General features: G+C 34.5%; 1 protein-coding gene across 1 annotated transcript; it reads right to left on the bottom strand.

Annotated features, from left to right (window-relative positions):
• Positions 1–50,665: 50,665 nt before the first annotated feature.
• Positions 50,666–116,115, bottom strand: LOC129224694 (nudC domain-containing protein 1-like). Its single transcript, XM_054859241.1, has 9 exons — positions 115,953–116,115; positions 101,638–101,792; positions 99,646–99,816; positions 81,959–82,154; positions 76,049–76,228; positions 72,572–72,782; positions 70,644–70,788; positions 69,546–69,662; positions 50,666–51,324 (listed from the first exon to the last, which is right to left on the bottom strand). The coding sequence occupies exons 1-9, from the start codon at positions 116,062–116,064 to the stop codon at positions 50,854–50,856; spliced, it is 1,758 nt and encodes a 585-aa protein (XP_054715216.1). The 5' UTR covers positions 116,065–116,115; the 3' UTR covers positions 50,666–50,853.
• Between the last annotated feature and the right edge of the window lie 28,064 nt (positions 116,116–144,179).

Below are 144,179 nucleotides of genomic sequence, written 5' to 3'. Positions count from 1 at the left end.
AACATTTGATCCATTTCATGTTTTTGGTACATCTGACACAATGCTGCACAGTTCTGGTAATATTAAAATAAGGGTCATTCTTCAAAAAGCGTAACTGTTAGTGTAAAAACTTTAAGGGACAATTCATTTAACAATGCTTTTTAATTTCATTAAAAATATATCTTTTAAACCTGCCAACAATTTTTTAATAATATTTTTTACTTTAATATATTTTTGGTTCACAACATGTGAGTTCTCAAGTACGTAGCATGTCACTGCAACTGTTTATGTTGCTTAATAACTTGTTTAATTAAAAGTATAAACTTATTTGTTTATTATTTCTTTCACAAGTGTCTCAAATGCTAATTGTTTAAGTATATTTAATTTTTTAATGTTGTGTTTTAGTTTGTTTTAGTAGGACAAGGAATCAAGTCACGCAATAATTTCTCATCTCCTTCACCTAAACACAAAACGCCATTTCTCATTAACACGTGGCAGTAATGACTTCACATTTTATTTTCCATGCTACAAGGGAGCCCCTTCTTTATTTTCAGCCATAAAATAGTTGTGAGATTTTTGTCGAAAAACAAGAAGATAGATTTTGTTTTAAAAACTTAAATGGTGTAAAGTGGTGGTTATTCTGACTTCTCACCTCCGTGAATTTGAATTTCAGGGATGTAAATTAATGTAAAAAAAGAAGTGAACATATTTTCACATGTTTAACATGTGCAGATTGTAGCAATGAAGAAAAAAAATATTTCTTCAAAAAAATGTATCCATTAGGCCTATGTTAATGGAAAATTCCTCACCTCCGTGAGACCTTATCAATGTCATTATTTCTGGGGTGAAAATAACTGATGGAGGGGAAATACATCAATTTTAGGCTTTCGACCAAAACTACAAATTGCCAGCATACGAGTATTCTTAATTTTTAGCCTACTTTCCCAGTAAAAGTCAGAAAAAGAGAAAAAAAGCATGAAAGAAGGCTTAATGCATCTTAAAAATATCGCGGAAAACAAAAAAAAAAAAGTCAAAAAGAAATAAAATAATTAAATAAATATCGAAAAATTAAAAATTGGAAGGTAGGGTATTGAGATGGGGAAAAATGTCTGTCGGTCTGTCTGTCTGCCCCCCCCCCCCCCTAATAACTTTCGAATGAATAGTCCGATTCGAACAAATTTTTTTTGTTCGAAAGATCTCGGCGAGGACACCTCATTCCCATATTTCACTTTTTGATTTGAACTATTTTTTGTTCAATTTTAAACAGTTCAAAAAAACTTGACATTATCGCCTACGGGGATATTCAAGGCATTTCCGAACTGTGAGGCGAGTTTGCTTCAAACAAACTTTGTAGGAAAAAGCTTTTGATGAAGAACTTGTATATAAAATATCTTTTTGATTTGAACAATTTTCCGTTCAATTTTGAACAGTTCAAATCCCTTAACATTAGCGCCTACGGAAAAACTGAAAGTCAATGTAGATTCCATACTTGAAGGCGGATTTACCTCAAACAAATTTTGTTGGAAATAGCTCTTGACGCCAAACTCCAGACTCCGACTCCGAGAATTTAGGGGCACCTGACTCCGACTCCTGTGCCCGACAATTAATCGGACTCCGACTCCCGACTTCGGCTCTGACTTCGTAGCTTTGGCAAAAATTTATGGAGGACAAATGACTGACTCCGATTCTTGGATATTCGACTCCGACTCCTTTATCCCAAAATGAGATTGACTCCGACTCCGACCCCGCAGCTATGGTTTTAACTGTGAAATACTTATTGTGGATATTACTTGTTTTATTTTCACGCTTAAGTTTGAATTTAGGTATTCAGTTTTCGGCGAATAAACTCGAAGTCTAAAGTAAGACAAACAACGTTAGAAAAAGCACAAATTTGTCATTGGCCAAAATTGGGAAATTTGTGCTTTTCTAACGTTGTTTGTCTTACTTTACTGTTCAGCACAAAGGTATTTATTTATCAAACTCGAAGTCATTTATGTTTCTACATTAAGATATGCGCAGACGATTTTTTTTTTTTTTTTTTTTTTTTTTTGACAATGAAAATTATTTTTTTAAGTTGACATTTTATTGTTTTTGTTTATTTTGGTAAGTTCATTAATTCATTTAAAAAATTATTTTTGGCAACAGGGGAAAAAGAAACAATTTTTTTTTATATGATGTACTTATTTTAATGAGCTTATTAATTTTAATTACTATTTTTTCGTTTTAAAAGCTGTTGAAGATTTTATCTTTAATTTTTTTAGATGAGTGAGGAATATTTTATTCCTAGAAATCAGTTTAAAATATTTAAAAAATATGTTTGAAAAAATTTGCGATTTTAACTATTTTTGAGAATATTGACCAGGTACTGGAAAGTAGTATGGGTATACGGGAAAGTAGGCTCGTTTAGTTCTAGACGAAACGTCTTGTTCTAAATACTATTTATAAAACACATTTGAACGAAAAGGATTACTAAAAACTTACTTTCATTAAGAGATCTTAATATTAGATTCCCATTAATCATTAAAATAGCTAATTGTTTGCTTAACTAACAAAACTACTACTTTGATATTAAATAGGCCACGATTTTTAAACAAAAAATTTTTTATTCTTTTTTTATATATTTCCGTGAACAAGGCATTATTTATTTATTTTTTATTTAGGAGTCAAATAATTGGAACTTAGCTGGGTCATTGTTTCTTCTAGTAGGTAACTCTTTCATGTAACAATGAAAAAAAAAGAAAGAAAACAAAATGTTTCGAAATTGTAAAATATTTGCGTTTAAAAGTTACATTTTTTGTAGTTACCCATTTTTTGGACCCATAACAGTTTTCCACATTTTATTTCAAATAAGTTGAGAACACTTTATGCACTTTAAATAGTATAATTTGATCGTTGTAAAGTTTACGTTTGGACGATACTCTTGAATGCTTAGTGTAAGTTTTTGAAATCTCTTTCCCACCTATAATGTTGCAATTAATTGTAGAAATATTGTGATGCTATAAAATAAAAATCTGACGTAGGCCCATTACTTCCTTTTACGCCTTTTCAATAATCAATGCTTTTAAGGTCTCAAGGGAATGGGTACGTGTACTCACATACGCTAAATTTAGAAGCAATACTTTTTTAATCAGCAATTTTTTTTAAATTTTCCAAAACCTGTAAAAGTATGGTAAACAAAGAGCATGCCGATGTTGAAAGTTCATTCTAGACGCCAACATTGCGATGTATCGCAAAAAACATCGCCAAATATATCGTTAAGCGATATATCGCCAAGTGGACTCCAATGTATAAAATACAGCATTGAAATGAACGATTTGGCTCATATAAAACATGCTTTTGGAACTTCAAAATGCAACGAAAAAGGCAGGTGCGTAGCTAGACCCGATGTAGACTATAGGGTGAAGTGAAAAAAACAAATTTTTAAATTTCAAAACGTTTGGGGTCTCAAAAGTTGCCAACATATTCGTATAAAATTTTCTAAGCCGTCTTTAAAAGTTATACTTTTCAGAGAATAAGAGTAAAAATGTGGTCGCGCTGTGTATACAGCGTACATTGCTCAATGAGCAATCTGCAGATGAAATATCTTGACTAATTTCATACGAATATATTGTTGATGCATCTAAGATCTGTTTCAACCAAAGAAGAAGGGACATTCTCTAGCGATACGAGGGCTGTTCAATAAGTAGTAAGACTAAATTTATAAAAAGATACAGAAGAACTTGAATCGTCATGATTTACATGTTTTTTTTTTTTTTTTAAGAAAAACTATGTAGGACTAAATGCATTTATTCCAACGCTCTGTCCACTTCTTAAAAACTTGTGAACGTTTATAAGAGCTATTTCAAAACCGCCTCCGTAGAGTTTAGACATGCTTTGTTGCTTTTAAAAATGTTTGCCTCATAAAATGGTTTCTTAATTTAGGTAAAAGAAACAGCCAGAAATCACTGATGTAAAATCATTCTGAGATTCTCCTTGATAATAATAGCAGCAGTGTTAATCATTGTTTCTGTGATGGACGGTGGAGATTGTCCCTCACGTTCAATATCTTCCATATTCTGCTTGCATTCTTTCAAAGCTTTTTGCCAGGAAAAAGTACTGACTCTAAACATTGCTTCATCATTGAAAACTTCACGTATGATATCAAAGATCTCCAATGCTGGTTTTTGCAGACGAAAACAAACTTTAATTGCATAACTTTATTCTAACGATGCTTCCATTTTGATAACTGGCTGCATCTTGTAGGCGCCCGCCAATAGGCTTCAGCTTAATCACGTGATATTCAGAAGCATGAGTCTGTACGCGCCAACTATCGGTAGATTTTTTTTAATACAGACAACAGTTATTTTTCATGCCACAGAAATTAACATTCCGATGAGTGGTTTCCCGGCAGTAAAATTAGTCTTATTTCTCGTAGGCGCTCGCCAACAGGCTTCAATTCAATCACGTGATACTCAGGAACATGAGTCTGTACGCTCCAACTATCGGTAGCTTTTGTTAATACAAACAACAGACATTTCTCATGCCACAGGAATCAATAATCCGATGAGTGGTATCGCGGCTGTAAAATTAAATCTTATTACTTATTGAACAGCCTACGTATATATTTTTCAACTTTACCAGTGGTACATTTTGCTCATTTTGCGACTTTTGGAAAATTTGAAGAAATTACATTACTAAACTAAAACTTCTAGGAAATATTAATGATATCTGGAGTTGACATTTACACCTCCAAGCATTTTCAAAATTCTGCATTTTTAATTTCGTAAAAAAAGTTCAAATAAGGTCGATTTGTTGCACTTTTGGCCTTTTTGGGGCGATTTAGGAATTTAAAAATATTATCCTAGGCGGCTAAAATTTTAAGGGTTACCTATTGATGCTGAAAGGGAACTTTTGAGACCCCAGGCGTTTCGAAATTCGAAAATTAATTTTTTTCCACTGCACCTTATGTACGAAATCCGGTCCTTTTTTTTTATTATTTATTTATTTATTATTATTATTATTTTTTTATTTATTTATTTATTTATTTTTTGAGTTATTCGAGATACAAACGCTCTTACGTACATACAGACGTTACGAGAATACTTATGTTAATTAACTCGGGAATGGTTAAAATGGATATTTTGTTACCCATACCTTCTTGAATACATATGCTCCTGCGGACGGGCCAAAAAAGCGACTGTTTAGTGGCGAGTAAAATTGAAATTTAGGCCAAAATTTGAATGAAAAAACTTTTAAGATTACAAAACTTCATTTACTATGTGTAAGAAAGTAGAAATGGGGAGTTTTTTAAACAATCAGAGATTTTTTTCTTTTGTTTCAAAGTATGAACTACTTTTATTAAAGCAATTTAGTTCGCATTACATCTCTTATATGATCCAAAGATATAAGTGGCAGTTGAATTTGAACCAGGTTAATTATGCATTTTAATATGTTCTCATAATTATGTTTCTTTATTTTATACTTTTATTTTATTCAAATTGTAAAGCATATTTTAATCAAATTCTCCCTAGCAGACGATTTAACTCTTCGCGAACCAACAATACTTCAATGCTATCTTCGAGGGTTGGTGAGCCCTAACAAGTAGGAAGCAGAGCCCCCAAGTATCGTAAAAATATTTACCTGGGTTCTGAAGAGTAATGCATCATTGAAAAGTTTTTAATCAAATTTGGAGGAAAGTTACATGCATTTTTTCCCACTTAGAAGTCTAACTTTGAGGTAACTGACTCTACTGTCATCATACTTTTTACAAGTTATTTTTAAAAAATCAGCTTTTGGTTGCTTTGGTAATTTTTATTTAAATGATATTTTCGGGAGCTGTATTACTTAACGCTCCCAAAAAAATAGTAATAAATAAAAATAACGCCTGAAAGTAAAATGAAACATAACTGATATTTAAATAAATTCACGCTAAACAAGCGATTTGATATCCGAAAAATGTCACAGCTAAACCACAAATAGTTATATAAATATTTTTAGCCTCTAGTCTTAAAGAAAACAAGAAGAACTTGACATGGATTTGCGTCTGGAACAAGACAGCTATCAGAATCAGACTTTGGAATTTAAAAAAAAAAAAAAAAAAAAACGGAAGGTTTTATCCCGCAGGTGATGCGTTACGAATAAAAGAATGATTTATAAACAAAAGTTTAGAAATGGAAAGTTAGACTGGTTATAAATTTTGAATGTTTAATATATAGTGAAATAATAAAACTGATTTTCTATTAAATTTAAACTATTTACTACACGACGTTTGAATAACGTTTGTCTCTTTTCCATTTTAATGGTTTTGCCAGAGAAGTATTTTGCATTTTTAAGCTTAGCAACATTTTTTTTTAATCTAGAAAAATGTTAGTTTTTGATTAGTGTAGCTGTTGTATTTATTAAAATTAATCACAGTAAGGTATGTCTTACGTTGCAACTCACAGATGGGACTGTTATTGATCACTGGGGTAATTGTCTATTTTGTTCATTTCTTGTTGTAAATATAATCAGAAAAATACACAATTTTAGCACTTTTAGGTAACAGCTAATACTTATTGATTGCAAACTCCATAAAAAACACTTAAAATACCAAGAAATATGGAAACAAGAAACAAAAGATTAATTAACAGTATTCGAAAATTTTTGGAGGGTTAGACTTGTGGACTCATTTATTTCATTCAAAGTATCATTTATAAATTACTGTCGTATAAGCATTTTAAAAATGTATTATCTCAAAAATAAAAATAGATGATCATTAATTACTGCAGAAGTGATCAAAAAGTGTCCACTGGTCAATGAAAATTTGAAATATTTCAAATTCTATTTTGACTTTCAAGGAAAAGAAGGTTGCATAAGAGTTGCCTCACAAGTGCTCAAACTTTCAACAAAAATTTAAATTCTGCCTTGAACAGTTTTTGCACAAAATGGGTGCGTTGCATTTTTTGATCAAGAATTACCCTAGGTTACTCAATTGGCAAAATTTTAAATGTAAGGATGCTGTAGATGAAAATATTAGTGCAAAATACTAGCCAGAGTGGGCATTTTCTCCTGAGGGCGGGAGTTTGGTCATAACACGCCATACACTCTATAACAAAAAGAATCGATGCACCAAGAAGGAATTGTTAGAATGAAACGAAATTTTACATGCATGAAGACAACATTGAATAAAAGAAAGTGATTAAAAAAGGAAAACAAAATGATCATTTATTACAGGAAAAATCTCAAATGAATGGAGGTTTTGGTATGCTGGTGACATATAAACAACCTTTACTCTGCTAGAGACCATGCAAAAATTTGGAGACTGCTGATTGGCTACCATGTGAAAACATCATCCGTCTTCTGTATAGCTTGTTTTGCAAGCTCTTATTATTTTTTCATTTCGAAACAAAAAATGTCGGAACAAATCTGATATACCCCCCTCTTGGCGACTTTTTCCTGTTGGCGCCAAAAAAGCGTCGCCAAGAAAACTATGTATGACGTCATATGTCATACATCGTTCTTAGCGATGCTTTTTTAGCGCCAACAGGAAAAATTCAAATTATGTCATTACTTATTTAATGAAATTAATGCATTAATTTTTTTCCGTTGTTTCTCCGGGATACGAGCCCTCGGTCTCCCGAGGTCTCATTACGAAAGTACTATGAGACCTCGGGCTCGCCAGGACCTCGCTGCCGCTCGGTCCGTTATCCCTCCGACTTTTAATATACATCACAGTCGGATATAAGTCACAGATCTCCTCCGTTCAGTATACAATAAAGTCACAGATTTTATGTGAAATTAACACCATTTTTGTGCTACAAAAATGCCAACCAGACCAAAATACAAACTACCAGAAACACACTAAAAACACAATAATTCAAAATATGTTCACTTACCTTTTTTACTTTTCTTTTACTTCCTCACGTGAGGCAGTGCACATATGTTCCGCTCTTAGGAATATTTGTTCGGATTTTAATTCAATGTAATTTAATATTTCTTCATTAATATAATTTCGCCAATCGGCTAAAGTTTGTGATGAAAAAAAATATTGACTTTCAATATCAGCAGTTTTGGTCCCAATTAAAATCTCATATGTTATCAAAAAAATCTCCTCTATTTTCAACTTGCTAGAACTAAACCATGACCCACTCCTGATCGTTGCTTCTTTTCCACAAACAACACCCCCAATAACCTTTCTACAAAAAAAAATTAACCCATCTGAACATTTTTTAGTTTTTTTAATTTTCATAACAGAATTACATCTAGAACATAACATTTCATTCTTAAGTAAACCAATTTCCCTTAAAAATTCTAAAAAAACCTCTTTATTTTCAATTAGTTTAAATATAAAAAATCTATTTAGGACTCCGGTACGTCCAAACGTTGGACGACCTGACGAAAAAGAAAAAGAAGATTCATTCAAAAATTTCAATTGATACATTTGGACAACATCACAAACCGAACTCATAATTAAAATAGAAAATTCAACTAAACTAACATTATAAAACAACAAGAAAAAGAATACTCTAAAATAAAGTTTGAATTGAAACTTTATTTTAGAGTATTCAACTTAAAATCTCCCTAAGAGCGAAACATATGAGCACCTACCTCCTACCACACATACACGTGCAAAAAGACAAACTTCGAGAAACTACTTTCCAGCGTTCAAGTTGCAAAACCAGGGTTGCCAAGTTATCGCCTTATTGGCGATTTTCGTATCGAGCGAAAAATTAAAATCTCGCCAAGAGGGGGGCATATCAGAGGAGAGCCAAAATGTCTTCTAGACATTATGAAAAGAGAGGGCGAGAATTTAAAACATTCAAACGTGAATTTATAACCTCTGAGGAACGAAATTTGTTCATTACGTTGAATGTAGAAAAAACATGACTGACACATTTGCGTCGACTGGCCAATCAGGAGTCCCAATACTGTTATAAGATCTCTAACTGAGTAAAGGTTGTTTATATGCATCCTGCAGACAGTGGCGCTGCCACGGGAGGGGTTTTGGGGTTAAAACCCCTCCCAGAACACAAGCACATTAATTTCCTCCATTAAGATCAAGGGAAAAAGCAGAGTATTTGAGCTTTTCCAAGCAGAATAGGTTTCAACAAAATATGTTGCTGTTTTTAATAATCGGGAAGCAGTCAGAAATTACTTTTCAATTCTTAAATATAAAAGTTGTATTTCATGATAAGCACCCCACGTCCCCCCTGGTATAAGATAGCTAAAATGGTGTCAATAAAGCTCTACAGGGTATCATGGTCCCTCAGCACTTCCATCTCTGCACAACTAATTTTTAGGGACATCTAGTGAGAGGAAGCCTACCGCACCCGATTTTCTGAGGCTCTTAACCAATTCTCATCGAAAGATCGAAACCGTTAATAGCTAGCATTTGACATTCAAAAATAGATGAATGTATTTTAGGAGGAGCTTTTAAGTGTTCTCGCGAAAAACACGCAAAAAATGAATATAAGATTAAAGTAAAACTAATAATAAATATTCTGTGCTTTTCCCACTTTCTTCGTTTCATAGTGACATCAATACGAATTATTAATTGTTTTTAAGAAGTTACTTAGAATGAATAATTACTAATCTGTAGAAATTCTTTGATATTGAATAATTACGCACAAGGGCACCCATATGCAAAATTTTAAGGGGGCTCAAAAATTTTCCCCATGGTTTAGCAGAATATTTTCCCCATGGAAACCGATTTTAGTACAGATTAAAGATGTTAAAATTTGACATTTTTTTATAACTTATTCATTATTGGCTCATATTATTCATTAATGGCTGGAAAATAAATTTTTATACATTTTTGCAAAGAAAAAAGCACTAAAAGCAAGAAAGTTCTCATTTCTAAGGGGGGCTTGAGCCCCCATACCCCCCTATGTGGGCGCCCGTGATTACTCATTGTAAATGAATGGAAAAGCAACAATTATTGATTTTGAAAACCCCTCCCAGAAAAATTTTCTGGCTGCGCCACTGCCTGCAGAGCCACCTCTAGTATGAATGCATAAGGCGATACTGGCGAGGATTGAGGATTAAGTCTCGCACGATGTTCTACGCCATCTCGTTCCACATTTACTGTAAATGCGCCACTAATTTGATCCATCTCGCTGGCTGTCCAACTTACGGTACAATTTGATACCAGATATGCTCCATCAGTGAAAAATCAGGGGATGGAGCAGACCAAAGAAAGATTACAAAATGGAAGAGAGTCCCTGACACGTTTGCTGTGTTCAAAAACCTACGCTTGCTGCGTCATGCGAAAAACTGAATTTTTCGGACTTTTTTTAGTTTTTCTTTTATAACTCTCAAACTACGTAACTTTTGATACTAAATGTGAATACTTGTTTTAAAGTAGAGGAATGTGGGGCAAAGTGAAATAGGGAAATATTTACTCTACCTTTATCGCCACCTATTTGGTAATATTTAAACTATGTAGTAGCAAATGTAATCTATTCCAGTCAGTAAAAAAATACCAGAGAAGTTTAAAGTATGATAATACAGACGATTTTCAAAAATTGATACTCATTTTGTAATATTTTGTTGCAAGTCAAAAATTATTTTTATTGTGATAAAATGACAAAGTTCCTGTTATTAGCATTTTAAATAAAAATTGAGACCTTCTAATGCTCAAAAATGTATAATTACTTAATATTAAGCTTATTTGCATTTAAATTATTTTCTACAATCAATATTCTAAGCCTATTTTTCTCTCATGCAACTACATCTCATCCAACGTTTGGCTGCTTCTGGATCCTCTGAATTAGTTAATTCTTTTATTATTTGCTCAATTTTGAAAAAAGGTGCGATCCCCAGTAACAGACACCGACAATTCTTCTGATTGCCAGTAACAGATAGAATGATTATAAATGGACATAATTCCCCTTTTTCTCTTCAAAATGTGCAAAAGTTCTTTATTTTCAGATCTAAAGCCTTATTAAATTCAAACGAACATGAAACACCAACTGCCCTCGTGATGTCTGTTCATAACCTTTCACCACTGCCTTGTAAATACCAACTGGCTCATAGAATTCCCTCTGACAACACTAGATGGTTGCACCGTATTAGGGCCATCAGCGTTACGTGTGTGACTTTTTGACATCATTTCGTTGCAAATAGCAATAAAAACCAATTTGATATTTAAAAAATATTTCTTAGCAGTTTCTACTAGATTAACCGAAAATATGTAAGAGGTTCTGGGTGGCAATTTTGTTTTCGTAGGATAATTTTGTTGAATGTAATCGCTTTCTCCATTGGTTTAAAAGAAAGAACTGTGCTTATTTCTTATTGGAAGAGACATTTGCAGCTTTCCACGGAGTTCGCAAAATCTCTTCTTTAATCCACCATCGGACTTTGGAGAAAGCTTATTGCTATTTAAGAAACATCATTGGATACTGAAAATCTGCCCTCTATTCTATTTAAAGAGCCGCAGTCTGTTTATCAGGGCCTTCACTACTTTCTCTATGTCTTGCTGTATGTGTGTCCCCATGTTTCGTATTAAACGTGTTTGTTTATGTTCAGCTGTCTGACTCTCTGCTTTACACAACCTTTCAACAGCAGAGCGTGGTTAGTTCTAAGTTTTACCCAGCTACTAAATCACTGCAGTAGCGGAGTAACATGGGGGACGAGATAAAATATTCCGTTGAGCCTTTTGACGGAAGGAATTTCTCTCTGTGGAGCAGGAGAATGGAAGCGGTTTTCGCAGCAAAGAATTTAGAGATGTTTTTGGAACGTGAAGCGGATTCTTCGAAAGCTAATGAACTTTTAGCGAGTAAGAAGGCCTATGCCTTGATGTTATCATTTCTTAGTGATAAAGTTTTAGTTTCGCTTTCGGAAGAAAAGACTTGTGCTGAAGTAATTGCAAAATTGAAATCGATCTATGTTCGAGAAGGAGCGGTCAGTCAGATATTGGTTAGAAAGAGACTTTCAACTTTGAAAATGAAAAAGGACTCATCCATGCAGGAGCATATTGATGAAGTGAACAGGCTCGTTACCCAACTAAAATCGTGTGGCGTGAAAGTGAGTGACATGGACAGTATTGTCTATCTTTTGATGTCTCTTCCAGCAGTATGACGCATCGAAATCTGCAATAGAAAATCAGCCTTCGGAGAACCTGACTTTAGAGTTTGTTTGCGGTCGTCTTCTGGATGCTGAAGCGCTGATGAGAGATCGTCGAGTCTCGGAGCCCAAATCTTGGAAAACAGAGTCATCAAATGGTGCAGCCTTTTCTACAAATCATCGGGTAGTGTGTAACAAGTGTCGCAAAACAGGGCACATTGCGAAATTTTGTAGAAGTAACATAATTTGCTACCAGTGCGGAAGAAAAGGACATTTTAAGAGGAATTGCACAGTCCAGACAGGAAAGAATACTTCATCAAAGGATGAAGCAGTTGCAGTGACTTTCGTTGTTGGCGAAGTAGAACATCGGTCATTTATAGTAGATAGATCCCTGCCCCCCTTATACTCACGAATTGAACGGAATTTCAGAGCGGATGAACAGATCACTTTTTGATAAAGCCCGTGCACTTTTATATGATGCAAATTTACCTAAGAACTGTTGGGGATATGCTATTCAAGTTGCAGCATATATTCATAACAGAATCCCTAGTTCAAGCATAAATGAAATGTCACCCTTTGAACTAAAATATTCCCAGAAACCGGATTTAAATGAAATAAAATTATTTGGTTGTGATGCTTATGCCAAAATTCCTGATACTCGCAGACAAAAATTAGATCCGAAATCTAAGCGAATGATCTTCATTGGATATTCTAGCATGGGATATCGATTAATGGATCCTGATACGCACAGAGTTATTGTGTCACGTAATGTTCGCTTTAATGAAAATAAAGTATATGTGCAAGATAGAAGTAATTCAGCAGACGGGCTCCCGAAAGGAGAAGAAAAATACGAGGAAAAACACGACAGAAATGTAAATAAAGAGTTAGGAGAAAACGAAACCAATGTAAAGCAAGAAGTTCCGGCAGATACACCCCGACTATCAGAAAGAAAAAGTAAAAAGACAGAACGATATGAAGCAATGTACACGTCAGAAGAGACGTTGACCTTTTACGACATCTCAAAACTACCGGAAGAACAACAAGCCCAGTGGAAAGTCGCGATGGGGGAAGAATTGCGCTCCATCCAGATAAACAAAACTTGGGAACTGGTAGATCTCCCTGATAACGCGACCCCCATAAAGTGTAAGTGGGTGTTTAGGAAGAAAAGAGACGGAATTCTCAAAGCCGCAAGGGGAGACCAGCAGAAGGAATACGTAGAAACTTATTCGCCAGTCATTGGGATGCCTTGTTTACGATTAGTTCTTGTTTCGATTCTTCAAGAGGATTTAAAGGCTTATGTGATGGATGTGAAAACAGCTTTTCTGAATGGTGAGTTGCAAGAAATTGTTTTTATGGAACAACCGCAAGGATTCAACGATTCATCTGGCAGAGTATGCAAATTAAATAAAAGTTTATACGGATTAAAACAAGCTCCTAGACAATGGTTCTTCAGATTTTCGCAATTTATGTTGAAAATTAATTTTAAGCAGTTAAACTCGGAACCGTGTATTTTCATCAGAATTGTGAATGGAAGAAAAATAATAATTTGTTTATATGTTGATGATATTCTTATCGTTGGATCAGATGTTTCAGAAATAATGATTGTGATTAAACTTCTTCAAAATGAATTTCAGATGTCCAAACTCGAACCAGCTTCTGAATTTTTAGGAATTCGTATGGAATTTACTTCTACTAAATTAGTGCTAGATCAAAAGGAGTATATTCTTAAACTATTGAAGAGATTTAACGTGGGTGAGTGCAAGCCGAGTGCAACACCTTTAGAAGCAAAGTCAACTCCAGCTGACTTTGAGGAAGGAACTAGCTTCAAAGGACCTTACCGTGAACTAGTTGGATCTTTATTGTATCTTGCGATGACAACACGACCCGATATACTGTTCGCTGTGAACTGTCTCAGTCAATTACAGGAGAATCCAACAGAATCGGCTTGGAATGTACTTAAAAGAATTCTGCGATATTTAAAAGGTACATCGGATTATAAAATTGTGTATAGTAAGTGTTGTGACTCTAATGTTGATTTATCTATGTATGTTGATTCAGATTGGGCATCAGATCCGCGTGATCGCAAATCAGTTTCAGGTTACGTTATTTTTTATAAAAAGTGTCCAATTTTATGGAGCGTGAAGAAACAAAGTTCAATAGCTGTTTCTTCTACTGAAGCAGAGGTACTTGCAGTTGGTAAGTCTTTATTAGATCTAGTGTATTATAAAAATATTGCATGTGAATTTCTTACTGTAAATAACATTGTCATATATGAAGATATTCAGTCTGCAATCAAATGTATAACTAATGAAAATAGTTCTGGTAGATTGAAACATATTGATGTTAAGTTAAAGTTTATTAGAAATATTTTAAATGTTGAAAATATATATACTGAATATGTTTCTACTGATAAGCAAATTGCTGATATGTTTACTAAGGCTCTTCCTAAATTTAAATTGCATGAACTTATGTCATTGTGTTGTTTAGTAATAAGCGATTAAGGGCGGGTGTTGAATGTAATCGCTTTCTCCATTGGTTTAAAAGAAAGAACAGTGCTTATTTCTTATTGGAAGAGACATTTGCAGCTTTCCACGGAGTTCGCAAAATCTCTTCTTTAATCCACCATCGGACTTTGGAGAAAGCTTATTGCTATTTAAGAAACATCATTGGATACTGAAAATCTGCCCTCTATTCTATTTAAAGAGCCGCAGTCTGTTTATCAGGGCCTTCACTACTTTCTCTATGTCTTGCTGTATGTGTGTCCCCATGTTTCGTATTAAACGTGTTTGTTTATGTTCAGCTGTCTGACTCTCTGCTTTACACAACCTTTCAACAAATTTAAAAAATTTTTATACAATTTTAAATACAGCGTTACGTGTGTGACTCAGAAAATCTGAAAATTAGCTATAGCTCAAGCCATTTTGTAATTTCCTGTGAAGTTTCAAAAGGTAAATGAACAGTATTTTTTGTGCATGTGTCTAAATGTGCTGAGTAAGTATTCCACAAATATTTTTTTAAAGCTCAATAGCAACAAAAAATATTTTATTAGCGTTACGTGTGTGACCGCGTGCAACATTTGAATGAGTAACAATGATAACATTTTTTTTAATTAAAAAAAAAAAAAAAAAAAAAAAACAAGGACGTCTAAAGTTAAATTTTGAGGCATAAAATTGCTCTTTTCTACACATCTACGGGAAAACTAACGCTATTTTTTCTTTTATTTAACCCTGATTGTTGAAAATGCTCCACTTGACGCAACTATTATTTTCGAGGTAGACCGTGCAACGCCAGGCAACTCAGCTATTAAATACTTGAATTGAAAGGATAATTTCACAAAATATAGAATGAAGATGAAATTAATTTTTATTTGCATACGAATCAAATAGCAAATGTCAAAAAAGCTTATAAACAATCAGGAACTTCTAACTTATACTTATGTGGTTAAAAGATTTGGAATGTTTTAAATCGTCTGTAGAATTTACTTACTTTTTCTCAAAAATCAAAAATTATCAAAAAATATAAATGCAGTTTAAGGTATTTAGAACATTGTACTTTTGATCTTAAAGTATGCAGATTGCGAACACTTTATTTAAATTGCTCTTTGGATATTAAAACAACAAATAATTAATTTTTTCTTTTTATTTATTTATTATATTTTATCAATATCATTATTTTTGTACACTCATTGAGTCTTGGATTCAGTGCCAGTACACAATATTTCTACTTGCATTATGTAAAGAACTTTTTCCCTTACATTCAAATGTAAAGATTAATGAAAACCATTCAGAAGCGTTACGTGTGTGACATCTTTCAAAAAGATTCGTTAAAAATTTTCTGCCGAATGTTTGAAGATAAAAGTCTGGTTTCAGGTATTATGTATCAAGTTAATTTATGATATGAGATATTTTTCTTCTAGCCCCCCCCCCCCCCCCCTCATTTGACCTTGGAGCATTGCGTTACGTGTGTGACCAACAAAAAGTGACCTGCATATTTTGGGGCGGTTAAAATCTTATCAAAAGTATTTATTCAAAAAAAAAAATTGACTCATAATTACAGTAAAGCATCTGTGTTCATGATAATTGATAGTGTTTTCAAAAACAAATGATGGTTAAGTAAAAAATTTGGGGGCTCTTACATTTATTTCACTAACAATGCTTTTTTTTTTTTTTTTTTTTACTTCGTCTAAATGTTATCAAATGAGGCTAAAATCTGACATAAAAATATTTTAAACACAAAATTGATGCTGGAATTGAAAAGAACAGATATTTCTTTGTCAAAAAATAAGATTTGTTTCTATATTATGTGAAAAAAACAATTGGTTGTTAGGACCACTTTTCGTGGAATTATCCATTAATGGGCCGCAGCAACATCAGTTTTACCCGCCTATAAACGGCTTATTATTTAAATCCAAACTTACGACTGGTTGTTACTAGATCTTTGTCTGTTACTAGTGCCGTTACCCTACACGTTTCCCGCATTGTTCTTTAGCAATGCTCTAGTGTAGGGAGCTCTTTTTCAAAAGTGCTTTAAAGAGGCGTTCGCTCCCACTGATTGATGTGCAATAAGTTTAAATAAATACTACATACAAGAGAAACAACAAGAAAAACGCAACATGTATCCAAATGAAACAACTTGAAATATTGACACAAGTAACGATAAAATTAAAAATTTTACAAAACCCCGACTGAGCCGCAACTGTAGAATCAAGAGGGAAAGTTGAAAATCCTTTTAGAAGCCTTGTTTTGTTAAAAATCAATGTCAGGTATTTTATTTGCTATTAAATAGAAACTGGCAACAAATAAAATTTTCAAATCATTGCGTTTTAATTCCTTGTCGGTCAACAGTGAATTCGGTTATCAATCGCGTGAATAAAGGCTGTGTCTTTATTGAAATCTGCTTTAAAAAACGTTATAATTTGAATTCTATGAAACATGGAAGTTCCAAACATATTCTATCAGACGCGGAAAAAAATTCCCATTATTTTAGCATTAAAATTTTTTAAAAAATAACTATGTTTTCGCTTCAAAAATTGCGAAAATCCTTTTAGAGGTTTTTAATTAATATCTTCGTTAATTAGTGTCATACAAAGATGCAACCTAGCTAAGAACACTCTCGATCAACTCTCCTTTCGAATATTTTTTTTTTCCAAATCGGTCCATCCGTTTAGGCGCTAGAGAGCCACAGACAGTCACACACATACACACACACACATACACACACACACACACACATACACGCATACACAGACACACAGATACACAGACACGTCAAACTTAAAACCCTTTTCCTTTTGTGGGTAAGAGTTAAAAATGCAAATTATTTCCTTTATTTTACACTTTATTTCTAAGAAAAATACGTTTCATACACTTTTTACAAAAAGTTATTTCGGTTACCGAAAATCTATCCTACATTTTAATTATTTTTTTTTCTTGTTGCCGTCAAAGATTTTGAGAAGTTGAAAATGATAATGAGATACTAAATTACTTTCTGACGAGCTTTCCAGCCTCACATATTGAACTTAAAAATGAATTTTTTTTAGGACTCAGTAATTGCTTCGTACCTCAATTTATTTCTCAAAGACAGTTTGATTACGAAACTTGAAAAAATCTTGTATCAACATCAATGATTTAACTCACAATTTCTTCCGGAAAGATATTGTGTGATGTATATATATGTATACAGTCAACTCTCGATAACTCGAAGTCTTTATAACTTGAATATTTTTTATTTCGAAGTTTTTGTTTGGTTCCAAAATAATTCCGACATTTTCAATGTAAAGTTATCTCAATGTCTCGTTCTCATTTTAAGTCGACGTTTTTACAAAAGTTTCGTTTCCATTTTACGCATAAAAATGCAGTCAATTGTAAATGATATATGATGCGATAAAAAAAAAATTTAGAACTCAAAAAACGTCCTTTTTCGAAGTATCTAAGTAAAATTTATTTTCTCTGAAGATATTTTAAAGAAAATTATTCCTTAGAAACCTGGGAAGGGAACTTCCAATAACTCAAACTACCGATTATTCGAAGATTTCAGCCAGTCCCTTGGAACTTCGAGCTATCGAAATGAACTTCAAAAGATCCTGAATTTTGTTTGTTGTAACGGGGATTTTGTTGTAATGGCATTCAAGCATTGTAATGGAAATTAAATCGAGATCGAAAATTCATATGTTTGAAACGGATACTTCGTTGTATTGGTATTCGTTGTAACGAGATTTCATCCTATATGGTGATACTGAAAGAATTGATGGTTTCAAATGTGCAACGTGTATATTTTTAACTACTAAACAGCACGACACTGACTGTTATGTGTCTGAATAAAATTTTGGATTAAGGTAAATTTGCGCCAGATATGAGTCCAAGTAAAGCGGTTTTACTGCGTAGACCCCCACCTCGGCTAAAACTGGGGCTCAAATAAGCTGCTAGTTACTGCAGAAATGCAATGGCGTTTTCATTGGAATAGGATTGTTTCCAAAAGTTTAAAAATATTTTTTTCTGAAAGAGCATGCTAAAAAACATAGGATCTGACCATTTTTTAAAATAATTTCTTTCAGTTTAATATTTTTAAAAAATTACTTATACAGTCGACGCTCGATATCCCCCCTCCACCCCTCTTAAAGTTGGATTTGACATTGAAAACTTCAGGCAGATGTCCGTAAACAATAATGTCATTCCAAGCTACAAATTTGTTTTATTGGAAAGAACACAAGAAATAGCGTCCGCTGATTCGGTCGCTGTATTGGATTAGACGATACAGAACGGTCGTTATAACGAAAGCAAATTAACATAGAGTTTATAGGAACAAAGTTGGGACTTTAACCACTGGTCGTTATAATGGGACGGTCTTTATAATGTGTGGTCGTTATAATGAGCGTCGACTGTATCGGTTTGCTTTTATTGTTTACGCTTCTGCCGATAACATCACAAATGATGAAATGCCATTAGTGTTGCCATTCACACAGCAAAATATTTAATTTGCATCTTTACTCACGTGTATTGGCAACGATAGGGTTGATAGTGGTGATGTTCCGGATATCCGTATCCGCGGATATCCGAGGAAAAATAAAGATCTGTATCCGTATCCGTATCCGCTACTTTTTTTGACGGATCTTAAACGGATCTTTTCTATTCTAAAAATTCTTGAATATTTGAATAAAAGACTCTTAAATTCCGTTTGAATTAGGTTTTATTCCCTATTTAAATTATAATGTATCATTTCAGAAGCCAATTTGTACCCACCGTTCCAAAAAAAAACGGGTAATAAGTTTTAAAAGTGTACCTGTGTGTCTATTTGTGGCATCGTAGCTCCTAAACAGATGAACCGATTTTGATAGTTATTTTTTCATTCAAAAGGTGGTTTGATCGAAAGTGTTCTTAGCTTGGTCTGTTTTTGCAGAACTTGAATTACCGAAAATATTAATAAAAACCGACTTAACGTATTTCAGAATTATGGTAGTAAAAACTTACCCATACGTTAAAAATATTGGCCCCAAATTCAAAGAACTAAGTTTTTTGCGTTTGATATTTGCTTGGAACTTCCAAGTTATATACAGTAAAAGCTATATCGTATGGAAATTTTAAATGCAATTCAAAGCCTTTATACTCGTGGTTTAAAATTTCTATCTGCTGTCAGTTCATATTTGTTAACAATGTGTGTTCTGACCCGCGAAATCCATCTCAATATCAGATCGGTATTTTTTTTTTTTAATTTTTAGTTTAATATTAGTTTCTGTTATTGATTTGGGGTTTCTGTTATTCTTCATTTTGGTTTTTCTCGGCATTCTTCAAAAACAGTGAGATTAAATTCTCTATTTACTGTTTGTAAAGGTGTTCCCGGCTCTGTTATTCTATCGGTCGGAGTAAGTTGGATGGAATGGGTCAGCGCTGCATTTATGCTGAAATAAAATACGAAAAATATTTCTAGCCTGTCCAGTAGCAGCTTTGCCCTCTTGCTCCTGTATCCTACATCTACCGAGCAAGTTAGAAATAATTTATCACATTCTATTTAAGCATTAATGCAGCGTTGACCCGTTCCTTCCAACTCTCCCTCAATTTTAACGGAGATTTCTTTAAAGAGTAAATCATAGTCATGATTATATTTTCGCCGCAGATGCCATTTTTTGAAGAAGCAATGTTATTATTCTGACGGAAATACCTTCCGTAACAAATTAAACACTTGGATAGTTGAATTGGGTAAAAAAAATGGGATCCGTATCCGTGGATCTTGACACTAATGATCCGGATCCGTATCCGCGGATCTACTTTTTTGACGATCCGGCACATCACTAGTTGATAGCAAGCGTAGAGAGCAATTTTAATTCGCTTCTTGATTATCATAACGTCGAACGCGATAGAAAGATGCGCCAAAGAGCATCATTTGTGACGTCATCAAGACCACTCCTTGTTTAAAAAATCGGACATTTAAAAAAATTAACTAAAAATAATTGTTGGGAAAATGAAAGTATTTTCTAGGCCCATATTATTATTTTTGCTTATTCTATCAATTTCAGTGACAAAAAGTACTCCTTTTGACTAAAGGAAACAACCCCATTGAAATTTTGGGCACAACGTTTGCTCTGCCGACTCATTTGGCATAATTTTTTTTCTGTACAACGTAGTGAAAGGGAAATTTATTCTACTGAGTGAAAGCAATGAATTGGCACATACTCTGCCAGTTTATTCTGAAGGAAAGGATATTGCAATTACGTAGCTAAAGTATGAACTTTGGACACCACTTGCATCCGAGCTAGGGCCTATGCAGGCAAACCGTTTTATTTGTTTTGCGAATTGCCCAAATTCAAGAATTTCAGAATGATGAATGACCCTCAATGGCGTACCGTTTGGGGATAAGTGTAAAAATGCTACAAAAACCGATTTTTCACAAACTTATATCATTCTCAAGATGTTCTACACGCTCTCCTACTGACACCTGAACAATCTCATACACTGATACACTGATATTCGATATTAGTGTATCGATTCAGTGCTCGTCGAATATCAGTGTATCGATTCAAAATGTCGATTAGTGATTTCAGTGTGTCGAGTTATCACTGGTATCGAATTCTCACGATGTTCTACACGCTCTCCTACTGACATCTGAACAATATCATACACTGATACACTGATATTCGATTTCAGTATATCGATTCAGTGCGTGTCGAATATCAGTGTATCGATTCGAAATGTCGATTAGTGATTTCAGTATGTCGAGTTATCACTGGTATCGAACGACATCGCTGAAACTCCTGCTAGACTCGTTGTAGCCTGTCCACACTCATAGAAAGAATGATTTGCAGTGATCCGATTTTTCGATTCGTCAAGGCTAGCACAGTATCCTCTACAAATCCTCACTGGAGGAAATCACGCGGTAGTAGGTCTGATGACGTAGGAGGGCGAATTATAAAATGATAAATCACCTCTCCTTTGAAGACCTATACAATGCTGATTTTTCTCATTAAATGATTTCAGATCCAATTGGAAGTCACATGCGACCCATGAGTCACAGGTTAAGTATAGTTGCTTTATAATTTCCTATAAGCATCAAAGCTGAGTGTGCATGCCACGGTTTTCTACGTACATCAACCTCATGGGGAAGGAAATCACTTATCATATACCTCCCAGTTTCCTGATTAAATGAAGGCACGCCGAAGCAGTTGGAAACAGGATTTCATTCGTTAAATTAGCCATGAAGTCAGATGTTTTGTTTCGAGCATGATTACTCTCAGGGAATATGATCTTGGATGTAATGCATATCATTTTATCTGTAAAAAGATATAAGGAAGATTTCCTCATAAAAGAAATTAGGAACGATCTAAAGTTAAATCACTGAAATTTTAAAATGAGAAATACCAACGTCAAAAAGCACAAATTGCAGATTTCTGCAAACACGCGTTTCAGCGTTACAAGGAACGTCTTTTTCGGTGCAAAAGAAATGGGCTTGTGGATGAAAAAGACATCGGACAAATGAAATTTTGTTTCACTGAAATTTTGTTCTAGTTACCCCAATAGACGCTACGTATTTGTATATGAAATTAAACTCTTCGGCTTGAATATAGAATAAGGGTATATTGTGGATATAATGGATTTACCTCTACTGAAAATTAAGGATTTCCTAGTTGGTGACATTCTGCCGCTGCATGGCAACCCTAGGATTTGTACCTTGTTGCGTAAAAGCTACATAAAAGCAGCTTATTTGGCGATATCGCGCATTATTTTGTTATTTTAAGTTTTTTATTTTTTGTTTTATTTGTACTTAATAAGGAAGTAAAATAAGTCACTGAAAAAGATTAAAAGTTCTAATAAAGGTAAAATAATCCTTTAAATATATAAATTAGGATGTAAAATTTAATAAAAAGTAAGTTAACCCGCAAAATAAAACGCCAAAAAAATAAAACAAACTATCAAGTAACGATAAAAGTCTCATTAAAAAGAAGAATAATTCCACCAATTAAATTAAACAATAGTCAGACCTCGCTGACACGAACTCGGTGGGGACGACAAAATATTTCATGTTAACCGAATTTTGCGTTAACAGATTTCCAGGTTTACCGGATTTGGTGTAAGCAGACGAGTTTTTTGTGACTCAAAAAATATAGGAACCAAAGTACATTTGTCCAAAAATGTACACACAAGCATTTATATTTACTAGCTGCGTGGCCCGGCTTTGCACGGTCCACCTCGAAAATAAAAGTTATGTCAAGTGACGCGTGTTCAACAACCAGGCTTGAACAAAAAAATATATATTGTAACGGATTCGGTGCGACTTCCACTTTCTTGAAATGAAAACACAGTTCTTGATAAAAACACAGGAAATTTATTTACACTATGTACAGGAAAGATCGTCAACAACTGCTAAATTATTCATCAGCAATTAAGCAATTATCACACAACACCGAAAACTCAACGTTTACACACGTATTTACTTCCAAATACGAAAACAACACAGCGAAATGCCTCGCTATAAACAGAGCAAAAATGCTCTCAGTTCGAAATCTGAATCGAAACTCCCCTGTTTATCACGTGGGACGCCTTTATAAACATCGAAAGAAATCTCTCAAATATTCCACACGCTTCTCGAAATGCGTTGACCGTTATCAAATTTTATCAAAGAAAAGAAAAGGAAATAGGGGGTCGTATACTTTAGCAGAATGAAAAGGGGGTTGTATATTCATTACGGGAAACTATTTACAGGTTACGTTACTACAATTATTACTTTTTACAGGATTTGTAACATTGCCCCCTTCCTAAGGACTGCACGTCCCGGGCAGTACAATCCCCAGAAAGGGTGCCAAACTTCTATCACATGTTCACAAATACACACATTAAATAATAACCAATAATGCATAGGAAACACAATAATAACAAGAAATATTACTAAACATTAAAAGCAAAAATTATCTACAACTTTTATGTTATCAAACATGGTTGCTTACGTAATACTCATGAACTATGGCCATAGTACGGGGCTAACCGATCATAATGTACAACCCTAGGTTTTGCATTAGGTGATTTTTGGATCCTCACTACGACGTCATTTAGTCGGTTAAGGACTTTGTAGGGTCCATCCCAATGCGACTGCAATTTGGGTGACAGACCTTTCCGTCGGATGGGATTCCATAACCAAACCTTGTCGCCTTCGTTGAATTCATGTCCAGTAGACCTTGTGTCGTATCGGGTCTTCATCTTCTCCGCCGCGATGTTGATTCGCTCTCGTGCGAAGTTATGAACGTCTTCCAACCGGGCCTGGAGATCCTGGATGTACTCCTCAGGCGATGAAGGCGCATCCGGAGGACGACCGAAGACGAGATCACAAGGTAGCCGAAGCTCTCGTCCGAAGAGCATCTGAGATGGGGCATATCCGGTAGTCTCGTGGACAGCACTGCGGTAGGCCAGCAGGAACAAAGGTAGCTTCTTGTCCCAATCCTGTTGATTTCTGGAGACCATAAGTGAGAGATTATTCAGGATTGTGCGGTTAAATCTCTCCACCATGCCGTCCGATTGTGGGTGTAGTGGTGTTGTCCTAGTTTTCTCAATTCCGAAAATTTGACATAGGCCCTTAAACACAGCAGAGTTGAAATTCCTCCCTTGATCGGAATGAATCTGCAAAGGTGTTCCATATCTCGAGATCCAATGTTGAACTAGAGTCTCTGCTACGATGGTAGCCTCTTGATCTGGAATGGGATATGCTTCCGGCCATTTGGTGAAGTAGTCGATGGAAACAAGAATGTATTTGTTCCCATCAGCAGTTCTTAGTAGAGGACCCAGGATGTCGATCCCAATTCGTTCGAAAGGAGCTCCAACGTTGTACAGATGTAGCTTCCCTCTGCTTCTCTTCTTCGGTCCTTTACGAGCAGCACAGGCGTCACAAGAATGGCCCCACTTCTCCACGTCATCCTTCGCCTTGCTCCAGAAGAAGCGCTCCCGAACTTTATTGAGGGTTTTCAAGACACCAAAATGTCCTCCAGTCGCACTACTGTGTATTTCTTTCAGAACATCTGAAATCCTTGATCGGGGAAGTAGTAACTGCCACCTAGATGTTTTGCCGTCGTCAGATTCCCATTTTCGGTGTAGCACGCCGTTCCGTAAATGGAGCGAGTTCCATAAAGCCCAGTATCTTTTTGTTGCAGGACTGAAGATGGAAACGTCCTGCCAGCTAGGTCGCCGACTGTCACTTTCCATGAACTCCAAAATTGGTTTTATGTCGGGGTCTTCAAGTTGATCTTTTCGAACTTGGTCGTCACTCCATGGATCAGGTTCTGATGATATTGGAGTCACTGTCACCTGATAGGCGGTAGGGCTAGTCGTTCCATACTGTTTCTCGATTCGGGAACAATAGTGGCAGTTCTCAGGACAGGGTCTCCTTGATAAAGCGTCAGCATTACCGTGAGATAACCCTTTTCGATGCTTGATCTCCATGTCATATTCCTGGAGCCGCTGTATCCATCTGGCTATCTGACCTTCCGGATTTTTGAAGTTCAAAAGCCAAGTTAATGAGGCATGATCTGTCCGAAGCAGAAATTTTCGGCCGTAGAGGTAATGATGGAAGTGTTCTACAGCTTTCACTATGGCCAGTAACTCCTTTCTGGTGACGCAGTAATTACGCTCCGACTTTGATAAGCATTTGCTCCAGTAAGCGATGACATGTTTATTTCCGTCAATTTCTTGGGATAAAACAGCTCCGATGCCCTAGTTGCTCGCATCAGTGTCTAGGATGAAGGATTTTTCAGGCTGAGGATAGGCGAGGATAGGCGTTGATGTTAAAGCCTCCTTCAGTCGTAGAACTGCATCTTCGCATTCTTTGGACCATTCAAACTTTTGCTTGCTCTCCGTCAGCTTATGCAAAGGTCGTGCAATGTTGGAAAAACCCTTTACAAACTTCCTGTAGTACGTGCAGAGCCCCAGGAAACTTCGCAGCTGATGGATGTTTTCGATTTGGACTCATTGAATACCCTAACCTAAGCAATAACCTAAAAGGAGTGCTGGTAGCATCTACGCTTGTGGACCTTTCTAAGGATGTAATTCCTGCAAGAGTCGCCAACGTGAGTGAAAGGCCAAGGAATGTTCGGAAAGGTGAAGTGTTAGCAACTTGTACTCCAGTAAACTGCATCATTAGAAGAATCAATTCCCCCGAAACTGTGTCTTCTGAGTCCTTGACATCGAAGTTAATTGGGAGTGCGCCATTATCGAAGGATCAAAGAACTGCTGCGGAACAATTGGTGGACGACTTCAAGCATCTGTTTTCCTCTACATCGGAGGATGTTGGCCGTACGAATTTAACGCAGCATAGGATTTACACTGGAGAACATCCCCCTATTAAACAGCATCCAAGACGACTACCGTTCGCTAAGAAGGAAGAGGTTGAAACTCTCCTGAAAGAGATGAAGGAGAATGATGTAATCGAACCGTCATCCAGTCCTTGGGCCTCTCCCATCGTCTTGGTCCGAAAGAAAGATGGCTCCACCAGATTTTGTGTCGATTACCGACGGCTGAATGAAATCACCAAGAAGGACAGTTACCCTCTTCCACGGATAGACGACACCTTGGACACTCTTTCCGGACACAAGTGGTTTTCGACCCTGGACTTGAAGAGCGGCTACTGGCAGGTTGAGATACACCCTGATGACCGAGAAAAGACAGCATTTACAACTGGACAAGGCTTATGGCAGTTTAAAGTGATGCCCTTCGGCCTCTGCAATGCACCAGCTACGTTCGAGCGTCTTATGGAGACAGTGTTAAGAGGACTTTCCTACGAATCCTGTCTGGTCTACTTAGACGATATTATCATCGTGGGACGCAGTTTCGAAGAACATCTGGCAAATCTTAGGAAGGTGCTGCAAAAGCTTAAGGAAGCCAATCTGAAGGCGGAAAGTGGAGATGAAGCACCACCACACTAGAGTCACTAGACTCTAGTGTGGTCTACCACCACACTAGACTCTAGTGTGGTGGTGGATGAAGCACTGAATAATAATTTAAATGGAGGAATGCCTTCGAAAAATAGGGATTTTATGTCGAAATCTATGTGTCATAATTAATAGTTTTTAATTGATATCTCCGCTAATTATTATCGGAGGATTATCTTTACTAATAAAAAAGCTGTAAGTCTCTCTTCTGTCAGGATCTCTGTGACGCCTAAACCGTTCGGTCGATTTTCGTGAAATTTGACACAGAATCGGTTTATAACATGGAGGTGTGCACCTGGAAGCGGTTTTTCGAAAAATCGATTTTGTTCTTTTTATATTCCAGTTTTAAGAACATTTTACCGAGCAAAATATCACAACGTGGGCGAATAAATTGCGGAATTATCATAACGTAGAACCGTAACATGGGCAAGAAAATGAATATAGCCAATTGGCGAGAAATTCATCATCCATTAGTTGTTAATATACAGGCGAACCAAACGACCTTTTCATTTTCTACTACGGGCAAAGCCGTACGAGTACCAAACATAAAGACGGGAAGATAACGAATTCATCGATACCTGGTTCGATGGTAAGTTCACTGTCGTTCGAGAGAAGAAACTTGGACATAGATGACTACATAGATACATAGGTACATACATAGATACATACCTCAGTTTTCAATTATATAAGATAGTTTAAGTAAGAAACGCAAGCATGTCAGAACAAGCAATGGCTATTCACCGAGGTACACACACATACTTCTCTAAGACAATACATTTTCAAACATCTGATTTTTCCGTAATCGCAAGACCGGATTTTCGCTGCAGTGTTGGTGTGTAAAAAAGCACAATTTATCGCTTTTAGAACCTAAACCTCTACATTTGTAGAACAGTTATCCAGAACTAGACAAATTTTTCTTTTTTCACGATGAAATTTTAAATTTAGATTTTACCGCCACTTAGTAAAGATTTCTCCCTTCATCCAAGCTTTTTAATGTAAGCATAGTCTACAGCTAAAGTTCGTACTTTCTTGAAGCAACGAGATTTTCACGATTTTCCAGGGAGAGAAATTTTTTCGCAGCCATCCATATCGCTAGCGTCCAAGTGCAGATCTTTCAACTTTCGAAAGTAATTTCATGTATACAGATGGGAATTTAATTTTTTATCTTCCTTTTTTTTTTTTTTTTTTTTTCTCCAAGGCCTGAAAATTTTCTTCTTTTAATGCGGATTTTTTTTTTTTTTAAATCCTTTTCGTGTTAAGCGATTGATTTAAAACTAATTTGTAGCTTATCTGACTGGGAATGACATTTTTTCCGCTCTAAGAGAGTGCATGATGACGGGGTTTGACTGTATTAAAAACTCCATTAAAATAGTAAAATTATTATGCAAGAATTAAATAGTTCAAGCCATTTAAAAAAAATTAAACTGTCATTGAAATTAAAAATAATCCACCAACTAAATCAAACATTAAAAGCTCCATTAAAACTCAAACTCATCCGCAGTTTAAATATATTACGTCATTAAAAAATGTTAAAGTGTTCATTGAAAAGGAAAATAATCTGATAATTAAATGAAACAAGTCGTTTATAGTAACGTTGAAAGTTCCATTAAAGTGTATATAACCCGCCAACTGAATTAAAGGACCATTAAAGTGTAAAAGTAATCCCCAAATCTTTACTGATAATAAAGCTGAAAGTCTCTCTGTCTGTCTGTATATCTGTGACGCGCATGGCGCCTAGACCGTTCGGCTGATTTTCATGAAATTTGGCACAAAATTAGATTGTAGCATGGGGGTGTGCACCTCGAAGCGATTTTTCGAAAATTCGATTATGTTCTTTTTCTATTCCAATTTTAAGAAAATTTTACTGAGCAAATTATCACAACGTGGAACCGTAACATGGGCAAGCAAATGAACATAGCCAATTGGCGAGAAATCCATCATCCATAGTTTGTAAATATACATGAGAACCAAATGGCCTTTTAATTTTCTACTACGAGCAAAGCCTTGCGGGTACCACTAGTTAATATATAAAACATTAAAAAAGATAAAGAGTTAACATTGTAAAATTACAGCAGGAGGTGCAAACGTGGCAACAACATAAACGTGTATTTCTCTTTTCGCCGAGATAGACTGAAAACAAGCGCCAATTTTCACCTATTTCAGGGGTGATTGTGTTCCGGTATTTTACCGAATTTCCGGTATTTTCGGAAGTATTTCCGGTGTTTTTATGTCCGAAAATACCGGAATTATGTTTTTTTTTTTTTTTTTGTTATGCTTTTATCTCCCTACCTCCGCAATTTTTTAAAAAATTATATAATACTCATCAAATATACCTGCAAGAGCCTTAAGATGGACACCTATCCCTTAAGATGGACAAATGTCAAGATGATTTTGTATAACACCAGCTCAAAAGTAACTTTGTAACCCATTAAAATTTTAATCAAATGTACACACACTATTTTGACTCTGACTATTGAACTATTTAATACTATGGCATAGGTCACTTAGGTAATAGGGGCCGAAGATTACACCCCCCCCCCCCCGTTCTTGCTTTGAAACTTTCAGATATTTTTTGATGAACTCACAATCACCCCTGACCTATTTATACAATCAAACCAAATCTTTTAATCGCTTTCCACCCAAAGTAGCAGTTGTTCTATGAAATAATTTTATGCATTCCAATCGATAAAATTTCTAATTTGCTAGTCAGTTGCTTTTTTTTATCGTCACCAAATAAATTCCTAATTACAACAAAAAATTTCCATAGTTGCTTCTTAAGCAATTCTCCTAAAAGAAGAATGGCCATTATCTCGATTAGTTTCTTTCAAAAATGTCACCTCACAGGGATATAAAATTCTTCCCCAACTGTAGCAGGCTTTGATTAATGAGCCTGATAAGCATGACGAAAATACTGCGAAAAGACGTTGCCACTTCTTCAAAAGAAGGTAATGTAATGACATACTTCTATGGTATGTTAAAAATACTTTCAACCAAATAAAGAAAATATAAAACTAATAACCTTTAAGGATAAACAGCTTTCTCGTTGTCTGAAAAATACAAATGCACAGAAGTTGTTTTCTCCACACGCACTTAATTAAACAGCTCATTAATAAGTTCTGTTATTCTAAAGTGATTTTTACAAAAATAGGAAGGCAATGAAACACATTTAGTTTTCTTTCAAAATTAAATTTTCTGAATTATGTGTGGTGAAGTTTTACTCCGTTAGGAAAACCGCATAAAAATCCGTGGTAAGTTTCTTTAAATATGTAGTTAATTTGATAAACGGCCTTATTTCTAGCAGAGACTTAGAACGAGTTTTGGTAACTAGTTAACATTAGGTTACCATACCAAGTATTTAAAATGGGTAAGTAGGATAGTTAATGGAATGAAAACAATTATTGCGGATTGCGGAATGTGAAGTATTTAGCTGCCTAAGGCAGCGTCTAATGCTGTGATTAAGGTTAGGTTTTCCCTAACTGTAGTCAACTCGAACAATTTGACTACACTTCTAGACATATATTTTTTTTAATTGTGCACTTATCAATAGTCATTATACCAAATACATGAAACGTGAAAGCAAAATGTTTGATAAAATGAAAATATTATGTGAGCAAACTACAAAATATGACGTGCTAAACTTTCTAAATACGTCATTCGGTAGTCCACCTATAATATTTTACTACATTTTAAATTCAGCTTTGTTTAATTGTTTCATTTTCCTTATTGACTACAAATTATGCATTTACCAATAGTCACCAAAAAAACTTGAAAGTAGCATACCTAATATGAAGAAAATATTATTAGTGAGCTACAGAATGACGCATCAAAATTTCTAAATACGTCATTAGGTACTCCACCTTTAATATTTTACGACAGTTTTGCATCAGCTTTTTCTAATTGTTTATTTTCTTTATTGGCTACAAATTATGCACTTATCAATAGTCACCAACAAAGTAAGCAATACGTGAAAGTAGCATACCTAACATAAAGAAAATGTTATTAGTGAGCTACAGAATGACGCATCAAAATTTCTAAATCCGTCATTAGGTACTCCATATTTAATATTTTACTAGTTTTACATCACCTTTTTTTGATTGTTTATTTTCTTTATTGACTACAAACTATACACTTATCAATAGTCACCAACAAAGTAAGCAATACGTGAAAGTAGCATACCTAATATGAAGAAAATGTTATTAGTAAGCTACAGAATGATGCATCAAAATTTCTAAATCCGTCATTAGGTAATCCAACTTTAATATTTTACTACAGTTTTACATCACATTTTTTTAATTGTTTATTTTCTTTATTGGCTACAAATTATGCACTTATCAATAGTCACCGACAAAGTAAGCAATACGTGAAAGTAGCATATCTAATAGTAATCTTGCCAGATTTCTGAAATGTTCAACCGGGACAACAGATTGCCCCCCCCCCTCCACCCCCAGCTTTGCATGAATTCAAGAGGCTAGTTTTTAGAGTGGTTTAAGGTTTGGTGGGTAGTTTTAAAAGCTAATAGATAAATGGTTACTAATTAAGAACCTACACTGGTGTGCAAAAATTAAGGACGAGACTCTTTTTTCCATATAACTTTGTACAAAATCTTTCCAAATCAGCACATTTAATACCGTAAGATCCCCAATGCGTAAGGACATGTGCAATGTAAGCAATACTTACTAAAAGAGAAATCAGAGGGATAAAAAGAAGCTTTATTGAAAAAATAGCTTGGAGCGCAATGCGACTGAAGGCCGAAACATCCCTGTGATGGGTGTCCAGCAAGAAACATCCGGTCTTTAGTAGGGGATATGATCTCCTCCAACTGCTAGGCAGGTTTCACAGCGTCTGCCCATGATGAGAATGAGGGTGTCAATGAGTTGTTGAGGCATTGCTGCCCATTCGTCTTGCAGCGCCATTCGAAGCTCCCGAATCGTTACTGGTGGTACGAGCTGCCAAGCGTCTGCCTAGAAAATCCCATACATGCTCGATGGAATTGAGATCCGGAGATCGTGGCGGCCAATCCATACGTTCAATGTCCTCACTCTCTAAGAGCTGTTCGGCAGCTACTGTGCGATGACATGGTGCATTGTCGTCCATGAAAAGGAACTGCGGATCCATAGCGCCTCTAAAAAGACGCACATATGGAAGAAGAATCTCGTTACAATAACGGGTACCGTTGACTGAACCTGCGTCGAAGATGTGAAGGTCTGTACGACTACCAAGCATGATGCCTCCCCAAACGGGAACACCGCGACCCCCGTACCTGTCCCTTTCAATGATGTTCGAGGGATGATTGCGGCTTCCCCGCTCTCTCCAGATGAGTATGCGATGAGAATCGCTACTCAGACAGAATCTGCTCTCATCTGTAAAGAGTACTCGTCCCCATTCATTGTCTCTCCAATTCCGGTGTTCCCGGCACCACAGAGAACGCCTTCTCCGATGGGCAGGCGTTAGAAGTACACACCGTATAGGGCGTCGTGCAAACAGACCACCACCGTGCAGTCTTCTGGCCACGGTAAAACGCGATATCGGTCGTCCAGTCGCCTGTGTCGTGTGTCTAGTGATTTCTCCCGCTGTCTGCCGCCTGTTTCTTCTGGCCTGTAAGACAATATACCGGTCATCTGCGGGTGTGTTTCCTCGTGGACGACCACTACTGAACCCCCCCCCCCCCCCCATAGCTGTTCCTGTAGTTTGAAATTGTCTCCAAAGTCGTGAAACGATGCTGTGAGCACAATTCCGAACTCTGCAGCCACACTTATCACACTGCGGCCTTCCTCCAACTTCCCAATGATTCGACCTCGGGTAAAAGCATCCAGATGTCGTCTAACAGATTGATTATTCGCCATTTCTCGCTGAGGCAGCAACTCGGTGTGATTTTAACTGATATACGGCGTGCAATCTCTTTGCCAGAAATACTGATCTTACGCCGACAACATGCTTTATACTACTCAGACACTCCCCCATTACGTCTGCCTGCATATATGCGCATGTGCTACCGTACATCACCATACTTAATCTCCTGATTGGTCTTTCTGTCCGCTCTGCCTCTTCGTTCAGCTGATATGCTAATTTTTCGACTTCGTCCTTAATTTTTGCACACCAGTGTAAACTATTGGCAATGATAAATTACACTAACATATATTGCTTTAAATATTTTATTTGGAACATTTTGATATTTGTAAGTTACTAAGAAAGAAGAAACAGTTGAAATGAATGAAATTTTACCATGATATTCACATGCAATTTTTATTGGCAAGGCCTCTTTTAGAAAGTCTTTTTGGGTTTTAATCTCGTCGAAAAAACCTTCACAAGCTAATCCAATGAGAATTGTACGCGTCACGGTTACAAATGCAGAAGTAATTATGCTAAAAATCCTTTCATACTTCACTATTTTTAGACTTTTTGGCCACTCATAATCAAATTTATCATTTTCCGGGACATGAAGTAAACCGGCCGGGACGCCGGGATTTTGTCTGAAAACCGGGACGTCTGGCAAGCTACCTAATAGGGAGAAAATGTCAGGGCCTGATTTAGGGGAGGGAAAGCGGGGCTACTGCCCCGGGGCCTCCACAACAAAGGGGCCCCCCTCAGTAAAATTTTTACAAAGTATCCTAACTTTCACAGGTTGAAAATATCGGATATATACATATATATATATCAAAATATTCGGATATACACTCTGTCGTAAAAAAATATATGCACCCATAAGAAATTGAGCAACACTCACGAAACTTGACAGGCATGTAGAGTATAAGGAAATAAGAAGATGATTTAAAATTCAGAATAAAAGATAATTTTACTAAGCAGTTACAGCATACAAAAGGTTACAAATCAGTAAGTAGTAAAGCCACCTCTGGCTGCTATACAAGCCGAAACACGACGTGGCATCGAATCAATTAGGTCACTTATGACCTCCTGCGGAAGATCATGCCATAATCTTTGCTACTGCGTTGTTAATTATCCTGTATCCCGGGATGGCTGCAGTTGCCTTCCCAGCACGTCCGAGACATGCTCTATTTGCGAAAGGTCTGGTGACCTGGCAGGCCATAGGAGTACGTCATATCCCTGAAGACAGTGATGAGAGAGTCGCGCAGTATATGGACGAGCATTGTCCTGCTGATAAATGGCACCTGGGCGACTTAATAGCATAGGCAGAACAATCGGTGTTAAAATGCTGTCCACGTATCTGCGAGCTGTCGAAGCGCCTTTGAGAACAACTAGAGGTGATTTCGTGCCCCATGATATCGCTCCCCACACTGTCACACCTTGTGAAATGGCTGTATGCCGCTCGACAACAAATGCCGGATCGAAGCGCTGGCCGGTGCGCATCCACACACGTGTACGGTGATCATCAGCCTCGAGACTGAATCGGGATTCATCGTTGAAGATCGCACGCCTCCAGTCTGTTACACTCAAGCTACGCGAGGTCGGTAAAAACCCAGTCGACACTGCCTGTCAAGCGGGGTCAGTGGCAAGCGTCTTAATGGACGTCGGCTCCTTAAGCCAACTTCAGCTAGTCGTCTCCTAATGGTTTCCCTTGATACCACCGGATGCCCGAAAGGAGATAAGTGGCGTTGAATCGATGCTAGCGACGTTGTCGGTGCCGACGTGACCGCTCTTTTGATTGTGCGATCCTCGCGTTCATTTGTGTTCTGGGACGCCCTGACCCTCCGCAACGGTAGACTCTCTCTTCGTGATCCACTGTTGCCAACACCGAGCAACTACCATATCACTCCGACCGAGGTGACGGCCGATACTCCTGTTTGACCAAGCTGCTTCTCTGAGGCCTTTTATACGGCCCCTATTAAACTCCGTCAGCTGTTCGTACTGCCGCCGGTTACGTCTTAAGAGGCATCTTAAGTCACTACACAGTCTACTGAAGTCAACAGATTCGATTGAATAGCCCTACGGCACAAGTACTCTTGCTTTTAAACTCTCCCACCTGTGCAACTCACATGCTCATAGCGCGCTTAGCCTTGTTTCACTGGCGCTGAAATTTTAATCGTTTGCATATCGGCTTCCAATCTGCGTTTGTGCCGAATTTCATGATTGTGACTCGAATTCTTCTAGGTGCATATATTTTTCTGCGACCGAGTGTATATCAAAGTATCGGATATTTTCGAAAATATGATGATCTTTTCGAACCCTGATTTGGGGCCTCCACTCCTTTGTTGCCCCAGGGCCTCCACACTTCCAAATCCGGCCCTGGAAAATGTTATAAGCGAACTTCAAAGTGACGTATCATACTTCCTTAATACGTCTTTAGGTATTCCACCTTTAATATTTTACGAGTTTTACACCGGCTTTTTTCAATTGTTGCATTTTCTTTATTAGCCACTTGCTAGTAAGTCATCATGCCAAGTATCTAAGAAGTGGAAGTATGATGCTTATGATGAAAATAAATAAGCGAACAATAGACTGACGTATCTAACTTTCTAAATACATCACTTCTAATATTTCAGAAGTCCGCCTGATTTTACTCAAAATCTTTTTTGTTGTTTCAATATCATCACTCTGGCCAGAGATAATATTTAAAAAATATATCGACAGTTGTCTTCACACAGAAAGTACTGAAACAACTACAGAAGGCAACAAAGATATTTTAAACTTACATAAACATTATAAAAGTTATGATTGCGATTCAAACAATTACAAAATAACTGCGTTACTACATAATTAAATCCATATTATCAAATATTAATATACTAGCTTTTACCCGCGGCTTCGTTAGCGTTAATGTAAATTTTCTCGATCGATTCAAGATTAATAGTCAATTTGGCGGATTTATTTACATTTTAATTACAGTTTCAATGTTATTTGATCGTGTTGTTTTATTTGACGGATTACTTGTATGCAATATTACAAATGATAGTTTTCCGTACCAGTTTTCTTCAACAGAAAAAGTTGAACAACTTTTAACACAAGACATTTTATTAGTATCTGTTAAATCAAAGAACGAGATTCAAAAGAAGGAAATCACGTTTGCCGCCTGAACCACAACAATATATGAAAACTTTCGAAAAAAAAAAAAACATTTTTTTTTCCTTTGAATCGAAGGGCATGTTTCCTCCGCATTGTATTGAAAAGACCCCAGGTATTTTGTGTGCTGTGTTTTCTTAAAATAAAAAAGGCATTTTTTACCAAAGGATATCGACCAAACGCAAAGAAGGAATCAATATCGAAATATGCAAATGCTATGCTGACTTGTATATTGCATAATCATTTCTAGCATGGAAAAAAGAGCAAAAAATAAACTTGAAGTTCAACTTAGTGTACAATTCATTCAAAAAAATTAATAAAAAAATTAAAATCTGAATAGGAATTGATTTTTGCAGAGAGGTCGCCAACTGGGAAATTTTAGGTAAAGCACGGTAGAACTCAGTCTGGGAAGTCAAAAGTCGAATGGTTACAACTACGTGAAAATAAGAAAAGAAAAACAAAACCTTAATTTCCTTGCGACAAATAGAAGATTTCGCAATAAAGGATTATAGCCAGGCTGTAAACATTGTTTTTACAAGGGTTCTTTTTTTCGTAAAAGTTCAAAAAGAAGAAAAAAGTATGAAAGAAGGCTTAATGCATCGTAAAATAATCGCTGAAAACAAAAAAAAAAGAAAGTCAAAAATTCATGAAATGTTGAAATTAATATAGAAAATATAAAGTTCGACAGAAGGGTTTTTAGAGGGAAGAAATGTGACTGTCTGCCCCGCCCCCCGCCACCTTCATAATTTTTCATAGAATCGTCCGATTCGAACTTTTTCCCAAAAATTTCGGCGATGACATCTCATTCCTCCAACATTTTTTGATTTCAGTAATTTTTGCTCAACTTTTAACTGTTTAAAAAAAATGAAAAACTAATTTGAATTCTGAAATTTTGAATTCAAATTATGTTTTTCGCAATCACAAGTTTAGGCAGGACCCTACTCATTGGAGTTATTGTTTCTAGAAACGGCCCTGTCCCCTCAAGCTTGCCCCTCCTCCTGAGTGGTTACGTGTGTATAGTTGTGTGTGTGTGTGCAGGCGTGAGTGCGTGCATGTGTTGGCTAAGCTTGTGTCTGCGTGTATGCACGTAGGAGTGAGTGTATGTGTGTAAAGGCAGGTGTGTGTAAAAGTGTGTGAGAGAGCGTGTATGAGCGCGCGTGTGTGTAGGACATGCACGCCACCGAATTCTGGGTGACTGTGGTCAGGACCGGAGGAGGCGCGCCTACAGAGGCCGATGGGCGCTGGTGCTGCAGAGTCCGCTGGTCAAAGTTGAAAAAGGAACCACAACATCAGGGACAGTCAAATGAAAACAATTAGCAATCGTGATTGCACAAAAAAATTAATTTGAATTTCGACATTTTGAATTCAAATTATGTTTCGCAATCACGAGTGTGTGTGTGTGTATGTAGGCGTGTGTGTTTGTGTCTGTGTGCAAGAATGATTGTGTGTGGGTATGTGTGTGTGTGTAGGTGAGTGTATGTTTGCGTGTGCGTGTAGGATAAAGACGCAACTTGGAGACGGTTTTCGCTAGAGGAGTAGCATCGGGAGGGGCGGACACGGTGGTTCTGCAGAGGGAGGCGGGGGAAAATAAAATCAAAGGACGCCAAAAACAGTCAAATGAGAACAATAAGCAATGTGATTGCTCAAAAATGAGAACAATAAGCAATGTGATTGCTCAAAACTGAGAACAATAAGCAATGTGATTGCTCAAAAACGTAACATTAGAGCCTGCAGCAAAATTTATGGCAAATATCGGCCTTTTTTTTTCCTTTATCATTTTCGGGAAAATAGAATAAAAAGACGCAATAATATGAGCCGTAATAGACGAGATAAATATACATCTTATACTATACTATAGTATAAAATGTCCTCAAATTTTAGATGTTTATTATAAGAGGTAAACATCAAAACTATCTAAATGTAATATTTGTTTCAATAAAGTGTTAAGCCTGAAGTGTCTTTTGAATTTGTGAAAAATATTAAAATTTTAAAGAGAAGCTGTTTTTCTATTTACATCTGATCTGGTTATAGTGTGATTGGAAATGGCTCATTTTTTTAAAACTTTAGCTATACATGTGTTGCCTCTCAAATTTTCCCTCGGCCATGCTTCTATCTGACCCTGACTAGATAACAGAAAAGCAACTCTACTAGTAAATACTGTACATATGTTTACCTCAAACTGCACATGTGACCTTACATCTTTACACTAATATAGTACACGTTGCATAATTTGTAATGGTGTAATCGATGTATGCTATTGCTAACATGATTTTTTTTTCTTACGTAACTCTAATATACTCTAATAATAAGATGTTAATACAGGGTGAGTATAATTAAAGTCCCACTTTTAAAATAATGTATAAAAACCGGTCGAAATGACTACAAATTTGAACTGAATATACTTGAAGAAGAGGGAAACGGTTACACGTTGTATTAATATATGGCGGTGTAAACGACATACTATGTAAGTTAAAAGAATCGCGTGCATACGACACATTAAAAATATTTTTGAAAAAGAAAATAAACCTGACTTTTCAAAACAGCTGGAAATTGCCCTAAAAAGTAAAAAATAATTTTATTCTTTGAACCCCATCGACGATTCTTTTAAACATAGTTTTTGAAGTTGGCGAAAAATGACAGGTAAAATGATGAGTAACCATAATGGGGTAGTTTCCAAAATTGTAAAGTATTTTTTTCTGAGAGAGCATGCTTAAAAACATAGGATTTGGCCATTTTTTAAATAATTTAACAAAATTTAATATAATTTTTTTAATTATTTTAATCGGTGCGCAGATTCAATTTTATTTTTTACACATATGACATCACAAGTGATGAAATGCCATTAGCGCAGGGCGTATAATATTTAATTTGCAACTTTACTCACATGTACTGGCAACGATATATCGTTGATAGCAAGCGTAGAGCGCAATATTTAATTCGCTCCTGAATTATCATAATGTGGAAAGGGGGTAGACAGTAGACAACAAGCGTAAGCATTCAGCGCGCCAGTGCAGTACGCATTTAAGTTCATCACTTGTGACGTCATAAAGACCACGCCTTGTTTGAAAAATCGGACATTTAAAAAAATTAATTAAAAATAAAGCATTTTGAAAATCAAAAGTTTTCCTCGCTCCATGTTTTTTCTTTTTGCTCATTCTATCAACTTCAGTGACTAAAAGTAGTACTTTTGTGGGGGTGCCTCCCTAAAAGCAAGGGCGCACCCTAAAAATCGCAAAGACCCCCTTTAAAAAAAACAAAAGCCCCCTCCCAAAATACCCCTCAAACCCCCCCCCTAAAAATTTCAATGGCACATGACCCCCCCCCCAGGTGGGCACCCCTGACTTTTGACTTATGGAAACAACCCCATTCCCCATTCATTTATATTTTTCAAAATCGCCACTCAAAACCAAGAACGAAATGTTTATACCGTTATTCAAATATGTATCAACGTATAATATACGTGAGTGGTATTGCAGTTCCAAAGTCCATTAAAGTTTATATTTGAGGTAGTGAGAAGCAAAGAGATGCAAGTGGCAAAACTAAAAATTTGGAAATAACCAGTAGAAATGGTAGGTGAACCCCTCCTCTGTCTTGGGGCAAGAGATAGTACTAGAAGACCTGGTAGATGCTGTTGTATAGCATGATTTAGAAGAAAAATTCAATGAAAGCCTAACTAGGACGTAATCTTTATACGTGTTTTACTCGAAACTTGAAAATTTCCACTTACATCCCTTTGCTTCTCAGTGCCTCATTTGTAATTGATTTTGGGTTAGTCATCATTTCACCGATGATTTTTCGTCGGCTTCAAAAATTTTGTTTGCAAGTAGCATCAATAGTATTCAAAAAATAAAATTTTTAGAGCAATCTTCAGTTGCAGTTTTTGAAATAATCCAGAATCCTTCGTTACTATCAAGCAAAATAATAATAATAATAATAATACACGATATGATTTTTTTTAGCCTTTTTGTATGCAATAAAATAGAAAAAGAAGCTATACCCTGAAAGAAAATTGCAAAAAAAAAAAAAAGGACAGCAAACACACCTTGTAATCTGAAAACAATCTATTTTAATGAACTTCTGGATATTGACGACCCTTATTTTCTTCCTACCACTTCACTTTGTTTTTCCCCGACTTTGGTTTTCCTAACAATTCTTTCCTTTTGTCTCGAATTTCCTTATTTCCTTTAGCATGAAATGGCTCTTTCTTGTAGCCCCTGTGTGCCTTGCTTTGTGATGATATGGTGCATAAAATGCAAGCTAAAATTAGCTATCTTTAGTTGCAGACTTTAAAATCATTTCATTCGTGAATGAATTTATAATTAGTCTTTAGCCATTGAATTCACCAACAGAAATAATGACTAATGTTTATTAATCTGATCATCATAGTCGGATAAAAATGCTAAGTATCTGCGTCCACAACTCAAAACTATCTACAAGCTAATAGTTGTCTATGACGTAAAAAAAGGGAAGGGGGGGGGTTCGAAAAACATTAAACATTTTTAATCATAAGAAATATATGCATTTCTTAAAAGTTAGATTGGCTAAAATAACGTTATAAAGCACAACATTACAAATTGCTTTCAGGTAACAAGGAACTATTTTTCAATGCCAATTTATGTGAACCTATGGATGCAAAGACCTAAGCTACATAAATTTCAAAATTTTAAAACTAAGCTTCGTGTAGAATATATTTCCGCTAATGGCGTTTATAACTTACATCCATCATGATAACTAAATAACATTTTTCGTTTGAGATCGGAAGACACTTATTTAAAAGCAAGTCTTTTGTTGAGTATGTTATAATGTACAACAACATGAATTTCATGGCTACGAGCTTTGTAGCTGACAGAATTAACTGCATAACTTTCTAAAAAAAAAAACACCCAGTTTCCTTAATGCTTACTTTCAAATGTACGTACGAAAAAACAATTAAATAAATTTAATAATTCTAACACTTCTTTTGGCAGATATCTTTGCATTCGTAAGCCTACATATTTTTGGGAATTATATCTTCACTGCAGATCATATAATGGTGAGAGTCAAGAAATCAATAGGATATCCAAATTTCTGAAAATGAAGGAAAAACTAGCAATTCCACAGTAGCTGCTTTTTGGAAATGCTCTGTTGAGAAAGGGGACAAAAACAAGTGCAATAAATCTAGTGACAAAAGAGCTGTCTATGAAGAGGAGAGACAGCACAATGAGCAAGGAGAGTCCTCCATCTCCCTCTAGGAACCCTTAACAGCCCAATGCACACAAGTATTCCAAAATTTACACTGTATTTTCGGACGTAAGCGCCACGGTGCTCACGGGATTTTTTTTTTTTTTTTTAGCTGCCGATGCGACGGATACAACGAGTGCGGTGAATACGATGTTTTTTTTTTTCTTAAAGCTTACAACATTTAACAGAAAAAGAAAGAAAATAAAACACAGGGAATTTGTTTCGAAATGATCGGAAATGTATTCAATTTTCAAGTGTTTGAAAAGGTTATATTGTTGCAATCTCGAATTTCGAAACGGATTACTTTCCGCGATTTTTTTTTTTTTCATTTTTTTTTTTTTTTTTTTTTTTTTTACATTAATTGTTGATTTTAATTGAACAAAAAATAACAAAATTTTCCTTTGGAATTTCTTGTAGCATTATTAAACACGCTTTTTTTTCTAAACGAACTAATATCCAAGCTATTAACTATGGGAAAAAAAAATGAATTCATAATCGGCGTGTCCCGTGATTTTCAGTTTAGCTTCTACTCTAATTTAGGTCTTTAATCAACGGGCAGATTATTTAAAATTGTGCCAGAATTAGTTAGTATTTATTTCTTATGTCCAAATTTTCTAGTGTAGATTGGGAAAATTTTTGGAAGTTTTATTTCACGGTTAAATGCGAATTTCCAGCTTTTTTAAGCATTGTTTTTTGGACTTAAGTGCTGAAATTTAAGCGAGTTTTTCCTGTAATTTTTTCAATGTTTTCTCATGTCAAAATTTTCGGCAGCCATCTGAAATTCGGCAAAGTTCCTGGTTGTCGGATTTAGGGTAATTAACTATCAGTAATTACAGTTAAGAAAAAAATTTTAACATTAATTTGTTTAAATTGCGTTTCAGATTTCTGCAAAAAAAAAAAAAAACTTTTTTTCATTGTTAAACTTTAGCCGCAGCGCATACGACGGGTGCGGCACGCACAGTAAAATTTTTCTTTGATTTAACAAACTTTTCGATGCGGCTCTTACGCCGGGTGCGGTAACCCGACCGAAAACACGGTAAGTGCGAAATCAATTTAAAACAAATTAGAAGAAAAGAATAAGAACTTTTACGTTTTTCGGACTACGCGCAACTCCGCGGCGAATGTATCCGAACGTCAGCGGATGCATTCGCGCACGGCGTGCGTCTACATCATGTAGTTCTGCTGATCATATTGTTAAAATAGTATTTGGGTCATTCCATACGAAATCAGCAAAACTCACAAAAAAAATGGGGGCCCAATGTAACAGATTTTTATGAAATTTGGTGTACAGGTTCCTTTTATGCCTGTATAAAAGTGTCTAAAATATTTTGGCTTAATATTCTTTATTTAAATAGTTAAATGTGAATGAAAATTGGCCAAATTGAACAGCATTCTCATAAATGCTAAATGTTGCATTTTTAAAGGCTTGTAGTTTATTAACTATTTAATCAAAACATAAAAGTAGTATATTGTTGTAATCTATGGAGTAGGGCAATTCATCTGAAATAGGTAAAATTTTCAAAATTATTATAATTAACTTTTAACTGAGTTTTAAAAACTGAAAATATTTTAGTTTTCTCATAATTAAGCATTTTATTTTTTATTCCCATTTTTTGAGGAACGAATTAGCTTTGCTAAAATTAATACCCAATAACATGCTAAGTACCATGTAAGAAATACCTTATTTTTGAAGTTGTATTTTAACTCTTTTGTCTTCAAAATCATTTTAAAACTTAGCGACATTTTGTAAAATGATGATTTTCCCCTTGACATAGACACAAAATTTAAATGAGGGGAAATTCAGACAACTTTAAAATTTTGCAAGAATGTAGAACAGTATTTGTACTATTTGCTTGAAGAAACTCGAGATTGGTTTTTGATTTCTAAGCTTAAAATAAGAATCAGAACAATAGCATTTCCTTTGTGTTTTATGTGAAATTATAAGAATTCAAACAACTAGATAAATGACTAAATGATACAAAAGCAAGTATATCGAACATTTATTTTAATTTTTAAAAATATACTGCTATAATGTGAACTTTATTAAAAAAAAATTGAGGGTAAAATTCATATATGAAGTTTAATAAGTTTAATAATAATGATTAAACAAATGCATCAAAAGAAATGTTGTTTTTTTTCCTTCTTTGCTCTCCACAAAAAAAAAAAAAACTTTCAATCCGGTTAAAAATGTGTGGCTTTTTTTTTTTTCGTACAAAAATCCAGTTGAAGACATTAATAGTACTTTCATTAATATATTTCAAGCAGTTTCAGACAAATATCATCTTTAATGGGTCGTATGTACACGGCAACGGTCCATGTAGATTCAGTAACTTACTAAGACAATCACTTATCTGAAAAGAGAGCGATGCATAAAATCAATGTGTAGAAAAACATTATTTAGGCACAAATAGTTCCTATATTATATGTAACAAACAAATGAAATTTTTGTTGTTGGATTTAGGCCTGATCTCTAAACTCTTTCTCTTCAAACACATGCTCTTTTCACTGATGATTGAGATCAATCTGAGACAAGGAATTTAGGTGTTCAATTGTTGATTGAGATGAAAAGATGATAATTTCATTCTCTAAGACAGCTATAGGTTCTTCAATAAATTGTTATTGAGCCTAACTTTCAAGATTGAGAAGTTTTACTCATGAAAAAAAAACAAAGTCTTTTTGAGATTGTAGCAGGAAGAAGGAGAAAATATCTTGCAGTTATAAGTGGATAATTATGTGTCGTATGAATACTTGTTCTGATAGTTTGAGTTTTATCAATATACCATAATATGCATTTTTGCAATTGATAGTAGAAAGAAAAAATTGAATTTGCTTTCCATTGAAAATTAAATTCATTATGTTTCAAATTTTATTCTGGAAAGAAAAGCTATAATTAAAATGGATGAGTCTCAATACCAAAGAAATCCTTTTGTTTCAAAGAACGTCGCAGCAGGACGGTTGAAATAAATGGGTGTATTTTGTCAAGTATACTTATTCACGGATAAAACAATTTTCCTCAAACTCATAGCCCAATCTCAAATAATATTGAGAATTAGACGAGATGATCCTCTCACTTAATCTTTAAACTCAGTATATTCTTTTAGTCTTGCTGACATGATAGGTTTTCTAGAAACTTTACAGTTATTTTTTCCTATACCACGGGTGGAGAGGAAACTTTTAGTGGCACAATTATATATAATTATGCATACTGGACTATTATATACTTCACAATAATTAGGGAAACATTTTAGCAAGTACTTCATAAACATACTTTTGAGAAAATGAAAAAAATGGTCCATTCTTGCTAAACTTACAATAAGTAACCGTAACTGATTGAATTTTACCTTAGTTCAAGTTATTCTAGTAACAAAAATACGCTGATTCCAATGATTAAAATTTAGTATTATATAAAAGACAGTTCAATATGTTATGTAAAAAAGTGAGTAAATTAAGGGCATTCCCTCATGATTAAACAAACATATGAAAGAAGGAAAATATGAAAATTTTGATTTTTTAAAGAACGATTTTATCATCAAGGAATTCAAAACCAACTACTAAATTATAGCAGATAGTTAATTATAGATAGTTTTCAATCTGAATCCTTTTTGCTGTTATTTTTTCATTAAAAGAGCTAGAAGAGTGATTTGAAATCTGATGGAAATTGGCAAGTTTTCAATCTTAGTTAATATCTCAGATTCAAAAAAAGTTCCGAATAAAAATATTATTTTCCTCTTTCTTAATAGAAATTTGCTTATAGAATGTGGAGATATTTATTTTTTAAGTGTAAGTTTATAACTTACAGAGTTATTGGGTCACAAACTGGCTGTCATGAACTGGCTAAGCATAAGCGTCAACTACTAATTTCAATAACAAAGCAACAGTTTTTAAACTTCCATACTTTGCATTCCCTCATATATATGCATGATTTACTTCAGCGTTTCTTAATTTGTTTGATAAGTGGAACCCTTTTGAAAGTCCACTTTCTTTGTGGAACCCCTGAGTTATTCTAAAAAGCATAGTTTGCATGCAACATTCTAGAAATGTTTTATTTTCAATAAAAGCACTTTTTTGTTAAAAAAAAGGAATTCGATTTAAAACACTAATTTAAAAATTAACTCGAATTTCTCCAAATACTATCTACCACTCGCTTCAAAGAAATTTTTAAAGTTTTTATTTAAATGATATGAGTAGTTCCTATTTTTACTATGACAGATACATCCTTAATATCAGGCTTTCTGGAAAAAGTTGCATTCTCAGATTGGGTTCAGAGCACTATGTTTGTGGTGTGTATTTAGTTTTGTTGTCAGACAAGTTGAAAACATAATCCAGAATTTCACTGGATGGTATTATTTTAAATTTCTGGTGCAAGGAAGGATCTCATTTGCCATTTCAATAAAATAGTCATTTTATAGAATTGACATAATTGAAGGTGACATTGACAATAAAATGACTTTTTAATCCACGATTGATATTTTCTCAGCGGAAAATATTCTTTAGATACTTATAGTGGCTCCTAAAAGTGTTTGCAGACCTACGACTTTCAATGAAATAGGCCGCTATCCATTGGTTAGAATAAATTTTTTGGGATAGGTATTTAATTTTAAGATCTATGATTATTTTTTAACAAAACTTAATAAAAATACTTAATGAAGTATCGGGACATATTTTTTTAAATCAAAAACCAAAAAGTGCCGGAAATTGTATCTCACGAAAGTCTTCGTACATTTTAAATATGTCTATAAATTATTGAATAATCCAACTTTTTTTAAGGTTTTATTTTATTTTGTAGAATATCATTCAACATCCACAACAGCTTTTGAAAGCCTGAGAATATATTTCAATGTTTTTTTTTTTTTTGTGTGTGTGTGTGTGTAATTTCTGAGTAAGTGTTCATACTTCGAGTCTTACTGTTTCTGCTCTTTTCGTTTCATAGCCGTATTTTTGTAATCTAACCTCCAGACATCTCTAAATATATTGCATTAGGTTCTTAAGGGGATATTTTCTAAAATTAAGGACAATTTTCGACGTACTAGACGTAAAAGTTGAAAACCGAGTGCTTCTTATCGTTATCTTGATATAAAAAAAAGATGTTTCCGATAACCTAATTTTTGGCCAAGAGTTAAAAATAGTTTTTTAAAATATTTAAATAAACAGCATGATTCATTATTCAATCAAAAAATTTCAAACTGCTAAGTCCTGATGCTGATATGTACCCTCACACAGAAACACCTTCACTGTCCTGATTAACTGATCCAACTAAGTTCTTAAGATTAAGTTCCTCATTTTTTCTTCTACTAACAATTATACAAAAAAATAACTAAAACTGTTGAATTTATTTTCATCTGCAAGTAAGACGCTATCCCAAAACGTTTTAAGTTTATTTATCATTGATTTTGCGAGGAAAAGTGTAAGCTTTCTGTTTCTCGCACGAACAGGAAAATTTCTGCGGGAAGAGTTCTTATTTAATGTAGTTAATCAGAGAACTTGGCGAACAATTTTAGGTGGAAATGAAATGTACAATTTTCATTAAATTCTGCAGAAACTTTTACAGCACTCAAATGTGCGTTTTTCATAATTTTTTTTAACTGTAAATGTCCGATCACGCTTAATTAACTTTGCCGATTGACCTTTTCTTACCTTGTTTTTGGTCTTATTCTTTTCTTAAAACATTTTATCAAACACTTTACTATAGAATGGAATAAATTAACTTATTTAGAGACATTTCAAACCAATTTACCTCTACTGTGAGGAAAAAATTCAAATTTCGAATGGTGTTTTGTTTTTTACGAATACCAGCCATTTTAACGTAATAAGCAAAATATTAAGGAATAAATAAACAAAAAATTAAAGTCAAATGACTTTTAAGGGTCAACACAATGCAAAAATAATAAAAAAAAAACATTTGATTATTTTAATCATGAATTTGTTCCAAAATATTTGAGTGTACGATGACTTTTTGTCATGTTATCTCTGTCTCTTCGTTTTTTGACCCATTTCAAAAAGAAGATCCGTCAAAATTTTGAAAAAAACTTCTGGGTTTTATTTAGAATGACATAGGAATGATGTGAAAAAATTTTGGACTTCATATTCGAATTCAGTTTCGCGTTATTTTGGTTTTACTAAAAATTTTCAAAGTGTACGAACACTTTAAGGAGCCACTGTAGCTCAAACCAAATTTTTGAGTGACTAATTTGACTGTTTTGTTTAAAAAAAAATGCAAGTTTCGTGGAACCCTTGAGTGTTTCCATGGAACCCTGGGGTTCCGCAGAACACAATTTAAGAAACGCTGATTTACTTAAATAAAAATTTTCATTGAAATCTGTGACATGTCAGCCACAACTGATTTGCTCATTTCACATGGAATGACCCATTAATAAGACATAAAATCTGAAGGGGTAGTAAAATCCAGGTTTTTCATCTGAAGTGGATATTAAATTTAAAAATTTCTTTGAAAACTTTTTTTAATGTAATTTTACATTTTTTTAATGTACAAATTACGTTGATAAAGCAGCAAATTTTAGGAAGAAAAAAATGGTTCAAATAGTCTTACGACCAGGACTAGGATATTGATGACCTAAAAATTCTTTTTTTTTTAAATTTATGATTGTGTTATTGTTTGCTTTTAGATTTTATATAAATTTTTATATTCAATGTTAGTAGATGCAATGCAACAATATTTTTAGTCATAAATTAAATGTATGTGTGAGTGCTATTATTATTATTATTATTATTATTATTATTTGCTTTTGTATAGAACTACACCCTTGTGCAAATTAATTGAAACAAACTCGAAAAATTGAGAAAACTAAGAAATGGTATTTTATTTAAATTTATATGGAAATCAAAAGTTTTTAGTGCATAAAATGATGTCTAGGACTTCTTACTAACATTTGGACATGATTCAGCGTGGAATCCACCATCTTTTACAATAATTTATAATGTTTTAGTCCTTGTCCCAAACATGAATTAGAGCAATTTTTGGCTTCTCCATAGTTGAACAGTTCATATGTAATAGACGATTCTTGCATATATCCCAAAGATTTTCAGTTGACTTGATATCAGGAAAGTTCCCAGACCATTCCAACGTCTCAATTTGGTTCTCAGACATGAATTTCTTGACCATTTTGGAAGAATAGAAACAATCTAAATCCTGCTGGAAAATCCCCGTTCCATTTGGGTATCGTTTTTTCAACTGAGATAAAACCTTTTTTTGTTTTTTTAGAATGGCAATATGTTGCTCAGAGCGCATCATACTCTAAACAGGCTGCAAAGAACCGACCCTATCGTAACCGAAACACATTCTTTATAGCGTGTTTTACAAACTGGTTTGTTCATGTTCTTTCACCTGTAGATCTCTGCACTTGTTGAGTTCTTTGGCCTAGGACAGTGAAATTGCCTTCGTCGCTAAATAGTAATTTCCTCCGATATTCAACATCCAATTCTTATATTTTAACACCCACAAGTATCGTTTTTTCTTCATTCATTGGTCAGAAGCTGTTTTTTCATCGGCCGATAGGCTGCAAAAAGGCTCCTCCAAGCAGTGGATGGGCTACTATTTATTCCATTCTCTTTTGAATCTCCATTAAATACTGCGCTAGTCTTTCGAGGGTCCTTTTTACTATGAATAAGCAGAAAAGAGTCATCTCTTGGTGTTAATTTCGATTTTCGGTCACATTTCCCTCTCCGCCTTGGAAATATGGAACCTGTTTCTCTATTTTGTTTTATAATACGGCTCACAGTTGCAATACTAACGCACACTACCTTTGAAATCTCTCTAGAGGCGTTGGGAAAGAGCAACAATCTTTGTACGCTTTCGTGGTGTCACATCCATCGCAGACGGTAGTGAAATCTCAACTGACGTGATCATAGCTGCAGCTTTCATCTTTGGAAATTCCTGCACATGCGCTCTCAGAACCCCTGAGTGACATAAATTGATGTCGGGTAAAGGATTTATTCATCTCATATTTTTACAAATTTTAGTTTGATTGGTGAGGAATACTAGGAATGATTTTAAAATTAATGGAAAAATATTTTGTTTCAATTAATTTGCACAAGGGTGTAAGTATCTCGGTTTTTTTTACCCATTATTCGAATTATCCTCGGTTTTCGTTCTGCGGTTACCGTGCCACCGTATTCCGCGGATAATCAGGAGTTTACTGCACACAGAGTATAGTTAAACATGCATTGTTTATGTCTTCTATCTTTGACAGAACTTACATATGTGAAAAGTTGCTCAGTCAAGTAAAGAACTCACTAATCAAAAACAAGAACACACCTGATCGGTCAACATTCGGAGGGTAAATTGCAAATCACAGCAGATTCTCTCGATAATCAATATCCCAGTAGAATTGAAGACACTTAAAACTCCTCTAGTAATTAATAGGAGTAATTTTTGTTTTAATTGTCGATAGGTTTTATATCATCACTATGTACTATATCACCTTCATTTTGTTTCATTATTTAAAAAACGTACACAATATTATTGATTTGCCCCCCCCCCCCCCCCCACTTCAATTGAACTCTATTTATTTATTTAGTTTTAGCACAACGCATTTTACAATTTAAAAATTACTAACCACATTTCAATCTTTAAAAAATTTATAGCATCGCTGTAACCTCCCTCTTCCCTTTCAAAGTTTCCACATATGCTACTTATTCCCCATATGTGTGGCTCACCGATCTTTATGCATTTATTGAAAGATTGAAGACCACTAGACCAGGAGGGCTCACCTGGGGGGGGGGTCATGGTGCAGACTGCGCCATTGAAATAATTAGGGGGTGTTTTGAGAGGTATTTTTCACTTTTTGGGGGGGGGATCTTTGCGAGATATAGGGGGTGCGCCTTTGCCCTTAGGGGGGCAGCACCCCTGAGCTAGACCCTAATAAGTTCCTGTCAATTATTCTTAATTTTAAATATTCAATCCCCCCCCTTATACTTACACTTATTTTATCTTAAGACTGAAAAAGTAATTGAATCTTAATCTTCTTTGGCTTAGGTTTAGTCGAAAAAAATATTTTACAAAGTTAATTTTTTTAATCTAAGGCCCTCCTTCAGATTCGGGCCAACAAGTATCCTTTCTCATGCATGCTCCTAAGTTAGATGTGGCCATTTCAAAGTCCCCTTCTTTGACTTATATGAGCAGCAAGCGAATCCCTAGTCAACTTGCATACATAACATCTTTGTAGAGCCTTTTTTTGCACAGTTGGCATTAAGGAATGATCTTTTGAAGCCTGCAGATTTGAGCTTGTAGCATTGTCTGAGTTGAGTATGGGTTGCAATTCTATTCCTTCATGCTCATAACGACAAATATCAGTGCAGTTGCCAAAGGGGAATACATATGAAGCAGTGAGAAGCAAAGGGATATAAGTGGGTTTTTTAAGTTTTGAGTAATACGTTTTTAAAGATAACGTCCTAGGAAGGCTTTTACTGAACTGCTTTTCTAAATCATGATATACATTTTCACTTTTCACTCCAGGGTCCCCTGTACCTACCACTGTTTATGGTTTAACCAGTTGGATGGGACCCTGAAGACAGCTCTGATTTTTTGATCCAGACCAGAAGCCGAGCAATCCCTGGTCTAGCACCCCCCAAAGGTATCGTTTCACTTGGTGGACTTGGTGACTACGAGCATATTTAACATCCCTCAGTCACTATTAACTAAAACGGTGGACCTTCTGGTCACAATTCCGACGCCTAACCGATCCTGCCACCACAGCCCAATCATGATGTACAGCAGCACCTACCATGGCTACTAGTACTATATCTTGCTCTAAGATAGAGAAGAGGTTAACCTAACATTTGTACTGGTTATCTCCAAAATTTTTAATTTTGCCACTTACATCCCCTTACCCTCCCCCCCCCCCCCCCCACTGCCTCATATCGTTTCTCTTACCATCATCAATATTCTTTGGTATTTCTTGTCAATACCAAAGGAAGTTTGATTTATGCATGATTACTGTGTTAGCCATAAAAATTACTTTCAAACTTTTACCAAAAATTATAACAACCAGCATTTAAGCTGAATGATTCAAAGCTCTTTTAAGTCATGTTCGAAGCAAAGTCAAGTCATGTTTAAAGATCTTTATTGTACAAAGTAAAACTCCAACAAGCACAAATGAAATGTCAACCCATATGTACAAATAAAACCTATCAAATACAATAGGCATTTCAGATATAGCTATACATATGTACAATACATGTAAAAAATGAGTGCAAGAAGTATCTCGGAGATACTTGGAATAATTTCCTAATAGCAGCCCACATTATTTAGCAGTCACTTTTATAGCATATAACATGTCTTTACTCAACACAAAAACACACTGTGGACTAACCTGTAAGCCAAGTATCCTGTCACACTGTTCCAAGCTAATAACATACTGCTTGGCTATATGAGCAATTAATTCGCCAGTTTTTCGATTTCGTACTTCAAATGCTGAATGCAAGTTCTCTGGTTGACAATATAAGTACACATGTCGAGAACAATCCGAAATCAATGAGAAGGAAAAGTCGGGAGCACAAAAAGTGAATTTTTTTTCTTGTTTTGAAGCGAGAACATAGCCTAAAGCGGAAAAGGTTGCCACATGCTCCATCTTGAATTGTTCTAACTCCCCTTCACTGCAAATATTCTTTGGTTGCCAAAGTATACCGTCTACATCATGTCTTAGACATATTGCAGGCAATTGCTCAGGACTTGTCTGCTGGCAAAACAACAGTTGATGGCCACCCATATTTATCTAAATTTAGATTAATAAACAATTAGAACTGTAAAATTGAAACTGAAAATAAACTGACAAAAGATTAGATAGTCATCTAAGTAATACACATATTTTAAAGTTAAAGCATATATATGAACTAGAATAAGAAAAAAAGAACCTAGATAAAGATTTTCTAAATTTCTTTGAAATAAGTGCAACACTTTTTACTATCCACTTTTTCTTCTCATGGAATCTCTGGTTTTTAATCCCATAGACAAAAAGGAGGTGGAGCGATTTAAAGTTTATCATGTATATCTGAGTGCTTGTCTGTGGCATCCAAACTCCTAAACAAATAACCAATTTTGGATTTTTTTTTTTTTTGTGATAATGCATATCACATTTTTTACCCATTTACATTTTTCCCATGTTTTCGGTCATTTTATTCGTTGTCTTCCCCCATTTTGTTGTTTTTTTATTTTCTTGTGCATTCCACGTTTTCCCCGCGTTCCCCCGTTAAATTTCGCACACTTTACGATATCAAAATATGACTTATTCACTTTTCCCATCGTTTAACTTTTTGTCACTTTTTCAAGCGTCGATCCAATTTTTTGCATCTTCTTGTCGGCCATTAAAATGGCGTAGCGTCCCCTTCCCTTCGTTGTTTGGGCGCCAAACGCACTCATTGGTTCCCGCGCATCACCGCGTACCCGGATCTGATCGCTCATTTGCCGATTCATTTTTCCACCCCACTTCACTCTACTTGCTGCTCTCTGTCCGCTCGGTCGCATTTTCTGCGGCTCCGGTTTTTGTTCTACGATGGCGATAATGAAGCATCGGTGCACGGCGTCTGGGGACGGCCGTTGCTCGCCGCAAAATCGTTAATAACCTCAACATGAGGTGAACGTTTCATTTTTTCATATATGTTTAAAATATATTAATCAAGACCGTACTTCGTCGCTGCTGAAGATGAGTGCATTGATGATCCATCACCTGTTTGAATGATGGCGTCCGATGGCGGCACGCAGAGTGCACCTGAATCGTCCCCTTAATGTAACTACTTCTTCGATGATCTACATACCATGAGGTGACGGCATGGATCCGCAATTACCTTGAAAGTATCCTGATTCCTTTTTAAGCGTGCGACGAGCTCAACATTGTCACCATGGAGATTACAACCAGCGCCATTTTTTTTGTCTCAACGTACATTGGCCTTCAACGGAAATCGTCAACAATAAGTCATCCCTGAATTACACCCCACCATAATGAACTGTCCGTCCTCCGTACATTACAATTAAATACTTCACCACCCTCCGCGTGAACTCTACGTTTTTTTTTGACCGTTAACGAACTTTGCCAGCTCCGCCCTTTTTTTTGAACTCTCAAGTCTGGATTCCTCGCATTTGTTTTTTTTTTATACTAAGTGAAATGTTCTGGTGATCACCATGCCTAGTGCCTGTCTTCATGTCTGCTTGGAAGTAACGTAGAATAAAGAATGTGTGGTAATTAATTTTGTGTATTCTATCGTCAACAAACACCACCCCCGGGTAAGTCTCTTTTAAATTTTTGTTCTTGGGCATTCAAGGCAGTCGTTGGTCTGAGGTTATGCGCGGCAGCGATGCTTCCACTTCCACGGCCTAAAATCGCTTTCTCTTTGGTTTTCGTATAATTTGACAAAATTAAACGCGCGCAACATGACAAAATGGCGCCGTTTTTGACCAGGTCTTGAATGCCTTTTTTTTTCTGAAGTTGAATGCATATGCACTTTTGTTGTTTTTTTCATATGGCTTTTTGTATTTCTGTGATGTTAATGGGGGGATATATTAATTTTATATTTTTAATTTAGTTCAAAAATTTGATGTCAATTTTTATTTTATTAGTTGCATTTATTCTCATGTGTGCATGTGCTTTCAACAATGTTTGCATTTAAAATTTTTTGTTTCTCATGATTGCACCGTGTGAATTAAGTGAAAATTATATTAGATGCTCATTGATTTTTGTGCTAAAGTAAAAGACGGCACATTTGTTGCCATGTCAACTGGTAGTACTCAAACCGACCCACCCCAAGGTGTGAATATGGCCAATGAGTCACCTCAAGGTGCTGTGGCGAGTAGGAATTTTAACTTCCCCATTCCCTCATATTCAGGCGAGCCAGAAACTGTTGAATTTTTTATATCACAAATTAAGGACTTGCAGAATTTAAACGGTTGGGATGATCCCACGACTCTTATGTTTTTAAAGTCAAAACTTTCTGGCTCTGCCTTGTATTTTTTTGCGACCAATCCCAGTTGCTTGGAGTCTATGACTTTTAACCAGGCTTGTGACAAATTGCGTGCATTTTTCAAAATGCATACCCCTTCTTCTGTGTCCCTTTCAGAATTTCAAAATATCAAATTTGAAACTCATGAGAGTATTCAGAGTTTAGCACATCGTGTTGAACGTGCTGCTCACTCAGCATATCCTTTTATTACGGATAGTGCTGCCCTCACCCAAATAAAATCTTACCAATTTTTGGCGGCTTTACCATTGAATATCAAGGACAAACTACTTGATGTCGACACGTCAAAGTTTACCGATTTAGTCGACAAGGCTAATAAGTTACACTGTTTACATGTAACAGGCCAACCAAAATTGACAAATGCTATGACTAGTGCTCAAGTGCAAATAGATGCCTTGGCCGAAAATTTACGATCTTTAACAACATGTGTCACTAAATTAATGTCAAATTGTCGTCTTTGTGGGGAAAGTCCACACCCACTTGTTGAATGTCCTTTGTACATTCGCGTCTCTTCCGTTAATGAGAAAACTGTTTTGCCCAAACCCCAGCAAAAAGCCTCTCCAAATTCTAATAACACTTTTTGTGTATTTTGTGGTAGAACAAACCACTTAATGATTAATTGCCGGATTTACAATGGGGGTCAACCCCTTAACAATTTCTCAAATCAAGGTCAAAATAGGCCTCAAACTCAAAATTTTTTTGCCCCTCGTATTCCATTTAGGCCACGAGGTAACTTTAATTTCCCCAACCAGTTTGTTCCACCCCAACATTTTCTGTCGCAAAACAGATTTTCATCGCCGGAAGTAAGACTTAATACTCCAACACAAAATGGAGACAATTTAAACTGGCGAGGGGGTCATCCATGAGGGACGGCTTGGCCTCGGTAACTGATTTCTCATCTCTGGTCCCTCAAAATATTAGTGTACAGGAGACTGAATCTGTTCAATGTAAGAAACATAATACATATCCAGATTTACATACCTTTTTAAATAGCTCCATTGGTAAAGATACTATTGGGAAATTTTTGTCGAAATTTTCAAAGCCTGATGAGTCTCAATGCAAACAATCCGAATCCATTTTTAATGTTCATTCTGATAACAAGGTTAGCGACTTACCTATACTTAATATTTCAATTGGTCATGAGATATTCCCAATGCTTTTGGATTCAGGATCTTCGGTCAGCTTATTTTCAAAAGCTGTTTTCGAACAGATAAAATCTTTGACAAAATGCAGATTTCTCTCACGCACTGTCACAATCAGGACTGTAAATTCTAATTTATCATTTTCTGCGTGCGCTGAGGTTTCATTTAAAATTGGTAAAAATTTCTTTAAGCACCCATTTTTTGTTGCTGATTTTGCACCTTCCTCTTTTTATGGGATATTAGGTTATGATTTTTTAACCCGTTTCAATGTGTTAATTGACACTAAGACCGGCAGTGCCACTTTTGATAATTTTAAAGCTCCTTTAATGCCTCAAACTGACATCTCACAACATTTGGCCAAAATTAATTCTCTGCATAGTGACAAGGCTTTTTCGGTTGCTCTTAAAAACAAATTAATTATCCAACCGGGGGAAACTGCCATTGCTAATTTTTCGTTATCTGACATACCGGTAAAATCATCTGAAATTTATTTTATTCCTACCGTTAATGACATAACTTGTGAAATTCATCCCGCTGTGCACTTAGTCGAGAAACATAATTTCTCCTCTATTATCAGAAATATTGGTAACAATCCTCTTCATTTAAATAAAGGTATGGTAATGGGTCATGTCACTGAACAGTTTGAAATTTTAAATGATTCTTTGAATGAAACTACATGCTCAAGCAATCAATCCCAATTTTGTCACCAAATTATTGCATCAGACGAAGTATTAAAAATCAGGAAAGTGGAACTTAGTCCTTCAGATTTTAAATTAGATCACTTAAATACTTCACAACAAGATATTTTATTAAACATTTTGATGAAAAATTTTTCTGTGTTTAGTAAATCTGTCAAAGCTTTAGGGTGTTCTGACATTGTCACTCCTTCAGTCATTTTGCGTAACAATAATCCAATTAAGGCCTTACCTTTTGAAATTCCTCAGGCGTTAAAAGGACAGGTTCAGGAAGAATTGGATGAATTAATTGAGGCTGGAATTATTTCTAGAAATGTGAGCCACTATGCGAGTCCGATGATAATGGTACGTAAGAAATCTGGGCCTAATGAACCACCTAAGTACCGTATGGCATTAGATTTAAGATTATTAAATTCCGTCATCGAAAGTTCCACATACCCACTTCCCAAAATTTCTACGTTAATCAATGCCGTCTCATCCTATAAATACTATACCGTTTTAGATCTGCATTCGGCCTATTGGCAAATTCTCCTTCCCAATCATCTCCAAGATATTGTGACTTTCTCGACCGAATTTGGCTCTTTTGCTCATAACCGTTTGCCCTTTGGCCTTAAGGTAAGTAGCAACATTTTCCAATCTGCCGTGGATCAGTTAATTGATGAGTTAAAATTGCTAGGAATTCACGGAATTCATGCATTTCAAGACGACTTTTTGGTTTGTGCCGAAAACTTTGACCAGATGGTATCTAAGCTCGAGGCTGTCTTTTCTGTTCTCTCCAAACATAATCTAACTTTATCGCCATCTAAATGTGTTTTTTTCCAGACCGAAATTGATTATTTGGGATTTCATATATCACACAACTGTATTCAACCTATTACTTCTAATATTGCCAAAATTACCAAATTTGCCCCACCTCGCACTGTGCGACAGGTCAAGAAATTCTTGGGGTTATGTGGATTTTATAGGCATTTAATTCACAAGTATGCTGAACGCACCCATGTTTTGACACAATTAACCGCAAAAAATAAACCTTTTGAATGGAATGATGTTCACCAAAAAGCTTTTGATGATCTCCAGTCTACCTTTTTTAAGCAGCCTTTTGTGGTTCTTCCAAATTGGAATGATGATTTCTATTTAAATACAGATGCTTCACTTCAGGGAATTGCTGCTGTATTGATGCAAAAGAGAGATGGTATTCTAAAACCCGTGTCTTATTTTAGTAAAGCTTTGTCAAAGTCTGAACGTAATTATCCTCCAATTAAACTCGAGTTGTATGCTATATATAAAGGAATGACAGCATTCAGGACATACCTCTTTAATAGAAGATTTATTCTCATGTCTGACAGTAAGCCCTTAGAGCGTTACAGCAATGTAACCTCGCCAGCCGATGTTGTTACTCGTTGGTTGTTAGAAATTGGTCAATATTCCTATACTTTTTCATATATCCCTGGCCCTCAGAATATTTTAGCAGATTTCTGTTCGCGGAGCCCTGACCCCAATTTACATGAATCTGCTCTTCAACCCAATGCGGATAAGGAGTTGATCCTTCCCTTCACTGATATTTCCACCCCTGACAATATGCAGTGTGATATACCCTCTAATACTCCTTGTGTTGAATCCACTAATGTGGTTAATTATTTGAGACCGCACCCTACTTCCCTATGTGAACCTCAGTCAGGTCATAATTTAAGCTCTCATTCATTTGTGTGTGCCCAAACTGATGCACATAATGAAATATCTATTAAAACCTTTTTACGTGAGCAACTTAATGATCCGTACATTAAAGAAGCTGTTTCCTTTTTGCAAAAGCCTAATCTGCATCATGCTCACAAGCTTAAGGATTTTTTCATTTGTCCAACTACAAACCTATTAATGCATGTTCGCAACAAAACTTGTTTACCTACTATTGTTGTTCCCGACACATTGAAAGCTAAAGTTTTGCAAATTTGTCACATTTCTCACACCGGAATAAAGAAAACGTATGAGGTAGTTGTTAGTAAATATTTTTGGTTAGGAATGTATCGGGATGTGTCGAATTTTGTTTTATCATGTGATTTTTGTATTCGACTGAAGCCCTATTCCATTAAACCCGCCCCATTGCAAAATATTTGGATTCCGAGGAGACCTGGCGAGTTCTGTTCAATCGACCTGGTAGGTCCAATTCGCCAATATGGATATATTTTGACGGTTACCGATCATTTTTCGCGTCACGTTGTCCTTTATCCTTGTAAAGATATTACTGCCAACACAATAGTTAAGCACATGTTGAATTACATTTCTCTATATGGTAGAATGTCGTATCTTCTGTCAGATTTAGGCCGTCAGTTTGACAGTGATGTATTTCACTCTCTGAACAAGGCCTTAGGTGTTACAATTCAGCATTCTTCTCGTGCTCATCCCCAGTCCAATTCGATTTCTGAGAGAATTAATAGTCAAATCAAGTCTAGTTTACTGTCTTTACTTGAGCAGAATGTGTCTTTAGAAGTTGCTGTTATGGTTCACATGTCTATATATAATGGGACAACTCATTCATCTACTGGTTTCACGCCTAACATGTTGCACTTGGGAAGGGAACTATCCTTGTTTTTTGACACTTTTGATAATGACGTGCAACCTCGATTTCTTAACACCTCACATTATATACAAAATGTTCTGCAGGATCTTCGCCTAATCTATGAGGAGGCGTACTCTTCTTTACAACTCAAACAGATCAATCAAAACAATAGGCAATTGCCTGCTTCTCACAGTCGAAATTTTAAACAAAATGATATTGTATACATGAAGTCGGCTGACACTTTTAAACCTAGATTTGATGGTCCCTATACTGTTGTAAGCAATGTAGGGGATGTAAATTGTAAAATTAAACTCTTAGGTGATGACTCCGCGCAACCTTTTGTAATTCATGTCAATCGTTTACGTTTAGCCCCACCTCGCAAAAGCAATTTAATGTCTGTTAACACAGATAACAATGTGTCCCACCAACCTCAGCATCCCAGTCAACAAACCCGTTACTTTCTCCGTAGTTGTAAGTAATTTAATCATAGGGTGTGCCACTTGCTGTTATGTACGGGCAGTCGTGCTGGTCGTGATTGTAATTCCGGAATCCGTATCATTTTGCTTGTGATTCTCTCTATGTCTTTTATGAAAGTAATTTTTTTCTCCCCTATGTTTGTTTTCATTGAGGGGCACAGTGATGAGAATTTATTGTTAATACAAGGCAAGTCGATCTCATTTTTTCTATTTTTTGAAATGTATTCTTATGTGTTTTTTTAATTTTTACGTATGACAGGACGCTGTCATATTTTTTGCTGTTGGTACCAACATATGTATGTCAACATGTGCGTAACAATTTTTCCTCCACATAATAATGTCAATCTCTCGATTATGTCCTAATATCTACAACCGGTTTTCCTTATTATGTCTTACTCTTCATGCTTATGAATTTGTCCGTCTCAATCTTAGTGTGTCTTCAACATTCAATTTTTTTTCAAATACAAATTTAGTACTCAGTGTGCTCCTGGTAATTTGGTGCACTACGCTGTTGAACTCTTTAACAATATGAACTGTTTAAAAAAAAAAAAAAAAAAAAAAAAAAAAAAAAAAAAAAAAAAATTCTACTTGAAATTTTTTACTCATGTTACCCTAATGTGTAACACTTGACATAGATAGTCAAGATAATGATTCTAATGTTTTTTGTGCATTAATATGTTTTTGTATAATTTAATGCATATCGAGAATGGTCATATTTGAGGGTTATTGCATTTTTTTTGTATTCATACCTTCTACATGTGTTGGGTAGTTGTGAACTTTTTTTGAATGTTTATATTTTTAACTCTTGGTATGCTATGTGTTGTTCACGTAATTACAACTGTGTGTATTTTTTTTGTCCTTTTGGTTCGTCGTGTGTGGCAAATTGTTTTGTGAGCAGGGTGCAATCATGACATGCAAAAAGAAAATGCAAACTGTTCATTTTCTTTGACTTACCCATTTTCTACCTTGACGATAGTATAAAACTGTATCCCATGTTTTTTTTTGGATGTTACAACTCTTTATGCATTTGAATATATATGATGTATGAATTTGTTGTGTAAAGTTTCGGTAAATTGGAGCTGGACTTAAAATTTTCTTTTTTTTCTCTTTTTTTTTCTTTTGCTTTGCCAGTGTATGTGATAATGCATATCACATTTTTTACCCATTTACATTTTTCCCATGTTTTCGGTCATTTTATTCGTTGTCTTCCCCCATTTTGTTGTTTTTTTATTTTCTTGTGCATTCCACGTTTTCCCCGCGTTCCCCCGTTAAATTTCGCACACTTTACGATATCAAAATATGACTTATTCACTTTTCCCATCGTTTAACTTTTTGTCACTTTTTCAAGCGTCGATCCAATTTTTTGCATCTTCTTGTCGGCCATTAAAATGGCGTAGCGTCCCCTTCCCTTCGTTGTTTGGGCGCCAAACGCACTCATTGGTTCCCGCGCATCACCGCGTACCCGGATCTGATCGCTCATTTGCCGATTCATTTTTCCACCCCACTTCACTCTACTTGCTGCTCTCTGTCCGCTCGGTCGCATTTTCTGCGGCTCCGGTTTTTGTTCTACGATGGCGATAATGAAGCATCGGTGCACGGCGTCTGGGGACGGCCGTTGCTCGCCGCAAAATCGTTAATAACCTCAACATGAGGTGAACGTTTCATTTTTTCATATATGTTTAAAATATATTAATCAAGACCGTACTTCGTCGCTGCTGAAGATGAGTGCATTGATGATCCATCACCTGTTTGAATGATGGCGTCCGATGGCGGCACGCAGAGTGCACCTGAATCGTCCCCTTAATGTAACTACTTCTTCGATGATCTACATACCATGAGGTGACGGCATGGATCCGCAATTACCTTGAAAGTATCCTGATTCCTTTTTAAGCGTGCGACGAGCTCAACATTGTCACCATGGAGATTACAACCAGCGCCATTTTTTTTGTCTCAACGTACATTGGCCTTCAACGGAAATCGTCAACAATAAGTCATCCCTGAATTACACCCCACCATAATGAACTGTCCGTCCTCCGTACATTACAATTAAATACTTCACCACCCTCCGCGTGAACTCTACGTTTTTTTTTGACCGTTAACGAACTTTGCCAGCTCCGCCCTTTTTTTTGAACTCTCAAGTCTGGATTCCTCGCATTTGTTTTTTTTTTATACTAAGTGAAATGTTCTGGTGATCACCATGCCTAGTGCCTGTCTTCATGTCTGCTTGGAAGTAACGTAGAATAAAGAATGTGTGGTAATTAATTTTGTGTATTCTATCGTCAACAAACACCACCCCCGGGTAAGTCTCTTTTAAATTTTTGTTCTTGGGCATTCAAGGCAGTCGTTGGTCTGAGGTTATGCGCGGCAGCGATGCTTCCACTTCCACGGCCTAAAATCGCTTTCTCTTTGGTTTTCGTATAATTTGACAAAATTAAACGCGCGCAACATGACATTTTTTTTTTAATTTTTTTCTACAGTTGCCTTTATTGAGATCGTTCTTACTTATGATTTATTTGAGACAGTGATTTTTTACATTTTTAATATAATATTAGTTCTTGTTCTGCAAGATTATAATTTGAACTCGACATTCTGAGGGTGGTTTATTTGCAATAAAAAAGGAAATTATTTCAAATATTATTTGTTGTCTTCAAAATGTAACTTTAAAAATCAACACAAAAATTTTTTAATAGTTTTAAGCTACAACATTTTAATAAAATTTTAAAGCTGAAATTTTAACAAGATAAGTGCTATTTATTTTACCGTAGCAGAATTCATAGTATGAGCGATAGATTTCATCAACTTTTAAAAAGTTGCGCAAAAAAGGATACAGGGTGGCGACAGGAACTGTGAAAAAAAGTTCCCTGACTTTTCCCTGATTAAGTTCATCAAATTTCCCTGATTTACGTTATCAATGATAATGGTTTCCTTTCTTTGCTCCGCTTGAAATCCATTGTATGTTTGTATAAAATGCAGTATTTTAAACGTTTTAAGTTGTGTAAAGTTGTTGAACAAAAGATACATTTTAAAAAGATGCTACATTTTTAATAAAATGACTTAAAATAAAAAACAGATCAAGTCAATTTTTTTGGAGGGGGAGAAAACCCACAAAACAGTATATTAAATTTTTCTACAAATGGAAAGATTATAGAAAATTTAAAAAAAACTTTACTTCCAGAAACCACTTAGCATAAGAATTTTAAGAAACTATTAAAATCACTCTTAAAAAGACATGTGTATGATAAAACTAAAAAGTAATTGAAATTAATTTGAACTACATTTTCAGACAGTATAATAATTGTTGCTAGAATAACAAGTAATAGTGAAAGAATAGAAGTAATGTAGTTATTCTTATATATAACTAATTGACATATTTATGCAAAACAGATGAAACCATTTGACATCCATTCATAGGGAGCTTTTCTCTAATCAAGAACATATGTTTTAATGAGTGAATACAGCATTTTAACAATAAAAAATAAAGATATTTACTTCAGTACACAAGTCAACTCTATTTCAAATGATTTCAGTATGTAACGAAAAAAAAACTTAGATTGCTTTTGTAACAAACAACTTTGAAATGCAAGAAAAAAAAAGCAATTAGTTAATTTCAAAATAAATAAAATAAGAATACAGTTTGGTCACAAAATAAAAGAATCATTTAAGTCTAAAAAAAAGAAAACCTTTATAATATGCGGCGACAACAAATAGTAACACGGCAAAAAACAAAGTTTTTTTTTATTGAAAGTTCAGTTTTAGCAATTAAATTTAAAACGCATAGAAGTAATAACTTTTAAGCTTTTATTAGTATTAATTCAAAAACCAAAGATTTCTTCCTGAAAACGTGATTACAGTACGCTAATTACTTCGAGACAATGGAATAAAGGCAAAGGCGCTAATTCATTAATGAAGCCTTCCTCTTTGCTTGTATGGTTGTTTATTTTACATAGCATTGAAAGCGCGAAAGAAAATTTCAAGCTAAGTAAAATAAACAACCTAACAGGAACAGAGAGCAATCTTAGGAAGTTCATCCTATGGTTAATAAGTAAGATTCAATACTTTGACGTTGAGGAAAAATATGCACAAATATGTGGCAGTCAAGGACGTAGCCAAGGGGTGGGTCCATGGGGTCTGGACCCCCCCCCCTTCCCGAAAGACCCCTCTCCTTTTTTCTCAGTTGTTGCATCTCGCATCAACAAAATTTTTCCGAAAGATAATGATTTTATAAAATGCAGCATTCTCTCCCCTTAAATATTCCCAATAATCGGCAATTTTCTCAGCGCTTGAGTCAATTCAGAACACGAGAACCTCGTGCAACAACTGCAGGTTCCCAATTTTCGTCTGCTTTTTGCTGTGTCACCTACTCCGTCCGAAACGGGGAAATGTCCCTTTCGACTTTCAAACCAGCTGGGTCCTGTGACCTTGAAATTCGGCCCCTCTCCTTGGTCCATCAAATTGCCATTGGCAAAGTAAAAACAAGCATTTATTGCCACTTCTGCCGTATCCCACAGTCTCATTGGCGTGGTTTTCTTTATTTCTTTCTCTTTTCTTTTTGGATTTTCGTGGATTTGGTAGACGCATGTTGTACGAAAGACAGCCAGAGTGAGGTGCGTTCCTGGTGAAGCAGTTAGAGACGTACCGAGTACTCGGCAACTACTCGGTACTCGGCCTACTCGGCCAATTTGCCGAGTACTCGGTACTCGGCCAAATTCTGATCAGATACTCGGCCAATACCGAGTAGTTGCAAAAAATTGAATATTGTCCAAGACAGATACTAAAATTTATAAAAAAAAGAGCAAGCATTATATTCTGCAATCATTTACAATTAAAATTTATAAGTCAAGTTTAAATTTTGAGAAAAATGAAGTTTGTAATGCTTCAGTGGAATAAATATTTTAATGTCCAAAAAGTTAATAAAACTTTTTTATTAAAAATTATGCAAAAAAGGTAAGTATAGAAAATATGGAATTTTTGTATTAAAAATGGATTTTTGCTACAAACAAAAATTAGTTATAAAAAATATAAAAATACCTATGCTTAAAAAATAAAATTAAATAAAACAACGTTAAAAGCACAGTGCAGGAACACTGCAGACACGTGTTTTGGCGTTACAAGGAATTTCTTTTTCAATGCACAAAATGGGAGCTCGTGGATTTAAAGGCATCCGACAAAAGTCGGATTTTTTTGTTGTATGTCTTTACATTCTTTAGCTCACATGTTATGCACTGAAAAAGATGTTCCTTGTAACGGGGGGTCAGAAACACGTGTCTGCAGTGTTCATGTACATTTGTTTTATCTGCTTTCAAAAATTATTTATGTTTGGTGGACTAGAACTATAATTGATTGGTATACAGAGAAACCCCTCCTAACGGACACCCCTCTTAAGCGGACAATTTTTAATTCCCCAGTTCCAATGCAAATAACATTATTAAGCCCCTGTCCTGCGGACACCTCTCTATTGCGGACAAAAAAAAATTGTCCGCATTAGAGGGATTGCAATGTAATTTGTTTCAACTCCAACTTGATAAATCATACCTTTTATTTATTTATTTTTAATTTTAAAAATAATTTTTTTGTAAAATTTTTGACACAAACAAAATTGTTTAAATATAAAGCAAAATTAAATTTCAGCAGGAATTTAGTTTTAAAAATTATTATATGGACAAGGAGATCTATACTACTATTCCAATAAGTTCAAAATTCATCACATGTGTGTCGGTGGTTCTTCTTAAAACATAATTGGTACTTGGTAACTCGGCCGAGTAAAGAAAGGCCGAGTACTTGGTAACTTGGTACTGGGCCGAGTAGTGAAAGGCCGAGTACTCGGTACTCGGCCAAAGTGCTACTCGGTACGTCTCTAGAAGCAGTAATTGAATTCCGATTCTTTTCTGTTTTAACACGCAGTTTTTATCTATGTCATACTTATAGGAAACATATCTTGAAAAAATTTGTATGCAAAAGAAAATTAAGTTTACCCAAACTAGGTAAGTCACAGTGCTCCCTTTTCAAGTTTTCTTGATAATACAAGCAATTTTACGTGTTAATGTGTTTTTCCATTTAAAAACTAATTTTAGATTCTAAGCCAGCAGCAAAAAAAGAAATTCTACACATTTCGTGTGTTTGAAGATGAGAAAAATAATTGATTTTTTTTTTCATTTTAACTCTATATTTTTGGCATGGTTCATTTCAGATTCATTTTTTATTTTGATAAAAATTTTATTTAAACTTTTAGATTACTTTTAACATCTCTCTCCTTTCTGAGTAACAAATTACGTAGATTTTTTACTGATGTTTTCCCCCCAATATTTAAGCATAATCATGGAACATATTAAATGCCCAAAAAAAATCGTGTTTGAAGGTAAAATAAATAAAATAAATGAATAAATAAAACTTGAAGTTGATGTAACAAACTTTTTACGGTATCAAAATTTTATAGAAAAATTAAATTGAAAATTACTTGAATATTTTACTGTGATCAGTTTATGAAATTACAAGTTCGGCCATTCGGCCATATTAACGCATGTAATAAGTAATTTATTAGAAATTATTACTTTTAAATCTTACTGAATTGTGATTCTATGATCCCAAAAGAAAAAGTTTTTAATTGACGAAAAAAAAATCTTATTCGATGTTGTTCCATAAAACATATTTGTATTTGCATCATTGGAATACATTTTCTGATTGTTATTCACTGGCTTTGTACTAAGGAGTTATTTAATTAGCATCTATGCATCCATCTTTAGTAAATTGCGAAGGTAGCATTAAACGTAACAAAAAACAGGCATGTGCATTTAACTATAAATTACTAGATGAAAATTACCGCTATTTACTGCGTTACAAGCAAAGAAACAAAAAAGGTGAATACGAGGTAAATATTTTTGAGCTTTTCTTTTATATATTGCCTTTTTTTTTAAACACTTATTTTCTTCAAGCTAAAGATATTTACTATTTCTTGCAATAGAGTGTTTTGCTAACATCGTATTGAAGAAAAAAAAAATCATTACCTGCGTCGTAAAATATGATATGTATTGTTGTTAAAATTAACAACATGTTGTTAAAATAAAATTACACAGATGCTTAATTTAATTCATTAGGTATACATTCCATTAATCGGCATGTAAAAGATCCCTTAGGTCGTTTGACTGTGAATACTCTTGACAAAATTAAATTCCTTTTGCAGTTTCGCATCAAAGAGAGCTCAGGTGTCTCCATCTGGTGGAACCTGGGCATCAAATTTTCCTGTGACATTCACATCCGCGCCTTAATGGTGGCATATGAATGATTGGATGCCATATCGTTGGTTCGCACTTGTTCCGCAAAAGGCTCTAACACAGTCCCGTTAGAAAGAAAAAAATGATAAAAAACGGCAATACACCTTTTCCGATATTTAAAATGTTTTTGAACAGCTTTCACCCTTTGAGGAATAGCGACTTCACTTGAGAACACCATTTATTTCTTGCTTCTCTTTTTTTTCGGCTAACTGAAATCACTGTGTCAGTCGGCTGAAGAAAGAAAAAATATATATATAAAAAATGGTTGCAACAAAGGAAGCCTCTGTCCCTCAAAGAGTTAATAGTTTGTTCAAGCTTTTAATTGATGATTAGGAATGATAATTAGAAAACGGATAAGATTGGAAATATCATTCTATTTCGTGTTATCAAAAGAATATTATAAATGTAAATAAATAAAAACTAATTCAAGCTTTTTAAATGAAACCTTTGCCTGAAATGTTGTTCAAATCGGACAGGGTTACGTTATGTAACATTCATATAGTTATACATTCGACTCCATAGATATAGATGTATTTATCCTCATATAAATAATGCCGATGATCGAGTAACCTGCGTGTTTCAACAATGAATTCGCACCACGGCATGATATGTAATTCGATAATATGTTTTGGTAATGTTTAACATGCAAGGAAAGGCTTTATTGTGACAAGGCTGAACTCGATCCGGTAACTTGAACAGTTTTACTGGTAAGACTGTGTCATATCAGAGGAATGAAGAAACCAAAACAATGAACGCTATCTACTGGAGTTTAGGGTTAATCCACTGATGTTAGAGTTAAAATTTCAACTATCAAAATATCACCAAACAGGCAATTGCTTCGTTCAAATGAAGAAGAGTTGAAGCAATTTTCACCCGTCATGCCTTGACGGGTGACTTTCTAGTTTTCAAATAAAATGGCATAAGTACAAATGTACATATTTTGTTGAAATATATTACGAAGCTTTAATATTTTATTAAATTATCGCAAGCATTTTCCAAGTAATTTCTAGAACAGTTTTCGTTTTCTGTTTTTTTTTTATTGTGCCCTTTTTATTAATAGAAAATATGTCACTTATTTTCAGGAGGACAGAAGTTCACCCATATTTGGAAACTTTGTATGTGATAACTTTCAGTTTAATGTTAATTTACAAACTGACAATAATTAATTTATCACTTAACATAAACTTTTTGTTAACTAATTTTAACTAATGACTCTATTAATTTCAATTATTTAATTAATTTTAGTTAATTATCATATTTTAATGATCAGTTTTAATTGGATTTATCTTAGTCTTGTGTAATTATCAGCTACTAATTCTGCTTTAGCATGCCTCCTCTTTTGAAGTTGGTGCAACCTTGGACCCCCCCCCCCCTTAACAAAGTTCTAGCTACGTGCCTGTGGCAGTGTATAATCACACCTCATTAACCCTTTTTTTTGAACAGATAATTGGCGGAAAATGCGTAGGGAATTAGAGTACTTAATTTCGTAAAGCAAAAAAATTTTTTTTTCTCCATAAAATAAATTTTCCTTGATTTTTTTGCTATTTTTTCGAAATTCCCTGATATTTCCCTGATTAATAAAGTTCCCTGATTTTTCCCTGATCTCCCTGATCTGTCGCCACCCTGGGATATAAATAGATTAGCAATGATACAATAGAAAGCTTATTTTAAGGGAGTAAACCATTTTTGATGATATATTCAGTAAAATACCACCCAATAACCAGGGCTAAAGCAGAATTACATGAAACACACCACCAGCTCAGTTATTTCCAGCCGAGGACTGCTGTTTCGTGCTTATTAGCACTCATCAGCCCGGCATAGGAAAGTAACTGAGCTGGAGATGGAAAACCTCTTAAGGAAGCCAAGAGTGCCAATCGGTCACTCGTCTGGTCTGTGTAATTCTGTATTAGCTACCAGTTAGTTTGGCACTCTTGGCTTCCTTTGTTTGGCACTCTTGGCTTCCTTTGTTTGGCACTCTTGGCTTCCTTAAGAGGTTTTCCATCTCCAGCTCAGTCACTTCCCTATGCCGGGCTGATGAGTGCTAATAAGCACAAAACTGCAGTCCTCGGCTGGAAATGACTGAGCTGGCGGTGTATTTCATGCATTTTAGATGAGTCAAAAAAAAACCACCTTTTTTTTAATGTCATAAAATGTTAGTAAAACCATTTAAAAATATGTTGCCGAAATTTCAGTGAGAAATTCCGATTAGTTTCAATGCTATGAGCACTTAAAGCCACTGTGGAGATTTGAGAAAATTCACAGCAAGTTTTTTTTTTTTTTTTTTTTTAAATGTGTTTTCCTTGAGACAACTTTTTTTCAACTGGTGGGCATTCCAGCTCAAAGATTTATAGACCAATCGTTCTGAAAATTTGCTTGAATATTCTTTTTCAATTATATTCTATATGAACCTAACTGTGGGATATTATTATTAAAGACATTTTTTTAATGCAAGAAATGTGAAAAAAAAATGGTAGAAACATAACATTGTAATCAAGCACCTCAAAAACATGCAGTTTTCAACTTTTTTTTAAATCACAATTAGGTTTATATTCTAAGGAAATATGTGGCTTAGTAGAATGAAAAACTATAATGATTGCAGATAAAAATTGTGGCTTCGGTAGTGCCCATCAGGAACAAGCTCAGATTTATACCAGCAACTAGCTCTGTAATCAAGCCCAAATTTCAGAAAAATTTCGGCTTCCGAAACTGGTTTCCAACCTTAAAACTTTCATGTTTTGTATCTCTATTCCTCTTTCAGGAACCATACAAGAGAGTAAGAGTTTGGCATCAGTAAAAAAAAAAAAAAAAAAAGCTAAAAAGACTTTATTTGACTTATTGCAAGGCAGTAGTACACCTAATAGGAGGTTAGTATTTCTTTGGTCCTGAAAGAGGATTTAACGATAATAAAAAAAATTTTGAAATCTGCATTGATTGAGAAATGTAAATTTTCTTTCTACAATATAAAAATACCATCACTTCATTACGTGGCAACTAAATATGTTTTAAAATGTTTTAAACTAGAATTTCAATATTGGCAATAATTTGTGTTGCAAGCATTAATCAAATGTTGTTTCATAAAAAAAAGTTTTGTGCTATTGTACTGACATAGTTGAAGGTCAATCCTATTTTTAATTGGGTTTCTTAAGGGACTAATTTGAATTCAAAGAAAGAATGCATTTTGCAGTACACCCGAATTTCCATGGAATCCATAGTTTTCATAGATCACAATTAAAGAAACATTGGCCTAGATCAGTGATCTCCAAAATTTTTTTAGCCAAAGAAACATTTGAATTAGGACTAATTGTGATGTGTATCATTTAAAATAAGCATTGTTGTTGCATCCCAAGAATTTAAAAACAGGTTTTAAATTTTACATGACATCTTCAGTTCTTATCTGCCAGATGTCAGATAAATCAGCATGGAAAGTAAAACAATTTCTTCTCTTAGTGACAGAGCTAACGCTCTAAATGACTGACTGGCTGAAAACATTAAGTAATCAAGATTAGTTAAAGATTGAACCAAATTGGTTCATTTCAGCAGTTACAAACTTCACAGTGTGGAAATATCTCATGTAATTATTAGTTATCATTTGTGAAACAAAAATCAATTCACTGCTTGTTAGAAATATTTTATTTTACCTGATTTTCTCATTTAATTAAGAGCATTCTAATATTAATGTAGCCTTCATATTGCTGCCAGGTTAGGTTTTCTCTGACTATAGTTAAAATTCTTGCAAAAATATTTTTTTAAGAACTATGATTCTCCAGTTTGATAAGAAAACTTAAATTTAGAAACAGATAAATTTTATCTTTTGTAAAATATAATATCTTGAGCATTATTAAATACTTACCCTATGAGTCTCACAATGTTCATTCCCATCAATTCTTTGAAAACTCAGAGGTTCGGTGGCAGAATCACATTCTTCCAACTGTTCTAAATTGAAAGGAACCCTATTGCTAGGAGCAACCTGTGAATGGAAATAAAATCGCATTTTCAAACGAAGAAAAGAAAAAGCAGTAAAGACAAAAAAATTTTCAACAAAAAAAAAAAGATGGCACTCCCTTAGCAAGATGGACTGCCCACTCTGATCAAAAATTTAAGTGGGACTTTTACAAGTGAAGTGGGGGTAGTTTATTATTTAATTATTATTATCATTGCTTGAACATGTTGGATAAATATTTATTTAGATAAAGTATTTGCATATCATGTAGCACGTAATTTATTTAACGAGCAAAACGTTGAAAGAGACTTCCTTTGTCGGCTAGAATAAATGTGCACCTTATTATTTTAGAGACATCAACTAATTTTTTTAAAGAAAAATTAACATTAAAATCTCTTAATTTCTGCTACTTAGGCAAAATTATTTTTTTAATCGATCATTTACAAAATGGTGTGCTAAGGAAGTACTCTCCAATTATTATAAAAAATATATCAATACCTCCAGCAGGAAAAAAATACAATAAAGTGCCGATTATCCAGATTGACAGGGACTGAGGCAGATCTGGTTAGTAAAAAATCTGGACAATTGGACAACTTGGAAAAAAAAAGAAAGGCCATGGCGATTTCATTTTATGTAAAGTCTCTTCACAGGTTTTCTAGGCCCAGAACTGGCAATTGTAGTAGCTGACACTACAAATGTCACGTTTAAAGGTTAATTTCTCAACTTAAACAGGATTTTGTAAAAAGTTCTTTACAAATTACTTACTGCGCAGTGCAATACATACACTGCACAATCCATATTTTTAAAATTTTAGAGAAAACGAGTAGGGTGGCTCATGGCTCTTGATCAATCTGGTTAATTGTACTTCTGGTTAATCAATGTTAAGGATAAGGAAATATACACTTCAACACTAACGTTAAACATTGTTTGGTTATTCAGACTCAAAATTGTTTTAATATATTTTCATTCAGACAGAAAGTTGTTATTGAAACTGAAAGATAACTTTACCTCTGTGTCAGATGTAAGATGAGAAAGTCTATTATGAACTTCAGCCACAAGAGCAGGATCCATAAGCTCTTCACCAGATTTATCTCCTTTTACTAATTCCTGCCACATTAAACCAACTTCAGCCTTGGACAAAATTATTTCCAGTCTATAAAATTATTGAAATATATTTCCTATACACTTAGAAAACCAAAATACTTTGAAAAAAAAAAAACACTGCAAAGATACACTGTCAATCTGTCCTATGAAACTATACTGAAATTAGTAAACACAACCAAACTCTGACTTATATATTTAATACCAGTATCATTTTTAACCATCAAGTGTTGTAAAATTTTATAGCAGCATTCTTGTAACATTACTACAGTGAATGTGCATTTATTTTTTTACATGGTAGGCAAGAGCAAGTTGTAGGTGCATTACACTTAATGCATTTTTTTCCCCTATACAACCAAGTTCCCTCGACCACTACAGTTTACTCTGGATGTCTACTAGTAACCTGAAGACGAAGGTTAACTCACATGATAATTTTACAGTTACTTTCGATACCAGAAGAGGCGATTGGGACTGAAAAGTGGGGGAGGGGGGTAAAAAAAAAAAGAACTAAAAGCCATTGGATTTTTAACGGCAGCAAAAAAATGAATTTAAAAAAAAAGAGGAGGAAAAAGTACAAAATTTTTCTAAGGCTGGTTTTGAGAGCATGAGTGGTAATTGATGTAAATCTAACAGCTCAACTCATGTTTTTTTTTTTTCTTAAGATTTTGATGAATTATGTACATAACTTTCCCCAAAAAAAACACTTAGACATGAATTAAACTTACATTCTTTACCGACTTAGTAGTATTTTGCACTTAGTAATAATTTCATCAAGCAAAAATGTGTTGTTTAAGTAAAACAATTGATTTACTAATATCTAAACAATGAATACATAAACTATAAGTTACTGCTCGGACTAAATGTTTTGTAAACAGACATACAAAGTATGATCTGAAAATTTTGACATTTCTACTTTTTTTTAAATAATTTCTAGTTTTGGTTCTTAAATCTTCACTAATAAAGCTGAAAGTCTATCTGTTCGGATCTCTGTCTGTCAGGATCTCTGTGACTCCCATAAGGATTAGACCGTTCGGTCGATTTTCATGAAATTTGGCACAAAATTAGTTTGTAGCACGGAGGTGTGCATCTCGAAGCGATTTTTCGAAAATTCGATTTTGTTCTTTTTCTATTCAAATTTTAAGAACATTTTCACGAGCAAAATTATCAAAAGATGGACGAGTAGATTACAAAGTCATTATAACGTGGAACCGTAACATGGGCAAGCCAATTGGCGAGAAATTCCTCATACATTATTTGTAAATATACCAGGCGAAACAAAAGACCTTTTAATTTTCTACTATGGGCAAAGCTGTGCGGGTGCCACTAGTTGGAAAATAAAATGAATAAACGGAACCATAAAAAGTGGAGGGGCGGTTGGCCGGGGGCCAAGGAAAGAAGAGGCCAAGTGTAACATTCAATTATAAATAAGAGGTCTGAGGTTGTCCTGATGAAATTTCTTAAAAACAAATCCCCCCAAACTTGTTTTCAGATCACATTTGGTCACTTTGAGGGGGTCTCGATGAGCCCTGGATCTGCTCTTGTACTCAAGGCATTGGTCAATCTAGTTCTATAGATAAGTGAACATTTTGTAGCACATGGTGAGAGCGGCCGAGAATTTCCCATTATCTTTGAATTTTAATTCACAGTTAACGAGCTTTTATGATCATAAAAAATATCAGTTTTTATACATTTTCTAGTAATTGTAAACATGTGTTATTTAACAGGCATACAAGGAAGCAATGGGTGGGTGTTTTTTTTTTTTTTTTAATGCTAACAATAAAATATTAGTACTGTTAGCTTTTATCAAATGTACATCAAAAAGTATCTTTTATTACCTTTCTCCATCCAAAATCCAAGTGCTTGAACTGACATCAATACAATTTGCAAGAGCTCCATCTAAAACATTTTTTCCTTGATGAAGAACTTCTAAGTAAAAGGACTGTATATTTATCTGTAAGTCACTCTTCCTTGTGTTTTCAAGTACACGAAAAATCACAGTGATATCTTCTGGAGTTTGAATGTAAGTATACTTTGGAGGTTGAGGTTCTATTAGTAAAAAGTAAATTTAAATAAATATTCTGCAATATGTACAGTCAAAATAATTAAAAATTGTATTAATGCATATTAAATGCTTGATGGTACTGCATTTTTAACAGAAGTAATTTGTTTTCAGAAGTCAGAATTTCAAATACTCTAAACATTTCAATGTATCATCTCAGGGAAAAAAAAAAAAAACTATGATGCAAATGCTGTAAAATCTAGACAGAAAAGGGCAACAAAAATATCTATGCATGGGAATTAACTGCCGATTAGTTTTGAAAATGCATACCACAAAATTATTTATTTATCATCTTTTCCTTTAATCAAAACCAGCAGTCAACACATACTCATTTTTTTAAAATAAGTAAAGTAATTTATTGCAAATAAGCATAAGTTTGTTTAAAACAAGTAATAGAGTCATATATATCATACACATCATCAGATTAATAGTAATTCAGTATAAGTCTAGATTTTTTTTTTTTTTTTTTTTGACAGACAGTTGAAACTTGATGTGAAGTCACTCCTTGGGACTTCCAGAAATTGATCTTACAAGTGGGGTGACCTTATAACCGATTTGTACTCATTTGTCAACCAATAAGCATGTATGTATATAAATGCTATAATTCCTTTTCACATTTACAGTAAACTCCCGATTATCGGTGGTCAGGTTATCCGCAGCTCGGATTATCCGCGGGTCCTTTCATATATTTTTTTTTAATTTGTGATTGTGTTGTCGCTCTCGCTTTTAGATTTTACATGCATTTTTTTTTATATTAAATGTTGGTAGATGCAATGTAGCAATGTTTTTAGTTATAACTTGAATGAATGTGTGAGTGTCATTAATATTTTTATCTATTGCATACACTAAGTATCGTTTTTTACCTATTCTTCGGGTTATCCGCGGTTTCGCTTATCCGCGGTTACTGTGCCACCCTATTCCGCGGATAATCGGGAGTTTACTGTAATATGATTAAAAAGATCAGCTAATTAGGTTGTAATTTTTTAATTTAGTTGAACAAATTAAAATGTATTGAATCTGTTATCCAGTCATAAAACTATTATTATCTGAATCTTGATTCAGAATAAAGTTGTGTACAAGTATGGGCAAGTACAGTACACATGTACATAACTTCGTTTGCTTAAAATAATTCAAAATGCAAGTCCAACACTAAATTTCTTCAAGTTTTCTGAAATTTTTCTTCAGATCTTTGCAAAACAAAAAAAAAAGTGTTAAATTTTATGACATTTATGCTCTGATTGCTTTTGCTTGTGTCACCAGTTGAGGAGTTTACTTTCAAAACAGATGACGAAAAAACATTTTACGCACAAACACTAACTGTTAGAATTTCAAATTTTTCAATGTTTTGGAAGAATAACAAGTGACTATTGGAATAAGTCTAGGAATTTTTCCACAATTTTATCTGACCTAAATTGCCAATTTTATTTTGGATATATTCCCTTTTGGTGTTAAACAGTGGATATCATCACTTTTGCAAAAAACATACATTTTTTTCAGAAATAAACTTTAAAATTGAAACAAAATGTTTAATATTTTTTAATATCCTTTTTCTTTTTACTATACTTTATTCCTTCCTACTTACTTTATTCTTTTCACTGAACATATAAAAAAAAAAGGACCTTCGATCCAATTAAGTATAAACAATGAAACCACCCAAGCCGATTCAAATAACAACGTTGTATACATAGGTATTAAAAGATCAATTTTTATCACAATTTAATCATTAATTAATCACAATTTAATAGTAATATCAATTATTTAATATTAATTTAGTAATTACAATTTTAAGGTCGCGCTCACCTAACTGATAACAGACTTGCACAAGGTGCAATGTGCTGCGATTTCTTAATACGAACGGGTATCATGCTTGATTGGAAATGTTCAGCCAGTGCCTCGCTCCACTATTTTATTTGTGAACTACTTTTGAGTTTGAAGGGGCAAATTCAAATTTTCCCCTTCAAACTCAAAAGTTTCAGACTTTTGAACTTCAAGCTTTTGAGCAAAAGCTTCAAACTCAAAAGTTTTATTTGTGAACTACTTTTGAGTTTGAAGGGGCAAATTCAAATTTGGATAAGTGCCCTTTAAAATGAATGAGTGGATACCGGCAAATAAGAGATATGTTCCACCTAGCTGTAAAAGACCTGGTGAGAAATAAAGGATGGATATACACTGTTTAGGTGGTAAAACCAATGTTTACGTACTCTTTAACCACAGATATACAACACTTTGAGCAGAATGAAATCCATGGGTCGATAGGACTTATGTTAGAGATTCTGAAAACGAAAAAAATAGGTATTTTTAAAAATTGGATATAATCCGTTTTGAAAGTTAACTCCTCAGTTCACTTTTAAGTACCTCTGTTACTATACTCACTTTCTACTGAAATCACTGCAATTATTACCCACTTAGTTCGAGAAAAAGCTTTTCATCAGTCCTATATGACGGAAAATTCATGGAACTGAATATACACGGCACTGAAATCGTTCAAAGAACCTCAGACAAATGTGTTAATAATTGTACTAAAAACCTGACCATATATCCGATAATACATAACATAGAATATTTGTTCAATGAGACAGGACTTTAGGAAAAGGATCTTATATGCAGGGTTTTATATATGGGTGACCTTGTATCCAAGTCTGACTCTTAATATATTTAAAAAATGTTTTTCAGAGTCAAATTGCCCTTTCCTGCTTTTCAGTGGGTTTACAAAATTACCCGGAAATTCTCAGTTTCCAGAGGGAGTAACCCTGGAATTCCATTCAAAATTTTTTAGATACCTTTTACCAAAATATTCATAGAGGAAGACATCTGCACGTGGAGTATTTGAAAACCTTTCATGAATCAAAAAAATTTAAAAATTCTGTTAAATTATAGAAAAAAAACACAACACATCAAATACAACATATAATGTGGGAACACACAGTTTGTAAACAATACTTTTGTTTTTCTATCCCAAAAATTGTCATCCCTTCAAAGCTCTGGAGTGAATTTACCCTCCATTTACTACATTAAACTTCAGTTCCTCAATCACAAAATTTTTATTTCATTTTCATACTAAAAATAATAAAAAGAGATAAAACAGTTTTGAAAATGTTTGATAATCAAAATATTTTCCTGAAAATTTAATTTATTATTTCTCTGACTGGTGGAAAACATTTTAAAGAGATTAACCAAGACTGTTCAATGTACTGGTTAATGATTAAATATCACTCATTCCAAAAATTAAACAAATTTAATAATAACTTGAAACCTTGAACGGAGTTTTCTTTTTGGAGTTTCACTAATCCATCGGAATCATAAAATACTTTGAATTCCTCTTGAGAAGCAACACATATTGCATCTCCATTGTTATCAATGGCTGCATACTCTGGGAAGGAAGGTCCGGCCAGTTTTCTAGTTCGTTTCTTAGTCCATGCCTGGTTATTTTGGCCTAAATGAAAAATAATTACATTTTACAACTATATTTGACATTGTGAGTAAAACAAACAGGATTGCAACCAAGATACTAAAAACAATGTCTATAACATCTCTACAATCAGATTTTTTCATATGCTCTAATATATAATCACAGCTTGAAAATATTTGCATATAAATTGCAAAAAAGTTTTGGCTAAAATATGCTATTTTTTAACAGAACATTTTAATCCCACAATGATACTTCAACAAATTGACCAAATTTGGGTGAAGAGTTAAGTTGCCATAATGGTTTCACACCATAGGTAATTTAACAAGGTACATAGGCATTATTTTTAAAATCCTACAGCATTACATTATTAATGTAAAAGATGTGCACATATTATATATAATGCCATAATAGCAATAAAATAATAAGTTAAAAACAAAATGTATATAGGGGTAACTAGGGAGCCTTGACCATAAGGGAGGCTTGACCCACCCTTCAATTTTTGTATTTAAAAATATTTTAGCTGTTTCTCACTAGATGACAGTCAAAGCTAGTGATGTGATCAGGCATCCATTTTAGTTTTATTCATCTAGCTATCAGGTATGTGGAGATATTCAGAAAAGAGAGTTTTCCAACCTAAAAAGTAAGAATTTTGAGCATAATTTGTCAGAACTTTTCAGCAAATGTAATCTAAATATATGAAACTCAAAGGTGACTGACTGACATAGTGATCTATCAATGCACAGCCCAAACCACTGGACGGATCGAGCTAAAATTTGGCATGCAGGTAGATGTTATGACATAGTCATCCGCTAAGAAAGGGTTTTGATAAATTCTACCCCCAAGGGGATAAAATAGGGGATGAAAGTTTGTTTACCGAAACACCCATGCAAAAACAGTCAAAGGGCAAATTGAAAATCAAAGTGAAAGCCTTGCTTGAATTAGTTACTCAAGTTTTATTTATTAGCGAATTGAAAATGGCAACAGATAAAATTTTAACTCATTAAAAGTTTTCAGGCATATTTTGGATTGCATTTGCTTTGTTTCGGTTTAGTAGTTTTGGTTATAGACTCTGTATTTGGCATTTGTTGGGGACATTTCTATAATTGGGAATCTGGCGCGGTCGTCTCTTTTTTGGCATAAATAACTTTATTTAGGTACCCCTGTTGATTTATAGTAACCCTATGTCAATAGATGTTTCCGGTATCTTTGTTTAGCTTCGCAAAGAAAAATACCTCTCGCACCGGAGCTGGAGCCAAAAATTGACGCCAATGAAGAGGGATCGCCAGATTCCCAATTATCGTAATCTTCCCCATTTGTTTTGTTTTCGTTTGGTTTAAGTATAGGTTTTGACGGTTCGACTTTTTTAAAATGGCTAAAGAAAATCTGAACGTTAATGGAGAAGTTGAAGAATGTACTGTCGTCCCTATTGTTGGTGACGGTGCATGTTTGTTTCGTGTTCTCTCTTATTTAATGTACGGAACACAAGATAGAGCGATGGAGGTGCGTTCAGAAATTGTCAGATGTGTGTTTAATGACTAGAGCAAGTTTTCAATTATGACCCACGACAGGAATGGCTACTTAACACCTGACGAATATTTTGCTGATATGATGAAAAATGCTACTTATGGCGGACTTATTGAGTTAATAGCAGCAGGATTAATATTCCCATTTAAGTTTGAATGCTTAGTTACTACGATTCAAGAATTACTGTCTAAAGTTTATCCAGACAGTATTCATATGCATGACAAGCCTATTCAATGGTTATGTGAGCGTGCCATACTTACTCCAAAGAACGATCGAGCAGCCACTATCAACGATATCCTGCTCATGTCGATTGAGGGCGAAGAAAAGGTCTATACTTCGATTGATACTGTGGTTAATACAAATGACGCTAGTAATTACCTTGTAAACTTTTTAAATTCATTGAAACCGCCAGGTTTGCCTTATCATAAGCTTATTCTGCGTGTGGGCACTCCAATTATGCTGTTGCGAAATTTAAAACCACCCAAACTTTGTAACGGTACGAGACTGCAAGTGAAAGCGTTACATCGCAATATAGTGGAAGCCACTATATTAACTGGGTGTGCGAAAGGGGAAACTGTACTGTCCGTTCTCGAAAGCGAAGACTACCACTCAGGACAGATTCCATTTCAAAAAGGGGCGATAGGTTGAGCATGGGCACTTACCGCTCGCAGTTGCTGTCTTTGAACATGTTATTTTGCACCTTTTACTTCTGGGTTTCCCTCCCTATTTTGATAAATCACAGCAGACCTGACGCATGCGCAAATTGGCGCTAAATCTCGGCTTAGGAAAACGAGCAGTATTTATACCACAAATTCCATTAATACTGAATGATATCCCGTTCGAATTTAAACGATTACAGTTTCCCCTAAAAGTCTGCTTTGCCATGACAATAAACAAGCCTCAGGGGCAAACTCTCAAATTGACTTGAGAGAACATTGCTTCTCTCATGGACAGTTTTATGTTGCTTGCTCACGAGTAAGTTCACCCAGTAGCTTGATAGTTTTAGTGCCTAATGACAGATTAATTAAGAATATTATGTACAAAGAAGTTTTGTAGGCCCTAATTTTTTACACACGCTAAACAAAAGTAAAGTCGCAAAAACTATACCTAATTAATAATAATACTTCTTAACGCGAGCGAAGCTGCGGGCAAAAGCTAGTTAATTTATATTTTTGCAAATGGGATTTTCTAAATACTATAATATTGAGCTTTTATTATAACTATTTATTATAATTTTAAGCAGGGTTCCTCAAGGATCAGTGTTAGGGCCTGTTTTGTTCATTGTTTTTATGAACGATATTCACAAAAATAATTCTGGGAACATGAATTGTTTTGCTGATGATGTCAAAGTTATGGGGACTGTAGAAAATGAAGAACAAGCAAAACAGCTGCAAGAGGATCTAGATCATATTACAGAGTGGGCTGAAAAATGGGGTATGGCTGTTAATGTTGGGAAATGTCAAGTGCTACATTTAGGGCATGGAAATAAGTGTACAAGTTATTATTTGCAAGGTTCAGTCATTAGTCAGGCAGACAAAGTTACTGATCTGGGGGTCTTAATAAGTCAGGATTTAAAGTTTAGCCAACAGTGCAGCATTGCTAGTAACAAGGCCAATAAGATGCTTGGGTTTAGCAATAGGTATATTTCAAACAAATCTAAAGTTCTTCTGCCCTTATATAGAAGTTTGGTAAGACCTCATTTGGAGTATGCTGTTCAGTTTTGGTCTTCTTATCTTAAGAAAGACATTAACGTATTGGAAAGGGTTCAAAGGCGGGCTACAAGGCTAATAAATGGACTTTCTCACTTAGACTATGATTCCAGGCTTAGAAGGCTAAAAATGTACAGTCTTGAGCAAAGAAGAGACCGAGGGGACATGATTCAGTTGTTTAAATTTATTAAAATGAAAGATGTTACAGGGCTGAAGTTTAGCACTGAAAACAGGACAAGGGGTCATTGTTTTAAGCTATTTAAATCTCAGGCTAACATGGATGTTAGGAAAAATTATTATTTTAGCAGGGTAGTGGAACCTTGGAACAGTTTACCAGAAGAGTTGATAATGAGCAAGGGAGTAGATAGTTTGGTCGTCACTTTTGTATTCGTATAAAGTTTGTTCCTTGAATTAGGCTTAACCTCACCATGTGCTATTCTGTACAAAATGGGTAGGTGGGGAAGTTTGACCCACTCTGTGTAAGGGAGGCTTGACCCACTGGGTCAAGGCTCCCTTACTTAAACAGTTTAGGAATTCTAGAAATACTGTTTATCAAAAACAATTTATAATTACAATAGTTACTTTATGGGGATAATATATATGATTATTATATATTTTGTATGTTTACATTAAAACCAAGGCAACTTATCAGTTATTGTTTACAATGGAATTTTTGTTTCAACAGTTCATATTAAAAGCTAAATTATGATTAATTATCTGGTTTTTGAGGAAAATTTGCAAATTTATAAGTTAATTTTTCTGAAAAAGTTTTCTGTTGTTATTTTTTTATAAATATTCATTTTTTATGATTCATTTTTTTGTAATATCTTTAGAAATTTAAAATAAGTGCAATATTAATTATACAATATGTGTATATTTAGATATTTTCCCCCTCCCCTCAGGATGCCTTTTTTTTTTCATAAACCAAAAGGAAAAGCTCGTAAGAAGCACTCCACAGAAACTATGAAAGCAAACGTTTCGAAGGTTGTAGTATTTGTAGCACAGCTTTAGATTATGATTTAGATCGAAAAACTCTAGAGAGATATGTAAAAAAATATAAATTAAGTGAAAATTAAGAAGAAATGGATATGCAGCCCAATTACAAAACTGGGCAAATATTTACTGATGAGGAAGAAAAAATTTAGCTGAATATCTAATAATGTCATCCAAGCTACATTATGGATTAACACCAAAGAGTACAAGGCAGCTTGTATTTGAGTTTGCAATTGCAAATAGTTAAAATGTACCAGACAAATGGTGTCAAGGTAAGATAGCTTCATATGATTGGCTCCGTGGGTTTATGAATAGGCATAAAGAATTAGAAAACCAACAAGGTCAAGAATTTTAACCGACACACCAGTAAAAAGATCAGTTGAGATTGAACATGAAGAAAGACAAAAGCGAAAAAATAAAAATATTCAGAAGAACAAATTTCCAAGGGTAAAGAAAGTAAAAAAAGAAATTATCACTACTAACACAGAGGATAGTGCAATACAGTGCTAACACAGGTGCAATCCTTTGTCCAACTTCTTTTGTTCAGGGCGCTCAAAACTCGTTTGAAAATGTTCTGCAACTTGGTAATCCAAATCTTTGATAAGTTTAGCTACAGTAAATAACTTCATTTTGCTACTTCAGAGAGCGTTCTTTTTTATTCTTTTTTCTCTATTATTTTCGGCTCCTTTTAAAAATTAAAATTTTTGTATTAAGACTTTTTTTTCAACTTTCATTACATGTTTCCACTTATTTTTAACTATCATGACTAATTTTTAGAATATTATTTCATTATGATTATGACCTTGTTAGCTCGAAAACTCGAATTTTTTGACCCTCGCTTCGACTTTGTATTATTGAGAGTATACTGTATTTATTTCTTGTCCGTTCTTCATTGTACTACACTTGTTCTTTTTGAATGTTAAGTTCTGTTGTGCAAAAATACAAAACATTTTTACTGTTCTGCATATATATATATTCACTGTTAGAAGAAAGTATTATGCATCAGTACAACCAAGTTTTTGAGGAAGGACAATTTTTACCTTGTTTGTTCCTCGATTTAACCTTTTTGAGGCTTATCTGCGGCACTTGTGTCACCCAATTAGACAGATAATCGGGAGTTTACTGTACAGTTAATGGAAATGAACAATGTTATAACACACAAAATTAACAGATTACTGCAAACACTTGTTTCAGGGTCATAGAGAACCCCCTTTTCAATGCAAAATAGAGAGCTTTTCGATGCAAAGACATACAGTATCTAAAAGCTCACTATTTTGCAATGAAAAAGGGTTTCCCTGCAACCCCAAAACACGTTTCTACAGTAACCTGCTAATTTGTGCATTATAACGTTGTTGATTGCCATTTACTTTTCTACACATAGGTATTTGTTTATTTCTTAAAATTAAATTATTCCAAAATAATAATTTGGCCAACATTTTCAAACAATTTTACATGTGAATGATGCAGCTAATACTGTTTATTGATTAACACATCAGTCATTAGATAGAGTATAAATTTAAAAACTTACCACATGTAAATGAAATCCATTCTAGAACAGAAAAAAAGGCATGATCTTTAGAAAAGGTTAAACCTTCTGGAACATTTGCCTTTGGCTCAACAGCAGCCACCAGGCAATCAATTTGCTCTCCACCAAGAAGAGTTCGATGAACAGAATGCATGAGATAGCAATGAATGTTCCTTTCAATATTGTAGCTATGACAACACTACAAAGATAATAATGAAATTGTACTTCAACATGTCTGAAAATATCATGTGCTATAAAGTTATTTTGTGTAAAATTATGTCACTCGTGTAAAACAAACATTTACATATTTCATTAACAATCAATTTGAATTTCATACAAACAAACATCAGTACCAATACTATCTTGTAAATTAACACAGTAACAAACAAAGCATTTCTTTTCTGTGCTGATGAGGCCGGGATTCATTATTATTGGAGTGTTTAATGGTCTTTTCCATGGAAAGAAAAAAAAATTAAATCTCATAGTTACTGTATATACTATTTCATACTCATATTAATTTAATATTCATTGTCTGCATTAATACAGTCAAACTCCGATTTAACGAACCTTTATTTAACGAGTTTCAGGATTAACAGGATTTTTCTTTTTCCCTGACTAAAATGAAGGTCAAAACCCCTATTTACTGAATAATTGACCCTGAATTAACAAATCATTTTAACAGCTGAAAAAAAAATTTTGTTGTTAGTTTGAGTTAAGAAATATTGGATTGTTTTCCAAATGTTATATCGATATTGTCCGAAGCAGAAAAAGACTTTTCTTAGAATCAGCAATTTTTGAAGGGCGAGGGGGAAACCAACGAATATTAATTCTGATGCAGAAAGCGATAATGAAACTCCCATTAAAACTTACTTTTTCAAATGCTTTACACAGCCTGGAAACTAAAAACATATATCATGCAGCAGGCTGCAATTGACACAGTATTTTTTCTCTCCTTAAAGTCAAAAGAGAACTACAGTCGAACCTCGTTATCACGACACCTCTGGGACTGTCATCAAAGTGTCATCATAGCCGGAGTGACGTCATAACCGGAATAGTTTAGAAATTCATAATTAAACATTGGTTCGGAATAAAATTAGATTTAAGGAAGAAATTAATAGTGTTTATGCTTTTAAATAGATTCAACTAATGTAAATTTGAGTTATTGGTGAATATAACAAAAAGTTAAAAAAAAAACTTCACTCATTATTATTATTTTTTTTTTAAATTCTACAATACTTTCCAATAAGTGTTTGCTAAACTTTCACGAATAACATTTTTAATCCTCCTTTCCACGAAATTATCAGCAAGAAAAAAAATAATTCAAGACTTTTCACTTTTGTCCGCAATTTGATTAGATTATGACGGCCTAGCCCCATTTTTAAAAGGTGGAAAAAACCCTTCCTCATTCTTTTATCCAATTTAGAGTTGTGCATCCCTTTTATATGTAATGAGGAGCTTTTATCTCTTTTTCTCTTATGGGAAAATCTTGTAGAGACTACCTACAGCTTAGCTTAAGGTTAGCTAGGTCTTTCTCTTCTGCTGTTTCCCTCGTCCAGAATTACAATCCTCCCACTTTGAATTCCTTTCTATTGTTCCTCTTGTCAAAGTCTGAATCCTGTACCTTTCAGAACTTATCTACTCCTCCCCCTCAATTTTTGAGGTGTCATGCCTGGTCAAATCTCTTGTCTGAGTCCGAAGTTCCTACAACAAACATTTCCAGATGTTTTCATTATTTTAAGGAAACTTTTTCAATAGAAAGAAGTATTTGATCCTATCTGCTCAGCTTGAAGTGTCGTCGTAACCGGAGTTACCCATAAAAAAATGTCGTAAAATCCGGAGCCACTTAACATTAAAACTGTATGGCATAAGTTCGGGACTTTGAAAAAATGATGTGACATCCGGAGTGTCGTAAAATCCCGGTGTCGCAATACCGAGGTTTGACTGTATTTCGACTCAAGTATCAAGGAAATTGTCAAACATGTACTATTACTCAGTAATTTAAAATTTCACATTAACTAGTGTGTATTAAGTCGTGGAATGCTGAGCAAAAAGTATGCACTTTCTAACTATGGTTATTTTTGTGCAGTTGCTTAATAGGGATTTTAGATAAGGTAAGTGCAGTTTTTAAAAAACAATTCACACCTCAATATTACGAACAACCCCCGATTTAATGTTTAAAAGTTTCGGTCCCGTTGAATTCGTTAAATCGAGGTCTGACTGTATAACACTCAAAACTGCATTTTTAATTACTTCTACTTGCACTTTGTTGTTACTATTTTCTTCTCCTTCAACGAACATTTAATATGTAAGTTACTGTATATAGTCCTTATGTGTTCTTGTAAATAAATTGAATGTGTTCATCAAGACTGTGTCAAATTATTGTCCTAAAAAACTATACAAAGCCAAAAAGTTGGTGAAAGGAAAATAAAACCTCAGAAATACCAATTAAAATAACAAACTAAAAAGCAATCATTATTTCCACAAAAAGGTAGGCCAAGCATCAGTAAAGTGGAGCACTAATCATTATGCGATTCTAGAGAATAACTCAGAACCAATTAATTCAGTTTCAGTTATGTAAGCGTTAATACAATATAACCGTTTCAATGTACATATGCTGCTGCTGCCATGACTGTTCACGTTTTAATAGCAATAGGACATAAATACTTTTGTTTTTGTCTCTACTATCAGGACAGCAGCAGTACTAACAGTTGAACGCGGTTAAGATGAAATGCCGAAAATTCACCAATTTAATCTTGCTAGCCATTATTCATAACACCCATGAGTAATGAAACTGAAAAACTAAAGAAATGCATACAGTTGACTCTTTGCTTAACGACGTTCTATTTAACAACGGCTTTTCACGGTCCCAGATGGTCTGCTGTAGTGTTAAAAGCATTCTGTTTAAGGACGCTTTCTACTTAAGGACGATTTTTTATGGTCCCTTGAAAGTCGTTAAACAGAGAGCTAACTGTATCTTCATTTCAAAAAGAATTACTTCTAGTTAGTGTGTGTATTACTGATACACACATTGTATTCTAACTGCTATAAATATCTTACTGTTTGTATAAAGGAAGGACAGGGGTCAGAGCAGGGTATTTTAAAAATTAGGACACAAGTTGAATAAAATTTTAGGACATTTTTAGAACAATAAGTATCAAATATCAATAGAAACAAACACTATTTTGAGCATATACTTCGTTTTTGACAAATTCATTACCGTCTGCACCCCTCAAAAAATGGAGATTTTAAAACATGTTTATCCAAGAAAAAGTTGGAAAACTACATGCAAATTCAAAAATTCCTACTGTAATTCTCATCCTCATATAAATAATAGCTGATGATAAAGTACCCCGCGCCTTTCAACAATGAAACTCGAGCCACAGCATGATAATTTGATAATATGATTTGGTAATGTTTGACATGGAGGGAATTGCTTTATTGTGACAAGGCTGAACTTGATCTGGTGATTTAACTGTTTTAGTGGTAAGACTGTCATTTCAGGAGAATGAAGAAAGGTTAAAATGGTCAAACAATGAACCCTACCTACTGGAGTTACCATGACGGGCGACTTTCTGGTATCTTTATATATTAATAGGCAAGCCGTTTTCTTTCGGCACCGATTCCTCCTCTGTTTGTGAACCGATTTCCTTCATTCTTTTTTTGTTCGGTAGCTATTGCTGAGTTTTAGTGTCATCAACAAAAATTTTTTAAATCGAAGGTTAATTAATGGAGATATTAATAAAAAAAACGCATTTTCGTTCAAAATGGCTCTTTCTACGAGAACGGATGGTCCAATTTTTTCGAATTTGATATAGTTGGAAAGGTGTTTAAAAAATACTCCTAACGGAGAAATTGTCAGGGTGCCCAAGGTTCAATAACCTAAATCCACTAGAAAAAAAGTTATAAGCGTTTTTTAGTTGGTGAAACTCAAAAATTTTAATTTTATCTCTTTTCCGTTGTTGAAATTCATTGTTGAAAGCGTGAAACATTAAGTCTTAATTCATTTTTTAAACCGCTTTTTTTTACACAAAAAATGCATTTTAATGCTTTGAGCTTAGTATGGTTGGAAAGCTCATGCAAAATACTTTGAAACAAGTTCTACCCGGTTTCACCAAGCAAAGACGTCAACCCGCTAGAAGCAATTAAAAGTTAGTGAAAATTCATTTTTATTTGCTTTTTCACGCGACACAGTGAGCGTAAAGAAATTGCTGGATAATATTGTGGTGTTGCCAATTCTCACTTGAGCATAAAGAAATGAAATACTTGCATTTGTTTTTATTATTGAGGCTTTTTGGGTAACTACGGGCATTTAAAATATTTTCTTATGTTTTCTCGATTTTAATATTTAAATAAATTATTTTACGGAGTGAGGGACGACTTTCAGTTCCAGCTCCCAGTAATACTTGCATTTGCTATTACTACAAACAGATCTCAAGGTGAAACGTTTGATAAAATTGGCGTAATATTACGACGTCCAGTGCTTTCAAATGGACAATTATTGTTGCTGTGAGTAGAGTTCGTTCATTTGACTGTTGGAAATTTTATATTTAACGGCAAGATCCTGCCTACTTTTACAAAAAATATTGTTTGTACAGAAGTTTTACGTATTAAGGGAGTTTTGCGACATCATTTCATTCAGAACGACTTCCATAATTGTGAAAATGGTGAACTTTATCCATTTTGCCACCAAGGTCAGGACGAGAAATATGTTTCTTTTGCATTCGTAAAAAACGAGTACAGAAATGTCTATTTGCAAGGAACTGACTACGAATGAAGTCCCTCTTTAAGGTGGGGTTCATTAAATTGTAACCCTTCGTGATAAGGCGGAGGAAATAAATGACAGGAGGAACATACATTGGGGAGAATGGGACATCAAGCTTTTTTTTTTATAAGAACGTTTATGAAAAACAGTGTGATATTTGGCAAAGGAAATAGGTGTTATGGTGAAGTGTGAAACATTGCGACAAAGGGGAGAGAGATCAAAAATTTTGAAAAGTGCATTTGTCAGTTTTCCCCTAAACCGTAAACAAATCACAAACGCGATTTTTTAAAAATTACACTATTATTGCGATGTCCAGTGTTTTTGAATGGGCAATTTTTAATGTAGCAAGTAGGATTCGTTCATTTGACTATTTGGAATTTAATAATTCTAAAGGCAGAGGTCAAGGCAACTTACTCAATAATATTAATCTTATTAAAAGAAGCATTGTTCAAGCAGAAGTTTTAAGTATAATCTGAGTTTTGCAGGATCATTTCATTCGGGAAGATGTCGATAATTGTTAAATTGGCGGGCGCTCTTCATCTATTGGTGTCAAAGTTTTGGCACCAATTGCAGTTGGAAAAATTTTTTTACTTTGCATATGAAAACAAAGAGTAGGGAAATGTATATTTTCTTACGGTTGCCACAAAATAGGGGCTGTTCACGTATGAAGTCCCGCTTTAAGGTGGGATTCACGAAATAGTAACAGTTTGTGAAAAGGGAGAGGAAAGACATGACAAGAGGGGCATACAATGGGGAGAACGTGACAACAAGCCTTTTTTTAATAGAAACGTTTATGAAAAACAGCGTGATATGTGAGAAAAGAAAGAGGAGGTATAGTGAAGTGCAAAACATTGTGACAAATGGGGGAGAGGGTCGAAAATGTTGAAAAGTGTGACATCAGTTATACACCGCCCTTAACAATAAACAAATCACAAAGTCGACCTTTTTTAAAAATTGTACTATTATTAGGACGTCCAGTATTTTTGAATGGACAGTTATATGCTGACACGAGTAGAGTTTGTTCATTTGATACTTTTAAATTTATATTTCTAATGACGAAGAAGCAACTTACTCAATAGTAGTAGACGTTTTATAAGTAACATTGTTTACACAGAAGTTTTACGTATAAATTGAGTTTTGATGCTTCATTTCATACGGGAAGATTTCGAAAATTGGATGATTGGTGATTTTTATCGATTGGCGTCATTTTTTTTTGTTTCCAATGCCAAAGCAAAAAATGTTTTTCCTTTGTAACAAAGCGTAGGGAAATATTTATTTGCCTAGGGTTTACACAAATCAACATGATATCCAAAATAAAATTATTCAAGCCAGCAATTTGTCGACTACACCAATTTCTCAATGGGGTAGTTTCCTTCAATCAAAAGTACTACTTTTACGCACTGAAATAGATAGAATAAGAAGAAAAAAAACGTTGAGCCAGAAAAAAACTTTATTTTCTCCACAGTTGTTTTTTAAAAAATTTTTTGAATATCCGATTTTGGAAATAAGGCGTGGTCTTTATGACGTTATAAGTGATGTACTTTGGCGCGTGACTCCATTAACGCGCTAAATATTTACGGTTTGCTCTCAACCTTGTTTTCAGGTTGTGGTAATTTGCGCTGTGGGTAATGGCATCAACGAGAGGCATTTTATCGCTTTTGATGCCAAAAAATTAATTTCAATCTGCGCACCAATTAAAATAGTTGTTAAAAAATATTCAATTTTTTCATCTTATTTAAAAAATGGGTAAAACCTTTGTTTTTAAGCATCTTTTTTCAGTAAAAAATACTTTGAAAATTTCGGAAACGACCCCATTACCGAAATGTCCCCTTTCATCCATTTATTTTGAGATTAACAGATAAAAAGCAAAATTGGAATAAATTACTGTGGTATTGTGTGTCCGTATAAAAATTGTATGTTTTCAGATATGCAGTAAACATGAGTAAGAGTAGAAATAAAAATGTTGGAAATAGTTAAGTTCATACAAGTTTTCTCAAATATTCATTTATGAATATGGTCGAATTTCGACCACTGGGCGAACACTAGTATATATAATAGTGAATGACCGAGTGACTCACCTGATGTCATCAACAATGAAACTTGCACCACAGCATGAAAATTTGTTTTTTTTTTTTTTTTTTTGGTAACGTTTGACCATGCAGGAAAATAATTTATTTTGACAAGGCTGAACTGGATCCAGTCACTTAACTGTTCCCTTTTAAGAGAGTGAAGAAACGATGGTCAACTATTAACGCAATCTATTGGAGTTTAGGATTAATCCACTAAAGTTAGGTTTAAAATTTCAATTTCAAAATATCACCGAACAAGCAATTGCTTCGTTAAAATATAGAAGAGTAGAATCAATTTTCACCCGTCATACCTTGATGGGCGACTTTCTAGTCGAATGTATAACCAGTGAATAGAAGTAATCTGTGCAAAGAAAAAAAATGTTTTATTCAACTCGGAGTATTCAATAAAACCTTGACACAACAGACAAATATAAATTGAAGAGGAAGCATGATAGCTAGAGTTCAAAGTTGGTGGTAGTCAGTCTTAATTTGCACCCAAAAATGTCTATTTCACAAGGCAAGACTTTTATCTTCCTGTGTGATGCATTTCTTATGATCTGATGAAAAGACAAAAAATTGAAACTACACTAACCTCTTGTTATATTGCGCTTGTCGGGAGACAACAAAAAATTGTGATATATCCGAAAGCGCAATATATCCAAGGTCTTAAAAAATAATGATTTATTTGGTGTCAAAATATTTGACAAGAGCACCAACAGCATATTTAGTTTATCATACTTGGACTACTTTTTTAGAAACAAAAAATAATTGAAATGTTTTGACCGTTTTTTGGTAAAATGAGAATCAAAAGTTGAAACACAAACTACAATAAATTCTGATGAATGCAAAACATACAAGTTTTTGTTTGGCTCATTAAAAGAACAGACTTTTCTTAAGAGATACATGTTCCATCAGTGGCACCCCAATTTAAAAAGCAGCATGTTTTTTTTTTTACTTTTAATTTTTCCGGGGACAATGAAAAACTGCGATTCATCCAAATATGAGATGTAAACGCTCTAAAATTTTAAAGACGCTCTAAATTACAAGCAAGCTGCTTTTCATAGGTTTAGAGAAACTGGTCACAGTGCAGATAGGCTCCAACCCTGTGGCAGAATTTTATTTTACTTTCTGTGACAAATTTTCTGGACCTAATTTCTTTCTGCAAGAATGCTCCGTGAAGTAAAAAATGAACTAATAGACAAACTTAAGTGCAGTTCATTTCAAAAGTGAAAAATTTATTTATTCATTAACAAATTTCATGCAACTTCTTGTTTAGGTAAATTCATTTATACAAAAACGAAAAGCATTAAAGCTCAGTATCAGGGCTTCCAACAGATTTTCAGTTTTCGCTAGGGAAAATAAAAAGTGACCTTGAGCTAAATCTATATGGTAAAAAATATTAACACCATGGTAACAGCAATTGGTAAGTGGAGAAAAAAACCAAATCTAACCAAAAGCAATGTAAATTATTATGCTAATTTATGTAATGCTAGTGTAAATTATTATGTTATAGCAGGGGGTGATTGTTTAAAGAGATGCCACTCTCATATTTCAGTCTTAATCTCTTAGCACTTACTTATCTGTAGTTCTTAATACCAGAAAAATACAGATGCAACATCTATTCAATACTCCAAGAAATAAGATTCGAAGAAAAAATTTTTAGTTAAAATACTCATTACAATTTAGTGCCCCCCCCCCCCCCCCAAAAAAAAACTAACTAAAACATGCATGTGATTTGAAAAAATAAATAAGGATCACCCCTACTCTTCCCATAAAAAAACTAAATTATGTTTTTTACACAACTAAAATGAAGTATCCCCCTCCTCCCAAAAGGAAAATGAATTTAATTAAAATATGCATTACAGTTTGAAAAAAAAAAAAAAAACATGCATGTGATTTGGAAAAAAAAATTAATAAATAAAAGGCACCCTCCCATAAAAAAAAATTAATATATGCAATACACAAGATTATAAACAAAGTTTCCCCTCTCCCCAAAAGGAAAATTAATTAAATTAAAAAACACTTTTTAGTCAGAACAAATTGAAAATTTAACCACCCTCCAGAAGAAAATAGGATTTTATTAAAATACTAAAGTAAAAAAGAAATCCCACCCCGGGATTGCCCCCCCTCCCCCCAAAGAAAAAATACCCCTCAAAACAACTCTCCCCATCCTTACAAATTTTAATGTATCAGTCTGTGCCATGACCCCCCCCCCCAGGTGGGCACCCCTGTCTTCTTCCTCATGTGAAAAAAAGAATTTAAATCAAGTACTGGAGCAAACAAAAGTTCCCTTTCCATACGAAGAAAAAAGAATTTAAGAGAGAAGATTTTCATTCATGTAAGCACCCCTATCTGAATACAAAGTCAGGTGGTCAGCCAAAAATACAACACAATTTATCAAGAATTCCATCTGTTTTCTGGTGCTGCAACTTGCGACACAGCAAATAAGCAATTTTTTAAGAGTTTAAATTAATTTTTCAACAGAGGTGAAAAAAAGCAAGTCGGCACAAGTCTTTCACACAAATAAACACGTGCGTTGCCAGCATGGAGTCTTATATCTCCATGGTTGCCAGCCACTCTTCTTTGATCAACACAGGGTTGCTTTAAAATCACTCCATGTGGTGAGAGGTTCTGGTTAGAACTGGTTTCTAACCATGGCAATACCTCCCGATCTCTGAAGTTGCAGACTGCCACAGTCATCAATGATCGCTCGATTTGGCGCTCGCCAAAGTTTTTTTTTTTTTTTTTGTAAAATGTCGCAATTATTTTATTCTTCGTAGGAAATTAGGCCTTTTGCGTAATTCATAGTCCAGTTACATTTTTTTACCGTGAAACAGCTATCCTTTGGTATTGTTCTGCAGAATGATTTTATTGCTGACCTTTTTTCCCCCTATCCCTTTTTTCCCTCCAAAGTGCAAAATCTTTCTACACAAACTCTCTCTCATTCTGCGATAATGTCGCCGTGTCGGCAGCTTTCTGCCACGGGGGGCTCCAATATTGTAAGGCAAGGCGTAAATTTAAGTATTTGGTATGGATTCAGAAAAGAGAGTTGGAGCAAAGACTGGCAGATAACATAAACAGGAATCCCAAGAGGTTTTTTCCATACGCTAATTCGGGGAAAGTTCGAAATAGTCATATTGGGCCACTGGTTGATGAGCACGGAATTTTAATTCAGGACGATAGTGATATTGCTAATGTTCTTAATAACTTTTTTTCGAGTGTTTTTAACGATAACTGTATCTCAACAGTTGACACCAACAAGACACAAGCTATAGTACAGCTTGAGGACTTTGTATTTTCCAGGGATGACATTTTACTTCATTTGAAAAAAATTAAAGAGACTAAGGCTCCGGGACCTGATAATATTTATCCAAAAATTTTAGTTGAATGTGCGGAGGAATTAGCAGATGTAATCGTAAATATTTTCAATGCTTCTTATAGCTCGGGGACAGTGCCAGAGGACTGGAAGCTGGCTAACATTACACCACTCTTCAAAAAAGGGTCTAAAGGGAGTGCGGGAAATTATAGACTTGTGAGTCTAATTTCGGTGGTTTGCAAAATTTTTGAAACATTGATAAAAATTAAGATAGTAAATTTTCTAGAGAATAATAATCTATTGACTAGTTTTCAGTACGGTTTCAGGAAAGGTAAATCTTGTGCAACTAATTTATTACATTTCTATGACAAAGTTACCATGGCTTTGGACAATAAGAAGCCTGTAGATGTTGTTTACATTGATTTTCAAAAAGCTTTCGATAAGGTACCGCATGTTGCTCTACTTAGCAAATTAGCTGATATAGGAATAGGAGGGAAAACTTTCATTTGGGTAAAAAACTGGCTGACCGGAAGGAAACAAAGGGTAGTTGTAAGGGGAAATTATTCTAATTGGAGTGAGGTTTTAAGCGGGGTTCCTCAAGGATCAGTGTTAGGGCCTGTTTTGTTCAGTTTTTATGAACGATATTCACAAAAATATTTCTGGGAACATGAATTGTTTTGCTGATGATGTCAAAGTTATGGGGACTGTAGAAAATGAAGAACAAGCAAAACAGCTGCAAGAGGATCTAGATCATATTACGGAGTGGGCTGATAAATGGGGTATGTCTGTTAATGTTGGGAAATGTCAAGTGCTACATTTAGGGCATGGAAATAAGTGTACAAGTTATTATTTGCAAGGTTCAGTCACTAGTCAGGCAGACAAAGTTACTGATCTGGAGGTCTTAATAAGTCAAGATTTAAAGTTTAGCCAACAGTGCAGCATTGCTAGTAACAAGGTCAATAATATGCTTGGGTTTATCAATAGATCTATTTCAAACAAATCTAAAGATGTTCTTTTGCCCTTATATAGAAGTTTGGTAAGACCTCATTTGGAGTATGCTGTTCAGTTTTGGTCCCCTTATCTTAAGAAAGACATTAATGTATTGGAAAGGGTTCAAAGGCGAGCTACAAGGCTAATAAATGGACTTTCTCACTTAGACTATGATTCCAGGCTTAGAAGGCTAAAAATGTACAGTCTTGAGCAAAGAAGAGACTGAGGGGACATGATTCAGTTGTTTAAATTTATTGAAATGAAAGATGTTACGGGGCTGAAGTTTAGCAATGAAAACAGGACAAGGGGTCATTGTTTTAAGCTATTTAAATCTCAGGCTAACATGTATGTTAGGAAAAATTATTATTTTAGCAGGGTAGTGGAACCTTGGAACAGTTTACCGGATGAGGTGGTAATGAGCAAGGGAGTAGATAGTTTTAAGAGGGCCATTGATCTTCACTGGGGATCATGGGCGTCGCGGCCGGGGGGGTCCAAGGGGTCCGGACCCCCCCAATATTTGAGGACCGGATCCCCTCAATATTTGAAAATCGGACCCCCTCGATAATTGTCAAGATGAAATTTATTATTTTGGGGAAATTATTTTTGCTTTGAAGACTTTAAACAGTTGCATAATACATAATTTACCATGTTTAATTCATATCAAATAAAACGAAATGAACAGCGAAAAAAAAAGAACTACATAAAAACAAAATAGGTGATGTGTATAGTGAACAGAAAGTCGGAAAGTGAACTCCAATGACAAACCATTGCTCTGCTCTCTGCGCACACAAGCTTCAGTTGAGGATGCTAGAAAGGGGACACCTTCTCCCGAGTGCAATGTCAGCCATCCATAGTCGTGTCGCCGGCCTCCCCAGCTTGAAAGCAGGGCTGCGGAGTCGGAAGGAAAATGACCGACTCCTACTCCTGGATTTTTTAAACGCCCGACTCCGACTCCAGATTTTTTTATTTTTATTTTATTGTATTTTTTCAATTCCCTCTCCTCCTTCAGGAAGGGGGAAAAACCACAAACAGAGATTGAAATATTAATTCTTTTCCATGAAAATTTAGCATTTTGTATTTTATTCTAAACGTAAGATACATACAACGTCAGAAATTCAATTAGAAAATCAAATTTTCCAATAGTTACGAGTTCAAAGTGAGATGACTTAAAAATACCATTTTTTTCTTTTTCAATAATTTAAAAGGATTACTTGTAATTTGCCCCCTTTTAATGTTTAACAAATACATATTGATAAAATCGTGTGCTTTCAAATTTTGAAAGTTGCAACTTGAAAGAAAAAAAGCTTTTTTCTAAGTCTAAGTTCTTGAGAAGGGGTGGTTTGCCCCGGGTGACATTCATCTGGTAGGTGACACCCAAAGTTAATTTCAGAGTTTGTAAAAAATATAAATATTTTAATTCTGAAAATTTTTTTGGAACATATTTTAAATTATATTTAACTTTTCAATTTCAACGAAAGTAAGGCACATATACGTCAGAGCAAATTTTGCACAAAATGCGGCGGTATACAAATTTGTACGAATAGCTTTTGCTATACCTATATTTCCTCTTTGCTAAATTTTTAATTTAAATTTTATAGTCTGCTTTATAATTAACCTTAATATGAAGATTTAAAGATTAACTGCAATTATTGAGAGTTGTAACCAAGAAATCAATTACACTTATTTTGTTCCATACTTTTTATGGGGAATTAAGCATATAGAAATGGTCTTGACAAAAAAAAAAAAAAAATTCATCGGATCTTTTAGATTCGTGCTTTCATGCCAGAACTTATTTGCAAATTTGCCGAACACTCTCAAAAGTTTCCACCCGAGCTACGAGCCTCGATTTACTAAATTGTTACTTTCCTTTAACTATTTTATAACTGAGATCGAACAAAACACTATATTTCTCCTTTTATTTGAAAGTGATTACTTGAAAATGTTAGGCAACAAAACCGTTTGCTGACAGTTGCTATTTGTTAAGTTAAAAAGCAAGCAAACTAGGGGACGGCTACAGAAAGTTCGGAAAGCACTTAAGTTAGCTGATTGCCATAATCGCAGTTATTTTCTCATTAGTAGCTTTTTATACGTGTAATCGAACCAATTGCTAGTCAGTTTTTAAAAAATGCAAGGAGAGTCAGTGAAAATGAAAGTAAAAAAGAAGGTCGGAGTCGGAATGTTTTCTAATGACTCCGACTCCACAGCCCTGCTTGAAAGTCATTCCAGCGTATTTGTTGCTATTTAGGGGGAAACAACGGGACAACTTTAAGATACTGAAACTAGATGGACAACTCCCCCTCCCCCTTTTTACGACTCAACAGAAGTCAGACGGGGATCTGAGTTTCTGCCCCTTTCTTTCTTATCTCGTTTCTCGGCGCTTCCAGGTTTCTGTTTCAAGTTTGGCAGTGTTTGTTTCTCCGATTCGATTCAATTTATAGCGACCCCGACGTTACCCAAACAAAATGAGACACCTGACCTCTTTGGCGGTTTTTTGCAGCTGGCAACTACACCCTGGCCAAAGGATGCTCAAAATTTTAGAAAACCACTTAGCTGGTCAAAGGTTAAGTTTGGGGTAGAAAGGGAAAGGACGTGTCATGTGTTTGTCATTATTCAACACGTGGCTTCAAAGTACCTTACCGAAGCGCGGTTTCTCAAATGTGTTTGCGGCATCTCAAATTTGACCAAAAAAGCGTTACGTTACAGAAAAAAAAAGAGGAGGAGTCTAAAAAGGAACGTGCAATTTCAAAAGCAAATCGTAAGTCAGCATAACGATGGATACTGTGATGTCACTTCCGGTAGACCAACGAAAAAAGAAGCGCAAGATGACCAGAAAAAAAAAACCAGAAATAAAAGGAGCTTCCCTATTGGGAAACGTTCCGACAAAAACAAAAATAATTTCATATTGTCTTTTAGTCTCCTTGAGAGTAAGTGACCTGAAGAGCGCTCCATTTTTGGTAAAAATACTTTTTTTTACATATTCGATTACGGCTATGGATAGGTGACTTGAAACGGGAAAATGTAGCAAACCTTCTACGTCAAATGAACCTGAGTAATTTCTAACTACTGAATCATCAACAACATCCACGGAACCATTTTTAAAAAGTCAAAAGACCGTGATAGGTAAGTACCATTCTGTTTAGTGTATCATGCAGGGATTCCCCGATTTTATACTATTCAGATTAGGTTATTTCTCGATTTTCTGAATGAAATTCCTAATTACCCACATCACTACTACCCACATCACTATCTAATAAGAATCTCCTTTTAATGCAATATTTCACAAAAAACTTCGAAATTTGAAGACTCGTCAGAATTTTCTGGGAAAGGAAAGTTTATGAAAGTTCACAGTGACCTCCTATCGAGTAGCCCCTGCATGCCTGTTAATCAGGTATGCTTTACAGTCAATATTTTGACATTATGAGTCCTATCCGAGCTAATGCGTTCAACTTTCTCTCTCTCTCTCTTTTTTTTTTTTTGAAATGTTTCATCTTTTATAAATTTTAATGGAATAAATTATACTCCTTTTAGTTATTAAAGCTTAACAGAAAATTATCCATTAATAATCCTGCTTTACTGAACAAATTTTATTGAAAGAACCATTTTAAAACTTATTGTCACGTGTCAGAAAAAAGCAGTTCATTTCTCTATCTCTTTCCCATCGTCCGCTGATCAGAATTCAATTATGCACCAAATGCTGTTTGTTCTCTGTGTAGGCCAGTACTTTTCAATCTGTGGAGTGTGCCTCTCAAGGCAGGCCTATCACTTAAAGAGGATCAGGAGGGGCACTTTCCCCGCTGACTTTGAGAAATCATAAATTAAGGTATATACGAGTACATGGGCATGGCTATTGCTGTTTTTTGGTTGCTTATGCATTGAGTGTATGAAGGATTTTATTTTTGTATTTGTGTTTTTCGTAGGTTCGTGAATGTCATAAGGGTGAATTATATACTTTAATTTTTTAATTAAAAAACATCAAATTAAACTCTTTCGAATCCAACTTGTGCCAAGAACTTAGAACTGCAGGGTTTATCACTATGTAATATAAAATTTAATTATACAGTTGTCGCGGCTTATATATGAGTCACACTTTGTTCTAAACAGCTTTGATTCCATAAAGCGGCTGATTCAATGAAGCTAGATTTCGTTTTTGATGATTTCATTCATTAAGAACGGTTAATTCAATTGTCCACTGTTTCAAAATGTTGAAAATTTGGTGCGGCTACTCTTCGTGTGCCGCCCTTCGTCGTGTAAAGCTGAAAGAAGCTTCATTGCGCTGAGAAAGCTGAAATTGTATCTAAGGTCGACTATGACACAAAAGCGGTTGAATCATGTTGTTTTATGTTACGTTCACAAAAAACATCTTGGACGAAATTGATCACAAAAAAATAGCACGGATATTCGTATTCCATGTGCAGTCTAGAAAAAATGTATCTGTTGGTATTTATTTTTTTTTCTTATTGTGTAATTATGTAAATCAAGATCTAAACCTTTGAAAGTATTGTATCAAATGTAAATCCAATTCTATTTGATGTCAAGTTTTTGTTTCACACACACATATATATATATATATATATATATATATATATATATATATATATATATATATATATATATATATATATATATATATAAACGAATTTTTCTTAATGCAACTTGAAAATGACAGAGTCAAAATGGTCCCCCCCAATAAATTTCAGCTGACGACGCCAATGCTGGGGATTGTAAATTGACTAGGACCAGTCTAGCTGGGCCCAGAGCCTGTTGCTGGTCATCACTTTTGTATTTGTATTTGTAACAAGGCCTGATGCAGCAAGGGGTTGCTGCATTTGAAATGTACAAATATTTTATGATTAAACAAACTTTTTTTTAATTTTATAGCACATGTTCCAAAGTTTTAACAAGAGTTGATAATCGAGACTGTTTAATTTTTTTTAACTTTCTTTTTCCACTTTATAATAAGGATAAAATGTAGTAACATGTTTCATATGCCAAACTTTTCTCCGTGCCATACAATTTGCTGTGGTGCTTTAAGATTGCTTTACTGATTTCATTAAAAGGAATGAGTCCTGGATCAAGTAGCTTTTTCTACTTATAGTAAAGTGGTTTAAAAGTCAATTTTGCACTGGCTACGAACTAAAAGATTCAAGATTTCCATTTACCATTGAGGTGACAAATCTACTGTTACAACATACAACATTCAGTTATTAACAGACAAATGATTTTTAGGAATTGGGAGACGTACACAAAAACTGTGGGACTAGTACAAAAAGTCTAAATCCGGATTTTGAATTAGTCTTCAGTAAGACTTCCTCTTTTTTAGCATAAATGGGGGGTGGGGGTGAAAACTTTTGATTTTTAGGACAAAGTTCAAAATATTGGGAATTTTAGGATAGTTTTTAAAAAATTAGGAATTTTAGGAAAATTAGGACAACTTCTAGCTCTGGAAAGATGATAACCAACAATAGAGGGACAGGTGATAATCCATAATGAAATCTATTTTTAACTCTTACATGGTTAGCTTTGTACAATCAGGAAAATTTATGAGCAATATATAAAAACAAAAAAAAATAAATAAATAATTTGAATTTTGACATCTTGAAATCAAATTATGTTTTTCGCAATCACGAGTGTGTGTATGTAGGCGTGTGTGTTTGTGTGTGGGGGTATGTGTGTTTGTGTACGGGTTATGTGTATGTGTGTGTAGGCATGTGTGTTTGTGTCTGTGGGGGGGGGGTATGTGTATGTGTGTGTGTGCAGGCATGAATGTGTGGGTAGTTGTGTGTATGTGTGTGTATATTTTTGTGTGTGTATGTGTGGGTGTCTGTATGTATGCATGTGTGTATGTGTGGGTGTCTGTATGTATGCGTGCGTGTATGTGTTTGTATGTGTGTGTAGGTGTATGTGTGTAGGTGTGTGTAGGTGTATGTGTGTATATGTGTTTGTGTGTGTGTGTATGTGTTTGGGTGTGCGTGTGTAGTTGTGTATGTATGCACGTGTGTGTAGGACATGGATGCAACCTAGAGACGGCTTTCGCTAGAGGTGCAGCATCGTGAGGAGCCCGTCGACCGTGATGGTGCGGAGGGTGGCGGTGGGAAAAATCAAAGGAACGCCAAAAACAGTCAAGTGAGAACAATAAGCAATCGTGATTGCTCAAAAAAAAAAAAAACAGTATACTCGATTTCCAAATTTTCAGTGAAAAGGTCAAAACTTCTGTTCGTCTTAGCCGAAACTTTCATTTTAATGCATATACAGTTGACTCCCTGTTTAACGACTTTCAAGGGACCACAAAAAATCGTCCTTAAATAGAATGCTTTTAACACTATAGTGGACTATCTTGGACCGTGAAAAGCCGCCGTTAAATAGAGAAAGTCGTTAAATAGAGCATCGTTAAATAGAGAGCCAACTGTATTACGCATTAGATTTTCAATGTAATTAAACAATGAACCAAACGTAACTAACAAAACGTTGGTTTTAGCCATGATTTCGTTATGGTCATATTAAAATAGTTTGTTATTTTTACAAAACAAGAAAAAATATGTGGTGCAAAATTTACCATCCAAGGTTCTCCTGCTGCTCTGCTGGGAGTATATAGAACACTTAGACTTTTGCCACTACAAAGTACAGCCCAATCCGCACCAGGGAAATTTATTGTAATGTTCGCTTGCTCACACGAAACATCTAAAGGCACTTCCCAGACATTGCGTGTTGGAAATAAACGTCCATCCTATGAATAAAGGTGAAATATTGAAAAAATTATTAATAAATAAATAAAAATAAACAGCTTTCAAAACATGTTTATACTGTTAAATTATTACAACAGTAGTTGTGTAGACAGCATATTATTAAAATACTATATAGTACAGGGGGCTAGAACATGCTCAAAGTTAGTATGGCAAAATAAAATTAATAAAAATGGATTAATTATTAACAGTTTTGAGTTATTCTGGCAGTTGCTACACCTGTCATGCTGGTTCTAGCACTACTGATATTATGTGTAATTCATTAATGAAATAAAGAATGTATGCAAATGTATGTGTGTCTGTTTATTGCGAACTCTCAGGAAGAGGGTAAGACCTAGAAACATGGAATTTAGTATACAACAGGGCTAGAAAAGTCTTAAAAGTTTTACATTACTGCCGGGCATGTTTGTCTAAAAATACAAGCCCGAATAAAATTTTACGTGCCCAGTTTTTTTTGTTATATAAAATTTAAAAAATTGAATTTATTGTATAGCAATAATCGGACAAAAAATTAATTTAACAGCTTTATCTCTGAATCAAGAATTATCTCAATATAAAGTATTAAAAAAAAGATTAATTAAGCATCAATTAAACACTACATAACAAGTCTTCATTAAAATTACCAATATGTAATTATAATAATTATATGCCCAGCCCGGTATGTAAGAGTAAAAAATTCATGCTCCATCAGAACCCCCCTGATATACAGGAGCAATTTTTGTCGATGTTGAGTACTATATGTACCTCATTGCCGGATTTTTCATAAATTAAATGGAAAAGTTATTAATTTTTAATGTGATTTTTAGCCCTCTTTAGCCCACTATAAACTAAATGCATCAGAACAAGCTGCGTGTGCAACATTATATAGTCAACCCTTGTTTGTCAGGATTAATATGCTCTAAATTCTACTGCAAATAAATGAATGTAAGCAAAATAGGATTATTTATTTATAAGGTGAATATTTTCCTTCCTAGTTGGAGCAAAAAAAAAACTTATCCACACCTCTTTAAATGCCTTTTTAACCTAATTTACCTTTCTTAGGGGCATGAAATAACACGCTTTTACCGCACTTACGCTCATATAACTCAATATATTGCACAAAATACGAGAAAATACGACGTATCAGATGTCGAACAGGGTCCCATTGTTACTATTGTGCGTAAAACTACACAAAAGACACACACAATTCGTACACACTATCGCTAACCTGCGAAAATAATGCAACTTGTCTGGTGATCAAATATGCGCAAAGGAGGGACATTACCTCCCCAGTTGCTCCTCTTTATTTTTTCCCTATTCAATGTATTGCCTACTGTTTGAAAAGTGAGTAATTTCAAACATCATTTTTAAATGCATTTATCTCTTTACAATAGTTCTAAGTAGAGTGATGTGCACCGCCAATTAAGTATTGTAATGGTCAAGATCTAATACAGATTTATGAAACCATCATTGGGCTTGGAACTTTTTGCAGCGTTTTATAACCTCTCTAGTTCTACAGTAACCCCTCAGAAGAATTTACCTTACTTATAAATGTTATGTTATTACTCTTTTGAAAAGAGTTGATGGCCTTTTCACAAGTCCATTAGAAAAGGATAATGAATATATTTAGAAAAAAAATGCATTACGTGAAATCGCGAATGTGAAAGCTCGAAGTAGCAAGGAACAATTGCATGTTCATTGTTCATTCATATTAACTCAAAAGATATGAAAATTTAAATAAAAGCAGAGGATGATTAAACAGACATATTCCTACCTTCTTCAACTAGATGGGGGGGGAGAGGAAGATAAATTAAAATTATTTGTACCTGCCCAAGAGATGTCCACAAGACATGGTTTCTTTCATTAATGTAAAATACACTATTCTGGCTCCAGGGATCTTGAAACAGATGATTCATTAAAAGACTCAATCGAGTATGTAAATAACTATAATCATCTGTCCTGAGCTCAACACATTTCACACCTAAAAAAAGAAAATATTAATAATAAATACAGTAGTGTCTTGAAAATCCGAGGTAATTGGGACTCATGCCACCTCGGATTACTGAAAACTTGGATTATCAAGAAAATTCTTCCAAATTAATTGTTTACACTTTTCCAATGACATAAGGAGTAGCCTCTTTTACTTCCTTATAAGAAGAAAAGCAGTATTGTTGTCGTGAAAAAGTATCACTGAAATTTCAACATAAATTTTGTTTTTATTTACCTCTAAACAAATTTGGACTTTTTTCTACGAAGTCTGTATGTATGTATTTATATTATCTTAATATATAAAAATCAATGTCCTGAGATAACATATATATATATATATCAACGCACAGCCAATACTGCTGAAGCCTCAGACTTGAAATTTGGCAGGCATGTCCACATAACTATGAAAGTATCCACTAAGAAAGGTTTTTTCGAAATATCGATTAGTTCAGGAGAAATTAATTAAAACCCCTAAATTTCTGTGAAATTAAAACCTGTCATTGAAATTTAAATCCCTTATTTTCGGAGGCTTTCCTCTATTCAAATCATTATTTAGTACTTCATCTCAACTTTTGGTCGAAAGCGAATTTTAAATTTGATATTGTTTTTGTTTCTCACGAGATTCTTGAGGCTTTTCTCAAGTCAAATAATAATGTTTCTGTCTTTTGCTTTCATTTTTTCAAAACTTGAAGCGAAGTTTTTAAGAACATCATCATAGGCGGACTATTCTTTTGAATTTAGAAGAGTGCCGTTTCCTGTAAAAGTTTGCTTTGCAATAACCGTTAACAAGTCAGAAGGACTGACATTAAAAGTAGCAGGGATCGATTTTGGAGAAGACTTTTTTTCACACGACCAATTTTATGAAGCTTACTCCAACGTCAGTTCATCAAGCAGCTTAATAGTTTTAGCACCAGGAAAAAAAAACCCAAAAACGTTGTATACAAAGAAGTTCTTGCTTAAACATAGGCATAACAATACTTTTAAAAAATCGTTAATAACAGTTGAAGATCGGTTAAGGACAAGGGCATATATATATATATATGGAGTCCAGGGGCCCCGGGATCCTCTCAAAATTAGAAAAAAACTATAGGTAATTGGTAATTATTACAGGGGATTTTCGAAACTAGGTGCACCAAGCACTGTTAACCTGTTAATTCCATTACCCGAGCAATGCCGGGTAACGGGAATGCTAGTATCATATATTTTGACCAAATTGTTGCCCGAATCCATTTTGATGGGTTTTGTCATGACGTTTGTATCTGTGTGCTTGCGAGCATATGTATCTCGCATACCACAAAATCTGTTAATTGTAGGTTTCTGTTTGGTCTTTCGTACACATTACTCGTGAGGCATCAAGTTTTGAATCCTCCTTTTTGACTATCATCAGGTATTCCAATGCTCTAAAAGGCATGTTTTACACATTTTTTACAGCAAATAAATGTTACTTTCACGCATCAAGTTATCATCTTCAAGGCATTTGGTAATTCATATTGTGCAGTCGATGACAACATGTATGTATCATGCCACTTAAGGAGTGTTGTTGACAACCTCTCAATGCTTTTTAACAAATTACTGTATCTAGTTAAATAAGTGTAACGGCAGGAAAAAAAATATTTTCATATTTTTATGGATATCATTTTTTTGGAACTAAAAAATGTAAATAAAAAGATAAAGTAAGCACCTCGAAACAAGCGGAACCTCGCACTTTCGAGACTCAGATTATCAAGACTCTACAACTACATATGTAATCAAATCCGGAGCATTAGTTATGGGACTGTGATTAACTGATAACTGATTTTACCTTTACAAGTGTATTTCACACATTGAGAATACAAGTCTTAGTCAAAAGTGCATTTCACGCTTTGCACTTTAAATAAAATTTTAAAAAAAATTTAATTTTGAATGTTTTGTTACTTTTTTTAAATATCAAAAATAAAAATAATGCACATCTCTTCTTTCCCCGACATCTTCAATTTTATCCTTAGAGATTCAGTTTAATTTCTTAATTGAATTGATCAAAAGGTCTTCCCTTTTTCAAATATTTCATTCACCCAAAATGCATTTGGCACCTTTAAAAAATGTCATTCTAATAGCACAAAATTGTTGGCCCAACAGTAGGGGAAGGTGGGGCACCTTGGGACATGGCCCACCTTGGAACACCATAAATTTGATCTGTATAATTTTGTTAACAGAAATTAGTTTTCTTAGGACATCATAGATGACAGCAGAATCTACTCTTCAATGTACTTTGGAATTTCTCACATTAAAAGATATAAGCAGTAATCTAATTTTCTCTGTTTTCAGAGGTTTAGAGTTATATTAATGGATGGTTTCATTGCTGAAATTTTCAAGTAGGAAATGAAATAATTTAAATCAGAGCGTGGGGGAATTAAAACATGACCTTTTATAATAATTTAAAGGTTAAAAAATGTATTGTACTGCTAAGCTTAACTTTAAAAAAGTTCATACATAATAACTTCTTAAGTGAGGCAGGTTGAATCACACAGTGTACAGACAAAGCCTATTTCATTGTACTTTATAAATTTGATGAAGGGTTTAAATGAACTAAAATTGAGAAAAATGCTTCACTGCTCTTGAAACAGCAGCAGAAAATGTTCTTGGTAATAAGATTTCAATTAGAGAGGCCGTTATTCCAATATTTTTCTCCCAACATTAAAAATTTGCTCCAAAAGAAAATGTGGATGCAGCTTTTACTCGTATTAAGATTCACACCTAATTCTCAGGGCTTGCACGGCTGCATTCATCGATTAGGGCCAGTGGCGGATTTACTAGGGGGGCGGTGGGGGCGACCGCCCCTTCCGTAACCTTCATTTTCTGAAAACAATAATATGAAGTTGTAGAAATTACTGGCGATTGCTACTATTACAATCAATAAATTCTATTGTTTTAACTCAGTTTCAAACAGTAGTGTAATGGAGGGTGAACAGCGTTACCCACTTTTTAATTTTAACCCAAGCTCGCCCCCTTCAGTGGCGGATACAAGGGGGGGGAGAGTCATAGGGGTCGAAATATTTGAAAGTTTGCTTTAAAAAATTAAAAATTTGATGGAAATAAACTTTTTTAATTCAAATTTTTTTGGGGGAGGGGGTGACATGAAGAGATGAATACAAGGAAAGGGGGGGAGGGTCATGAGGATCACGACCCCCGTCCCTTAATTTGCGACAATACTTTGTAATGGTTATAAGGTTCATTGCATTTGAGCAATGAAAATGACCACTGGAAAAAAAAAGAAACCATAAAAAAAGTTTTTGAATTCCTTTTTTTTTCTTGGCATTACATGTCATTTTTCTATTGATATATATTTCTGCGTGAGATGGTTCTTCTACGGCACTGTCTGTCTTCAGGCGCCAGAAAATAAAAGTATCGAAGAAGTGTCTGCTGCCCTAAAGCTTTTTATGCAACAAATTTAATCAACGATATTTATTGTAAAACTATTTCCAGAGCTGCATGCATAGCTTCGATTGATAAAGCATTTGGATCAGAGTTTCCGCTACGGTCGCATTTTTCGCATAATGCGAAAACACTATCTGAATTGCGAAAATAAAGCAACGCATTTTCGCTTTTTTGCTCAAATAAAAAATAAATAAATTTAAAAAAAAAGAAGAAATGTATGATCCTAGAGAGGAAGCATGCATGGCGATAATCAACTTAATCTTTTTTAAATCTTAGCTAAGATGTTTAAACTACAATTAAGTTCAATAACTATTAGTCTTATCCAGCATTATGTCCCCCCAATAACTGCTTTATTAAGAGGATGGGACTGCTACGTTCTAAACACCAATCGTATTTTCTTTTTTTATTTTATGTTTTTAAAAAATAGCTGTTGTACTTATTTCTTCAAAGGTGTCACAGATGAAATATGAATTGTATTTTCAACTAGAGATGAAACACACTGAGTCATATATAAATATATGAGAATGTGTAACATTTTACCATTTTGCTAACATTTTCCCCTCAATTTTAGCTTTTATGCTAAAGAACTTTTGAACCCAACTTTAACCCTGATTTGGATGTATAAATATTTTTTACGTAGAATCTTGGTAAATTATTTCTTTTTCTTTCTGTCGTGATTTTTACATAGTTTTGTTTTTGTTCGTGTGAGTTATTTGTAAATGTGCTGTAAATAGTTAATTAGTTTAAATCAGTGTTTTGGATTTTGTGTCGTGCAAGAAATGTAAAATTTTAGTTTTGTGTTAGCGCGAAGCCTCGTTATGCAAGGGTTCCCGTAAATTAGCCCCTCGTATTAGATGGGAACTGCTAAAAAAAGGCATGTTAGAAAAGGACTTTCTATGACAAAAACAATGAAGCTTTTGGGTGACAAAACATTGGTGTCTGTTCTTGCAAAGTAAAAAAAAAACTGATAAACCCAAATTCGATGGAAATATATCCCGAGTTCCTGTGTCAGACTCTGAAACTGTGGCGTCCTCGTCCACCTCCAATTTTTCTACAACTGAAAAGAATTAGTTGGTGAGTTTTTATCAATATTTGAATTAATTTTAAATTAGATTTGCCGAATTTTTAAGTGAAGTTTTAATAGTATATTTCTGCATACAAGATAGATGTGTCATAATCAGATATATGAACCTTCTTTATAGAGATATCAGTTACATAAAATATAGAAAAGAGCAGTGACCGTCGTAAGAAGCTATTTTCTTAATTTTTATTTCATTATAATTAACCCGCACAGCGATGCCCATGCTAAAAATTTAATGGAAGTCTGTTGGATAAAAAAAATTGACCCCAATCCCCCTCCGATGTGAAATGATCATTTTTCTTTGTATAAAATGCGTACACACCTTTTCAAAAAAAAAAAACTATTAAAGTTTCTTTGGAATTTAAAACTTTTCGTCAAATTATTAAATTAGATTTACAGTAGCGAGTGAAGCGGTTTTTACAGCAATTTAAAATATTTTTCCACATAAAACAAAAAAAGACATCAAATAATAACTTTCAAATGTAAAAATAGTTCCGCAACTCTATTGTTTATCGCCAAACTTGCCCAGCAACAGGGCCGTCGGTTAAGGGGGGGTGTGACACCCCTCCAATTTTTTGGAGAAAGGGGCCGCCGATTTTACGTTATTATTAATTTGAAATGTAATGAATAAAACCGCAAATAGGAAAAAATGCGGAGGGTTCTTAAATGCAACTTAGAAGAAAAACAAAATAATTAAAACATAACTAGCAACATCAGTAAACCTAAAATCTAAAACATTCGGTACTCTTCAGCTACCGCGGCGCTAATCGCCAAAAAACCCCCCAATAAAGGGGACCGCGAAAAACAGCTAAGAATCGTTGAGAAAAATACGGATATTAATCGCCAAGTGGGGCCGCGTGGACGATTACGTATCGGTCATCCCTTATTAGAAAAAAAAGTACAGTGTAAACACGTGCAAGAACTTTAAAAGTTACTCCAACATTTTTAGTAAAATCTGTTAAGTGGAGTAGGCATGAATCAATTCTTTTTGAAGAAGTGCAGGGTTATTTGAAATTTAGAAGAAAAAAAAAAACTAAAACATATAACTAGCAATATCAGTAAACCTGAAATCTAAATCATCCGGTACTTTTTATCTATCAAAAAACTATAAATGGGGCCGCGAAAAACAAGATTCTTTTCGAGCGGCATTCGATGCGAAAAATACGAATATTAATCGCTAAGTGGGGCCGCGTGAACGGGATATTACAAATCAGTCATTCCGTGTTTGAAAAAAGAAGCATTGCATAAATAAGTGAAACATTTTCAGATTTTCAGTGCACTGCCACAATGGTGCATCAAGAAACTTTCCTTGGGAGAGAAAGGAAGGAGGGGGGGGTCATATAAAATGTTTCGAAATTAAAGGTCGGATAGTGCAATTTTAGGCACTTGCAGTGTGTTAATACAAATCATTTTGTTGCTATATGCGGGGGGATGGGGGGGGGGTGAACTCCCGATTCTACCCCTTGTCTACACCACTGCACAGCCGCACGGAATAAAAGTCATCAATGAAGAAGACTTTTCCCTCTTTTGTTTTTGATGGAAAACAGAAACAAGCGATACAACTGGATACAACTGTCTGTGCACTTTGTGTCGAAAATCGAAGGAACTAATTGCTCTATAGCCCGCGGATCTGTAGTCTTCGCCACGTCCGGTTGTCATTTGATGGTACATAGGACGGCTCAAGCAGTGTTTGTAGCCCTGTGTCCCTGTGTGGTACGGGCACTTTGTTCTCATCACGTGTTTTAGTAGAATTCTGTCTGGTGGGTCCAGTCTGCAAGAGGAGTTTTTGTTCTGAGAGTGACCTTGACAGCCCGAGGATGCTGAAAGAGAGAAAAGGAATTGCTGATACATTCCGAGAAAACGTCCGATTCTATTTTCTTATTATTACTCGTCCGCTGTCAGTTGAGTGTTGACGGAAATTTTTCCTATTATTAATTAGAGCTCATGCTCAAAGTCAAAGACTACTGGAGGAGCTGCATAGAAAAGCTGCTTTATTCAGCAACATTAAGTAAGTAGTTATAAGTTTTTTTGAACAAACTGATTTAGTGCATAATGTAGTTGAAAGCGGCGCTCCGCTTTTTCCATTTCATGTTTTTAACATTTATTATTTACTAGTGGTACCCGCACGGCTTTGCCCGCAGTAGAAAATGAAAAGGTCATTTGGTTCGTAATGGATGATTAATTTCTCGCCAATTGGCTATATTCATTTGCTTGCCCATGTTGCTTTTCCACGTAATGATAATTCCGCAATGTATTCGTCCACGTTGTGAGAATTTCCTCGGGAAAATGTTTTTAAAATTGGAATATAAAAGGAACACAATCGAATTTTCGAAAAATCGCTTCGAGGTGCGCACTCCTATGCTACAATCTAATTTTGTGCCAAATTTCATGAAAATCAGCCGAACGGTCTAGGCGCCATGCGCGTCACAGAGATCCTGATAGACAGAAATCCTGACAGAGATACTTTCAGCTTTATTATTAGTAAAGATATTTGCTCCTCATAAAAGCACTCTTATACTCCCTCGGACCCTCCCAACCTTTTCGTGTAACTGCACTTTTTACTTACTTTTTCTTTTATTTTTTCAGTTAGAAAAAAAAACAAACAAAAAAACTTCTACAACTATAATCTATAATTGCCTTAACTGATTTTGCAACCACTAAATGATAATCTTGTGTATGAGGTCATTGTAATGCCTTTATAGGTAAGATTTGTTTTACATAGTGAGTGGTGCTTACCTAGGGGTTATCGTGGCCACACTGCGCCATTGAAGTTTTTAGAGGAGTGTTTTAAGGGGTATGTTTCTCTTTTTAAGGGCCACCCAAGTTGGGGGGTTCTTTGTGATATTGGGGGAGGGGAGGATGTGCTCTTGCTCTTGGGGGAGATGGGCACCCCTGTTTTACAAGTGAAAAGTTATTCCATTGAAGAGTTTTCAATTTAATTTTAAATTACTACTGACTCCGCCCCCTGCTCGCTGACGCTCAACAACCTCCAAAGATTCTTGCGCAATTTTATTTGGATCGCGAAGATTTATGTCTTTTAAGGAAGAATCAGATTAAAATAATTGCTGCGATTAGAAAAAAATGAAAATTTTGTTCCCTCTCCCCTAAAAAAATTGAATTTAAGTCACGAACTCAATTTATTTCGAACAATATTAAAATCCCGCTCCCTCACAAAGAAAAAAAACCTTGATGAAAATATATTTAGCAAAACTATTAATAAACTATTTAAAAAACCCTTTAAAACCCAAACTCTTAATGTATCGTATCATATAAATTGTTTGAGGTGCTTGATATCAGATGTCTTAGATTTCTCATTGCAAGCTTAGACGTTATTTTTTCCGAATCATTACAAAAATGTAAATGGAGAGCACCCCATGCTTTTTTACATTAAAGTTAATTGTTTGGTCAATTATTTTATTCTCATTGTTTTAAGCTAATTTATATTTAGCTGTGGCGCTGTGGGACATGACATCCTTTCCCTGTTGAATGTACTTTACATTAAAAGATTATTTTTTACTTTTTAGTTCATTCTTGTACAAGAGCGTGTTTATTAGTTTTTTAAACTATTATTTTATTAATATTTTACTTAGCTGTTTGTAAGAATCATTGCTTTAAATGCGTTTAAAAATATAGACATTTAAGCAAGGCCGACGAGAAGCCATGCCAGCCTAATCGAAAACTAAGGAGCCGGCCCGTGGAGGGGGAGGGGGGTCGGTCGGAGTCACAGTAGTATAAAGCCTAAGGGTTTTAAACGGAGGGGGAGCTGGCAAGGGGCCGTTGGCTCTCGGTGGTCTCGGCTGGAAGGTCTGACTTTTTAACCTATGTCCCTCTTGCAAGCAAGCTCGCGTCACCTCTCCAGATATTTCCTAGCACAGTTTCTGTACTGTTTAAAAACTAAAAAATCGTCGTGCAACAGTATATCCAGGGAAGGGAGGAGGGCATAATGAAGCGCTTAGCTCTTTTTTTAACTTTTCTGGTGGAAAATTTAACTTTTACGATTTAAATTTTCAATTAAAAAAAATCATGTGTAGAGACAATTTCATGAGTTAGTACTTTTTCTCCAACAACTCCCTACTGTACCTACCTTTTAGGACGAATTCTTAGAATTGTCATATATCTCAAGAGAAGTAGTAAACTATTGCCATGATCCATGCCCAAATTCGAGCTCAGTTCGTCTCGGTGAAAAACAGCTGCCCTATCCATTAGAATTCGATTACTTGTGACACAATGACTGTTCCTGGTAGACATTTTGGCTGTTAACTAGTGACTGTTCTGGCAGAAGTTTGTTCTGCATTAAAATAAGTTGTATTCAGTTGGTAATTAATGGATACGTTTGAATTGAGGGATGATCAAAAATTAACTCTACCAAAGGCCGATTTGAGCAAGTGACGATACGTTGTTCATTCTCGTCTCTCTCGATCAGTGTCGACGATTTGCCGAACCAAAAAAAAACGAACATATTTTGCATTTTCTTAATTTGCTTAAAAGTGTGAAACTTGTAAAAAGTTTTGGTTTGCCTATTTTTTACTTCCTTTTCCATAAAAGGAAGTATTGTGTTTAAACCAATTGGTTTTAAAAAAAAAACATGCGGTTTTTTTTTAAATGGTTTTTTTTTTTAAAAAAGCCAAAAAAAAAATCCATTTTACAGGTTTACATTGATTTCCCCACATATATTGAAAAATGTAAAATTCCATTTATGCTAAGTTCCTAGCTAAGTTGCAGAGATAAATACTAAAATTGCAAAGTTGCTTCTTCAAAATGTATTACAAGCTTTAATCGAAAAAAAATATTAATATATTTTTTATTTCATATATGTGCCATAAAGCAGATTTCAGTCAACTTCCATCATTATGCTTAATTTGTATGATTAGTTAAGATTTACTAAGGATTGAATCTTTTATTGTAGATGCTATCCATTATATTGCTCACTCCTGTTGCAGGGGTGTGACATTTTTGCCCATTTATTTGCACTTTCCTTGAATTTTAACTTTGACTTGTAAGGTAATCAACAGTCTAACTTAATTGTTTGCACCTGAAAATTAAGATTTGTTCTGCAGATGAACACAAATAAAATTTTTTGAATCAAATTTTAAAAAAAAGTTTATACTTCATATTATGATACATAATAGTTCCTTATATTAAAATGTAGGAAGATTAAAAGACAAATTTTTAAATTCCCAGAACAAAATGCAAATGTATGTGTAAAAATTAATTGAGAAATATATAAATCTTCACATGTAAACTACACTCTCCATTGGTGATTTTTTTTTTTTTTTTTTTGATTCTGTGTGCTCAAAAGATTTTGATTGGCTATGCACCTATGCTGCTTTATGACTATTGGATGCAGATAATTCTTAGTTTTGTCCCCCCTTTTGTTCACTGGAATTGGGATTTTGGTATTTGCTTTGCCTTAGCTAACCTGTGCAGTTTACAAAAGTTACTTACTCATATTGTTTTAAAAGGGCAGTTCTCAAAAGGTGGGAACAAACACAGACCTCAACTTTGAAGCTTCAACACCAAATAACTTTCATTTTAATTAACTCAAAAATTTTTGAGCTAAACTATAATACTGTATAGAGACAAGAATTGACATAAATTATGGAAAAAATGCTCTTCAAATGCCCTTAAAAAAATATTTTCTTTGCTAAAAGGCACAATTTTGGACATACCAAAACGTTAACTGAGCAAATGTACCATTAAAAAAAAATTTTTTTAAATTATTTCCATACGTTTCAAAAAAAAATTAAAGGTATGAATCTTACACTGAATAACTTTTTGTTAATATTTTACACAGATAACAAAAATAAAGATAGATTATTTACTTTGTAAACGATTTAAAAAAAACGTAACTTTGAAATTTGATGTATGTCCAAAAGTTGCGATCTTTAAAATGCTATTATTTGAGAACTAAGTATATGATGTTTTTGTTTTAAAGGTATTTATCGATCCTCAGAATCAATTTTTAATTGTTTAAAAGTGTTTTCATAAGCTTTTATGCAGTATCTTAGAAGAAAAATGATTTTTCTTAAACATACATGTGAGATGTCCAAATGGCGTAACGATCTTGATGCCGATAATTCTGTCCGTTTATTCATAATTTTTGATGATCCACTGTCTTCTAACCTCAATAAAAAAGGTTATTATAATGTTATCTTTTTTAATCCATTGGTATTTTGCATAATTAATACGTTACACATTGAACAATGCATAAATTACAGTAGTAACATGGCTTTCTATGATCGAACGAAAGCCATTTTGCGCTAACATCGCCAAGCAAACTTCCGCTGGCGACATTGGCGACAACACAGTATACGATACGCTAAAGGTTACCAGAGGGGAATTCCAGTCTGACAAATGTAGTTTATCGTCAGCTGTACCACTTTTGGCGACTTTATCACCTGCGCTAGCAATTTTTTTTTTTTTTTTTTTCCGCTTTTATTATTTTAGAATTCTTTTTCTCTTCTTTCTTTTGGAAATATAATTTAACGATCTCCAAATAGAAATACGAATTTCTTTCTTCAATAATTTTTTTAGACATCATTTTAATTCTTATGACATTAGAAAAAATATTCATTATTAAAACTGATGTCACTTTTTACAATTGTATTATTTTTAATTTGAAGCTTTTTTTTAACTTTGCATCAATTTCTTCAAAATCATTCCAAAACTTTATTAAATGTAAGGAGCAGCATGTATAGCCATTCAAGTATTTCATTAATATCCTCTTTATTATTAAATTGCAAAATTTAAAAAGTAATAAATAAAATTTTCATTGGAAAAGTTAAAAATCAGATTAACAATTGTCAAAAATGATGAAACTTACGTTATGATGATGTCCAAAATCCGTTACCTACAGGAAAGCAATGTCCAAAATCTGTTACCTACAGATTGCTGATTTAATTCGCTAATTAACAATTTTTACAAATACCTGCTATCTTTTCATGTTCATATATTGTGTTCTAGGTATGCATACTATAGAATAAAATCAAAATTGATGTCAGATTCGAAAATTTTTGAAATTGCTCAAAGTTAACTTTTTTGTTCCCACCTTTTGAGAACTGCCCAAAAAGAATGTCTAATTCTGATAGAAAAAAAGACCTAATCTGGCTTTCATTTGATGAAATCAAAAATGAAGCCAGTATTTCGTATCATAAAGGGTCTATATATACATGCATACTAATATGTTAATCAAGTCAAACATTTCAATCAATATTTCCCCGCAGAAAGCTATTTTAATTATTTAATTTAGTTACAAGATTTTGTTCTAATCTCTTTAATTAATCAAGAAATTAGGTATAATGTGACTATTGAATAACTGTTAATTACATGGAACCTCAATTACCTTCCGAAAATTAATTGTTTTTCTCGCAATTAGTATTTAAACCAAAAAAAAACCGGTTTAAACCAAAAAAAACGGTTTTTGGGTTTTTTGAAAAAAAAAACGGTTTTTTTACCAACCCTGTTGTATTTGCAAAAAAAATTTCACTCAAAAATCGATCTTAATTTCAATTTAACTCACCCCCGAATGAATGTTGAGTTTTTTTTTTCGACTCGATTACACGTGGGCAAATGTCTAAGAACGTATAGACACACGAAATATCTATTTTGACGATTCCCGAGTTAATTACAACGAGTTTTCTCGTTACGTCTGTATGTGCGTACGTAATAGTCGCACAACTCAAGAACGATATGTCCTAGAAAATTGAAATTTGGTACGTAGACTCCTAGTGAGGTCTAGTTGTGCACCTACCCTTTTGGTTGCATTCAGGTGTTTCTAAAGGGGTCTTTTGCCCCTTTTGGGGGGGGGGAATCATTGTTAATTTTGATGTAAACTCAAGTAGTGTTATAATTTGGCGGACACTTGTCGATGGATCGCCAGTATTTTGGTCGCCAAGTTTTGTTGCCAACTTGGCTACAAATTTGGCGATTTTTTTTATAAAAATCTGGTTTTGATTTGGCCACTGTTGGTGATATTTAGAAAGTGAACTATTGAATTACATTAAAAATGCTAATAATAGGGAAATGACATTAAATTGGAGTAAAAGGAAGTCATGTGATGCACATATCATCTCGTTTACTGATGTTTTTCTTGTTCGAATAATGCTGGATAAGGTCTCAAAATGCAGGATTTTACATCTATTTTTCCAAATTTTCCCCGGGAGAGAAACCCCCGGACCCCCTCAAAATGGGTATTTTATACCGAATTTAAGGACGTCCTTCAAACCCTCTCCTGACACTTCCCTCCCTCCAAATCCAATCGTAAAAAAGTATGTATGTATGTGGGGACATTGTATCGAGAAAAAATGCTCTGTTAATCTTAATTTGGCATAATTAGGATTAAATTATTATTAATACAGATTTGTTCTATTTATAAATTAACAGGGGGGTGGGCCAATAACAGTAGGATCTACGTTTCCAAAACATTTTCAACGATTGAACTCTTATCTGCATTTCCTCTAAAGCCTTTCACTGGTTTATGGCATGTACTCTGTACTCTCAATGAAAGATCACCCCAAATAAAAAAAAAAAGATGCCACCTCATGATTGTCAATGTTGATTAGTCTTCTAGGATATACTCAGGACAAAACGCCAAAGGGTAAGACTTTAACAAACTAATTTTTGAACTTCTTGCATTATATGATATTCGTACCAACGGTTCTTGTTCTTCATTTCACTTGAAATTTTTTTAGCATATACTTGAAAACAGTAGAGCTGTTTGGGGCCGCCCAGCCCATCAGTTTAAATTTTTAAGAGTTGGGGACAAAGGGTGTATACTCAATGCAAATTTAATCGGAAAACAACGAAAAACACACCCACTTATATGTAAAAACATTAATTTTTCAATACCCGGGGGAAGGGGGGGGGCAATAGACCCTTTTAAATGATCGACGGGGGCCGCCAATTGTCAACACCCCCCCCCCCCCCCAGATATTTTAGCTAGCGACGGCCCTGCCCAGCAACCACGCTATCATAACCCGTCTAACGGAAAAAAAAAACATCCAGTGGAACATTCAAAAATCATCGTCAGTGTTTTGGGGCTACGAGGAACAAACACCATTATCAACTCCAAGAAGTGAGCTTATGGAGGAAAAAATATCCAACAAAAGCCCTGCAAATTTGTGCAATTCAATGTCGAAATATAATCTTTAACCTCATCTAAATCTCTTGCCCCCACCCCCCACCCCAAATCCGTCAAGACCCCCCAAATTGGGAGCACCCCCCCCCCCCCAAAAAAAGAGAGAAATACCCTTTAAAACACCCCCTGTAATACCTAATAGTCATGAATACATTTTAGAAAATATAGCGAAAAGTAAATGTTTGAATTTGACTGCAGCATCAGATAGAGTTTAAACAGTTCTTGTTAGAAAATGCAAGCACATATCCCTGTCTCAAAATTAGATGCAAAAATTTTAAAAAAAAAGACACGAGATAGGTTTTCATGAAAATCCTGAGAAGAGTTTCACCGGTTTATGAAACTTGATGATCGCAGATGTATAATAAATAATATTAATACTAATCGCTCAATAATTTCTGAAACGCAAACAAGACGTCAAATGTAATGTCGGAAATTCTTGGAATAAGTGAGAAATGCGTAAGTATAACTTGAAATTTTTCTGAGGGTAGTAAAAATGAAGGGAAAATTAATAAAGCACTTACCATTGATAACAGTCTGCTTCAATACTGGAATTGGATCGAGGGATAATTTATACCCTTCAAATTTCAAGTCTAATAAAGCCTTATTCACTTTCAAATCCAACACAGCCATCATCAAAGGTATTGTTTATAACACTTTCCACATCTAATTTTTACGAAGTAACACCGTCCGTTAAATACAGCAAAATCCAGCCGCCATATTTGAAAAAGGTTGCTAGATTCTTTTGTTTATCGCCCTATTTGGCGATAAGCAAAATGAAGCAATTCTTTTGATACAATCGTTACGGATCAAGTTAAGTTACTTCATTAATGGTGTACAGTTAAGAAAAAAAACATTTAACGAAAACAATTTTTTATTTTTAATGATTTAAATATATTAGTTTATAATTGAACTTAAGAACCATTCCTAAATTGTGTTTTATTCATCCAATTCGTTTTAATTAATTAACTAGATGCACCAAGCACTGTTAACCCCTGCTAATTCCATTACCCGAGCAATGCCGGGTACGGGAATGCTAGTGTCACATAAGAGGCAAATATGAAAAATTATTTTTAAAAAATCGAATTGTACCACGTTTGAAAAGCAAGCACTAATTCGCAACTCCAACGAACTATAGGGAGCACTGCAGTCACTGTCTAATGGCGGAATTAAAAACTAAAACAAACGCATGTGGTAACGAAGAAAATGCTAAAAGTGTTTGTTCGTATGTATGATTTTTTCGCTTTATTCATTTGAAAAGATTTTTCAAAGTCTTTTGGTTATTCTGACCCATATAGAAAGAGATTAGAAACCAAAAAGTATTACGAAAGTAAACAACAATTAATGCAGAACACACAGTAAGTTGTTCTGAAGCAGCCATTTTCACGATGTTGAATTCGGAATTGGAAGTGTCTGCTACTCCTCGATTTTTCTAGCAACCTTTGTAGTAATTTGGCGTGGTTTCAGATGTCCTCGATATTTGGCGATCACGTTCGCGTTGATTTTCCAGCGATCAACAAGCAATAACTGCGCCTCGTGCTTTTCTATTTCTCAGCATACTTTTCTGTGTGAATAGTATTTTAATGATCTAATTATTTTAATTGTGGAGGAATGACTTTTGAAGTAGGGGGCGAAGTTTTCTTCATTTGAAAGCTTACAAAATAAATTACGGAAGAAGGGAATTTTGTGCATTTTTATGTGCAAGATTCTGTTTAATTGACAAGAGATGTTCATATTCGATTGTTACAAACATGGAAATGTCGAATTGGTGTAGTACAAATTAAAATACACCAATGTTTTTGGAGGGCGAGAGTGCCAAAAAAAAGGAAGGAAAACAAAAATGAAAGGAAATCTAAGTGACTATAAGTTTTATGTGTTGACCAGTACACCGAACTGACAGGTAAGAAATTTAAACTAACTTTCTTGCAAGTTGCTTCCTCTTTAAAAAGTAATACTACGTTGCATATATTAACTGTTTTATAAGGTTATAAATAAATACATTGAACAAAATGTGTCGCAATTCATTAATGACCTTAAGTTTGCCGATGATTGGTTTTACGAACAGTATTTAGTCATCAAAGAAGCTTTCTGGTGTTTTTGGGACCTCGATTTGGTGTATTTTTAATCAACGTAAATGCTGCTTTCTGTTTGATAATTCATTTATTGCATTAACTGCCATTTTTTATGGCAGTGGTTGCGGCACCGACCGCCGGAAATGCAATGAAGTACCGACCTCCTTCTGCGCATGCGTAGAGTAGAAATTACTGCCTTGGGGTCGGGATTGTTTTATGAACCCGACCAAGGGGGCGTTACGATGGGTGGGATCTAATTTCAACAGCCGACCAATGATATTCTATGCGGTCGGACGAATTATGTATGGCCGACCACACAAATTAAGATACTTTCCCAATAACCATGCTGAGCGTCGGACGAAATATGTATGGCCGGCCACACAAATTATGATTCTTTCCCAATGAGTCTAAGCGGTCGGACGAATTATGTATGGCAGACCACCACAAATTAAGATACTTTCCCAATGACCATGCTGAGCGGTCGGACGAAATATGTATGGCCGACCACACAAATTAAGATTCTTTCCCAATGACATTCTAAGCGGTCGGACGAGTAATATATGGCCGACTACGCAAATTAAGATTTATACGCCGAGCGAAATGATAGTTCTGGAATTAATATAGATATTAAAACGGCATACACGATCTGCAATTACGCTTTAATCATAATTCAATTATTCGATGCGATACATCGACCATCTCCGACCCATGCCCTCGAGTGCCGCTGCTTTGGGTCGGACATGATTCAAATAGACCTTATGAAATTCTATGGAGGTCGGATGTATAAAATGAGACTTAATATGAATTTCCAGTGAAATACTATATTTAGCGATAATTTAATAAGAATTAAGGTAGATTTACGGCGACTAACCGATGTGTGTCACCGCCGGTCGTATAATACGGCAGGAATTCTTTTCCGAACTCTGACTCATGCCCTGGAGCGCGAAATTCTAGGGAGGAAATCCGTAGAGCTATTGAACTCTTTTAAACAGTTTTCGAATATTCAATGTACGCTTTGAAACTCGCACCGCGTTCCATGATGCTAGCCATTTTTACACGAACCAAGAGCACGCATGCACATGGTAGGGATGGAACGTTTAGTTCGGACCCGGTCACAGTGAACGGGTCTTTCAATCGAACTAGTTCAGCTTTTAGTTCAGTGGAAAACAATCTAGTTCACTAGTTCGTTTAGTTCTTAGTTCGTTTAGTTCTTAGTTCGTTTAGTTCTTAGTTCGTTTAGTTCTTAGTTCGTTTAGTTCTTAGTTCGTTTAGTTCTTCGTTCATTTAGTTCTTAGTTCGAGTTCGTTTAGTTCTCTTTCTCTCGTTCGATTTGGCAACTAGTTCGTTTGTTTAGTTCTTAGTTCGATTTCTTTAGTTCGATTTGGCATCTAGTTCATCAGTAGTTCTTTTCCTCATCTAGTTCACTGAACTAAAAATCTAGTTCCCTGAACTAAAAGCTGACTGTTTAGTTCAGTATTGCATCTAGTTCGATTTCACCTAGTTCGACCAGTTTTCCTGCGTGTCTCTCGCAGTGCATCTGCTTTTCGTTCAGTCATTCAAGATACAATGGAGCTATTGTTTAGCAGAGGCGGGTGGGGGAAAGTTCGGGAATATTCTTGACTTTCCTTTCAATTCAATCGCGATGCACGATGGATGTGGCGTGATTAGTGAAATAGGCGGAGTATGTGCGCCTCGTCACATGCATTGGGTGCGCTTATTTCAGAATTAAATTGACAGATTATTATTTTGTTTTTTAATTAAAACTTCAAATTATTTCCATAGCACAAATAGACTTTAAAATGAAAAGGAAAAAAAAAAGGCTTTGTAAAGAATTTTTTTTCCACTTTCGACAGTGCAAAAGAAATTAGGAACAGACTTTTTTGTGCTTTCTAATAAAAATGTTCTGCCTTTCTTAAAACTCATATTTTTCTCAATCCATTTGCACGGGTGTGAGATTTTTGCGCATAAATTTGCAGTTTTCCCCTGGAATTTTAGGCATTTTATTGTGGTAAATTCGAATAAATGGAACCTTTATGTATCATAAACGAAGCATCAACTTTCTAAAAACAATTTGTGTAGTACACAAACATTGATTTGTACGTGTTACGCCCGCAACAACGTAAAAATCATTGTTTTAAAATACAATAAAAATACAATATTTCATAAAATGAGTACAATTTCATTTGCTCAATGTGTTTTGAAAACTTCACAACCAGTCAAGTTTGTTGACCCCTTAAGTAATTTTTTTTTATAGTTTTTTTAATTAATCTCCATAAGTTTTTTTTTTTTTTTTTTTTTTTTTTTTTTTTTTTTTTTAACGTAAATTATCACTTTTCAGTGCTGGCTCTACAATCTTTCCTAGTCGTTGTATATCTTTTGAAACTGGCGCCTTGACTAAATTTTTTTTTGAGCAATCACGATTGCTTATTGCTTTCATTTGACTGTTTTTGGCGTGCTATCATTCCCCCCCCCCCCCCCCCCCCCGGCGCGGCACCACCCTCTGCCAGCACCACCCGTCGCGTCGGCCGGCCTCACGATGCTGCTCCACTAGCGAAAACCGTCTCCAGGTTGCGTCCATATCCTACACACACACGCATACGTACACGCACCAACACACACGCACACACAAACACATATCTACACATACACAAACACCACCATACACACACATACCCCTACACACAAACACATACACACACGCATGCAGACACCTACACATACACACAAATACACACAACTGCCCACACATTCATGCCTGCACACTGACACAAACACATATGCTTACACACATGTAGACATACCCCGCCCCCACGCACACAAACACTCATACAAACACACACTCGTGATTGCGAAAAACATAATTTGAATTCAAAATGACAAAATTCAAATTAATTTCTTTTTTTTTTTTTTTTTTGAATTTTTATAAGTAGTTTCAACGAGAAAAGCACAAATGAGGGCGCCCTTAAAAAGTTGCCGCCTGAGGCAAGAGGGCGTCAGTTTTTTCCCCCGAATTCCTACAGTCGCTTTCAGGGCAAAATATTTCAACAAAATATTTGAGAGTTTAAAATATTCAAAAGAAAATGAAAGAACATCTCAGTCATATCATAAAATACATTGAATTGAAAACCAATACAGTAAAACATTTCAGTTAATACAGCTCTGTCGCCATGAATTGTTTGCAGAACAGAACCAGAAAATATTCTTAGCGAATTAGTGGCGAAATGAAGGGAGGGGGGGGGGAGAATATCTCTTCTATGAAAAAATTAAATGTATAGCAATATTTGAATTTTTTTTAACTTGAGTAGTTAATGAAAATCCTGGGCGCGAGGGGGGAGGGCAAGAGGTAGGAGGCCGCACGTTCTGAAATAATACTATGTTAAACTTTATTATTATTATTATTTAATTTTAACTTTTGCACACTTTCTATTCTATTAGGGGGAGGGGGGCGCACTAAAGAGTCGTGTCCAAGGGGAGGGTTTTAGGGGTTAAATCCCTCCCATTGGTGAAAAATAATAAACCAAATGCAGAAAAGTGCAAATTTGGCTTAAAATTAACTTGAATGTTGAAGTTTGTGCACAGCATTTTTTTTTTTACCATCCCCTTTTAAGTTTCCTAGAAATTTAGAAATGCCTTCTTTTTATCGACTAAAATCATATTTTGGAAAAAGAGAGATATCTTTTTTCAGAGAGTAAACTATTGAATCACATTAAAATTGCCAATAATAGGAAAATGACATTAAATTTGAGTAAAAGGAAGTCATGTGATGCACATATCAGCTCGTTTGTAAAAGGAAGTAAAAAGAACTATTTATTGGATTTTTTCGAATTGTAGCCTATGTCACTCAGCAAGAAAGTTCTTTTCATATAGTTTCAAATAGGTGCAGTGGTTCCAGAGATTACCTCGAACATATAAACACACAAAAATCCGTCCTCTCTCTTTATAATATTACTATAGATTAAAGCAAAAAAAGACAAAGTTTTCTAACAAATCTAAATAGTACCGTTTCTCGAAGATACTTTATCATTTATAATAGTTCAGCTGCAGCGGTGTCAGTGTGACGCTCCAAAATCACCATATTGTTTGTTAAATTTGTAGTTCTATACTTTATAGTATGTTCTATGCAGGAGTTGTATGTTTAATCAAAACAAACACCGAATATTTGTCGCATTTACAATTCCGTTCTTGCAGCAATCATAATTTACAATTATTACTTAAGTGCGTATATATTTTTTGAACCCTTTTGTGGCTGAGTGGTAGACTTCCACGCCACAGGTCCGGGTTCTATCCCTATGTTGACTTAGCCGTTCATCCCTTGATGGGCCGATAAACTGAGTACCAAACGCGCTTGGGAACTAAACCCTGGAGGTTACGCGTTAGGCTGACCACCTAACCGGAACATCTGCCTAGCACCCCATAGCCCTTGGTCAGGAAGACTGAGATGAGCACAGTAGGGCTTAGTCCCCATAGGCTAACATGCCACTGGGTTTGGCTTGGTATATATCTTTTAACTCTACAAATTTTATCCCGGTTAAATGGGGGCCGATAAACGACGTTCCACCGAAAAAAATACAATAACAGATATGGTAATATGACTTAAAGTGAAATCTTCTAGGAATTTGATTCCCCGTTTTGTCCCTCATTGTGACCATCAAACAGAAATGAATAATTTTTTGGCACACCGTTGTGTTTTCCTGAAAATGCAGAAATTAATGAAAAATTATTGAAACCCAGCAAATCCCTCCCTTTATGAAATCCTGGACACGGGCCTGACGCACTAAGTCTGTGTACGCTACCGATTGATAATTAAAAAATGCTCTTGACAGTAAATGTGAGGATGAAAACAAAAATGAATAACTCAGAAACATTAATTTTGGTAACAAGACCAACGAATCTCTAAAATGACGAAACTTTAACAGAGAACATGAAGTGTGACACAAAAAATTAAAAATCAACATAAATACTTAATGCTAAAAGAAAATGAGTTGAAAATAATTGTAAAGATGTATATATGCACTAATGTATTGCTTAAGGGTTCCCCCCCCCTCTGAGCAAAGGCGCAACCCTCTAAAAATCACGAATCCCCCCAAAGCAGGAGCCTCCCCCGAAAGAAAGAAAAAATACCCCTACTACCCCTCCCCTTAAAAATTTCAATGGCGCAGCCTGTGCCATGACCTCCCCCCCCCCCCTCTCAGGTTGGTACCCCTGATTGTTAAAAAATATTAGTTTTGATAATTAAACCGAAAAATATGAATAAATACGCGAAAATTCAATCAGCCCAAATTTCTACAGCCCGGCTAATTGCAAAATTTATCCCCCCCCCCCCCCCCGGGCCTTTAAAAAGGGAGAACTACCTATCTGGCAACATGTGACTATATTTTCCCGCCAAAAAGCTCTGAATAGTTCATTTGAACTAGTTCATTGAACTAGTTCACAAGACTGAGATGAACTAAACGAACTAGTTCCTCAAAAGGAACTAAAACTTCCATCCCTAGCACATGGTCGGAAGTAGTTGGAACTACTGACGTCGCTCGCTGGAACCGCCGCGCCACGCGAGGCGAAGGAGGCGTGTCAATTCGTTGAAAGTGTCAGATTTGCGCATGCGCAAGTTTCTAGGTCGGATGCCGAATCCAGCTCCGACGGTCGATTTTTTACACTTAGAGCTCCTACAGCTCAACACCCAATTAATTAAAATAGCTGTGGGTTATTATTTAATACTTAATGCCAAATTGCTTCATGTAATATCTTTGCAATAATGTTTTTATAGCTCTTTTACTGTTCTTGTTGCACTGTAATGTTGGTATTATATTCCTGGCTTCTTTTTTCTTTTCATGGCAATGCATATTGGTCCAGTTTTTGTGAGGCTACTTTTATCTAAAGATGGACAGCATCTTTTCGAGTGGATGTAAATAACAGCTAAATCATTGGTGATTTTGACCTGGAGGTTATGGCAACTATGACGTTGGGCAACTGAAATGATTTGACACGCATGAATGAACGGAAGGTACCCAAGGATAATTTGGTAAAGGCAAATTTTAATAATTAAATTTAAGTTGTGTTCCACAAAAGAACTAGATAACAGTGCCCCAAAAAACAGTATTGAAAACTTCAATTATTAAAGAATCTAATATTTATTTAAAAATTTATGCACCTAGTTAATCTATTACAAAATTGTTTCCCTCGACTTCGTATGTCGTTAATATGATTTGATGCTGGTAAAATGATACAATGTATTTAATATTTCGCTATTGAGGTGAAATGACGTTAGATGCACTTTCGAATCCATTGCTAGACCTGGAATCCTATTTTTTCAAGTATTAACCTTAAAGTGGCCACTACTGAAGCACTGGCCACAACTGGTGTGTTTATCTTATATGTCTGCGAGCACTCCAGGTTAAAATACATTGTGTGCAAAGTATATCCCCGCTTGATATTTGGTATTCTTGATTCTTTTCTCTATGCACAGAAGGCAGAAAAATGTCTTAATTCATATTAAATTATTATAATTGTTCTCCTTTTGGATGCTATTCTATATGTTCATCTGTAGAAACCTGGTGTAATAGATAACAGAAAAATAATAATTTGTTTATGAAAACAGTGAAAACTCATGCATTGCATACTATTCCATTATGAGCATTGTAATATTGTTGCATTTAAGATTAAAATTAAGTTGTTTTTTCCCCCCACAGTTAAAGAAGTATTTTGGGCGTGCTGCTTCAGAAACTGAATTAATGACTGAATGGTACATGGTAGAGAGATTTGGCTTCATTTGCTGTCTGTCATTTCCTCTGCTTGTGCTTTTCAGTTTAGCCTCCTCCTGAAGAGTAACAACTGGATCAACAGAAGTATGGATGTCATGTTTCAAGGTTTTTCATCTGTAACAGGTAATCAAGTAGAAAATCATACAACTATAAACTTTAAAAGTCGACAAATGACACAAGCCTAGATGAGCTTTTTCCCATGTGTTCTAACTTTTGATTGTTTATTGATTTGTGTTCAAAAAAAGTAAAACAGAGTAAGATATTAAAAACAGCTTGTTAACCTATTAAAACTATTAAATAAATAATTTAATTAGAAATAGATGAGAAATAAAATGCAGTTGACTCTATTTAACGGCTTTCATGAGACCACAAAAAATCGTACTTAAATAGAATGCTTCTAAAACTGCAGTAGAGTATCTGGTACTGTGAAAAGTCGTTCAATAGAATGTCGTTAAACAGAGAACCAACTGCAATTTGATATTTGAAAAAGTAGAAAAAACAACGCATTGTGTATTATTCCAGTATGATTATGATGCATGGTAATATTGGTGCATTTAAGTTTTAAATTTAAGTTGTTTTTTCCCCCGCAGTCCAAGAAGCATTTAGCATGTGCAGCTGCAGAAACTGAAAATTCCTGACTGAATGGCACATAGTAGAGAGATTTGGCTTCATTTGCTGTTATTTAATCTGCTTATGCTTTTCAATTTTGTCTGAGCCTGAAGAGTAATAACTGATTCAACAGAAGTATGAATGTGTGTGATATTTCAAGAGTTTTAATCTGTAATAAGTAATCAAGAAGGAAATTATCCAACTTTAAAATCATATAACAAGTGTATGTGATTTTTTTCCTTATGTTCTAATTTTTTATTATTCATTGATTTGTGTTATGCAGTTGACTCTTAACTCTAATATTTCTTTATCTCATAGATTTCATTGGGTCCCTAACTCTTGAGAAGGCTGTGGTTGCTTCCCGTAACTCAAAGGTTACTGCCGGTTTTTCAGGACTTTGAGTACAGCAATTGAGAGTTAACTGTACTATGTAGTATTTTGTCTACACATCCGAGGAGTGTTAGCAAAAGCTAACACAGTTAGCTTTTGCTAAATGAGCTGTTAGCGAAAGATAACAGCTCAGGTTCACTGATCCCTTGAATTTACAGTGATTGGCATAGCTAACCTAAATTAATTTTTACTGTATTTTTTAGTTAAGCAGTTTTTATACCTTCTGAAACCTCTTTACACATCTCTGAAGAAAAGTGTTAAGCAATTTTACTCCATATAGAGATGTTCAGAGCTTCTTTAGATCACCTGTTTCTTTCATATCTTGATATCTCTTACCCCATCTTTGTTAATAGTACCCATACTTATTGTAAAATAGTTTGAATGAAAATTAAGAAAGTAAATTTTTAAATTCCGTGGAAGACTATGTAGGAGTATATTCTTGAAGATTTAAAGCTTGGATCCTCCTTTTTCTAGATCTTTGCCTAGAAGCTTGTTAAGACATCTTTAAAGGCATCCTACGTAGAACATTGAAGGAACAGTGTGAAGCAAGATAATGGTACAACTTACGAGACATGGGGGCAAAATATTGAAAGTATTTTATGTAATTTGTCTGCTTAGCATTAAAGAAGGGTGGAAGTTTCTGAAGACATAACATGCCTCATAACAATTCATTTAAGAGGAATTGGTTAATTTTTAAAAGGTTTTTACCATATTGTTTGCAGGCTTGCCCCATTTCCCTTGAATTAGGATCTTTTGATCAAATCCAATTTGTTAAACAGTTATATTTCTGTTTAATTCATGAAGAAATAAAGATTTGATAATTTGAATTGGTACCCACTATGCTTATATTTTTGGAAGCTATAAATAAAGTTCTTGTATCAAATCTATGTGTCTGTATATTTAATTTTTTATAAGTTTTCTGCAACCTCTCAAATTAGCTACTATGTGTTTTTTAACAGCTACATCTAGCCGTTTCATATAAATCTTACAAGTGTGGTGAAAAAAAAACATTTTAATCATTTGAAGTTTGGTTGCTAATATTGCAAATAAGTGTGGGTTCAGTTATGTTAGGACAAATGAGGAGTAAAAGAAATTGTCTCAGACATGCACTGCTCATGGATCCTTCAAGTGTGCATATTAGAGAGGATATGCCTTTCTTTTTCAAATTAATACATGATTTATAATTATTTAGCTGATAGCCCTCACACATTTTCACTTGTTTTAGTTTTAGCCATAATTTCTTAGGTTTCAAAATTTTTGTTTCTTTCCTCTCTTTTTCAAGATTCTGTCTTTTTTTCAAGTATTTGCAGCTTAGCACATTCTGGCCAAGAGACCCCACGGAAATACAAAGACCACACATAAACTTTGATTTCACAATTTTACTTGAAAACGTATAAATTGTTATAACTTGGGGGGAAAAAAACCCTGGCATTCATTTGAATTTTGACGTCTTGAATTCAAATTATGTTTTTCGAAATCAGAGATTGCGATAGGATCCTACTCGTTGAGTTTCTTGTTTCTATAAATAGAATGGAAGTAGAGGACAAATTCACACTCACATATCATGATTAGTGATTTTGTAGGTTATGTTAAACGAGGCATATTCTTAAAAAAAAAAAAAAAACTAGTAATTAGGAGGAGGTAATAAAAAGATATATGGCCTATAACGTTATGATACCTTTATCCTTATTAGTATTAAGTTTTTCCTGAAAATACATGATTTTACACAAAAAAAAAACTATTTGAGGTAAGCCTTGAATGAATGCAGACGATTTGTAACAATGACAACAAAAATTAATCTCTCTAAATAAATATTTAAAACATAAAATTTTATTAATTCCCTCATTATTTGGGGTTTGAGACTTGTTTTCTCCTATTATGGGAAGAAAAAAGGAAAATAAATTTTTTGATTAATTTTGTATTTAATGACTCAAGAATCTCAACGAAATATCAATTTTCCCTGATGTGGAGTTGAGATACGCCCATTAATTAGCATATCGGTCAATTAAATTTATTTTACCGATTAATCCGTGAAAAGATTATTCTTGACGTTTTTTTTTTCCTACCCTAACCTATTCTATTCTATTCTATTCTATTCTATTCAAGAGTCACAACTGACTACAACTGTATTTATGTCGAGGACTGCATACTAAGTGCCTTGCCTCCATTATTTTATATACCGATAGATGGCAGCACCATTACCGGATCGAACAGTTAATGAGAATTTAGAACTAGTCCAAGAGCTAATAGCTACCTGGTACTAGCACCCCCAGAGGTATCGTTCTACCCTAACCTAAACTCCAAATTCAGCCTACGGAATCTGCTTTTCCCACTTTTGTAATGCGCTAATAAGGCAATTGTTCCTAACTATGACATGAACAGAAATATCGTACTTTTTTTTCTTTCTAGGAATAAATGGTTTTGAGGAGGTTTTTTTTTTTGGACCAACGTTTTAGGAGCGGTTTTATCACCAACCCTAATCTACGCTACGCTGGCTGGGAGTTGCCGCCCCCCCCCCCCCCCCCAAGGATGAATTAATTTCACTATTTTATTTATTACTTTTTAATTGACCTTTCTTTTGTATTTTTTACGTAATTAATTAAAAAGAACACAAAACACACACAGCATATTTGCTTGCTAAAGAAATATTACTGGAGTCAGAGACCCAGAGTTGAAGAATACATTTAACTCGCCGGTTTCGAATTCAAGGGACCGTATTATCGCGATTCGTCCACTAATTCTTTTTTGATGGAATCAATAATCAACATTTTTTTTTTTTTTAAATTTGTAGGCGCACCTAAAAGAGTCATTTTGATCCAGGAACCTATTTGCGAAATAATATATTTCTTTTTCAGCTTATAAAAAATGCAAAATGAAAGAAATCATATGGTAGTTTCTTGGAAAAACCATGATTTTTAATGGAAACGGCATGTAGTATCAATATGTTATCTCAACTGTATCATGGTTTTAAGAACAAATCAGCAATTGTTTTGAAATTCACACAGAAATAGTTTCAGAATTCTTCGGTAAAACGTATGAAGTTATGATTTTCTTTATAAATTAATTTAAAAAACTCAAGTGAGGTATGGGTTTATTTAATAACTTTGCCCTTGTGTTATAATTTTTATGGCAATGTTCCTGAGTAAAACTGCTCATTGTCTTGCATCTCGGTGACATTATATTGGGTTTAGTATTTAATTTAAATGGTTTGAAACGTTAAAGATATTTTCCGTCCACATTGTCATTAAAAGTACATTAGTGCATAATATTCACATGTACTTCGAAGTAGATTCATTGATCTAAAGGAGAAATAAAAAACATGCATATTTAAAAATTCATTCATTAAAACTTTGTTATAAAACATCGAAGGGGGGAGGGCTATTCAATTTTCCCTACCCCCTCAAAATGATTTTTCTGTATCCACCCCTGCTGGCTGGTCGTCGTATTCGTATTAGTTAATCAGCACAAAGTACTTTTTTTTTTATCTGGGACAATTGCAAACTGCATTGTTCACAATTATCACAAAAAGGCCATATAGTCGTGTAAGGGGGGGGGGTGTCAGGCCCGTTATTTGGACAGTTTGATCTTAAAGGAGGGTAGTCTATTGAAAAAACAAAAGATCTTGAAGGAAAACTCAAGCTCTGGCGGCCCTGTATTGGTGGGCCCAATTTTTTTCTTAACCAGGGGCTCTGTTTTTTTTTATATAACTTTGAATTGAGTAAACCCGGATCTATAACTTTTGTGCCCAGAAATCTGTAGGGCCCTTCCCCTAGTAGTATGTTTGTGACGTAATTAAGTCTTTGTGTAGTTTTTTAATTTATTTTTTTTCAATTTTTTCCCCAATTTCTTGGGACGTTGGGTCCCTGCAACGCGGGGTCTGCAGGTACGCAAATCCAGGCCTGGAATCGAGGACACTCATGCTCCCCTCCTCCATTGTGCATATATATATACAGTAGGGGATTCATAACTATATCGTCCAAGCAAATAAGCTGTCTGTGTGCAGATCAGAAACAAGGTTACAAAGCAAGATTCATGCTTTAAACATATTACGTTTACGTAATGCTGACGCTCGATATGCATACAAAGTCAGAAACTGAAACAGGCAGTGACGGATTTCTCTCCTGAAGAAATACTAGAAATGATGCTGAACAAAAAAAAAAGTCAACAGTTTCGGAATAGCGTCAACCTTTTGCCAATCTTCACTAAGATAAAGTGAAGCAGTCGACATTAGTCCAAAAATTTTCTTATGAGGGGGGGGCAGTCGACATCTCCTGATCCCCAAAAGTGACGATCTTGGAATGAAGACAACAGTTTAATAGTATCAATAAGAGTGCCTTAAATCTTTATTTCTCATGAGCGATGTCCTAACTTCATTAAACCTCGGAGCATAGGCGGATTTAGGACTGAGTTCCTGGGGGGGCAGGATTTTTTTTTTTTTTCTTTTGTGTCGTTTTCATTACTATGTGTAATCATGCTGTCCTTTTTAAATTGACTTTAAAAGAGAGGGGGCTGGTATTAAGAGAGTAACGCAGTGCTACCTTTTAAGTGGGATATAGAATATCTCCAGTTTTAGGGGGCCCGGGGGTTACTCCCCCGGAGGAAATTATCTAAAATGGATATAAAATTCTGCATTTTGAAGTCTTATAAGGGTTAATTGGAAATAATAGGCAAATAATTTTTTACGCTTTAAAAGGGCTTTGTGATGCAAGTTAATACTTTAAAAGAAATGGTGCACATATTTAGAGAATAGGTATCAAGAGAGTAACATACTACCCATTTGAACAATTCTTAATTTATACATTTGATAAGAAATAAAATTGAAGCACACTTTGCTTAGGAGTTTCAAAGACTTGTCTAATTATTTTCAAGGTTTGGTTGGTTAGATTGGGTTTTTGGTTCAAGAGCCCTTGTAGGCTATCCATAAATCCACCCATGCTCTTCTGAACTATTCAAAAACGAAAAAATAATGATTTTTTTTTTTAATTTTTGGAAGATGTGTTGTTACTACATAAAGTCCTCCCAAAACTGGGGGGGGGGGGCATTGCCCCCCTCTGACCCCCCATAAATCCGCCCATGCCTCGGAGAATATTGATATATCATATTGATCCCTGAAAATGGGCGCCCATATACAAAATTTTAATATAGGATTGGGCCCAGATATTTTCCCCGTGGAAACCGATTTCTTTACAGATTAAAGTTATTAAAATTTTACATTTTTAATAACTTATTCATTAGTTGCTAGAGAAATGTTAATACGTTTTTGCAAAGAAAAAGTATTAAAATCAAGGAAGTTCTGATTTTCGAGTGTGCCCATACCTAGGAAGGGGAGGGGGTCATGGCGTAGATTGCGCCATTAAAAATTTTAGGGGGTGTTTTGAGGGGTATTTTTCTCATTTGGGAGCGCAATATTGAGAGGGTGCGCCCTTGCCGGAGGACACCTCTGTGATTTCTAAGGGGGGGGGGGGGGGTTGAGCCCTCACTTGCCACACATATGGGCGTCTATGACTGGAGTTCCCCCCTCCATAAAGAGAGTCCCTCAAAAATGAGGATAAACGTATCACTCAGAACTACCCCCTTAAAATCCTATTTAATAAAGCAGCTTGTGCACCAAGAACCCTCTCTCCGCGTATTCCTTCCTAAATAACATCAACGGTCCTATTCAAGCGACGCATCAAATTAAGGACAGTACTTCCTGAAAAGCTTAATTTGAATGACAGGGGTGCTCATCCCCGATGGGCAAGGGCGCATCTCCTCAATCCCCCGAATGGGAAAAATACCCCTAGAAGCACCCCCCTAAAAATGCTATGATCCCCCTAGGTGGGCACAAAAATCCAAGGGGAGTCTTCACCGCAATAAGGATCCCACAAAATTCTCATACACATCAGCATTTCTTAAGAATAATCAAAAAGGAAACATTAAAAATGCTTTCGCTTATGACAAAGCCTCAAAGCTTTGTTAACATTGATTCCGAGCGTATTTCTCTGCACGCAAGAAAAAAATGGCAACCGACAATATTACTCAACTGTGTAATTCCTCATGTAATTTATTTCCTGTAGAATTAGAAGTTTTTCGCCAAAGCAAGCGATTACTTTGCCAATAAATAGTCCCTACTGGAGTAGATTACGTTAGCCAATCATGGCTGCTTATTTTCGAGGAGTAGTAGCAACGTCCTTCGGAATTCATAAATTTTTGGTTCGCTTCGAACGGCATTTTCATTTTGTACCGTTTTTTCTATACATTAGTACATAATAAGTTCAGTTTCGTGACATTTCCGGCATTTGTTGACATTTTTGTCACATAGTGCACATACGTGGCAGACTGTCAAGAGTAACGTTTAACACTAGATAATTTATTTCTATGACTATATGATTGGATATCTAAAGAAATCATGCATTTAATTCATTCGTCATGGAAATGATTTACCTGATAATATGCGAAATCTTGTCAAGATACATTATTCTTTCACACAATTTTAAAACCATAACCTTATAAACAGATTTTTGGCGAACTTTTATTTTTTATTGTTCAAATTCTTAACGTTCTTTCTGGATTTTTCAATCTGTTCTGCGATAAATATTTTCAAGAAAATTTATTTGCATACTTTCTATTTCAGTAGGATACTGTAGTAACAAAGGTTATTTAAATCATTTATGTGGAATTAGGTTAAGGAAAAGTGTCCATAGTCAATGTTGTTGAGTTCGTTTTTTTTTTCATCGAATTGAAAAACTGATATTTATTCAAATTCACTCAGAACAAAATAAATAAAATGTGTACTCACAGTTTATGTATGGTGGTAGTTTTCTTTTCAGTTGATTGACCATTATTTCTTTTTACTTATCGAATTCTGTAATTTTACTATCATTTTATTCCACTCATGATAAAAATAAAAATGGTTTAACTAAAAACGCGAAATCTCGCCAAGGCTACTTTGCTCGCACAATTCCAAAACTATAACCCTAAACAAATTTGGCGAAACCTTTCAGCTGAGAATAAAAGGAATAAAGTAAATTCTTTCTCGGTTAAACATTTTTCATTTTGTTCTACGATAATAAATTCAAGAAAATATTTTGCATACTGTCCATTCCAACTAAATGCTGCTGTAAAATATGATTAGTTAAATTAATTTAAGATTAAAAAAAAACTCATATTCTTACAAATTCATACAAAACAATAAAAAATTTTACCTGGTATAACGTTATCCAATTTTGTTAATCCAGAGTTTTCTTGTTTACGCTTCCACCATTTAATACTTTTTTGAAAGAAATAATGAAAACTAACATTATTTTGAGAAGCTCGAGAATACTACTAAGGGACGAATTATTTTTTGTTGTTGAAGGCGTTCTTAGACATGTTGAATGCGTTACTCAGAACAAACTGACCGCGTTTACGTCAACAGATACACGTGGAGCGCAACGTGGCAATGTTTTAGTTGCATTCGCAGTTTTATAAATCACCGCAAGGTAGCGTATTCGAGCGCTGGAGTTCCGAATAAGCCACAAACAAACAAACAGTTACACAGTTTAAATGCAATTACTTGTTTTATTATAACTTCACCGTGAAATTTGGTTATATGTTAGTTGATTAATATACTTATGGTAGAGTCATATAGGGTCATAAACTTTTCATACAGGGACTCTAATAAACGTGATCACATGTACCGAAATCTTCTTAAATTCGTAGAGAACTGGTTGATAAAACAGCAAAATGTCCGCCCAGCACAGCGATTTTACGTGAAATCGCTGTAGATATGATATGACTTTCAACATTTTTGGGAGCAATTAACAACGTTTTTTGGATGCTTACAAAATATCAATGACATTTCTATTTTGGTTATATTGTCCTCTGGAGGAGTTTTCAACGGATTTTAGAGGTTAAATGGATTTATCTACTAATATTAGATGAACTAACAACCTGTTCCAGAGGATTTATCAACGATTTTCTCATGTGTTTGTGTCACGAAATATCTACATAAATTGCATCTTGGTAAATTAATTACCAATAATTTATAGACTGTTTGCACACTTTTTGAAAGTCTTAAAAACTTTTTTACCCTCAAACTTTTTAAAACAGTAATATACTTAAGATTTTTTAAAAAATCGTTTAAATAAAATTCAAATTTGGAATATAACTCAATAAAATAATTAAGAAAGACAAGAAAAATGAAATAATTTTTAAATTAATTTCAAATACAAATAAATATGTATATTTTATTTAAATAATTTAAGAAAAAATGGCTGATGTTAACTATTTTTAGCGTTTTAAAAAAGTAATTTTAAAGATTTAAGACTTCCAAGAAACATGTCAGTAATCTATGAATCATTGATAACCTATTTTGTGTTCATATTTAAGTAGACAATAAACCATTTCTTTTGTATGCACAATTCACAAATTTTATTCCAGCAATAATCTGAACAAACAAACAAAATAATAATAATAATAATAATAATAATAATAATAATAATAATAATAATATGAGAATTTTTAATTCATAGCTATCTTTATGTCGTTCTTGACGATCAGAACATTGTTTCTCTAATTTTGAAAACATAATTTTAAAAAACTTAAAAAGCAGGCAATTACTTACTTCACATTAATACAAGAAATCGCTAATTCATTTACACACTCACGCTCGCAACAATACACAAGCCGACAACTGACAACGTGGAAACATCCTACAGTCAGTAAATAGCCATTTTTCTAAACTGAAATTGTTGCGCATGAGCAGATTAAACAGTTTTCAGACATGTAAAATCTCGTCAAAATGATTATAAAAATTAGAGATACGCTATATGCTATAAATGTAAACTTTCAAACATATTTTGGATTTATTTTGAAACCTGTGCCAATTTTCGTACTTTTTGTCAACCATATTTGGAAAAGCCCAACTACGTGAGGAAATCTACATCGCGTCGATATCCGTTTGTGATATGTCATGAGTTTTGCACCAGTTCAACGATATAACAACGAATATTGGAAGATTTGTGCTGTCTGGGGGGTATCCCCCCATTTGAGCTTAAAAAGAGCAATATGTGACACGACCCCTCCCCCCTTTTCTGAATAACCCCCTCTAAAAGCAGAAGTTAAATCCGCCCTTGATTTATGCATGCTCTGACTGATTCGAGCACTTTATTATGTAAGTTTGTAGCAATGTGTCTTTTGTCCCAAAGGCCCGCCATTTCAAATTTTCTGGAATGGAGGGAGGGGAATAATGTCCCCCCCTCCATTCTAGAAACTTACATTATAAGTGCTCGAATCAATCAGATTGTGCGCAATGCATTTACAGTAGACTCCCGATTATCCGCGAGCGGTTTATCCGCGGGGCGGATTATCCGCGAATCGATCGACAATCAAGAACATGTATTTTCGCAGTAAAAAGCGAATACCAGTGGCTGTTTTTTTTTTGAAAAATTGTAAATTTACACTCGGTTGTTTTTGCTTGATTGATTGATTTGATTTAATTTTATTATTATTATTATTATTATTATTTTTGTGCGTTCTTCATCGTACATACACTTGTTTGTTAAGTTCGGTTGTGCAAAAATACAAAACATTTGTACTGTACTCTATATATATTTTCACTGTTTGCAGAAAGTGTTATGCATCAATACAGTTAAGAATTTGAGATAGGACAATTTTTACCTGATTTGTCCCCCCTTTTAGTCTTTTTGCGGTTATCCGCGATTTTTATTATCCGCGGCACTTGTGCCACCCAATTCCGCGGATAATCGGGAGTTTACTGTAATTAAAAAAAAAAACCCACCAAATTCGTACAAAAATGCCCAATTTCAGAAACATTTCAAAAATCCAGGGGGAAAGGGCAATTGAATCCCTGATCACCCATATGACGGTTGATGTTACATTACTTCTACGATTTTGGGACGATTTGTGCTGTTTGGGCCGTCCCCATCTGGAGCCGTTCCTTAATAAAATTTGCAATGGATAGCAAATTTGCGTATTCTATACTTTGTTTAATATATAAATTTCTCATTTCAGTACGAAGATAAATTTTTTGTTTTAATTAGATCAGTTTTTTTTTTTTTTTTTTTTGGTGCATTTATTTCTTTGTTTTTTCGCAGCCCAATGCAAATGAAATGCTAGAAAAAATTTTCGTTAGTAAACTCCTAAAATCCCATAGTTAAAAAGAAAAAGAAAAAATATAAAAAACTAATTTGAATTCCGAAACTTTGAATTCAAATTATGTTTTTCGCAATCACGAGTTGCGACAAGACTCTACTGGTTAGAGTTATTGTTTCTAGAAATGGCTCCCCCGCCCAAGCATGTCCCTCCTCCTGGGTGCTTACGTGTATATAGTTGTGTGTGTGTGTGTGTGTGTGTGTAAGCTTACGTGTGTGCACGTAGGCGTGTGTATGTGTGTAAAGGCGTGCTCGCGTAGGCGACTGTGTATGAGCATGCGTGTGTAGGACATGGACGCCACACCGCCCAGCAAAAGTGGATTTCGGGGGACAGTGCTCAGGACCAGCCGCGCCGCCGCCGGTGGACGGTGGTGCTGCAGCCCTGGTCCAAGCTGAAAAAGGAACCGGAACATCAAGGACTGTCAAGTGAGAACATTAAGCAATCGTGATTGCTTAAAAAAAATCGCAAAACAAAATTTTGAACAGGCATCTCGTTTACAGGACCAATCTGTGAGCTCAAGGCCAAATTGCAACTGTTATTCCCTCCCCCGCCCCCCTCCTCGACTGCCTGCATACATAGACATTTGTATGTGTAATTTTACGGAGTAACTAAGAAAATATTTCCATTTTAAATTAGTAATAAAAAAGAAAGCTTCGATTATTATGAAAGGGCGTTTATTAAATACCTTCAATAAAGCATTGACATTTTTTCTGGTGGCTGGGCAGCTTAATTTTAAATATAGTCAAATTTTGCCCAATATTTACTAACGAAAATAATTTCAGGTATATAAATTAGTATCAAAGTCTCAAAAATCATAGTCATCATACCAACATAAAGGTAGTGTTTGTTGAAAAAATTTCATCATTCTCTTCAAATTTTCTAACTTTCTGGTTTTGTCTTCACTTATTTAACAGATGCTCTTAACATGTGAAATCTACATTTTTAAATTAAAATGTAGCTTTTTGAGCAATCACGATTGCTTATTGTTCTCACTTGACAGTCCTTGATGTTCCGGTTCCTTTTTCAGCTTGGACCAGACCTGCAGCACCACCGTCCACCGGCGGCGGCGCGGCTGGTCCTGAGCACTGTCCCCCGGAATCCACTTTTGCTGGGCGGTGGCGTCCATGTCCTACACACGCATGCTCATACACAGTCGCCTACGCGAGCACGCCTTTACACACATACACACGCCTACGTGCACACACGTAAGCCTACACACACACGCACACAACTATATACACGTAAGCACCCAGGAGGAGGGACATGCTTGGGCGGGGGAGCCATTTCTAGAAACAATAACTCTAACCAGTAGAGTCTTGTCGCAACTCGTGATTGCGAAAAACATAATTTGAATTCAAAGTTTCGGAATTCAAATTAGAGTTATTTTATTTTCTTTTTCATATATTCAAAACTAGGGAATAGAAACGCGGACCATCGTTTTCCGAAAAGTTTCACTTTTGGTTTCGATTCTATCCCATAGCGCAGGTGTTCCCAAACTTTTTCGATTCGCGGCAGTCTTAGAAGAAATATAATTTTTCGAAGCATCCCAGTCTTTATTGATCATATATGTGTACGAATGTTACCGTGGGCACTTCGTGGCATCTTTTCGCGGATTAATCGGTAAAAATCGGCTGAAAAAAATTGTTAAAGTGGCCGCTGACCGATATGCTAATGCATTGTCGCATCTCTACTCCGCACCAGGAAAAAAATGACGTTGATATTCCACTTAAATTCTTGAGTCACTAGAAAAAATAAATAAAAAAAAAAAAACTTATATTTAAAATTTTTTCTCTCCATAAGGGAGAAAATGAATAAAATACACGACATATAAATCAACAAAATGGGGGAGGAAATCAATAAAATATTTGTTAACTAATTAGTCTCTTTCATTTCTATTCAACTATATTATACTTTATCCTTTATTTTGCGGCCTCTTGACAGAATGTACTACACCGATCCCTTCCATTTTGGTGGAACTTATAGAAATATCAATCATGAATTTTAATCTCTTTTTGATATTTTCAATTTGGCCCAGGTTCCATAGTTGTGGTACGCCCTTTGTTAGTACAGCCATAAAAATATATTACTTTTTTCAATTTTTCAGAAAATTTGAAGTGATAAACAAATGTTACAGAACAGTTTTTAATCTACACATTGTCTTTATCAATAAAAGTATTAATTTGAAATCAAACCCTGCCAATGTTTGGAAAATAAACAAAATCTGGAAAACTAAGAAATTACAACAGAGAAAGCGAAAATGAGTGAGCTCTATTTACAATTCGTGTATTGATTTAAAAAAGGGAAAAGCATATCCTCTCTAATGTATAAATAAGCATGTCCTTGATGAACATTGCCTGACTGAGACAATTTCTCCCACTCATCAATTAGTCAGAAACTAATGCTTAGTTTCTCTAATTAATATTTCATTATACCTTTTATTAGTGTTCATTTTCAAAAGAGAAACACATCCTCTGTAATATATAAATATACAAACAATTGATGAACTGTATGTCTGAGACAATTTCTTCTACTCATATTTAATCAAACATAACTGAACTAATGCTTATCTGCTACATTAGCAACCAGACTTCACCTGATTAAAATGGTCCCTCCCCTTTCTGGCTTCTTCTTTATAGCAAAAATAAAGTTTATAAATTGATGTAACTTTATCACACTTGTAAGATATCACACAGAAGTAGCAAATTTGAGGGTTTGCAAAAATATAACTATTTATTAGAAAAAACTAAATATACAGACACATAGACTTGGATATAAGAATTTTATTTATAGCTACAAAAAATATAGGCGCCATTTCAAAGTATGTAATCTTTACTTTGTGATTAATGAAACAGAAATTTGATACATGGTTATAAACAAAACTCTTTTAATAAAGTTGATTTAATCTTGCTAAGCAGGTGGTGCAGTTGATGCCATTATTTTTTTCAAAAGCATCTTTACTTTTAACATGAAGCCTTAGGATAACCATATAGCAATACAAAAATCTTCGGTTTTCCCTTTGGCCCAGATCAGGGATTATGTGGGTTAATGACATCAGCTTTGATTACTAGACTACCTGGAATGCAGATGAGTCCCTGACCCTAGAGGCACCCTTGGGTAAGATATCAGGACATGAAAAAAATAGCAATGAGGTATCAAGGAAAAGGGATTACTTGTGATGATGACTCACTGAGCAAAGCATGGGATGTTCAAAGAAGCTCCCACACCTGGAGTAAAATTGCTTTATACATTTCTATAAAGTTTGTGTAAAGTGAGAGAGAGAGAGGTTTTTAAAGAAGTGATATGAGGAAAAAAAAAACTTTATTTATATATATATATAAAAAAAAAAACACACATACAAAAAAAGTTTAGTTGTGCCAGTCATTGGAAATTAAGGGGTTCAATGACACTTAATTCCCCACACTTTTGGTTACACTTCATTATGTTTAGTGAAAATATATAATACATTCAAATCTCAGACTGGTTCAAACTTCAAGTTATGGGAAGTTATCACAGCCCCTCAAGGAATATTTGAGATATTGAGAGTTGATTGTATAACACAAATAAAAAGATGTGTTCCGGAATTTATTCCAGACGATTGAAGACCTCAGTGATCATTAGTGGTGACCAGGGCTTGTTAAATATATCCATGGTTAAAGTACAAGTTCCCATTCCAAACTGATACTTTTGGGACTGCTGGATCAGGGGTTGCTAGGCTCCTGGTCTGAATCAAAAAACCAGAACTGTCTTCAAGGCCTCATCCAACTGGTTAATCTCCATGTTGTAGTAAGTATGGGGACCCTGGAATGTTGAGAGAGAGAGAATCCCATTCTTCAGTTGATTCAGTAGCTACTCTTCAGGCTCGGAAAAAACCGAAAAGCACAAGCAGAGTTAATGGCAGCAAATGAAGCCAATTCCCTCTACAATGTGCCATTCAGTCGGGAATTTCCAGCCTCTGCAACTGGACACCTGAAATAGTTCTTGGACTCTGGGAAGAAAAAACAATTTAATTTAAAAGCAACAATATTATACAATGCTAATGGACACAATACTGTTTTTCATCCTGTTCAGAAAAATAATATATTTTATTTCTCAACATGTTTGTAATTAAAATATTTCGTCAATAGGTACAATAGTAAAATAGCTGTTATCAATAGCTTATTTGCTCTTACTTTTTTTGTCATCTATTACACCAAGGTGTAACCATGTATTATATAAAAAATTTACTTAGCTATGATTGCTTCATAATAGAGATTATATCAAGAATAGAAGCAAGACACATTCATACGAAAGATTATTCAAGAATTAAATGCATTGCCTGTGTATTACAAGAAAATTCTCTAAATATAGTATGGCACAAAACCAATTCAAGTTGAGAATCAAGTTTTATAACAGTCTGGGAGTAATCCAAGTTTCCAATTACACAGATTAACAATAGAGAATAGCATCCATAAGAAAGTAACAATTTTAAAGATCAAACATACCCACACTTCCGTTGATTCAGTAATTACTCTTCAAGCTCGGAAAAAAATGAAAAGCATAAGCAGAGGAAACGGCAGCAAATGAAACCAATTCCTTCTACTATGTGCCATTCAGTCAGGAATTTTCTGCCTCTGCAACTGGACACCAGAAACAGTTTTTAGACTCTGGGGAGGAAAAACTTAATTTAAAATTTGAATGCAACACTATAACAATGCTAATGGAATGGCATACAATAGTTCTAAATAGGTATCCATCCTATTCAGAAAATAATTAGTATATTTTGCTTCTCAACATGTTATTAATTAAAATATTCTTCAACAGGTACAACAGTAAACTAGCTGTTATCAATAGCTTATTCTCTTTAACTCTTTTTTTGTTGTCTATTACACTAAGGTGTGACCATCTATTATAAAAAAAAATACTTCAGCTATGATTGCTTCATAATATTACATCAAGAATAGAAGTAAGACAAATTCATAAAAAGTATTATTCAAGAATTGAATGCACGACCTGCTTATTACAGGAAAATTCTCAAATTATAGTATGATACAAAACCAATTCAAGTTGAGGATCAAGTTTCATAACAGCCTAGGAATAATTACACAGATAAACAATATAGAATAGTTTCAAAAGGTAGAACTGTAATAAATTAAAATAGATTGGACATCTTTCTGCGAATGGAGAAAAAAATCTCAAGAATAAAAACAAATATCAAGCAGTAAAAATCCTCAACATATAAGCACTTTAACCTGAAGCGTTTGTTGCTGCTCACAGCTACTGCACCCCACATACTTTGATTTAAATACTTCAGTATTTATCCTTAAGCATGTGACAATATCTGGAACTGGCAAGAAAATCAAATCTGCATGTTATTTTTCTGAAAGTCATGAAGCAATTCAGCAATAAAAGCATGATTGACAGATCTTTTAAAGGATGATGAGTGAATTATTTAATTTGAGATTTCCGTTACACAGAATTCTATTAAATATCAGAAGCTAGAAGGAAAAAAATGATTGTTTGATAACTGTTTTATAATTCAAAAAGGTAAGAATCTGCATCAGATGAATATACTCCTGTTTAAAAACATAATTTGGTCAATAGGTACCTGGGCAGTTCTCAAAAGGTAGGAACAAAAAAGTTAACTTTGAGCAATTTCAAAAATTTTCGAATTTGATATCAATTTTGCTTTTATTCTATAGTATGCATACCTAGAACACAATATATGAACATGAAAAGACAGCAGGTATTTGTAAAAATTGTTAATTAGCAAATTAAATTAGCAGTCTGTAGGTAACACATTTTGGACATTGTTGTCCTGTAGGTAACGGATTTTGGACATCATCATAATGTAAGTTTCACCATTTTTGACAACTGTTAATCTGATTTTTAACTTTTCCAATGAAAATTTTATTTACTACTTTTTGAATTTTGCAATTTAATGATAAAGAGGATATTAATGAAGTACTTGAATGGCAATACATACTGCTCTTTACACATAATAAAGTTTTGGAACATAGACTAATAATAAGAGTAGACCGAGCTATGGCAACCCTTTTGCTGCTCATAAACCAAACCATGTGACTGGTGGATATCCTAGCAACAGCGGGCGTTAATCGTAGCAGACGATCAACGCCACCGCGAAATAAAATAAATAGAATTTATGGAACATAGAAGAATGATCTTTTATGGAGTCCGATTTGTAAATTTGTTATTCTAAGTTGTAAATATTTTGTTAATATAGTGAGTTTTTCGTTTAGATAGTATTGTGCATTTTCTTTAGTCAATTTCAATAACTCTCTAAGCAATAAAAGATGCAAGCGACCAAGAAGAATCAGCAAACGGTAAGATTTTTACCTACAGTTTCAATTTAAGATACCGATTAGTACATTTTTGCGTTAACGCAAAACGTTTATGCCATTTCGTTCACGCCAACGCTGACAGCTCGAAATGAAATAAAAGTTACCGAAAACTGATCAAAAACTATTACTAATGTCAAAATAATGCATAACTAAAAGAAAAACAGTTCAATCTCTGCACCTGGAAGTTTTTTTTTAATGAAAACACATTGTCTTAAAATACAATTCGAGTGCCAAACTATAGATAATGCTGCCATCTAGCAACCATGCTGCCAAAGTCTTCGCCAAGCCCTTCCACTAGCCACATGATACATCTATGAACCAATTTTCTTCATCAGCAAGAATGAGAAAGCTCGGTCTACTCTTATTATTAGTCTATGTTTTGGAATGATTTTGAAGAAGTTGATGAAAGGTAGAAAAAAGCTTCATGGAAATAATTATACAATCTTGTAATTTGATTTATTGGGACAAATAAGGAATAAAAATAGAGACAAATACGACATATATATTTTTAAAGGAAAAATAAACAAAATATGCTTTAAGAAAGAATGTAAAAAGTGACATCAGTTTTAATAGAATATTTTTTCTAATGTCATAAGAATTAAAACGATGTCTAAAAAAAATTATTGAAAAAAGAAATTCGTATTTCTTTATGGAGATCGTTAAATTATGTTTAAAAGAAAGAAGAGAAAAAAAAAAAATTCTAAAATAATAAAAGCGGCGGAGGAAAAAAAAAATTGCTAGCGCAGGTGATAAAGGGGCCAAAACTGGTGCAGCTGACGATTAAATACATTTGTCAAACTGGAATCCCCCTCTGGTAACCTTTAGCTTATCGTATACTGTGTTGTCGCCAACGGAGGTTTGCTTGGCGATTTTCGCGCAAAATGGCTTTCGTTCGATCATAACAAGTCATGTTTCTACTGTAATTTATGTATTGTTCAATGTGTAACGTATTAATTATGCAAAATACCAATGGATTAAAAAAGATAACATCATAATAATCTTTTTTATTGATGTTAGAAGACAGTGGATTATAAAAAAACGGACAGAATTATCGGCGTCAAGATCGTAACGCCATTTGGACATCTCACATGTATGTTTAAGAAAAATTATTTTTCTTCTAAGATACTGCATAAAAGCTTATGAAAACACTTTTAAACAATTAAAAACTGATTCTGAGGATCGATAAATACCTTTAAAACGAACACATCATATACTTAGTTCTCAAATAATAGCATTGTAAAGATCGTAACTTTTGGACATGCATTAAATTTCAAACTTACTTTTTTCTAAAATCGTTTACAAAGTAAATAATCTGTCTTTACTTTTGTTACTTGTGTAAAATATTAACAAAAAATTATTCAGTGTAAGATTCATGCCTTTAATTTTTTTTTTTGAAACGTATGGAAATAATTAAAAAAAAAAAATTTAATGGTACATTTGCTCAGTTAACGTTTTGGTATGTCCAAAATTGTGCCATTTAGCAAAGAAAATATTTTTTAAGGGCATTTGAAGAGCTTTTTTTCCATAATTTATGTCAATTTCTTGTCTCTATACAGCATTATAATTTACCTCAAAAATTTTAGAGTTAATTAAAATGAAAGTTATTTGGTGTTGAAGCTTCAAAGTTGAAGTCTGTGTTTGCTCCCACCTTTTGAGAACTGCATTTTGAAAAAGAAAAATGCATTTCTTTAGAAATTAGTTGATTTAATATGAAATCTACACTGAATTACAAGCCGTTATCTAAGTTTACTTATGCTTTAATTAAAATATGAATAAAATTGTACCATTGTTTGTTTCCTTTATGAATCAAAGCAAAATCCTCTTTGTTCTCATGTTCACGAGCGCCAAACCATTACGAGAACACTTTGAAGAAAGAGAAATACATAAATTAATCATTTCATCTCAATAGCTCAATATTAAATACATTGTAACATGTTATTGACATCAAATCACATTTATGACATGTAAGATCGAGCGAAACCATTTTGCAAGACATTAGGCAGTTTTTGAATAAATATTCGTTGAAATAACAAATGAAACTTGCAACATTACTAATTTCAAGAGTTAATTTGTGTTTTTGTGAAACATAAATTCAAATTAATCATTAAAACGTACCTCACAATCACCTAAAACCTCAGGCCCCCTCGTGTATCTACCGTTTGTTCACGCGCCAAACCATTGCGTCGCCAAATGTCAAGGTTGCCGTAAATTTCCCTATAAAAATCGCCAGGATTTTGCTGTAATTAATGTCCGCCCGAAGTAACGTGACGTGCTGTACCGCTATTGAACCGGTTCGACCGGTGAATGAGCAAAACATAAGCAGGTTTCATGGCGCCATCTACTAGAGTAAAAAGTAGTTAGAAACGATCTGGGAGTTCAAGGTATCAAAACCACGAGAGTCCTTTCTGCATTGACCAAAAAAGAAACATATTCCATAAGCGCAATAAAGG

Source organism: Uloborus diversus, chromosome 6 (assembly GCF_026930045.1).
Source record: "Uloborus diversus isolate 005 chromosome 6, Udiv.v.3.1, whole genome shotgun sequence".
Taxonomy (NCBI): Eukaryota; Metazoa; Arthropoda; class Arachnida; order Araneae; family Uloboridae; genus Uloborus; species Uloborus diversus.
The sequence above is the reverse complement of the archived record's forward strand: the minus strand, read 5'-3'. Positions and strand labels throughout refer to the sequence as shown.

Bases quoted from the DNA above. Each gene is read 5' to 3' on its own strand.
- LOC129224694 (XM_054859241.1), bottom strand. From the start codon at position 116,064: ATGATGGCTGTGTTGGATTTGAAAGTGAATAAGGCTTTATTAGACTTG. The intron at 70,789-72,571 runs GTAATAAAAGAT...ATAATTTTATAG, and splicing joins TGGATTTTGGATGGAGAAAG to ACTGGAAATAATTTTGTCCA. The intron at 69,663-70,643 runs GTAAAGTTATCT...TTCCATTCACAG, and splicing joins ATCTTACATCTGACACAGAG to GTTGCTCCTAGCAATAGGGT.